This window comes from Phyllostomus discolor, chromosome 3 (assembly GCF_004126475.2).
Source record: "Phyllostomus discolor isolate MPI-MPIP mPhyDis1 chromosome 3, mPhyDis1.pri.v3, whole genome shotgun sequence".
Taxonomy (NCBI): domain Eukaryota; kingdom Metazoa; phylum Chordata; class Mammalia; order Chiroptera; family Phyllostomidae; genus Phyllostomus; species Phyllostomus discolor.
The window spans coordinates 44,359,100-44,503,278 of record NC_040905.2 but is presented as its reverse complement, the minus strand read 5'-3'; the positions used below and the strand labels follow the sequence as shown (position 1 = coordinate 44,503,278).

Genomic DNA, 144,179 nt, shown 5'->3' with positions numbered 1-144,179 from the left:
TAGGATCCCTGGAATGCTTTAGATATTTTTCTTTTACACATATTTAAGCCAGTTGTGTCTCCTCTTGCACTTGGGAAGTCTTTTTTATGATGGGCAAATTCATGTTCTGCTTCTCTGACCCCCCTTCATGTTTTACATATATATGCTCTTCATGTTTTACATATATATATATGCTCCTTTGCGCTTTCTCAGGCACTCCTCAGCAGTGATGCCCTGCCAGCACCCGCAAGCAGCACCCATGCCCAGATTCCTCTCTCCCAACACAGAGCCTCTGAGAGGTTCTCTTGAGGAAGTACTTCTTGACTGATTGTTAAATTGTTCCAGGTTAACAACCAGGAGTTCACTCCACAGCAATCCATTTTCTTAATGACTGTTACTGCTATGAATTGGATTTTAATCCAGCCTGGAGTCAACAGCATCTAAAAAGTTGGAGTCCAGTATTTTTGCAGATATCTTTGCAACCCAAGGTTGCATGCTGTGAACCCTCATTTGTCCGTTTTCAAACTTGACTTAATCTTGCATGGGTTTTCCTAGACACTGGCCAGTGGCCTTGCAGCGACTTGAACGAAGTAGTTGTTTAGTCACTTTGGACTAAACTCAACGACTTGGTTTCAGTGAAGTTAAAAGCGAGTCTTCCTTGAATATTGACAGGAAGAAAGACAAAAGAGGAAGGAAAAGATCGGCCCGTGGGAGGGATGTACTGGGGCAGATGCTGTGTTGTATTAACCCAGTTTTGTTGTTCGTGTGTGCACTCCCACCTCCGGGCTTTGGCTTGACTTTCCCGAGAATGGGACATTATCTGCTCTTCCCTTTTGTTGCTTGGATAGGAAAGGGCGTACGTTCCTCTTTTCATTCAGCCCAAACACAATACACGAAGTTTGTCGTGCTTTGAGGGACATGTGGTTGTGCTCTAAGCACCATCTGCGGAGAGATGGTCTTGGGAAACCTTCCCCCGGAACAGAGAAACGTCTCCGGAGCGAGTGATCTCCGGCGCGGAGATTCAATAAGCCCAACCGCACTTGGCTCCGTCACAAACCTAATACGGCAGCCCATATTGTTGCTCGGGAAGTCTCCAGCCAAACCGAGTTCTTGTAAAAATAAATACTCATCAGCAAATATTTTGATTAGTTAAAAATGTTCTAAATGGCTAACCCCTCGCTTCCCCGCTCCCCCACGGCGCGAGCGCGGAGAAGAGCCCCACCCCCAACTCCCGGGGCTGGGGGCAGGCGCTCCCAGGCGCGCGGGTCCCCGAGCCCTGCCCGCGCCTCTCTGCGCCCAGCCTCAGCCGGACCCCGGGGTCGCTCAGCTTCTAGGGCGCGTGGAGCCCAGGGCCTGCGGGGCACGAGGGGCCGGCAGCAGGCGGACTCGCCCTCCCTGGGCCCGCGGGCGCCGCCGGCTCCGAGATGCCGCAACCCCGCTACCCTTACTTGCCTTAAGCTCTTTATTAACTCTCCGGAGCAGCGAGGCTGCGGCCGCGCCTCCTGCGCCCCGGTGGTCTGGCTCCTCCGCGCGGCGCACATGCTAAACAGATTAACATGCCTTGGCTGACCCACGCTTCGCAACCCGCGGATAGGGTTTCTGCAGCTCCATGTGGAAATTAACCTATCTGTACCCGTGGTCAGCTGGGCCCGGCCGCTCCTGAGCCGGCCGGGCAATCCAAACAAACCCAGGCCGCTAGCCCGCTTTGTTACACTTGGCTCCCCTCCCCCCTTCCCGGCCAAATATTTATTGGAAAAGAGGTTCTCCTCTTTGGCCAAAGGTAGGGCACATTTCTGAGAGCTCTTTATTTGTAAATGATTTTTGGCAGGGCCAGGCATCCTTAGGAGGGGGTGGCAGGGAACCCAAACTCCGGATTGGAGGATTTCTAACCCTCCGCAGGCAGGATCTGCTCATGTTTGCACAGGGCACCTTAGTCCTGGTCGTTAAAAATACACGCACTGTCTGTATTTGTTTTTATAACAGCCCTCTGTTTAATATGGTTGATTGAGTTGTTCGAGGGCAAGTTTATCCCCTCACCTCCCATCCTTGCCTCCCATTCACACCCAGTAAGCAAAGTGAGGCGATTCTTCTAGGTTTTCTTTCCTACTTACAGGAGCTGAAAAGGCGAACTCAGAGGCTGGTTCCAGCCTGAGGTTAAGTCCGCCCCGCAGCAGCCTCTGCCTCTCAACTGCTGCCTCTTCACCAAATCAGGGACACTGAGGATTACTAACAGACATCTGGCTCACTTGTTCAGCATCATCATCCCTTGTTCTAGTATTCGTATCATACTCATGCACACACGGTTTGGCTTTCACTAGACAGAGACTGGCGCTGTCTGTCTCAGGCGGATGGGCTGCTGTACTGCACACTGCTACCAGCAAGATGGAGACGGCTCTGTATATTCCTCCTTCTTACTGGTCATGAAATGTCTCCATCGTTTGGGAACCACAAATGACAGTTTTATGGGACCACTGCTAGTCATGATCCCATTACCCAAAATGAGCCCAGGCTGAAGGAGGTTACCCCTGCCCTATCCTTCCTGACTGGCTGCTAGCAGTGCAGCATTACTTTGCGGGGGTGGTTTGAGCGTGTCTGTGAGTGTTGTTACTTCCCAAGGCCCGTGGCAGATGTCCATCCCACTCGCATTTATTTTCCAGCCAGCCCTCTCGGCAGGGCCTTTTGCCGTCTTGGCATCAACAAACCATGTGAGACAGTCAGGGGGCACCGATCAAACCATGCGATGGCAGCATCTGTGTGACAGGGCCACAGTGGACCCATGACCAGCACTGGGCACTACTGTCCCTCAGCACATCCCTGCTTGCCAGCCACAGTGACAGGCTGACTCTGCTGATTCATTTTGCCCTTTCCTTCAAGTAGTGTGTTTCTTGGATGAAAGGCACGTTCCTGAGGTAAAAAGCTTCCAGAACTGCAGGCTTCTAGAAAAAACAATCAGGAACTCACTGGCCACACATTTCAGGGGGTTCAGTCTGACACTGAGAAGATGAACTAGAATTGACGCTGGTAATACACCCATAGCCAGGAACTGCATTGAAACTGAGCTACAAACCAATATGCTGAGGAAAAGGGAAATCAAGCTCCCTCCAAATAAGCATTGCTGTGGGAAACTTGCTAAGGCAACAGAAATTGCTGAGCATAATAAGGAAAAAAATAAGGTTCAAGGTCTAAGGCAACACAAGGCCCGAGTCAGTCAAAAGTCGGTGGTTCTTTTTTCCGCTGGTGATGGATAACATCTCAGAATTCCTTCCAGCTCTGGAGCTGTGGTGTTTAGTCAGAGGCTCATTGTGAGAGCCTTTCTCTGCCTTTCTCACAGGGCAGCTGGCATCTTGATTTCTGGTAATCCTTTATTTTTTTCTTCATCAGCACCTACACTCGATATTGTCCATATGGATCATGTGTGTGGGAACGCACAAATTACAGCAACTTTTGTCTTTTGTCGTAAAGGGCTGACAGGGCAATAAACACACACAGCCTCTCTCCTGTAGGAATTCCTCGTCCTCCCTGTGTGGCTCTGGCCCTGTGGATAATATCATTACAGGACTAAACAAATAAACAGTCGCTCCAAATCAACCAGGAAGCACTAGGGACTACACAGTTCCTCTCTGCAAAGATGATACAAGTACATTTACACTCACAGCTTGGAAGCGCTCCAGCAGCTGTGAATAGCCGTTCAGTCCTGTCAGGCTGGGGAGGAGCTGGGGCACTGGGCTGACCCCCCCAGCGCTGTCTTTGCTTCCATCAATGTGAGCTTTCAGGGTTCTGTTTTCCTTACTATCCTCAACTGGGAACATCAAGGACCAGCAAAACTTTTTATGAACCCTGAGCTCAAAGGAGAAGCTTTTACTACAAAGTTAACATATTAAACCCAAATGACCTGGATGAAAGGTTAACACGCTTCTGCCAGCCTAGAGCTTCCCCTCCGAATGTAATTTCCCGGATTCGGGCTGTCGCCGCCGCCACTGCCCATTCAGACAGGCCCGCTGGTTCTTAAAACGAGGACGTTCCACTTCAGCAAAAGAGCAGACGCTGACTGCGGTCAGAGCCACGGCCGGCGTTCACTCTCATCCTGACCAACAAATTAATTAATATCGTGTTTTTCACTGAAAAGTGGTCACAATGCTGACATGAAGATGGCATGCAGTGCTCTTCTCCCAAGTTTAAGAATGAGCTTTTCCTGTTTCTTATCTTTACGCATGTGTCAACTGTTCCTGGATGTTCAGACCTCTTTTTCTGCCTGTTCGTGTGACCTGAGACTTTGATTCTTTTTTAACCATTACTTTTCCTGAAACTATATGATAGTTCTGTGTGAGCATTTAGGGAAGAAAAGATGGAAAAGAAATACCTGAAAACAGTAACAGTGGTAGTGAGATTATTTTTAAAAACTTCTTTCTTTGCTTTTTCTCCTACCCCAACTCCCCCAGTTTCAGTCCAAGAGGTGGATGTTAGAGCCAGATTAATTAACAGGACTAATTAACAGTTTTAGAGTCAGATTAATTAACAGAGTTATTCTTAAATGATATTGGTCCTTTTGAGGTAAGCAGTAATTTCAGTTCAGCAGGCACAGTTATTGACTTTTCTCTGTTCTATTGATTTGCCTGTTCAAAACCTAAGGATCAGACATTCAGAGGGCCTGCCTGCATTTATTCAGGAAGATGAGGGTGGTCCAATGGAGGAAAAGAAACAAGAAACAAAAAAACAACAAAAAATCCAAACCAAACAGAAAACACATGAATAAGACAGTGCTACTTTCAACAGGTGATTTCTTGTATTTATGACCCAACAGTAAACAACTCTACCTTCTTTCAGTGCCCAGGGGACTGCATAGGCCATCCCAGACTTGGGCAGTATCTGTTTTTACATCTTAATCTACAAGTATTGTGGGTGAACACAAAGGATTGTGCAGCATCTGGGAACTAACAAGAGGCTCATCAGACTCTGGGAGCAGGAGAGGAAGACTCCTCTCCATGGGACCACCCATGGGCGCCAGGTGAGAACACCCCCCACAGCTTCTCTGGAGCCGACAAGCAGAGGAGCAAAGCAATGAAGAAACTGAGGGGAAACACACGCAGACCTGGGCATACAGTGATTGGGGTTCCAGGTGCACCCCTGCCACTGAAAGGCCGTGGGAGCCCGGGAAAGCTGCTAATCATTCTCTGGGCCTCAGCCTCCTCCTTTCAAAATGAAGAGGTTGGTCTGCTGATCACAGGCCAGGTCTGTGAGTCACTCCTGTTTCAGAGTGTGTAGGGACTCTGGCTTTATGTACATGTGTTGCAGTTGAGTAGTTCCTTGAAGAAGGAACTACTCCTGAGAGAAAGGCCCTAAAGTGCTCCAGAATTGGGTGGGGCAGAAAAAGCCTAGTCAGGAAGCCCACCATCACGATCTCAACACTTTGAGGAAAGTGTGGCCCTCAGATCTAAAACTAGAATTAAGTGGGAAGACTTGAATTTTCATCCAGGAGACATTACATCAAGCTCCAGTATGTGCCGGGTACTATGTTGGGCAAGGGAGCAAGAAGGAAGAAAGGACCCTTCCTTTGCTAAGAGTGAGAGCTCACTGAACCCAGTGCCTGACTCAGGAGACTAGTGTTTGTTGATTGGCCTTTAGAAGCTCCAGTTTGGGGAGAAGGGCCAGGCTTCTGGAGGTTAGAAAACCAGGTGTGGCCTGAGGCCACCTGACAAAGACCTGCAGGGAGCTGGGAAGGAAGGTGTCTCAGCCATTGCACTAGTCCTTCCATTACTGTCAACATTGACCCAGAACTTGATACCTTGTAAACCTATTATTATGTTGCCTATATTTTCTTTTGGTTCTCCCATCATGCCAGCCTGTCTTAACTGCACAAAGGGAAACTAAGGAAAGGGGCTTTACTTGTGCCCAGATGGAAGTTTGAAGAAGGAATGGGGTACTCCAAGGACTCAGGCCTGGCAATGGAAGCTGTGTAATCAAAGCATGATATCCAATACTTCCAGGAGCAGAGCAGCGCTGGAACAGTCCCAGGTTTGGTGATAGAGACAGAAAGGAAGAGTCACTCGGACAGTCATTTCTTTTCACCTGGAGAAGTCTTCCAGAAAATTTCTCAGTTCACACTGTGTTTAATAAAATAATGTGATGTTTGTACAAGATACCTTTCAGTTTTAAGATTCAACAACACCTCTGCCCACACAACTCTTTGATGTCTTCCTGGCTCATTGATTGGTTCAAAATCTCAGGAACTGGAGCAATTCGGTATGTGTTGTAACTCTGGATTTCCATGTCTAGACTGGGAGTCCTCAGGGGACATGGACTGAGGTTTGCATATGTGAATGAACGATCAGCGTGGAGTTCTGTTTCAGGTGACAGCAAGATTCAAGGCTGAGAAGCAGCAGTTATTGGCTCAAGGTTTTTCAAATCTTCCAGCTCGAGTGGAATCAGAATGCTGTGTACAGCTCTCACCAAGTGTCATTTTTGTGTTGCTCAAAAAGAAATGGCTGGTTCTCAAGATTGAAACAGCAAGTTCAGTTGGAAAGTTGCTTTTGTCTTCCCTCCATGACGCCCTCTTTTTCCAGTCTCCTCGCCTCCACGGCTCCCTGTTGCCTCACCGCTGGGCTCCGCACACACGCAGCCCATAAGCTGTTAGGTTGGCTTCCTCACTCTTAAAAGGTGACACAAAGGGCTGACAGGAAGGAAGGAGGAATGAGAGGTAGACTCTACCTCGAAGACGTTTAATACTTAAGTATGTACCTGTTTTTTTTTTTCATGGCTGGAAATAACTTGACTGGGACGATTCGGTGTGGCTTCTGTAGACTTCAGATTTTTCCAATCTGAAGCAGGAAACAGTGGCATCTTCTGCCCTGGCCAAAGGTATTGTCTATGATTCTGGAAATGACAAGAGTGTGACCAGAGTTCATAAATGATTTAATGATTAGAAAATACATCCTATCAAGACTAAGGAATTTATATTGTTTGGTCAGGAGTGGGGGGAGAAATGAGGAATACCTTTATAATGGGCTTCAAGTATAAAAAAATTTGTTGACCAGCTGTTTTCAATCCCACCTGAAAAGAACAACGACAACAAAAAAGAAATGAATCCAAGTAGCACCATGGGGAATGTAAGGCATTTTCTGACACTGTAGATCTGTGGCTCTCAAATTTTAGTGTGCATAAAACACCCAGGAGCTTGTTTAAAATGTAGGTTCCTGGCCTGTACACTTGGCAGTTCTGATTTGGTGAACCCAGGGTGAAGCGTCAGCATCTGCATTTTTTTTAAATCACTATTTTTTAAAGATTTTATTTATTTATTTTTAGAGAGGGAAGGTAGAGAGAAAGAGAGAAAGAGCGAGAAACATTAATGTGCGGTTGCTGGGGGTCATGGCCTGCAACCCAGGCATATGCCCTGACTGGGAATTGAACCTGCGATGCTTTGGTTCACAGCCCACGCTCAATCCACTGAGCTACGCCAGCCAGGGCAGCATCTGCATTTTTAAGCAGCCCAGCCTGAAACTGAATGGGAGCAAGTGGTCCTTAGATCATGCTTTGAGAACCAGTGGGGTAGATGACCGAATGGGATGAGCTTTTCTTTGATAGAACACCTCATAAAGACATTTAAAATTTTTATTTCACTTAAACACAGAAGAGATTATCATTTGTCTTGGGGGGGGGGTGCAACTGGTTAAATAGTGGCAGCCTAAAATTCATGTTTTTCCAATCAGCCAGTACCTTTATCTTAAACTTCTAGCCTCCAGAGCCAGAGCAGTGAGAAAAAAGATGTCTGTTGTTTAAGCTGCTCAGTTTATTTATTTTGTTATAGCAGCCAGGCAGGTTAATACAACTGGTCCTTTTGAGAAAAGAGGAGACACAGGAGGCCGTGTGACAATGGAGGTAGAGGTCAGAGTGATGCGTTTATAAGCCAAGGAGTGGCAAGGGCTGCGGCAACTGCTAGAAGCTGGGAAGAGACGAGGGAGGAGCCTCCAGCCGAGCCTTCAGAGGGAACGTGGCCAGCCAACACCTTATCAAACATGGTAAGACAATCCCCCTTTTTGGTAGTTGTTTTGTAATTGTTAAATTATATGAATAGATGTCACTTTTCGATGTTGAAAGCTCCTTATGTTTTGTGGTTGGCAAGTTAGTAAACCTAACATCTGAAAACCCATTGATTTGCTAGCATTTAGCTTGCGATCTCCTCCTTCCCAGAGAGGTGGTATATTGCAGTGTAACCTGATAGAGAAGGGCAAAGGACTTGGATTGCTGCTGGCGTATCAGTTCTTTCCGTCAATAAAACACTCAATTGAGTCATTTTCTCTGGCCACTTTTCCATTGTAAAAAAACTTAAATCAAAGAACATGACTGCTTTTATTGGCAAAACAGTAGATAAATCAGGGATGTAAAAACGCAAGAAGAAGGATTCAGTACAAGCACTACACAGAGTGGACTTGCTGGGTGAAAGGTTTATTCCGTCAATTTTCCTCTTGAGACACTTAGGTTTAAGGAAATGTTTGCACTGCTCTAGAGAAAAAGTTGGCTGTGTGTTTTTCTTTTGTGTTTAGGCCACTCTGAAAGTAATTCCTTTGGGCACAATTATCTAACATATGGTGATTTAGAAAAAGCCCAAAGCAAAGGTCATCTGGATGTTTTAGAAAGGAAAGAATAAAATCCATCTTGGAGAATAACACAAAGTCAGGAAGGGCTGAGGTACATCCATGGTCAACGAAACATGAAAAGTAAAAGTGAGGGAGAGACTTCAAGCAAAAAAGTGCAACTCAAGTTCTTTACTTTTGCTTTTGTTTTTTGATTTTTGCATGAGGAGATGAGAAAAGGCCTCAATATCAGAAAATCAGAAGTTGGTGCTGGGTACAGAGCCGAGTTCTTCAGGGTTTTTTGTCTGTTTGTTTTACAATGCCAGAGAAAACGACCCAGGCGAGTGTTTTACTAATGCAGAGAACTGATACGCCAGCAACAATTCAGTTCTTTGCCCTTCTCTGTCTTATTACACTGTAATGTAGCACCTCTCTGGGAAGCAGGAGATGGCAAGTGACATGCTAGCAAATCAGTGGCTTTTCAGTAGTGGGCCCTGCCCAAGGCTTCCAAAAGGGCGCCAGCCTCAGAGGAAACCAGCACAGGCAACATTCTCATCAAACCGGTGTCCTCCATAATTGTGACGTTCTGTGTCGTCAGGCGGATGGCAATCTGAAGTCATATCTTCAGTGGATTCTAGATGAAGTGAGATATCTTAAAGATTTGATCTTTAATTTTTTTAAAGATTGGAACAAAAGAGTTGCTTTTAACCATCATGCCCCAACCAACTCCTTACAACTTTCTGCTGATAAACAACTGAAAGGAATGGAACATGTATGGAAATAAAAATGTAGGTCTAGGACTCTCCTGAGGGGTTGTCAGCTGGATTTTGTTGGGTCGGAATAGGCAAAGGGATCCCCAAGCACATTTTTTGCCCCGTGAGGAACATCCTACTTCCAATCCCCGCAGGGTAAATCAGAGATGAAAAGGTAGAATGGCACCCATCACCCGATCCACAGAAAAAAGGTGTCTGCAGTAACCAAATGTGATAGCGGACTGAAGGAACCTGGAGAGAATCAGCTGTCTTCCTGATAGAACACTTATCCACTGAGGTCTGAAGAGGTGGCAGGGATTTTACCGGCAAAGGGGAGCTGAATGTGTAGAATATCCAGCTCAGGTTCTTTTATAAAAGAAACATTCGGATTTTCTAAGTGTCTGGTGAGGGTGTGGAAGGGTGAGGCATCAGATATTTTCCATGTGCAGGTCAAGTATATAGAGGAGGGAGGTGTGGAAATACAAGAAAACAAACTTAAGATATTTGTCTTGGCACGATTTTCACATCATAACATCTCGGAGTTGAAAGACCCTCTATTCCTCCACTCACACTTTACAGCTGAGGAAACTGAGGTCTCAGGAGACGGTGAATTGCCTGAGGTCACTTGGCCAGTTGGAAACAGAACCAGATCACTAACCTCAGAATGCGGTCTTCTTTCACTAAGCGGGTGGCCTGGGTAAGCTCTAAGTGTGCAGAGGTCTGGGGGAGAGGAAGTGAGTCTCTGTTAAACACTAAGCACAGCAGCCTTAGCTCCGGGTGCCTTGGTGGCCTGAAGCACATCTCTTGGGGCTGCATTCTTGAGCTGGCTTGGGTTTAGAATGCTGCAGCAGCTACAGAGAACTCATTCAAGTACCTTTCTCAATTTGCTCCACCTATGATCACAATGGCAGCAAGGGGGAAAGAAAGAGAAGCGATGGCCAGGAGTCACTTGGAGAGTCTGAGTCACCATAGCAGAGAAACGATAGCAGCCCCGGTGGTGCTGATGGAGGCCTAGACCGCTTTCTCTGAGAGATCCGTCTCTGAGAGCTGGAGTCTGATGGAGGCCTAGACGCTTTCTCTGAAGAGATCCGTCTCTGACAGCTGGAGTTCTTTTTAGACCTCAGAAACCTTGAGCCCCTTATCTGACTATGTCTGGATGAACAGCTCAGAGGAAAAGGCTGAAGAAATATGTAACCGAGCAACTGTTATACCTTCGTATGTGTGGAACCAGCTTTTGCAAGGGAGCTGCCACAGAGCAGGTCTCTGTGAAATAGGAGCGTCCAGGAGGACAAGTGAATGCCCTCCCACTAACACGGTGGTGCAATAGTAGTAGTGATTGTTGTTTGTCCAAGGGTTGGTTTAGAAACGTAAATAATGGTGCCAGTTATAAAAGTACTACAGCCTCTGGACCTGGCTGATATATAGACTTTTAAAATGGCACCTAGTTCCCTGGAAGAGTTCATTGGATAGGGTGGTTTACCATCAACTTACTTACTGTCAGCATTTTCAAACCTGTAAAAGTAGCTTTTGAAATTTTTCTTTAAGCTCTGGCTGGTGTGGCTCAGTGGACTGAGCTCTGGCCTGCAAACCAAAAGGTCGCTGGTTTGATTCCAGTCAGTGCACATGCCTGGGTTGTGGGCCAGGTACCCAGTTGGGGTTGTGCGGAAGGTGACCAATTGCTGTTTCTCTCACATGTCAATGTTTTTCTCCCTCTCTTTCTCCCTCCCTTCTTCTCTCTTTCTTAAAAAAAGAGAAATTTTCCTTAAAACATAAAACTTAGCTGAGCTACCATTAATTGTTACATTTGCATGAATATGATAGCAACTCCTCACAATCATGTGCACTCTAAGTAACTACAGGTTATATTAGAAATTAATTGACTTCACAATGAGAACATGAACCAGCCAGGCCCATACTGACCAGCCCTCCACCTGTGTTACTTGGGTTCACTTCCAAAAACAAACCACCTACACGCAACCCCATGTCTCGGCTCTGCTTTTCATAAAGGAGGAAGTTCGGCTAAGACAGCGTTTCTTGTCCCTCTCACAGTCCCCACTCCCAGCCCTGCTCCCAGCCCTGCTCCCCGGTGCTGGCCTCGTCTGCGTCCTTGACGTAGCAGTTCAGTGTAATGCTTCCATTCTTTTCCCATTGTCCTCCTTCATTCTGATACCTGTCTGGCATCCTAACATCTTATTTATTCCTGATTTTAGCCTGTTTTTCTCATTCGAGCCTAGTGTGCTGATGCCCCAAATCCCTTCAAATCCACAGCTATAAAAATGCCTCAGTTCTTTCTCCTTTGCATTCAAATGCTCACTAATTTCAGTGGATTTAAAGCCCAGGAGAAGTGAGTGCCACATTGTATCTTTAATTGGGCACTTTTCAAATCTCCTATGGTATGTACAGTTTGGATTGCTGAATTATACCTAAGCATTTCATGTGAAGGAGATATGACGCTTCATAAGTCGTGGTTTCTAAATCACTTTAAACATCTAGAAAGAAAGGCGTTTTAAAAAATATACGGTGGGCAAAAGTAGGTTACAGTCATTTATATGGAAAAATATATAATACAAGAATCAGTAATAATACAAGAATAAACTACACTCTGCCTACCCACAACTGTAAACCTACTTTTGCCCCCCCTGTATAGTGATGCCTTTACTAACAGACATTGCCTTAGCTGACAGATTAATTTCTAATTAGGGACAATGTCCACCTAGGCCTGGGTAGGATGGACCTACTGTAGTCCCTGCACTTCGGTAGCACAGACCGCTGCATGTCACCATCTGCCCACTCATAAACACTCACTAGGCATTTACCGTGTGTCAGGACACTGCACCAGGCTGCACTGATTGCAAAAACCACCTTTGGGCTGCCTGCATCTCACTAGTGTATGTGTGGGGGTGGGGGGGTTTGAACAGTACACAGACATTTGTAATGTGCAGAATGCCATTTAAGGAAGAAGCAAAGGGCTGGGAGGGTTTAGAAGGAGGAGGGAGCACAGCTAACTGGCAGTTCAGCAAGGCTTCCCAAAGGGGTGATGTTTGGATGAAGCTGGAAGGGGAAGTAGAAGTTTAATACAGTTTTTATTTTGGAATAAGTTAAGATATACAGAAAGTTACAAAAATAGTACAGAATGTTCCATATACCCCTCATGTAGTTTCCCCATTCTTAACATCTTACATTTCCATGGTGCATTTGATAAAACTAAGAAACCAACATTGATTGGTACATTACCCTTAATGACACTTTACTTTGGGGATGTCACCAATTTTTTCCTATTAATGTCCTCTTTCTGTTTCAGGATCCAGTTCAGTAATCAGATGGCATTTCGTTGTCATGGCTCCACAGTTCCCTGGTCTATGAAAGTTTCTCAGTCTTTGCTTGTTTTTATGACCTGGGCAGGCTTAAGGTATACTGGGCAGGCATTGGGTAGCACATCCCCCAGTCTGGATTTGCCGATGTTTTTCTCGTGGCTAGATTAGCGTTATGGTGTTTGCGGAAGAACAACAAGAAGAGCAGTGTTCTCTGTATCACACCCCGTCACGGGGCACCTGATATCTGCATGACATCATGGGTGAGTAGCCAAGAAGAAACATTTTTACAGGGAAATCACTTCACAGGTGAAAGGGCCCGCACACAGCGTGCTTGTAACAAGACTGGGCAAGTCCAGGGGGGCTGACAGGTGGAAGAGCACTTGCAAGGATGTAGTGGGAGATGAGCCATGTGTTGGCATGGCACTTTTAAGTTTTTAAAAAGTTCTTGTAAACAAACTTTTTCAAAGTTTGACACCTCATGATGAGGTGATTGGGTCGATATGGCCCCCATCAAAAAGCAAGAAAACTGAGGCCCAACAAGCAGGAGGGTGGCGCCAACGATGGCAGAGCCGGGGCTTAGACCCAGTTCTGATTCCCACCCCACAGTCATTTGCTCCTCATCTTGGTCACCGCCCTTGGAAGGGCCCATGGAGCAATTGCTGGGAGCCATGGAAGGGCGTGAGTCTGATGAGCCTGTTTCAGACTCCCTCAGGTTCTGTTGAAATCTTTCATCCCAACGGTGCTCACAAAAGCTAGGCAGAACAAAGTCAACATTTGCCTCCGAAGAGATTGAAGCTCTTCCATGCAGGTCTGGGAAAGTTTTCTTCCATGCTGCTATTTCACGCTAGTGCTTGCTGTGGTGTATATCCCTAGAGGAATATACCACTGTGGTTCTAGGTGTGGAGGGTCTGCCATGTAGTTCCTACTAGCAAATATTTACTAGTGCATTCTATGGGTCATCAAGGAAATATGAGAGATGAAACTCTTTTGGAACTGGAAGTTAACTCTTGGTCTTGGTTGACCCAGGAACAGATTGAGAGGAGATGAGAAAGATCAGAGCAGTTTCTCTTACCTTCTTTCCCAAAGCACTCTGGAACTTGCCCTTTACTGTGTCCAAGGGGAGCTGCAGTTGGCTAATTGGGAAGTTCCCTTACCCCACCTTGTTAGATTTAACACTCCCTCATTTATTTCACAAACATGTGCCATGTACCCACCATGAGTCTGGATTTGTTAGCAATAGGGATGTATGACTGATAATATCAAAGTAGCTTCTTACTTTTAAGAAGCTCACCAGCATGGAAGAGAATAAAAAAAAAAAACTCCATAGGGTGAAGTAATAAACAGCCTGGGCTTCATAGAAGAGGTGATGCTGGAGCTGGGCCTTGGAGGACAACAAGGAGCTTTCACGGTGGAAACAGCATACACAGAAGCATAGAGGAGAAAAGCAGCACGGCACGTGGGGACGTGGGAGTCATCTGGTGCTGCTGGAGCAGGACAGAGGGTTGGGAACAGCGGGAGATGGAGCAGAACACAACTCCTGCTCCAGCCTCCATCCAGCTCCATCCCCTGGGGGTGGGGGCACAGAGCTCCAAGAAGAAGTCCTCCAGCACTTTACCTGCTATGGTGACATCCCTTAGACTGCCAGGCACTTGGACCTTAAGGGTTTTGCCTGACTTCCCATTATTGGAACTTGATCTTAGAAGTACATAGCCACAATGCCTAATCCCTTTAAATGTGTTGAAAGCATAACAGCATTTGGTCTGTGATCGGCAACAGATTCTCTTGCAACTAATTTTTAAGCAGCTCAAGACTGAGTGGAAACATCCCACTGCACTTAATGTAGTGTTCCTGCAGAAGGGGCGGTTTCTGGGGGGAGAGGGCAGGAAGCCTATCTGTTGATACTTGATACTCACTTGTTCGCAGAGCTTTGTCATTACACCATGTCACATGGCTCTCTTACAGTTTCAAAGCCATTAAATGCTAAAGAAAACAGGATTCTTCCAGCTCTGATCTCATATGTACAAATTCCAAGAGCAGCCTCCCAGAAAATAAAAGTTTTTATACAGCAGAGTGGATGTGTTCATGAAAGATATATTGTTTATTTTCTTGGCACAGACTTAACTCTAAAATAAGATTACTTAATTGAAGAAAACATTTCCTGACATGCTGAGAAGCAACATTTGAACCAAATCTCCTCTCTCCTAGATTAAGTCTAGGGTGGATGTGTTCTAGGCTATTTAATCCATGTGAATCTCAAACAAAATCATTTTAACTACTGAGGCATTTCGTTGGTAAGGCAAAGTGTAACTCAATACTGCAGGCAACAGCTTGTAATCAATTATGATTTCTAGTTGGGAAAGTTCCTGGGGTTTGTCGTTATAGTAGTAGTATTTATTTATTTATTGGCACAAAACCCCTTAAATCTGGAAGCATTCAATTCAACTTTTCATTGTACTAGGCTGCTCCTGACTTTGTTTTGCAGGGTAACTCAGCTTATGTTTTGGTGGTTCTTTTAATGCTTTTTAGGACTTTGGACTCAGCATCACAGTATGTGATAGTATCTATTATTATTACTACCTATGTCACATGTAGTATAACATATATTATATATTTTATTACATATAGTATAATATAGTATTATTGTAAATAGTATATTACATTATATTATACTACATTATTATAGTATTATATATTATTGCCATATTAATATTACCTATTATATATGTAAAAGTCACACCATTAAAACTAGTCTGTGTATGCATAGTAGAAGCATCTAGTTGTTCACAAAAATACCTTACCTCTTTCTTTCTTGGCACATGAGTACTTCGTTAGAGCAGACTTCCCAGTTTTCCTACATGTTGGGTAAGACCATGTGATGGAGTTTTCACCTACAATGTATGAACAAAAGTGATGTTTGTCACTTCCAGGGCCTTATATGTTAAGAACGCCTCCTCTGTGATCTCCTCCTGTGTCTTCCTGCTGGCTGGGATTTGGGTGTAGACACTCAGCTCTGACCAGGTGAGTGAAGACAAGGCCTTAGGACAATGGTACAGTATAATGCAAGGAACTCGGGTGCCTGAATGTTCAGTGGAGCAGAGCTGTGCTGCTCACCTGGATTGCTCACCTTTGAACTGTGACGTGTGAGGGAAATAAAGTCCCCTGTTCTTTAAGCCACATTAGGCAGGGTTCAATCAGAGAAGCAAATGCACAGATAAAGGTGTGATCAAGGTGAGATAAACATGTGATAAAGGATTTGTTACAGGGAGTTGACCTTAAGCAACTGTGGGAGTTCTGGTAAGACTGGCTGTCTTTGTGACTGGCGCTAGAAATCGAAGTCCTTGGGGTAGGCAGCTGAGAAGGGAAGGTGAGTGCAAAGCAGAGTAGAGCAAAGATAAGGTGGAACCCACAAACATAAGCTGGCCATTTGGGCTGCTTCTGACCTCCATGGTAGAATACCTGCTGAAGGTGATGTCTTTCATCGTGAACTTAACACACACCTGGCCCGGGAGTCAGAGAAGCTGAAGGAAGAACCAGAAGAAGGGGAGGAGTTGCAGACATGGCTGCTGCATCACACTAACAGGTTGAACCGGGAGATGAACAGTGGCTGCTGCTCCTCTGCCCTGCAGACCTCACTCAGCAGTCTCTCTGTGACACACTCTAACTGGAAACATACAGGGAGAGAAATTCTGGGAAACAGAACTCAGTCTAGCCATGCTGACACATTACAAAGCCACCACAGTCAGCCCCTTGTCAACTTGGACTATACACAGCTCCTTAAGCCGTATTTGATTTCCAAATGAAAACTGTAACTAAGTCGTGCTTCAGCCTGACATGATACAACCATCACACATACAGCCAAACACAGTGATCCCTCAGAAGAGTTTCAGAGTGCCCCCCTTTTTTGTTTTGGATGATGTTAAGTCTTCTTCTAGCTGATTCATAATTCCTGTAACTTAAACATTGGAGTATAAAGTTAAGTATATATAACACATTTCAGGTTAGGTGATATGGGATGAGGGAGGGGAAGAAAACAAACATGTTTGGTTAATGCAGATACAAACATATAAATATCGCAAAAAGGAAGCAACACTCAAACTATCGCAGTCCTCATTTATGCAGTGGTCACATGGCCATCGCTGGTATGTATCATTACCTTCTTCCACTACCCGCTCCATGTCCCCTGAGCAAGTACTTTAGCTGGTCATGGTTCCTTCCTTGGTGGGGCGACCCTAACCTTCATTTCTGAAGTGTCTGGGTCATGAGCAGCTCTGTTTGAATTGGGACATTTTAGTTTTCCATTGACTTTAATTCTTTAATATAGGAATACTAAGAGGTGCTCCAGAGGATCTTCTGCATCCCAAATGCATTGTTCCTTAGCCCTATTGTACAATAATCTCCATCTCCCCGTGATCATCACAGTCACTCGAGCTAATACAGTAATGCTCTTCTTTACGTTTTGAGTCACCAGCATAAGGGAGCAGGAAGCGACTGGGAGGCAGTTGCAGCTTCCAGTTCACTGGGATCATTGTTGTTCGCTTGCGGGAAGCATTTTCCACCTTCAGTTCCTTTTGAAACTGAAACTCCTAAACGAGGAGAGCCCTATTGTAGGGATGAGAAATAAAAAATGTTTCTCGTGATTCAGTAGTAGTAATAGCAGGTAAGGGTCCCCCCCCATTTCACCCCTTGATTCTCAGACCCGTGAATCCTGGCTGTGGGAGAAAAAATTGCCATATACTGGACATCAGTTTAGAGATATACTGTATCCTGGAGGACATTGTCCCCAGCCTTCCAGGGTATTGTGATCTAGCTGCCCACCATAACTGAGTCTTCAAAAGGCTCCTTCACTGCTCATCTAGCCAGATATTCTAAAATAGTGGGGAACATTGTAAGACTATGGAATTTTCATGAGTATGGGCCCCCTGCTGCAACTTCATTTGCTATGAAATGAATTCCTTCGCTGGAAACAATGTTCTTCAGAATACCACGGCAGCAGATAAGACATTCTGTAAGTCCAAGGATAGCGGAGGTAGAAACACTGCAGGCATGAAAGTCAAGATGAGTAAGTACCCATTCCAATAAGAGCAAAGTGCTGCCGCTTGCATTGTGGAAATAGTCCAACGTAATCAACTTGTCATAAACTAGCTGGCTGACACCTCTGGGTAACTGTGCTGCTCAAGGGCTGCTGGAAGTTTGGTCCCTCAGCAATGGCTATAGGCAAAGTAGCCTTGGCAAGTGAAAGTCATATCGTTGAGTCAATGCATAACTTTCATCCCTTCATCCCTACCATGGGCACTTTGTGAGCCCCTTGGGCAATGCCAAGAGTAGGCAGAGAAGGATGCTGATTATGTCCACAGAGTGGGCCAGCCTCTTCACCTGGGGTCCCTGTTCCATGAGTATTCACATGACTCAGACATCTCGCACTCTGGGCCCTTTCAGAGATGTCTGTTCCCAAACCTCTTCATCAGATCACCCATCTTCCAGTCATGCTTCTTCCATTCTCCTGACCACCCTGCCCAACCATTAGCCATAGCCCATGAATCGTTGTAGATACACCTCTGTTCATTCTCCTTCTAGCGATAGCAGTTGTACACACTGACTTGCTGACCTAGGACACCTACCTTGGGTATTCCCAAAGGATTCTACTATACTTCCTGGAAATTCGTATCAAAAAATAGTTTTAGCTTATCTTTGGTTCATAAACACTAGTCCTGGAATGCCATGCCACTTACATATGCACCCTAACACAAAGTCATGGTAGGCAGGTGCTCCATCAATATCTGGGCAATGAGTAGGTAGCCCTGGCACTGACCACACTACTGCGGAGCCTGTGAGAGAGCAGCCAAATGCAGAACAAGCTTGAGCATCTGCTCAGCAGCTGAGATTGCGTAACACATGAATACTTACAGCCACAAGTCTGTTTTGATCACCTAATATGTGCCCAGTTATTATTCTACAGTAATCTTTTTATACCAATTGTTAAGCTAGGTTAATTTTAAAGACACATGACATCAATTATGTAACATTACATTTATTTTTGTTCAGGTTAAGCACATGTGTATATCTGGGCCTGGAGTTATAACTACTGCCTCAGAAGTGCTCAAATGGGAAAAAGGAATTTTTTATTTCCTAAGTAATTATACATGTAGATTGCTGAAGCAATGTGCTCTTAAGCTCTGGGAGGTTAAGGCCCATTTCCAACACTGGTCTTGTTCAACACTCTCACGCTTTCCTTGATGTTTGGCACATGATAGAGCCTTGTAATAGTTGTTGAGAGAATGAATGAGTTGTTCACCAAGATCATGTCAAACACTAGTAACTCCCTGAGACACTTCAAGGAGCTGAACTACAGGACCAGAGGGAGTACAGACTAGTAAAAAGAGCAGTGAGCCAGGGCCAGGACAGCTGAGTTCTAGCTTAGTTTTATCGCTGCCTGGTTCCATGACCTCGAGGATATCTGAGAGTTGAATAGCAGCCACGAGAGGCCTCTGATACTCAAAGGTGTTTTGCTTAGACTGCACAGTGCTCTAAAAACAAAACATAACAAAACAAAACTGTGTTTGGATGAGTTTTGGAACACACATTCTCTGGTGTGCTATAGTTGCCACCCCTTCCTATCACCTTTGTGCATTTGTACTCCTGGTTTGACCCCTGGAGCCAACTCCAGCTCTAATGTTCTCTGAGTTCAAGGGACCGGAGTGTAAGTGCCATAAAAACAGGAGTTTGAACCTCTTTCGATCACCGCTGAATGCACAATCCTAGAACAGTGTCTGGAACAGAATAAATGCCTTATTAAGTGTTTGTTGAATGAATGCATTCATGCATGAAAACGAAGCAGACCCATGTAGAAAGGGAGAAGGGGGAGTGTGTCAGGAGATCGCCCTCTCTGATGTGGGTAAGTTTGTTCTGCATTTGAAAGGGAGAAAGAAGGTTTCTGGTCTCTGCTTGTCTGGGAGGTCTCAGATTGAGTGCCACTAAGAGAAATAACACCTCTGCAAAAAGCTTCCATCATCAAATAATACGAGTTGGTTTAAATATTAACTGCCCTTGCTCAGGAGCCTTCCTAAGCAAAACTGGCTGCTTTGTGCAGCCTGTGGGGCTGTGGGCACTGTTAGGAGCCTTGTTCTGGAGGCCTCTGCCTGAGCTTGTAGGCAGTCTCCTGACCAAGGCAGTGCTGTCTTACTACAGGATCCAGCTGAAGAACTTCCTGTGAACTTCCTACTACGTGTGTTTAAAAATTCCTTCTGAGAGTACAACCCCACAGCACTGCTGTTAACACTCAATAAAACTTTTTTTCTCAGTGGCTGTTAAACTTTAACATCAGGTTATACTACACATCAGCAGAATATTCCACACAGGCCTTCCTTGCTAAACAGAATGTTAGTCCCTCTAACTCGTCAGCTTTGGGGAGAATACAAAGCCCACTCCCTTTCATAGCCACCTGGGGAGAAACTCTGCTAAAACAACATTTCTGGTCTTTCAGAAACAGCCCTTCAGACAAATGAACAAGATGAAATTAGAGACTTGAGGCTTAAAGAAACAGTTTAAAATTAGGAAAAAAATGCTGAATTACTCATAAGGCATGCATGCCATTTTCTTATGTTTTCCCAGCTCTGATAGTTTGTAGTACCAATCTTTAATTTATGAATTAAAAATGTAAATAACTTGACAAATTTTGTCTGACACATCCAGACTAATACTTGTCTTGATTTCAAGAAGAAAAAAACCTTGTGTTTCTTCTAACACCGAGAGAGGACAGAGCAAAGAATTTTCCTGGTTTCTTATAATTTAAAACGGCGATGTTGACCATGGCCTGGAAGCTGAAGGTCTCAGTCTGAGCTCCAAAGCCCACTGGCGCAGCGACATTTCGTTTATTACTCAGATGCACAGGCGGCATCTGGCCTGTGCGGACAGAGCTGCTGATGAGCAGGGCGGTCCTCTCTGAGCGAGCTCGATGGACGCTGATGGCAGGCATTTCTCCACGGCCCACAGAGCAAACCCTTCTTCCCTACACTGGACGTTTTACTGGAAGCCAGAGTTTCTGCTTTTGATTTCACTTGTGATTGGTAGATAAATGAGCCTAGATGCTTTCGCTCTGCGAGGCCTCCCCATCAGGGCACAAAGTCCAAGATGTCTTGGGAAGATAAACACGCAGAAGAATCTGGGCCCTCGGGGTCAGAGGCTTTGCCTTTGTAAACCAGACCCTGAGACAGTGCAGCACTGTGTCTCGTCCTCACAAAGGATGAGTTTGGACCGTGAGCTGCAGAGAAGCAAGTCTGAGGTTTATTTATGTGTCTCTGGCTTATACTTCATATGTAATTATCTTTATACAACATCTGATTAAAAATAAGGATGGTAAATTCATTTTAAAAGAAAGGGAGAATAATTTAGTAGACTTCCAATTTAAAACAAAAGCGATCATCTAATATTATTCCAACCATGTAACGTCACACGGTAGCTTTGAGGACAATGGGAGAAATTAGAGGCGAGTTTATAGATCTGTACCAGCTTAAGCAGATCTGGGCTATCGATGGGCAGTGGAGGGATAATGACTTTACCTTTTTATTTGTTGCACGTGGAAAAATTTTTCTTTATTATTATCATCATCTTCTCCAAATACAATATCTCCAAATACAACAAATGTTCTCGCAACCTAAGCATATTTGTTTCTGGTACCAGAATGAGTTTGCAGCCTGAAGAAACCAGCAGTGATGGAGAGGCCTGTGTCAAGGCCGCATGATTAGAGTCATTACCTAGAATGTACACTGAGAGAAAATCTATTTTCAGAGACAGGAAGTCGTAGGAGTTTCAGGTATGGTAAAATTCTTAAGGTGAGTTTTTTTTAATCCTCACCTGAAGATGTGTTTATTGATTTTAGAGAGAGAGAGGAAGGGAGAGAAAGAGAGAAAGAGAGAAACATAGATGTGATAAAGAAACATTGATTGGTTGCCTCCTAGGTATGAACCCTAAATGGGGATCGAACCAGCAACCTAAGCAAGTGCCCTGACCAGAATTGAACCTGCAGTGTATGGGACCACATTCCAGCCAAAGGAGCCACTCTGCCAGGGCAAGATGGTTCCTTTTTAGTTCATTTTTATATTGCTGATAGCAGCCAGCCCATCTTGCACAAAATTGGTGTCAGGAAGATTCTGTGGAGAAGGTAGGATTTCCAAATTTGGAAATAGGATGAAGTTTACCTTCAAAATCTCTTAAAGAAAAGGTAAGCTTTTCTTTCGCTCTCTTTTTGTGTCTTCTCTCTAAACCTCCCTCTTCAAAGAAAAAAAGCAACTCTCTCTCAATTTACTTTAAGGCCTTCTTCACTAATTGGGATACTCCATTCTGCTTCTACTTCTTCCTGGAAAGGTTTATTTCCTTGGGGCAGCATTTCACGGACTTGTTTCAGAAACAGGTCTGGAGCGTCCATCCTGGGAGCCTTTGACACTTTGTCTGAACTGCTTTATGTCTGAATTGTGCTGTCTGTGTAACTCATGCTGGGAAACTATATGATTTTGAGTGAACCATTTTGGAGTGCTGACATTGATTAAACATGATTGAAAAAGTCATAAATAGTCCAAATTGTTAGTCTGGGTTTGTAAATAAGAGTATGAAGTGTAAGAATTTCCATAAGAAACATGCAACGCGAAAGAGCTCCCAAACTTGCAGATTGTCATATTGCTAAGTTGCCCTGGCTCTGGCCTCGTTTTCTTGCTGAAGGGGCTCCCTCCTCATTGCTCTGAAAAGAGACTGGATGCCGTGACTCCCAGCTGCAGCTCTAATTAATTAGCCTCACCTTGCAGAGGGTTCTGAGGAATGTCATGATGGATTAGGAAATCATGAAAATCACATGTGTTTCACACCAGACCTAAACCCAAGATGCATGAGGCCAAGGCTTTAAGAAAAAAGCAGCACCTCTCGAGGTGTGTTCAGTATCAATGGCCTTCAAAAATGCACCAGGCAGAGTTCTGTGATGGTGCAGCTTTTTGTTTAGTTTTTACTTTTATCAAACGTGCATGTGCCCTCAGGTAAAGAGTCAAGGCGTTGCGCAGGCTTGTGTGGAAAATGGAAGCCTCCACCCTCTGTCTCTCCCACTTCCCACTTTTTGAAGGCAAACCACCCGACTTTTCCAAAGAATTATCTTGGTATTTATATCCATATCTCTAAGTCGCATGCATGCATTGCTACTTCTTGAATATTCACTTTTAAATATTAATTCCAATAATGGAAGATAAGAATTTAACACTCTTTCTTGTCCCTTCCCACCACCCTTATTCACATGACCATCGCCCTCCAACTGTATACTCCCTCATAGTTTTACATGATTGGTTAGATCAATCCATGTGTTCCCATTTCATGACCATTTAAAATGCTATTGACAGCTGAGCTACGTAGTATACTACAATTACTTTTCCTCAATGTACTGTTTTCCCTGCATTAATAATCGTGTTGCTTTTTTTCTTTGCTTGGTTTCTATATGTTTATCATCAAATAAACTACAAACTTTCTTTCATTTATGGAAATTGCCTCTCAGTGGTCTCAAACACATTAGATGTACTGTCAGAAGTCACCCCTGGAGTCATTCTAATCTTGGTTGCTTGGCCCCCAGGCTGGTTATATAGCTGTTGTTCTGGGATTTTCCTTCACTGTCATCTTGGGAATTACCTTAGTCTCTGTCTTACAATGAATTCCCTGTTTCTTGATCTCATGCATTTCTCTTTCTTGATTTATTCACTTGTTTTGGTGGAACACATCCTCCAGTAGCTTTCTGAGAAAGGGTGCATGGTGGTAAATACGTTGAGAATTGCATTTCTGAAAATATCTTTATTCTGCCACTTTACTTGATTAATGTTATCACTGGTCCTAAATTCTAGATTGGAAATATTTTTTTCCTCAGAAATAGAAGATATTTCTTCTTGGCCTTCATATCTCCAGTGTTGCTGTTGAAAAGTCAGATGCTATTCAGATTCCTGAAACTTTGTACCTATTTTTAAGGCTCTTCTCTTTGTCCTCATGTGTTAAAATTTCACAATGATGAGCCTGGATCTTTTTATCCATTGTGGCTGGCACCTGGGGGGTCTTTGACTGTTGACTTTAATAAACTATTGGTGATCTCTCCCCATTTGTTCTCTTTGTCTTTTTCTGCAACTCCAGCACATCAGTTGAAGGATGTCCTAGGCTGGTCCTCTAAATATCTTACTATTTCTCTCCTATTTTCTATCTCTGTTCTACCTTCAGGGATATTTATGTAACTTCTTTTTTGAAACTTTTTATTGAGAATTTCATTTTTACATCCTACTTTGAAGTCTCTGAAGATTCTTATATTTTTTATATAGCATCTTGTTCTTGTTCATGCATGGGATAGTCATTTGTAAACGTTTTTATCTCTGTATAATATTTTCTTCCAAGTTGTTGTATATTTGCTCGTTGATTTGGGCTCCTTCTTTCCTATTAGGAGTCTCCTTCAGATGTTGGTGATCTTGGTTATCTGTATGTGTGAGAGCAGGTGCTACACAGCTGATAGGAAGCTCTGTATGTAAGCAGGGCTTGTCAAACTCTGAGCTTCATAGCGGGGTGATCTGGCTAGGCCGTTTCATAGGTGAACCCCTGATGTCAATCTCTGGGTCTTTTTTCATAAGCTGGCTACACTCCCCCAAAGAAGTCTCTTTTAAATAGAAGGGCAACATACAATGGGGTTGATTTCTACAGTGTGTCAGCTTTCACTTATTCAACCTGTTTTCAGGACACTTGTTCCGCCTTGATTATTCTTGTTTTTCCCCAACAGATCTTTGTCTTATCCCCTTCAGGGAATAAGTTTCCAGTGTGTCAGAATGGTGGAGGAGATAGGGTCTCACTGCTTCTTACACAAGCTGAGCCCATCCTCTGGATTCTAGCCCCACCTTTATTCCTACTTCCAGACGTAGCTGGTAACGCCAGTTCTAGGCCTTTGGGGATTCTATGGTGTAATTCAGATTTCCCGTCAGCTTTTCCTACTTTCTTGGGTCTGCTAAGCCTTTACCACTCCTCCAAATGCTTGTCAGCTTCTAAAACGTTGTCAATGTTTCTCTTCTTCTCTTTGTTTTTTTTTTGTATGTTTGTTTAATGCCTTACTCACCACTTCAGTGGAGTTTGGAGGGAGTGGAGGCAAATGTGTGTACATAACCAGCAATCTTTAACTGGAAGTTTGTTAGGAATGAGATTTTTTTTTAAAGAAAAAGTAGAATTAACGTTCTACGGAGTAAGCTTCCCCTGTGTGCCTGGCATACATACTCATACAGTCTAGGGCCTACTGTAATTTGCTAAATCAAAAGGAAAATAGTGCCTTTGTCAGTTCTTCCCAGCATCGTATCTATAGGTTGAACCCTTGATTCATATCACTGCCATGCTGGCTAAGGGAGTCCTGTGCCCTTGGGCCTGTGCTCACAACCCAAGAGTCTCAGGGAAGATTTCAGGCTCTTATTTTAACATTCCACCCTATTCCCTTATGGCGGATTGCTGGATAATTAACGGAGAGGCTAAAATGGGAGGGGGGACCTTAACTGGAGATGGAAGAGGAGGCCCTGAAACTCTAAGAAATCCATTCCCTCCCCTGCACAGTGGCATAGCCATGGGACTGCCCCTCCGGCTGTCCCTTCTGACTTCTCCTTTCCCTGGTCTCCTACATAACTCTGGGGCAGAAGGGGGAGCACATACTTTATTAGCTAAGGACTGCCCAGCCTGTGCGGTCAGGAACTAGAATTCTGCCAGATCATTATCCTCAGAAGCCAAGTAGATGACCACATCCCTGCCAGGAGATAGCTTAATCTGCCTCTCATTTCCATCACTTTTTGGAAGAGGAAAAAAGAAAAAGGGAAGGTTTTTAACATTTTTAAAGCTAAGAGCTCCCCAAAGGGTCAATTCTTCATAAGGGAGTTTACATGGGGAGCTTCCAACTACCTACATACACACATATACACACACAACACAACACACACTCCCTTCAATGCTTTTTCTGTAGGGCAAATGAGACCTGAGTGAATATCAGGCAAACTTGAAATGGGAAAAAATCCTTAAAATGGGATTCCATAGTCTCAAGAGGGTGTTCATGGGAGGGGCAGGGGAGGACCCTTAGCTTGGCAGGTGTGGGAGAAAGTCTTGAATGAACTGACAACATGTAGGTAGGCCTTAGGATTGTCTATGTGTTTGCTTTTTAAAGTACCTGGTTGTGTGACCGGTGTGGCTCAATTGGTTGAGCGTCATTCCACAAAGCAAAAGGTCCCTGGTTCAATTCTCAGTCGGGGCACATGCCTGGGTTGAGCTGGGACAAACTTGCAAATAAAGCCTTCTCTTTGCTCCAGAGGTAATAAAGTCATAATATATGTGTCCTTTCAGGAGTAATCATCTTCAGCAGGGAACTTGGCAGGAAGGCAGCCCGACTTTGTTTCTTAGAAGCAGTGTGCATTGAAGTCTGAAATGAGCTGCAAAGTACACACCCATCTACCGTAGATGTTGCTACAGGTGTAGGATGTTGCGGTTTCTCTCGCTTTCTCCCCCCCTAAAAATAAATAAATAGCCTTTTAAAAAAATTAAAAAAAAATAAAATACCTGACTCTCTAGGCTCCATATCCTGGGCATTTGCTGACTAGCTGTGTCCTAGAGACATTTCTGGCTCCCAGGATCTCAGCTCCAGAGACAAGGCTGGCTTGGATGATTATTTTGGGGATGAATCACACAACAACTTCTTGACATTCCCTTCTTGGGTTGTAGAGTTCTGGCAAGAGTTTTCACCTAACGGGGCCTTCTTTCTCTTTCCTCTCAGGCTCACTCCCATGTTTCGAATTCAGATTTCTACCCCTCGGTCTACTGCAGAGCTCAAGGACTAAGAAACTGAAGGAATTCCTGGGGGTCCTTGGAAGCTGCTCAGTCCTGGACATCCACAACAATGTACTCATTTCAGCTTCTCCAACAAGTGCTGCAGGCTCCATCCTGCTCTGAGGTCAGGGCGAGCTTCTTTTGGAGCCAACACCATTTTCTGCATGCATGTCTTTATACGTAATTTTCAGTAATGCTTTGCAGGCAGCTGCCTTTCTACATAGGATCAACTGCCGGAACTGCAGGAAACCATACAGGCCAGAAACAAAAAGACACTCGAGGTATTGTTTAGAGAACACATGTAAGATGTTAGAAACCACAACATCCTACACCTGTAGCAACATCTACAGCAGATGGGCATGTACTTCGCAGTTCATTTTAGACTTTAATGCACACTGCTTCTAAGAAACAAAGTCGGGCTGCCTTTCTGCCAAGTTCCCTGCTGAAGATGATTATTCCTGAAAGGCCACATACATTATGACTTTATTACTTCTGGAGCAAAGAGAAGACTTTACTTGCAAGCGTTTGTCCCTACTCCAGCCAGGGTCATCAGCTGAGGTTTTTGTCAGAGCAGTTTTGGCCCCAGAGATTCTGCTTATTCTTTCAAAGTGAACAAGAAACCAAAACAAACTCTATAGGGCTTGTGTCTAACAAGAAGCAGACTCAGCTAGTTAGTCACTCACTCACTCACTCACTCACCCTCCCTCTCACTCATTATTATGGTCCAAAAGTAGCACTTACCACCTCAATATTAATTCTATGAAACCAGGATTAGCTCTGTTGGTTTTAACTCCCTCCTCATTGTGTTTCTGAGCGGGGACCCCACTGTGCAACAACAGGAAACTTTCTTCCCACCGACTGGGGTTTGCACACCTTATCAAACAGAAATTTTATCTTTATTAGTTTCCTATTTTAACCCAAGCTATAAACACCATAACCATTAATAGTTTCACTGTTCAGAATATATGAATGTTCTCAAAATTGTTGACGAGCTACAGCTTTGGGTGAGATCCAAGACCGCAAGCTCTCGTGAGCTCTGAGGCCCGGCGTGGCAGCCAGGCCAGGGGCCGCGGGGGTGCTGGTTGCAGAGTGCTGACTGCCTCTGAGGGATTTGTTGAAAGGTAGGGACTCTTTGGGAATTTTTTCCATTTTTGTTTTATTTTTGTATTAATTCTTAGAGTCTTTCTGCCTAAGCCAAGTCTTAAACAGTGATACTGTAAAAGCTTGGCGAAAGCGACCCTGAATGTTTTTCTATTAATTTTGCCCCCGAGTACCTTGAGTGAATCTGTCTGAGGGTCAGTTTTCTGAAATGGCCCTTTCTCTATTCCTCTCAGAGCTACAGTGAGGACCAGCTATCTCTTCTATGGAAGACATAAAGAGATTGCAAATGTAAGATCATTTTTTGCTTTTAAAGTTAAGAGGAGCCCTGGCTGGCATAGCTCAGTGGATTGAGCATGGGCCTGTGAATCAGAGGGTTGCTGGTTCAATTCCCAGTCTAGGGCACATGCCTGGGTTGCAGGCCAGGTCCCCAGTGGAGGGCACATGAGAGGCAACCACACAATGATGTTTCTATCCTTCTCTTTCTCTTTTCCTTCCCCTCTCTCTAAAAATAAATTTAAAAATCTTAAAAAAAATAAAGCTAAGAGATTTATTCAATTACCCAGTGTGTAATTTATTTATTGCTGTGTACCAAAATCACCCCCAAACTGAGCAGCTTAACACAATAAACACTTATTATCTCAAAATCTCTGTTAGTCAAGAATTCATGAGTGACTTATCTGGGTAATTCTCACTCAGGGTCTCTCATGAGGCTGTAGTCAAGTGTTGGTCAGGGTTGCTGTGATCTACAGGTTGGGACGGGGCTGGGCAATCCACTTCCAAGATGGCTCACACACATGGATACTGGCAGGTGGTTTCAGCTTCTTGGTGCATGGGTTTCTCCACAGGGCTTCTTCAGTGTGCGTGACCTTGTGACTGGCTCCCCCAGAGTGAGTGATCCAAGAAAAAGCAAGGCAGAAGTCACGATGTCTTTGTGACCTAGCCTTGACAGCTGCACATTGTTGTAATATCCCATTGCTCACACAGGTCAGCCCTGTTCATTGTGGGAGTGGACTACACAAAAGCATGCATTCCAGGAGAACCTTTAGGGGCCATTTTGGAGGTTGGTTACCATAAACCTGAACTATTTTGACACAACTAAATGAATTAAAAGTGGTTATAAAGTACATGTTTGAATTCAGCATGTTGTTTCCAAACATTCCCATGCCCCAATCACAAAAGTTTCTATTATTTCTCTGGGTATCATCTGACAAATCCTGAGCATAGAAGCAGAGTTAAATACTCAGTCCTTTGAATCAGAGAGTGATGGGTACAAATCTGGCTCATTCACTGACTTGTTTAAGCCCGTAATTCCTCATTTGCAAAATGGACATAATATATAAGACTTTTGGGCTTCCAGCCAAGATGGAGATGTTGGTAAACGCAACTTGCCTCCTCGCACAGCTACAGCAAAAATTACAACTAGGCTACAAAACAAGTATCACCCAGAAACATCAGAAAACTGACTTGTATGGAAGTCTGACAACCAAGGATTTAAAGAAGCCACATCCATCCAGATGGGTAGGAGGAGAGGAGATGCAGAGATGCATGGAGAGGTGGAGAGTTGTGGAGATGCAGAACATAAGGTCCCACATCCATGTGTGGTAGATGAAAATTGGGAGGGATACCTCAGGAGCAAGGGATCCTAGCCCCAAACCAGACCACCCATCCCAGGGTTCCAGCACCAGGAAGATAAGTTCCCATAATTTCTGACTGTAAAAACCAGTGGGGGTAGGTGTGACAGAAGAATCTGTGGGACTCCTAGGAGACCTCTCTTAAAGGGCCCACGATGGACTTAGCACTTACACAGACCCACACACTCCGAGATTCAGCACCAGGGCAACGGCTGGAAGGGCACCAGTGGCATACTGGTAGAAAGTGAAACGACTGGCATCAGGGCGAGTGTTGGCAGACAGCCTCCTCCTGAGAAAAACTCCAGAGGCCAGCCAGCATAATTGTTTCTTCTCTGAGCCCTCAACCACACAGAGCCACAGAGCAGTAACATGGGTTACCCTACTCTGGTGATTACCTAAGGCTCTGCCCTATACAACTTACAGGTACACTTTTCTACAATAGGACACACTACTAACACAGGGAGTCAAAGTAACTCTAACTAATACACAGAAACAAACACAGGGAGGCTGCCAAAATGAGGAGACAAAGAAATATGGCCTAAATGAAAGAAAAGATCAAAACTCCAGAAAAAGAACTGAACAAAATGGAGGTAAGCAACCTATCAGATGCAGAGTTCAAATCACTGGTTATCAGGATGCTTCAGGAACTCATTGGGTACTTCAACAGCATAAAAAAGACCCAGGCAGAAATGAAGATTACATTAAGTGAAATAAAGAAAAATCTCCAGGGAACCAACAGTGGAGGGGATGAAGCTGAAAATCAAATCGATGATTTGGAAAATAAGGAAGAAAAAAAACGTTCACTCAGAACAGCAAGAAGAAAAAAAGAATTTAAAAAAATGAGGATAGGCCTCTGGGACATCTCCAAATGTACCAACATCCAAATCATAAGGGTGCCAGAAGGAGAAGAGGAAGAAGAAATTGAAAACTTATTTGAAAAAAATAATGAAAGAAAACTTCCATAGTTTGGTGAAGGAACTAGACATACAAGTCCAGGAAGCACAGAGACCCAAACAAGTTGGACCCAAAGAGGACCACACCAAGATGCATCATAATTAAACTGCCAAAGGTTAAAGATAAAGAGAGAATCTCAAAAGTAGCAAGAGAAAAGCAGATAGTTACCTACAAAGGAGTTCCCATAAGCCAGTCAGCTGATTTCTCAAAAGAAACCTTACAGGCTAGACAGACTGGAAAGAAGTATTCCAAGTGATGGAAAGCAAGAACTTAAAACCCAGATTACTCTATCCAGCTAAGCTATCATTTAGAATGGGAGGGTAGATAAAATGCTTCCCAGACAAGGTAAAGCTAAAGGAGTTCATCATCACCAGCCATTATTATGTCAAATATTAAAGGGACTTATTTAAGAAAAATAAGAAGATCAAAACTATGAATATTAAAATGGCGATAAATTCATAACTATCAACAACTGAATCTAAAAAGCAAACTAAACAAACAAGCAAAACAGAAACAAAATCACAGATGTGGTGATCATCTGGAGGGTTAACAGTTGGGAGGGGGAAGAGGGAGAATAGAGGAAAAGGTGCAGGATTAAGAACTACAAATTGGTAGGTACAAAATAGACAGGAGGATGTTAAAAACAGTATAGGTAATGGAGTGGCCAAAGAACTTATATGCATGACCCATGGACATGAACTAAGGGGGGGGGGGAATTGCTGGAGGGAATGGAGGCACAAGGTAGAGAAGGGCAAAAGGAGAAAAATTGGGACAACTGTAAGAGCATAATCAGTAAAATATATATTTTTTAAAAAGACCATCAAACAGTACCCAAGTACCCAATTAATGGTAGGTATTTTTATTAATTATTATTTCTTTCACTGTATAACTCAGCTTGAGAGGTGAGTACAGGTGCGCAGAGTTTGCATTCTGGCACAGAACAGGAAGTCTAGATATTGACTAGTTTCAGGTTTGATGAATACAATGGCTTAGTGACATCATCAAGCACCCAGATTCTTTTCATCTTTTTTCTCTGCCATCAGGATATTTGGATTCTCTCCTCAACAAGACAACTGCTGCAACTTGGACCACTGTGTCCTCATACAACTACATAAAAAGGCTGCCTTAATGAGTTCCTTCTTTATGCCCCCTTTTGAGGTGAGGAAAATCTTCCCGTCCCTAGTAGACTTTTCCTCAGATTTGAGTGATCTGAATTGTGTTGTATGCCCATTTCTAAGCCAATTATTGTTAGGGGGTAGGGAATTATAGCTTGTTGGTTTAGGTTAATCAAGGCTACTCCTTGGAGCTGGGGAAAGCTGTGGCTTCCCAAAAGCATCTGATTATGTGATGCCTTAAAAAATAATATGAAAAAAAGGTGGGGATGGCAGTCGGGTGGGTCAAGAGTATCTGTTGCCGGGCACATACAGATGAAATTTTGAGAATTGTGCATGTCTGAAAATGTCTTTATTCTGTCTGTACACTTGAGGAGTAGTTCAGGTGGATATAGAATTTTAGATTGGAAGTTATTTTTCCTTAGAACTGAGAGCAGTCATTGCTAATATTTATTAAGTGCACATTATTTTATTTAACCCTCATAACTCTGTCATGTAGGCATTATTATTTTCCTCACTTCCCAGGTGAAGAAACTTAAGATTTTAGGTTTATATAACCTAGAGAAATACAGCCAGAGAGTGGTGGACATGAACTCTTAGCCACAATATCATACTGCCTCTTAGTAGGTGAAATTCGTCCTTGGCATTGGCCCACCTCCACTGTCCCTCTTTCTGGCCCACCTTCTAGTGGTGTTTTTGCTCCCTACTTCCTTGGTGTACTCCTGTTTCCTTAGGTGCCCTCGCTTTGTGTTGATCCCATTGCTATTATTTCTCAGAGACCCCTGCCCTCCCATGGTTCTTCTCCTTTCCCCTTTATACTCCCCAATCAAAATTTCAGTTCCTTCAATGGTACTGTCTCAATCTGGGTTCAGAAGAAAAACAAATCTATTCACATAATTGAGAATGATGCAGAAATGAATGAGGAAAGGGTTGGTACCTCCACCTACCACCACCACCCTTGTTATTAGCATTTTAGAAAGGACTGTATCAATTCTAATTAGTTGTAGAATCAACATAGGTAGCACGTCTTGATCTGGCACAGCCCTGTGAGATAAACACAGATACTTGGTCTTAGTCATTGTCCTCAGGGGTTAAAACTTCAGTTGGGATAGTTTCCCTAGAAAAATAATGGGAGTACATCATAGTTTACTTGTGTGCACTCTTTGAGGTAGTTAACAGCTTAAAGTCAGTGACTGCTTGACATCAAAAAGGCAACTCGACCTTCTAAGTACACAGAGATTTCAGAGGAAGGTGTGGGCTCAGACAGGGCAGACAAGTCTGCAGGGGTTAGAAGTACCCAGAAGGTACCAGAGGGCGAGTGTGGAATCTAGACAAGGGCAACTGAAGAGTATGTGTGTGCCTGCGCAGGGAGGGTTATGAGAGGTGATCTAGTGCTGCCCTAGCTTAGGTCACCAGAGGAACAGGGGCGTGGAGCAGGACCCACCTCTTCTGAAAGGCAGCGCTCTTTAAAGCAAGGGTGAGGAAATGCAGCAGCAACAGTCACACCAGCTCCTCCCAGTTCTTAACCTTCCTGGTTCTCCACAGCAAACAAAGCTGCAGGGAAAGAGGCCTTCTTCAGAGCATTGCTCTCCTGACCTTTGAAGTGTTTTTAAATGAAAGCGCTTTCTTTTAATATATTTGAAAAATCTGGAAGAAATAAGATAAATCAATGCCTTAAGCTTTACCAGCTTCAAGTTCAGTCATTTTTCTTGAACCAAATTCCCCACAGTGTTTAAAGAGCAATAAGAAAGCAGAGCTGTCAGCATGGGAAGCCAGTCTTCTGGACTTCAGGACGAACTAGTAGATCGACTTTTATTCAAAACAAACAACCAACCCCTTTCCCACTTATCTTTGGCTTTCAAAACCGGCACCCAGCCCCAGACTGAAAACGCCTCCTGTCAGAGTTGGCCTTCCAGACCTCGCTCCTGGAGGGGGTGAGCCATTCTCCTTTCCCTTGGGCGCACAGTCAGTGGGGACACCCCCATCCTCAGTGGTCAGGAGGAGCGGATTTCTGGAAACGTGGAAACGTGGACTCAGGCCCCCAAGGCCCCACAGCCCAGGGCTCTGCAGAGACACCGTCCGCCAAGTCACAACCCGACGACCCATGTAAAGCACGCCTGGCCTGTGCTGCTGGGATGGTAAACGTGGGGTCTGTGTTGCTCTAATCAAGCAGGACAGATACGTTTCTTGCAGATACGCAGCTTTCCTGGGGCAGTTTGTTCCCTCAGCAGTCAGCGGAAGGAGTCGAGTGGAGCCGAGGGCGGCGGACCGCGAGGGCCTCGACTTCCCCGGCCTCCAGGACGCCAGGCAGCTTCTGCCTTCGCGTACGTACCTCTGGAGCGGCCCCGGGCTCATTTTCCACTCGGCTGCTTCTCGGCCGAGCTGTAAACCCAACCTGACGTGGGCTCATTAATTTGGCAGCAACTGGAAGGCTGGGCCAGGGCAGTGCACCCAGGAGGCCTTTGTGCGCCCAGGGTCAGGTCAGAGGGCAACCGAAACACCGCTGAACCCTGCACGCGCTCCCGGGTGCCAGGCGGCTGGGCCGGAGCCGCTTCCCCCGCCGGACCGCCCTGCGCCGGCCTCCCGCCCCGCGGTCCCGCCGGCACGGCTTCCGGAGCCCGGGAGCGCGGTGACCCGGGCCGTTCGCGGCGACCGACCGGAGTTCGGGAGCAGGCGCGGCCGGCTCGGCCCTTTCTCCAATACCCGAGCCCTGCAATAGCCGCGAGGGGCCCAGGTGCTCTCCGAGGCCTCCCACCTTGGAGAGTCAGTTTCGGGTGTGCAGGCCCGGTCCTTTGCATTACCTCCCCGTAGTCCCCGCAGCAGACCCCGGTGCCAAACCCACGCGACTGCGGCGTGCGGCCCTCCAGGCCCGAAGCCGCCTTGCGCCAGGCCTCTGTCCTTCCGCCCTGCGGTCTGGTCCCGGGGACGCTAGAGTTCTCTTGAGGATTTGGGCCTGGCACCCGCGCGGCCGGGCCCCGTGCTATTATTTGTGCACGTGGGCAACCCTGATCTCCTCGGCCGAGATGGAAGGGCAGCGTGTTAGCCTCGCATTCCAGCTTGCCGGGCCGAGGCGGGCGTGCAGAAGGGGCGCGCACCTGGGGCGGGGAGAGGGGGCGGTTACCGCAGGGCCTGTGTGGGAGATGGGGGGCTCGGGGCCCCAGCGTGCGCCCTGGCCTCTGGAGGCCGGAGAGCGCCTGCTGCGCTTTCTTTCTCTTCCCCAGTTTTCTCGACTGGCAGGTTGAGGCTTGGAAGCCCTGGCGTTCGGTCCCCCACCCAACGGCTCTGTCCTTCACAAAAGCCCGAAGCCCCGCGGCGGGGAAGGGGAGGGGCTGTTCTGCTTTTTACAAGTGGCTCCAGCACAGATTAATTTTAGCAAGTTTCGCAAAAACAGAGCAGCCTCCTTCTGTGCCTTTAGGTGACTTTGGTGACATTTAGCAGCAAGGAAAACTATTTCCTCTGCCATTCAGAGCTAACCACGTGTAATTGGCCTAGAAGTCTGTTGTATTTTGGGGAACTGTTTGCGATATCCCATCTGTTTTCATCTCGCGGTTCAAACGAGTCTGTGTTTACCCTTCTGTCGGGGAAATTGGTTTACATGCACAGCAATTTCGGTGCGACACCGAAATATTCCCTTGAACTAATGCTATGGGTCCGACAGGCTTTGTACTGCTAATAACCCTCCATTACGTCTGTCAGGAGACATTTACACAGCCTCCTGGTCGCTCCCATCAAGGAAATTAAGATTCTAGGTTTATCTTAACTATTTGAAAACCAATTGGTCTCTGGCGATGGCCAGAGGCGCAGGCGCAAGGGCAGGGTCGGGGGAGGTGGCCAAACGGCCGGAGCAAGCGGGTCACTCAAGTAAAGCTCTGAGGATTCTAGTTTCCTGGGGGTGAGCTAGGCTGACACTGAGCAACCGCTCGGCTTCCGCGGAGGCAGGAGCGTCTCTTCCCCGCTCGGTGGTCCAAAGCAGTTGGGTCCCATACCCCCAAGCTCCAGATCGTGCAACCTTAGGGCAGTGGCGCGAACCCAGAACAAATGGGTCTCTGGCCCCAGGAGTTAGCAGGTTGAGGATGGATGGAGACGTAGGCGCTCCCAGGAGGGACAAGTCTCCTTCCCGGGGCGGGGGGCACGGAAGAGGACCCCATCAGTCGAGCGTGGAGCGCCGGGCGGACGTCGTGTTGGTGGGTGGCAGTCTGGCTTTGGCCCTTGGTGAGAGCCTGCCGAGGCCCGCCCGGGGTGAGGAGCTGGGAGCCGCCAGGCAGCTGCGTCGGGGGCTCCTCACGCCCAGGAGTGTGCGCTGGAGCCGCGCCGCCGGTCCCAGGGCTGAGTAATCGGAGAAATTGCTTTGAAAACGTGTCAGCAGCCCTGGCCCAGAGGCCCGTAATCAGCCCCTGGCATGTGTGCAAATGCTGATTTTGCGGGTGTTACTTAATCCACGCCGGCGGTGGAAAGCCTCGGGTTGGTGGCAGGCTCACCTCCCACCGCTAGGCTGCTTCTTCCGGGTTCCGGGGGACAGGCCAGGCGTCCAGGACAGGGTGCTGATGCGCGGGGGTATGGCTCTGATGTGGGGGCTTCTTTGGCCTAAAGGTTAAGTACTGAAAAACGAATGTGAAAATAAAGCTGTTGACAGTCACTTCTGTGGCCTTAATCTGGGCCATTGTCCCAGGGTCCTGGTAGAAATTAGCCATTTCCTCTGCATCCCATGCTAACTTGCTCCTTCAAGGGGAAGAGAAGTTGGGAGAGAAAACCATAATGAGTTACACAGTACCAAATGTGACCAAGGCTGTCTTGGTGACCGTGCCTACAGAGCAGTAGTCAGTCGTTCGTCTCAACCTCAGTACTAGAAAGAGTCAAAACTGTCTGTGGAAGGCGTGAGATCAGTCAAGGACACCTCTGCAAAGGAAGCCCCACAGTTCAGTTTTCCCAGTTAGAGAAGTGACCTTTGCTATCTCCATTAGGCCGGAGGCCTGTTTGTGCAGGAATGCGGGAAAGCAAAGATAAAGCGCCCATCTTTTCCAAAAGTAGAAGGAAATAGGCTCACATACACCGCCCCCCCCCCCCCCACCCCGCCCCGCCTCATGCTGGCCAGACCACAGTTTCCTCCACTGACTTCTGGTCCCTATTCTGTTCTACTTATGTAGTGTCTGTGGAGAAAAAAGGAGTGAAAATTCCAACCTACCTGCCCCCCACCAAAGGAACAAAAATCTTTTTTTCTAATTTTAATCATTGTTCAAATACAGTTTTCTCCTTTTTACTCCCAATCCAGTCCCCCCTCCCACCCCTCCCCACTTCCCTCCCATTACCACCCTCCCCTTAGTTTATGACCATGTGTCCTTTAAGTTAGGAACAAAAATCTTGATTTACATAACTACTTGGATATAGGTCTAAGTAAGGGGCAGTCTCTCTTTTCATATCCTTGGACATTTTATTCTGTGGCATTTTCAAGACTTCCTACAAAAACCAATTCCACAGAGGATGTGAGAAGAGCCCAGCTCTAGAAGCTAGGCTTAGTCAGTTAGTGAAGATGAACAGGACGGTTTGTCCTGAAAAGCAATGATTGTAAGGTTGCGATTCTGCTTTCCACTCCTGGTCAGCATAGCCACAGAGCATGAGGAGAGACAGCAGAATTATCTGAGACTGCACTGCTCACATATCCAAGGCGATCATGAGCATAGGGTTTTAATTTAATGGGGTTTCTTAGTAGAGGCTGACTGCCTTACCCATTGTCATTCCTTATGTTTGTTTTCTTTGGTCCTTCTTACCCATCTTCTATAACCGACTAAACTGACACCGAAGAGACTCCTCACAGTCTGTCTTTGAGCGATTGCTATTTACACAGTTCTGCACTGGCAGTAATGAGAGGGCATAAAAGGAATAAATGTGTTTCCTGCCCTTTGGGAGCTTCTAACTTGCTTGGGGAGAAGAGGCTTAGAAAACTTAGGGTCTTCGTATGCACTAAGGAATAGGAAGGGCCTCTACAGTATTGTTGAGGGAACAGAGTGAGGAAGCTACCAGTTTCTCGGCAACACCATTGGAGCACAAAGAATGACACAGGTCACAGGAATCTCTTCTGGGTCACTCAAGTGGTCTTCAGGTCATGTGAGAGAGAAACTAGACTAGGAGACTGGGAAGCCAGCAGCCAGATGGGGCCTGGCTCAGCTTTGTGCGTTTTTCCCCTGCCCCTTCTGCTCCTACAGTGGGCACAAGAAAAGACTGAAGGACAAATCTGGAATTCAGGGTGTATGTCTACATGACTGTAGGGGTGTGGTGGGCGAGGGAAAGGCCAGAGCCATTGTCTGCTCATCCTCCACCTGTGGTGAGGTTAGGGAGCTCCGTTTTCTGCCTGTTGACCCAGAGCTACTTGCTTTGCTCTTTGCATCAACATGATGTGCCCACATGTAATCTCAGGAAAATAAACTAACTAGATTATGAGCTAGAAAATCACGTGGCTTTTTTCCCTGCTAGAATCTCAGTAGCTGCTCTAGGACAAACGTTGCCCAACAAGACTGCCACCATCACAGGAAGAACCTAAAGGACTTAATTGCCTGTGAATAATTTACAGAAGTATTTGAAATTTTGTAGGCAATTTAGAAAGAACACCATGGAGGAACAGTTACTGCATTTCTAATCATTTTTGAGACCATTTTTACCTGGTGTTTGAAAGCACAAGAATTCTTTCTGCTTGGGAAAAGTGTCTGATTCTGTTACTCCACATGCTTTTGGCAGAGTTAAAAACAAATCTGGATACAGTTGCTGTTTTGAGTCTAACGTCCTCTCCTCCCACCCCCACCCCACAAACACACACTGTGTTTGGTTTGATTTTTCAGACCACACACACAGAGAACTGAATGTTCCGTAAGTGATCACAGTCTTATCAGTTCTATAGTCAGCAGAAGACTTGCACTTTGACTACCTGCCTTTGTAGTATTGCACTTTGGGGAGAGGTCCCCCACTTTCTTAATAGTGTGGGGTGTGGCAGGGCAACTTGCATGGCCCATCTGCTTTGTCATTTAAAACATAGCTAGTTTAAGTCCAGTTGGTCTGAAATCTGCTTTCTTCAGATTTTGACCAAGGTCTATAACTAATCATTCATGATGAGCCTCTGCTATTGAGTCTGCCCAGCCCTGGGTCGCAGCCGCAGGAGCCTGGAGGAGCCCTGCAGGTGAGATGCGGCTCAGCATCTCCACGTGCACCTCCCTGCTCCTGCTTGAAGGCCAACAGCCCTGCTTGCCCCTAAACTATCCGAAACAAAATACTTATTTAAAAACTTTTGTCAACCGATAACCAGTTGAGTTTTTTCCCATTAATGAAATTATTAAGCATTTAATGTTTCCTGTCCATGTATGCTTTAATTTGCTCATTGAAATTTACCCAGCACACAGAGCATTTGGTGATTGGTTTCTTCTCTTTTGGAAAATCACCTATTCGAATTTTCAGGGATGACCAGGGGGACTAGGATTATGTGGTCAGTGAAGGCTCCAGCTGGTAGAGGCTGTGCTCCTGGCAGAGCAGTGGACGGGGCTGCGGCAGGCGGTGGAGAAGGAGAGGGGAGGAGAAGGGGTGGGCAGTGATCTGGAAATACTACTTTCTAACCTTCCTTAGCAGGTTCTGGCCATGACCTTACACTGGTACGCCTCCAGATATGGTAAAGATCATGGATATTAGGTGAGAAAGAAGAAGAGGAACAATTTTTAAAGAAAAGCAACTTAAAAACGATCATGCATGTTTAATTATAGCAAAATAATGATTATCATAAGATATAACATTGTAGTTATTCCTAATGCATATATGCTTAATATTTTCCATCTGTATTTCTTTTATCTAGATACTTACATAGAATAGGAAATCAAAGTCAGCACTCACCATTTATCATATTATTAATAGATTATTTTTCTCAAATGTACAGGATTTTTATTCTATGGACTCTTTTTAAAGCATGAAACTCAGATTCTAAAAAAGAAAACACTTTTAGCTGTTTCTTTAGCTGAGTTGGCTTTGCCCATTTTTCTAACTGTGCTTTTATACATTTATTTATTTTTGTGATTTATACAAATGTCCTCATCATTTTAATAGTCACCCCTGGGTGCATGGGCAATGGCTTAGAAAACTTCCAAAATATGGTAATACCACTATAGCAAAACACCATTATAGCAACAAAAAACACAACCCCACTGAACACAAGCCCAGAACAACATTCCTCCAACTATCTAGGGAAAATAAACCAAAAAGAGCTATCTTTCATCGTGCCTGCAAGGTCAGCTAACCAGGGCTCTCAGGAAAACAAGAGGAATGGTGTTTTATGGAGGAAGGCCCCTTATGGAAGACCCTCTGCTGCCAGCCCCCTAAAACTGCGCTCCAGGGTGGGGCATGAAGGCTGAGCCCATTCAGAAAGACAGGTCGAAGGAATGTAGCAACACAGAGCCTGTCCCACCTCGAGTGGGTGTCTGGGGCTGTGTGGATGAGCAGATGCACACGGTCCATTTGAGCTGAAAAGCAGTCTTGTCCCACAACCTGAGGACAGAGATCTTTTATTTTTTAGTTGTTGTTATTTGTGAAGGGCCAAAGGAAAGCTTGGTGTTCTGTGTTGCTGCATTGCCGTGTCGAAATGGATTTTGAGTACCAGCTGTGATTTTTCTAGATATGTGATCTTGGGCAAGTCACATAGCTTTTCTTGAACCTTAAGTATTTTTCCCAATGAAGCCAGAGAGAGGTGCTAGGAGAATGGAGTGAAATGACACATGTGAAGGTACTGATTTCATATATTGAAAGTGCTCTGTAAATGACTGTACTGCTGTCTGGAGTGTTTACTGAGCCATCAGAAAAAATGGCCTGGACTCTTTCCCTGTATTGATTTGTGTGTGTGCTGCCTCCTCCAACCACGAACCAGGGCTGAGTGAATGCCTGAAGTAGCCAGAGAAGGGAAGGGTAGCTTGGTCCGTGGGTGGGACCCCATGTTGCACCCAAAATGACAGCACAGGGCACATAAATAAAAACTTAGAGTGTAAGGTGGGGTCTGGCAGAGCCTGGTGTTAGAGAAAATGTAACAGGGCAGAAGAAAAAGGTAGCGGGCACTTGGGTGTGTTCAGTAGACTGCCAGCCGTGTTGAGTAGCGGTGTGAAGTGGTGGTTATAACTTAGAACATCGCTCCGTGCGTGGAGAACCAGTACTTTCAAGAGGCAACAGAGACTCAAGCTAAAGCGCCTGACTCTGAGAGAGCAGCCTAAGTCTGCTTTCACCACTGCCTGGCTGGATCACCTTGGGAAGTTCATGCACTTCTGTGCCTTAGTGTCTTCATCTATAAAATTGGGATGGTAATAGCATCATTGTTATGATTAAATGAGTTAATGTAGGTCATTGTTATGATTAAATGAGTTAATAAATGTCACAATGTCTGGCAGGCAGCATACATTCGCTGATACTATTGTTATTGCAGGCTGCAGAGCTGGCCCCACCCCTTTGGAAATCTCTTGCTCAACAAATGTAGATTACCCCACAGCCCACTTGAAGGAGAAGACTCCACATCACCCGACACCTTTCTGTGGCCCTCCCCAGTAGCATTGGTCATACCCACATCATCCTAAAATTGCTCTCACAGTCCCCTCAGAAGAGGCCCCTTATCCTTCCCAGCAGACTCTCCCATGCCACGGCCTCACTCAACCTTTAGACAGGGTCTCCATCTCTCACTTGTGATCATTCACCATCTTCAGTTCTTCTACTTGTGTTCTTTCTCTTCCTTCTGGTTGTTGAGAATCACCGAGGGCTCTCCTGCCTGTGTCCTGTAGACTCCCAAGGGATCGTGCACTGATCGGACCAGGGCTGCTGTTGGTCGGGATGAGTACGTGGGTGGGTGGACTCAAAGGACAATGCTGTTGATTTTTATAAACGCAGCAGGAAATGAAAAATGGAGCATGAAAAAATTAAATGCCTTGTCGGTTTTTAATTAATTCCATAACCTTATTGTTCATGCTACTATAGAGTCAGAATGATACCACCATTATTTTAAGAGACAGAGAATAAATGTTAATGCCTTCCCAAACATTGCAGGACTCTGCAGTTTTCACTTAAAACTCCTTTCCTTTTAAGGGTGAACTTGAACTTGGCAGGAGGAGGAGCATCGCCAAGCATGCCTTCTTCATTAGCCATCTGAGGTTGTGGTATTCCTCCACGACAGACGTAGCAGGAGTTGGACATGCCATTTCAGAGCCCTGCACCTCCCAGTTGTGAGTAGTTTAATTCATACCCTCCATGCAGCTTTGCCTTTGACATTTATTAGCTGACAGTGTTGCTGCCAACACAAGTTTTGAGTAGATTGTGGTATAAACAGATTTCCTCTTTACACATTCTAATCAGCGCAGAAGGACTGTTTTTATTGAAACCGTATCTCAGCCTAAGCTTCTCCAACATGTAGGCACACATGTACAGAGTTTAAATTGTATTTAAGGTTGGTAAATGTTCTAATTACGGGGCTGTGTGTGTTCAGAGATGAAAATTAAATCAGTGAGCATGGGAGGCCAGGATGCCCTTCTGCTCTGGTTTGGCTTCTTTATGGTTGTAGGCTTTGAGAAATCAATGCCACGAAGTGGTGGGTGACCATCCAGGCAGACCTTTGTCTCCTGGCTGATTTCCAGTGTTATCTACTGACTGTTTTTCCTCCTTGATGAGGTAAAGTTTAATTCCTAATTACCTGCTTAGTCCTAACACATCACAGAGCAATTTCCAGCAAGTGACTCCCCTGGATCATGTCCTGGGCCTTGTTTTCCATGTTAGAATACATGAAATGCTTAAATAAAAAGGGATGTATTGACATTGTGCCCTCCAGCCCAGTCCCAGAGTGCTGTCACAATGACGACAGTGACTAGGTTGCTGTTCACCGAGCCTTGCCCAGCTTCTTGGGAACTCACCTAAGGAGAGACAAATGCCCCATCTTTCCCAGCACCACTAAAGAATGCAGTCCCAGCTGCTGTGGACCCGGGGATGCTAAAGGGTTTCGAAAGTAGCTGCTGCTGCCCTACATAGTTAACTCAAGTAGGATTTTGGTTTCGAAAATGGGCAAAATATGCACTCTAAGAATATGGAGAGCATCATCTAGCCAGGTCTACCTGACCACAGTAATTTTGCTGCTGCAGGCAAAATGCCTTCCTGACATAGGTTTGCGCTGACAGATTACTGAGGGAAATTTTTGTCTTGCCCACACTCCTAGATTATTCAGTTTACTTCTTAACACACCGCTCAGCCCTCCTCCATGCAGATTGTGGTGCAGATCTGGCACCCTAAACTGAATAATCTCTTTGCTGACAGCTGAAAAGTAAAGGCATCTGTGGCGATCAGATGGGGTGCCTCAGGTTGGGTCCAGATGTCAAGTTGATTGATGCTGGAGTGAGGGCCGCCAGCAGCCCGGCTGTGTGAGTGCTCGGATTCCCAGGAAACAACCCTGGTGGTTGTGGCATCAGCGGGTAGAGACAGGCACACAAATATGTGCTGAACAGATGCCAGTCCTTCTGTAGCAGCTCAGTAAATGCCCAGAAAATCGTGGGCTCCCGCAGGATACAAGCCCCAACACACACAGTTTTCCAGCCATTTTTCATGTTTCTAACCCAGGAAGTTTGTTCCATTAAATTAACATCGGTATGTCTACGCAAAGAAGTCCAGCTGAAGAGGGCCCCAGTGGGAACAGCCCACCTCAAAGTGAGGGTCTTCGTGTTGAGAAACCAGTACACTTCTATAGTACTTCTGACTTCCAAAGCACCATCAGATTTACCTCTTTTTTCACTTTTAGTTTACATCACTGTGAAAAAGGTGAAAGGCGTGATCACATAAGTGATCCAGGGCCCGTGTGTTGAAGTCTTTGTGGGTATAAAGGAGCATTGCCACTCCCCATCTCCATGGCCACCATGAGATGGGTGAATGGTCTACCGAAAGTCAGGCAGTTATAAGTAGAACCTAATCAACAAAACAAACAGGCAAGCAAAAGATAACCAGAGACACTGAAATAAAGAACAAACTGACAGTAACCAGAAGGGAGGGGGAGGCGGAGGGGATAACAGGGGAAAGAAGGGGAAAGGTCATCAAGGAACATGTATAAAGGGCCCACGGACAAAGCCAATGGGGAGAAGGATTGAGGGTGGGAGGTGGGGATGTGTGTGTGGGGGGGAAAGTGGTGGCGGGAAAATGGAGACAACTGTACTAGGGAAAAAAAGTAAGTCATACTTAGTCCACACTGGAACTGCAAACTCCCTGGCCCCGGCCGCCCCTCGGTCTCCAAGTGTAATCCCTGGACCAGCAGCAGCAGCAGCAGCAGCAACAGCACTACCCGAAGCTCCTGGGTCAGAACTCTGGCAGTGGGGCCCAGGAATCTGTTCTAAGGAGCCCTTCAGTTGATTCTGAAGCACCCTCCGGTTTGGGGGTCACGGGCCTGGCCTGTTGTTTCCCGTTCAGGTTTTCTGGACCCCGGGCCCAGGTGACATAACGGTGAAGCCCCACACGCTGTTTTAAAACTTCATGGAACTTAGTGGAAATCATGCTCTTAATGTTCCTTTTAAAAATTATACATTTCATTACATACAGCTGATAAATGGAAGTTGAAAAAGGAAATTGATTATTAGTCAATGCTGTTTGGTATTCTTTCATTCATACAATCATTCATTTAGTCATTTATTGGTTATTATATGGTCTGTGCTAGACACTGGGAAATCTCAAGGTCCTTGAGATAATTATAGGCTTGTAAACACTTTGCTGCTATACAATAAGTGCTGAGAGGCAGATTTAAACAATACTGTGATAGAATAAAGTCTTCTGGGAAACCTGGGGGACATAATCTTCAGACGAGGCCATGTGGCTTCCAGGCTTTGTACCTGAACTTGGGTGGTTGGAGTGGGGAAAGGATGGACCCTCTTCCTCCTTCTTTATTTCCCAGCTACTCCACTGAGAGCCAGCAGAAACACGAGCCCACATGGGGGTTCTGGGCTTCCCCCTTCTTGGAGCCTCCCGCCTTTTTCCTGGTGAACAACATGTCCTTGTGTAAGAAGCACCGGCAGAGCATTTGAATCAGGCTCGCAGAGGCTCTGCATTGGTGAGGAGACCTTGAACATAAGACCTTCACCATATTCTTATAGACCTGCCTCATCTTTTATTATAATGGGCAATTACTTAAAAGGCACTTCTCTGTTTGATCAGATGCTTGAAACCAAATGAATTGTCAGCTTGATTCCAAGTCCAGTCGGCGAACATTTATGTTTCATTCTAGTACAGTTACCTTTCAAAAATTCATAGGTTTAATTTCAGTGCAATTATGTCACAGGTCTGAGTCTTTAAGAAAAAAATCTATGCTTATCTGGTTTGTATTTCAGGAAAAAAGTGCTCTCTGGGTTAATTTTGCTTTCAGATGGCAGTTAGGTTTGTCCCTCTGCGTCAGGTTCTTGGCTCCAGAGCCTCAAGCCTAAGCACATGGCGGGCTTCCTCTCAAAGTTTACTTTCCGTCTGCCTGTAATCCCACGTCGGAATGTGTGTGTGCACCAAACACACCCAGCAGGACCAAAAGGAGAGGCAAGGGAGAGGGCAGCGCAGAGATGTTAATGCAAGGAAACTTCATATGTAACAACCGAAACTTACATCGAGAACGTTAGCCATTGCTTTTTTCTGTGGGAGGTGCTTCTGGTTCTAAATGAAGTGTTAGTGTTTGTGGGGTGATAACCTTGTCCCACTGAATTATGATGAGAAAACAACCCAGTTGCCTACAGAGCCAAAAACAAACCTCAGAACCGCTTAACTCATCCGTCAAACAAATTGTATTTTAGGAAATGCAGGACAGAGAAAAATGCACAAAAGAAAAGGAGATTTATTTATTTGTACAAACGCAGAATGACAGGCATTTGAGTGGATCCAAATAGCATTTTGGGAGGAAAAAAAATGTGATTCATTGCCTGCTATTAAATCTTGTTTATCCTTCTTTAAACTAACCAGAAACACATTTTGGAAAAATGCTAGTTAACAGTTTAAGCATTGAAAGCCTCCTGTTGGTTCTTCCTTTGCCTCTCTGCCTTCCCGGGGGCAGAAGAGGGTTCTGCACATCCTGGTCCCGGACGAGAGGTGGGCTGCCAGTCCTGCGTTGGGAGTTCACCCTCGGGCTCTGGGACAGGAGCTTCAGCTTTCTCAAAGCAGGGCACTCACCTCGGGGCAACAGAAAGAAGGTCGGTGTTTACAAAGTGGTTTCGGATGAAAGGCCCCAAAGGTTAGAAAACATTACTTCCAAGACACAGTGGCTGACCAAGGGACGGACCCTTCAGAAAGTACCATTTCCATGACAGTGACATCCCAGACCAACGGCCGACCTAGCAGATGCTGATTCCAGCCACAGCTTTGTGACCCAAACCCTTCAAAACATTTGACAAAGATCTGAAAAATTTGCTAAAATCCCAGTAGCCGGTGGAAGAAACTGCTCCAGGCTGAAGCACGCTGCGGCGGCGGCCCCTCCTGGCTGGCCCTGCGCTGTCCCTGGGATGGGGCCCCGAGGGAGCAGCCTGTTACAACTGCTTCCACTGCCCCCCCACCCCAGCGCCTCCTGGCTTAAGTGTATTAGTATAAATATTCGGGTCATCATTCACTTGACTTAATTAACTGCTGAAATATATATACATTTCTGAAAGAAGCCACCGAGCAAACAATTGCATCGTGAGGATTATCTAGGGTTTGTGATCTCAGAAGTGTCTAGAAAGGGGGCTCTGCTGCGTTTAAGTCCACAAGGAAAGGCCCCAGCGGACTCATTAAAGCCAAAAAGCCACTGCCTCCTCCCCACTCCCCCACTGTGGAGGCCTGGGCAGAGACAATATCTGTACACGGTTTGCTGGCTTTCAAGCATCAGCACTTTGCCTGTGCCGGCTTCTGTCCCCCGCCCTTCTCCCTCACACCCTTCACCTTCTCTCTTTTGGCCAACACATCACGTTCCCTCTATATTCCTATTACTATTATGCATTCCTTGAGGATAAGAACTGTGTCTTATTTATTTTTATATCCCCTTCTCTTAGCAGAGCACCCATCACATAAAGTCGGGCACTGAGAAACGCTGGTGAAAACGGGTCCTGTGAGCAGACATGGGGCCTTCCTCCCCGCCAGCGCCGGAGCAGCCGGGGCCAGGTCTGCACAGGCTGGAGGTGCAGGTGAAGATGCACTTCCGCCCAGACAGCTGCCTGGATACCTGCTTTTAGAAAGACTGCCCCGCTTTTTTCATTTTAATTAACTCGAGAAACAACATTTCAGCCTGAACTGTCACAATATGAAAAAATAGCATCATTATCCTGTGGGCATCCTCACCGCCTGTGCTTCTGGAAGGGGAATCCATTCGGACTCTGGCAACAGCACCTGTGGGATTTATTTGATGAGAGGAACACAAAATAGCCTGAGAGGTCAGAGGGGGACAAACCTAGGTGAGAAGAAAGGTGCACCTTCTCTTCTGGTTGCTCACCAGGGTGGCAGTTCACAGAGGGAATGATGAGGAAGGCACAGAGAGAGCATCATGCTGGTTCAGAAATGTCATCGTGTGCGTTCCTCCAGAAGGTGCGGGGAGCATCACTGCATTCTTCTTGTCTCAGAAGGGACCTGTGGGCATGAGACGGGCCAGGGCAGGGTGTTACCAAGGGGTCCAGACTAGTAGTTTTCTGACTCATCACAGAACACAGGGTAAAGGGAGGAAAGACTTTAAAAAGCAAGCAAATAAAGTTCCTCAGTGCTACAGACTGAATGTCTGTGTCCCTCCCAAATTCATGTCAAAATCTCATCCTCAGTGGCAAGATATTTGAAAGTGGGGCCTTTGGGAGGTGATTAAGTCATGACAGGGGAGCCTTTATGAATAGGATTAATGCCCTTATTTTTTTAAAGATTTAATTTGTTTTTAGAGAGAGGGGAAGGGAAGGAGAAAGAGGGAGAGAAACAGTGGTGTGCGAGAAACTATGCAAGAGAAACATATCCATTGTCTCCCTCTCACACACTCTCCAACCCGGGACCTGGCCCACAACCCAGGCATGTGCCCTGAATGGGATCGAGTCGGTGACCTTTCAGTTTGCAGGACAACGCCCAACCCACTGAGCTGCACCAGCCAGGACGGATGAGTGCCCTTATGAAAGGGGCCCCAGAGAACTGCACCCCTTCCGTCATGTGGAGACACAGTGAGAAAACATTGGCGTGCCACCCAGAAGAGGGCTTTCACCAGAATCCAGCTGTGCTGGTACCCTGACCTTGGACTTCCTGCCTCTAGAACAGTGAGAAATAAATTTCTGTTGTTCATAAGCCCCTAGTCTGTGGTAGTTTGTTTACAGTAACCCTAACTGACTAAGATATCAGAGTAATAATTTAAAAAATCGTACCAGCTCTTTGCATGGATTCATTTGATCTCCAGTTTTGGTGCTTCCGGGCAGAGCAGCTGTGGATGGAATGTGGATGGACCTCAGGCCCCTGGGAGGAGCTCAGCTGACAGCAGGAGGCAGCGAGCCCCCTGCAGGGGTCCTCTGGCTGACCTGGTTTCCTTTGCCACATCCCCTTCTATTTCCTCTTTCCAGGGAGGCTAGTTCCAGCCACTTTCCTGCAGGCACCACGGGCTCATGTCAAAGCGTCACAGGGCCCCTGGGCCTGGCAGCAGGGACAGCACTGTGGCCATTTTGCCCCGTACTCCTGTACCTGGGACAGAACTGCAAGAAGCAGTGAAGACTGCGACCCAGCAGTTCTATTGCTAGGCTACGCCCAAGAGAAATGAGGTCATATCTTCACACAGAAACTTATACACACGTGTTCACAGCAGTACTATTCGTAATAGCCAGAAAGTGGAAGCGATCCATATGTTCAGTGACTGATGAATGGATCATACACTGGAATATCATTCGGCCATAAAGAGAAATAGAGTGCTGGTACCTGTTGTAACATGGATGAACCTTGGAAACATCATGCTAAGTAAAAGGAGCCAGACACAAAAGGCCACATATGGTATGATTCCATTCAGATGATGTATCCAGAATATGCAAATCCATAGGCAGAAAGCTGATTTGTGACTGCAGGGAGCTGGGGGAAGGGAGAGTGGGGAGTGACTGCTGGTGGGTGTGGGCTTTCTTTCCAGGTGATGGAGATGGTCCGAAATTAGACCGTGCTAGTGGTCACCGCTCTTTGTGAATGCACTAAAACTCACTGAATTGTATACTTAAAAATGGTCTTTAAAAAATAAAATAAAATAAAATAAAATAAAATAGTGAATTTTACCACAATTAAAAATGCAAAAAAAAAGTTCCCAGGAAGCACCAGCTGCCTTTCTTCCCTCTGAGCCAGCGAGGAACTTGGCCCGAGCGCTCGCACGCGCCAGACCTGTGTGTTGGACTGATCTGCCGGCGCTCCCATCTTTCCTTCTACCTTCCAGCCACATCTCTGCACGTCAGTGACCGTCGCTGGGGACTCAGGTGATATTCAGTTGTGAACCTTCCTGGTTGTGTCTGTGCCAGGCCTTGTGTCTTCGGGGCTGGTGGACGTAGACCTCAGATCCTCGCTCCTCCCTGGAAATGCTGCTCTGCTGGCTCCGCTGCTCCGGGAAGAGCATCTTTCCGACTCGGAGGTTGGAAAGCAGCAGGGGGGCTGTCTTAAGAGACTGATTGATAAACAAGGATTGGCAAACCGCCAACTCAGGCAGTCTGTTCTGTTTTTGCTGTTGTCATTTCTTTTGGGGTAAAGAGATGCCTCTATCCTGGGGATCTGGGGAACACTGCTTCTTGCTCTTCCCCTGCCTGGCCCCTCCTCAGCAGGCAGGCGCCGCCCTGAGGCCCCTTGTGTGGAATCCACACATCTATTTAGCCCTAAGTGTGAGGGTTTCTCAGGGTACGCACTCAGTCAAAGTGGCAGCGTGGGCGCTTGCTGTGCCCACTCACTGAGGTCCCCTGGCTACAAGCCTCACACCCCTCCCCACCCACCTCTCACACATGACCTCGTGTGACCTCTGCTCTCCAGATGGGTTCTTTTCTCCCTGTCACAGGTGCCTCAGCCTAGGCATTCCCGCACCTTGCTTACCTTTCGCCATTCAGATAAGCGCATCTAGGACGTTTTTAATTCCCACAGATGACTCTGCAGGGCAGATAAAATGGGAAGCTGTTTATCCTACTAGTTCTGAGAAGGAATGGGACTTGCATCTACGGAAGGCTTTCAAACAGGCATGCTGACAGCAGTGCTGTCTCCTCAGACCATAATAGTTTAGGCCGGGTAACAAAAATGAAGGCTCTGGATTTACTTTTTTTTAAGGTTTTATTTTCAGAGAGCGGGGAAGGGAGGTAGAGGAACATGCATCCATTGCCTCTCACACACCCCTAACCAGGAACAGAACCGGCCACCTTTTGATTCTCAGGCTGGCGCTCAGTCCACTGAGCCCCACCAGTCAGGTGGAGCTGGATTTACCTTTTAAACTGATGTAGAAAATCCAGAATAGTCCAAGTGGATTGAAAAATATCTGAGTGATTCACACCAGGACACTGGCCATTGTGTAGTCCCCAAAGAGTGCCAGCGGAGCAAGCCAGATCCCGTGTCCGCAGGTTTAGTGAAAGCACAGAGCTCTGTCAACGTAAAAAACCATCCAGACCCGTAGGGGATTTTTATGAGAGTTTGTTTGAGCCAAACTGACGACATATGCCAAGGAGCAAGATCTGAAATGCTCTGGAGAATAACAGTTTTGCAGCTTTTATGCATGTGAAACTAAGGAGGGAACATAAGGAAGGCTATGTGGAGCAGGAGAAAGCAAGGTGGGGATTGAATTACAGGATAGTGAACAGCCTATGGGCTCTCTTGAGGGTGGTTACAGTTTATTTCAAAGGTGCGTTAACCTAGATGCACAGTAACAATGGATGGGGCTTGCTTAAGGCCAAGATAACCCTTTTCCTAAAAAGTTGTACACCTTGGGTGTGACTATCCACTGTGACCTGCCCAGCTAGGACTTTATGACCAGGTCATCCTATGAGGTACTTTCCAGAGAACACACCCCCTTTTATTTTTGTCCATGGCCCTAATAATTAGGAGCTTTCTGAGTTATCTCCTGTAGGCCAAAGAAAAGATATCTGTGGATTCAGAAGTATGTTTTCCTTGATTGTGTTGGTGGGTTAGTCAGAGGGCTGCAGTGTAACTAACAGACCAAGATTCCGAATAACCCAAGAACAGGGGAGTTTATTGGCAGCTCTGTGGTGTTCATAGATTGACAGGGAGCCTGGAGAACCAAGCTGGGGATAGGCAGAAACCAAGCCTGCCCAGAGTGAGGAAGCCTGCAGTATGGGAATGATGCCAGAGCTGGAACAGTCTGGATAAGGCAAAGCAGCCACCCTTGCATCACTCAGGTTCAAAGTCAAGGAGGCGTTCAGTTGGCTGAGTTCTTATTGCAGGTAGGCCAGTGGTTATCCTAACACGGGAGAGAAAATGACCTAGCCCCTCGGCCTCTGTGATGGAAAGTGAGTGTAGTCCCACCCACACTACACAAGAGGGGAAAAGGTAATTCCCTGGAAAGTAATTAGAGTGCTAATTAGGAAAAGGGAACAGATGCTAGGTGGACAAAAGCCAACCACTCTTTATTTCATTCAAAGTACAGAAAATCACTTGAAACAAACTAAATTTATTGACAGCTTCTGTCTGATGAGGGTGTCCAATTATCTGTAGGGAAATGATTATGTGTTTACAATCAACCTTCATTTTATGGGAATTCTGGCAAAGTTAATATCTGGCTGTGAGCTAAAGGAGAATCTGAAACTGTTACTAGCTCTCCTGCTCAGCCTGACTGTTGCAGTGAAGACAAAACAAGCTAGAACCTGGAGCACTTACACAGTGATCTGAGTCAAATTAGGTAAGGGATGCTGAATAAACCTACTTTGTAGGGGGTCTTCAGCCATTTTTTCCTGTCAAAAGACTTAATAGGTGATTAGTGCTTTAGGTACTGAGTGGGTGGGGCGAGGAGACTCACAATATAGAAGCTGTGAGTAATTCATTAGTGTCCACAGATGATATACATGTTTCCCATTTACATATGCTATTAGCCAATGAGAGCAGCATAGCACCCAATGAGCAGAACCCGCCCTGCTGCACACGCAGTCAGCCAGTGAGGGCCCTGCCAGGTTTTCCAGGGTAGAGTGAGTTAGGCAACATTGCTAAGTAGACTGTTTGCTTTGCTGTGGCCTCTCCTGCCAGTTGCATTTAGTTCTTGCCAATAGTGTTGAACCCCAGTGGCTGAAAAAGGTCTACAAGTGTGCTGGACCTGTTCCAGAGAAACAAAGGCAAGAGCGCGCTGGACCACAATTGTAACTTTTACAGCAGCTCCTGCCTCCTTAAGGACGTGGTTGAATAAACACAGGGTAAATTTAAGTCAGCAATTAGGGATTGGTGGAAGTCTGACATTGTGGAAGAAATCACAAATATCACAGCAGCCTTGGAATATTTAGCAGCAATTACCGGTATACGAACGGGAGCTGGAAGAACTGTACCCAGAGGCACATTGTGACTTCACGGAATTGGAAAGAAAGGAAGTGTGATTGCCAAGGCACAGTCTGCTCGGGCTGGGGCTGGGGCTGGGGCTGGGGCTGGGGCTGGGGCTGGGGTGGGGGTGGTCAGACAGTACTCCCTCACCCGGAGACTCCTCCTCACTCCAGGAAGGATGCCTGCACACAAGGCAAAGCCTGCCTCAAGGAGCTGCTCTTTCTCCACTGGTTTCTCAGAATTGGCTCAGCTTTTCACTTTTGCAGAGCAAGTCAGCAAGGGTTTAGGAGAAGGGAAGTCTGTTTGTCTCTATAGATTTCAGTATGGTTTTATGGTTGCAGTATGTATTCCATTAAAATTTTGGGATAAACCACAGATAACATTCTCCATGCCTCTTTGCATGTAATCTTAGTAATAAAGTGCTTGCCCAATACTTTATTGATTATTGAGAATTATGAATAATAATGGTTGTGTTTGTTGGAGAGCTTCTGGAGAAAGATAATTAGAAGCACATTTTTGTCAGGGCATTGAAACAATTGTCATGTTAGTTTTTAAGGGATTCTTGTAAATGATTAGGAGTGCTTCTTTTTTTAAGAAAGGCAAATAAAGACCATGATGTAATGCTAAAATTAATGATATGCTTGGACAACTGAGAAATCAGTTTGTGAGAAGTACTATTAGTAGTGAAAACCTATAACACAAAGCTAGTCATTATGGTTATGTAGCCCCCACCTCCAAAAGTGTGGCTTCAAGGAATGGGCCCATTGAATAGAGTCTGACTATGCAGGTTTCCCTAAGGGTCTTGGGCTTCTTAATACAAGAACCATAGCTTTTAATACAAGTTTAACTCTTTTTTAAAAATCCCCACCCAAGGGTATGTTTATTGATTTTAGAGAGCGAAGAAGAGGGAAAGAGAGAGAAACTTCAATGTGAGAGAGAAACACTGATCCCACCCACCTGGGGATGAAACCCACAACCTGGGTGTGTGCCCTAACCAGGAATCAGATCCACAGCCCCTTGGTGTAACGGATGACACTCTAGCCAACTGAGCAACCCAGCCAGAGCTAATTCAAGCTTATAAAATACTTAAGGTCTGTGTCAGTATCAACAGAATTAAAATGGCAGTGACCAAACTGTTTCATGGGTAATTTAGCTTCTTTAAAAAAAAGAAGAAATGTGGAAGTAGCATTTCACCGTCCTAGACAATGTAGTCATTGATTTTAGATCTCTAGACACAGGATGGAGTCTTTGTAAAATCAAACATTAAAATTGAGTCAGTATTATGCCTATGACCTAATATACTTTTCTGGGGTATATTCATGGAGAAATACTTTCATGTATCTTTTAGTACATGATTCTTTCTATTCTTCAAAACAGAAAGATGTAAAACTCACAGCATTTTAGCACGGTGGAAAGGATCATTGACTGGAGTAGGGACACTGGCGAGGAGATGACTCAGTAACTTGAGCAGGAAATGGTGCCAGTGGAGACAGTGAGAAGTAGCTGGATTGTGGATAATTGTTGAGAGAAGGCTCAGGAGGGTTTGCTGGGGGTTGCATGTGAGTGTAAGAGGGAGGAGTCAAAGGTGACTCCAAGCTTATTATGAAGTTGCCACTGTCTGCCATAAGGAAGGCTGTGAGAAGAGCTAGTTTTGGGGAGAGATCAAGAGTTTGGTTTGAAAGTACTACATTTGAGGTGCCTTGGAGACCTCCAAGTGGAGACGCCAGGAAGTCAGCTGGAATAAAGGCATGTCTGGGTGAGCGGTCTGGCTGAGATAGAGATCTGCGAGTTGTTCATGCACACGTGGTATTTCCAGGCCTGCAAGTGGGGAAAATGAGGAGAGGACTGAGAACAGAGCCCTGGGGCCGGGCTAGGATGCAGAGGACAGGCAGGTGCACGGTGGCCAGAGCGGGAGGGAAACCCAGGGAGAGTGGTGTCCCAGAGGAGAGGAGAAGAAAAAGAAAAAGGGGATGATCGCCTGTGTCAGTTGCTTCTGAAAAGTTGAGAAAGGTAAGAACTGAGACATATGGCAGCCAACTGTCCCCATTTGCCTAGGACTTTCCTGGTTTTAGCACCGAAAGTCCTGTTTTCTGAGAAATTCCCAAGTCCCAAGCAAACTGGAGCTGTTGGTCACCTAATGGTGGGAAATGGCCACAGGGCTTCTTGGTCATGAATGATTTACATAAAAAAAGCTTGTGTGGAGTAGTGTGGACAAAACCTTGAGTGGAGTGCGTGGGCTTTAGGAGACAACAGGAGGAATTATTACATAATACGTATTACAATATTGTTACATTGTTATTCTTACATAATATTAAAATTATATAAAAAAACTTCTTATTTTTTACAGCTGCACCTGAAGTATGTAAGAGTGAAATGTCACATTATCTGGGACTTGCTTTAACAAACTTCAACATGGAAAAAACAGAAATGAAGCAAATAGGCATCACGTTCATAATTATTAAATCTGGGGTTCATTATATTTTTTATTTTTACATATGATTGACATTTTTCCTTAAACCTTCTTTAAACTTAAAGAAATTAATAGGAGAAAAGGAATTAGAGGTGGCAGGTATACACAAGTCCTTGGAGGGGTTGGTAGTAAAGGAGAGTAAAGAAATGGGCAGTGCTTGAGTCGGTCTGTGGGATTTTTTTTTTCTTTTTAAGGTGGGAGAAACTACAGCAGGTATGTTTGGATGCCGGTGTGGGGAACATGACGAGGCAGGCAGGTGATAGGTGACCGGGCCAGGCTGAGAAGGAGAGACAGTGCTCTGGGGAGGAAGACAGGGAGCAAGTGGGACACTTGCCGTGCTGGCTCAGGACCCCAGAGGGGACTGGAGGGGATCAGTGCCCTCGGAAGCCATCAGGCTCCCATCTGAGCTCAGACAAGCGCAGAGGATGTTGGGGATCCCGATGGTAGGGCATCCAGGGGAAGTGGCTGGGGTTGGGAAGGGTGGGGAGTGGGTCACGTTGGGAATATACAGAGCTCTGTGGGGATGAGTGCTAGTGAGAGGGGTGGTTTGGGATCTTGGGGTTTTGTGGTGATAGGTAGACACACCCAGGGCATACTTGTAAACACGGGTGTGGGCATCACAGGATTAGCCCCGGATGGCTCTCAGGCAGATGTGGGGGTGAGACTGGGGGTCATGGGGAGAGGGGAGGCCAGTGGGAGGCCAGTAGAAGGCCAGTTAGCAGGAGACACAGGGCACTCTGCAGGTGTGCCCCTCCCCACCGAGTCCCAACTCTCCCTGAGGCTCCACCCGTGGAGTTTGGGACCTCGTGACATTCTTATCAGGAAGGGGAGGAAAATAAAGAACCAAGGGGAAAGGCAAGAGTCACATACTAAGGAGAATGAGAGAGAGGCCTCTCAGCTTTCAGACCTGATGATGAAGTCCATGCGGAAATGTTCTGAAAACCAACAAGGGTCCAGGGGACTTTGAGGCTGTAAAAATGCCAATGAATTTACCAGTGAACCACAAGCCTATAAAGTTGAAGGTCAGTTTACTCTCTCCTTTGGTCATTTTGCGGACTTTTCAAGTTTGCAGAAATTTGTCACATGAAATAGTTTTGTTCTTTGTGAGTTTATCGGATTGCAGATTTATCTATAAAGACATGGAGCTTTTTAAAAAATTGGCAATCACAATAAAAAATAGAACGCTTAGTGGCTTTCCAGTCATTTCTGAAAAACTTGTGCACATGTCACGAGGACCACAAACATAATCTCGCTGGACCTGTAAAGAGACATGTGTACCCGGGCCTGCTGTGGTGTGCCCCGGTGGGGTGGGGTCTGCTCAGGACGGGGCCAGAGGCCCCGTGCCCTGCGTGCGCCTGTGCAGCCCCTCCGACCCGCGCCTCCCACCCGCTCCCTGTCATGTGAAGTTCTGTGGTAGCTCTCACACCACCCAGTGTCACTCTGGGGCCCCACCTTTAAGCGACCTTTCGTTGTTTTGCCTGAGCGTCTCTTCTCCACACAAGGTGGTATCTCCTGGTTCCTCACGGGGCCTATTATTTTGAATCTTACACATTGTCCGGCACAAAGTAGATGTTCAAGGAATATTTGTTGCACAAAGTCCAAATGAATGAATCGATTTATGTATTTACTGAGCACCTCATAGGTTGCAAACATTCACCCTGAAGAAATGGCTGTAAATGAAAGAAATAAAAGTCTCTGCCTCATGGGTCTTAGATTCTAGAGGAGGGGAAGCGAAGTGCATTTTTACATGAGGTCTCTTCCTGGGTGGGTGGCAAAAACTGAACTCCAAGTGAAGTGAGTCTCTGTGGCTGATTACTGAGGGCCTATCAGTTGTTTTATTTTTTTTTTTAATTTAACATTTGTTCTTTTTAAAAAATATTATTTTTCAATTCTAGTTGAGGTATGGTATATTGATTTCAGGTGTGGAAGATAGTGATTAGACATTTACATACCTTAAAAAGTGATCACCCCAACAAATCTATTACCCTCCCTCTCCCCGGCCTGCAGACACCTTTAGTAATTACAGTATTATCGACTGTATTCCCTGGGCTGTACTCTACATCCCCGTGACTGTTTTTATAACCGGCAATTTGTACTTTTAAATCCCTTTCACCCTTTTCACCCTCTCCTCCACACCTCTTCCCATTTGGCGACCATCGGTTTATTCTCTGTACCAATGAGTTTCTTTCTGTATTGTTATTCATTTATTTTGTTTTTTTATATTCCACATGTAAGTGAAATTGTACAACATTTATTTTTTTCTGTCTGACTTATTTCACTCTGCATAATAACCTATAGATCCATCCATGTTGTTGCAAATAGCAAGATTTGATTCTTTTTTATGGTGGACTAATATTCTATTGTACACATGTGCCATCTCTTCCTTATCCTTTCTTCTGTTGATGGATATTAGGTTGCTTCCATATCTTGGCTGTTGTAAATAATGCTGTAATAAACATAGAGGTGCATCTTTCTTAAACTTGTGTTTTGGATTTTTCAGCCAAATACCCAGAACTGGAATTGCTGGGTCATCTGGCAGTTCTGTTTTTAACTTTTGTGGCACCTCCCTCCTGTCCTCCACAGCGGCTGCGCCAGTCTGCATTCCCACCGGCCCTGGGAGAGGGTTCTCCTTTCTCCACATCCTCAGCAGCACTTGCTGTTTATTGATGTATTGATGACAGCCATTCTGACAGGCTGAGGTGCTATCTCACTATGGTTTTGATTTGCATTTTCTTGATCATAGCCAGGTGAGCTCTTTTCACATGTCTGTTGGGTGCCAGTTGTTTTAAATGTGCTCACATCGCCCACCAGTGTGCTTTAGGGAGTGCAGATCCTTGTCTTAGGGACGGACATGCGGCTGAGGCTCAAAGTGGTGAGGGAGTTCCCCAAGACCATGGTGTTAAACAGGCAGAGCAGAGATTTGACTGCAGGTCACATGTTCCTAAGCTCTACGCTGCATTGCCTCTCGGTTTCTACTCAGTGCACAGTAGGTGCATCTGTGTTGGGAGAGTGGAAGCACTGATGAATTTGGCATCTTCATTCTTTCCCTCTAATTTGGTCAGAGGTCAACAGGAAAGCAGATGCCTAACTTAAAATCAGCCTTTTTCTCTGCAGCCACTTCGTAGCCTTAGGCTGTCTATCTCCCAAGTTGATTTCCATTGAGCTACAGATGCAAATATCAAGGCAGGACCCTGAGTTTGGGAAGCTTCACACCCTTATCAAATGCCAGTTCCCACCAGGAGAGTAAGGAAAAGCATGAAAAAGCTCAACAGCATGCCCACATCACCTAAAAATCAGCAGCAGCACCCTTATAATTCTGGCTCCAAGTCACGCTCTAATTATTATTTGAAAAATGTATGTCTGGATGACTGTAAACTCAGGAGAACTATTTTTGCAGGTAGAGGTGGGATATCGAGGCCTTGCAGAGAGGAGAGCCTGTTTCATATTTAAAGAAGCAGAAAAGAAAACTGTCCTGCCAGAAAGGACTGTGGATGTTGGCTCTCTGGACCCAAACTGGGTACCTGAGTGGTGATTACTTCCACATTGATGCCGGGTTTCACTCTGCCTTGCACTCCTATGCCAGGCCAACGGGATGGGAGGGGCGCCTGCGGGTGGGGCTGCCTGCTGAGCACACCCTATGAGGTGGGCTCACCAGCACTCTTCCCTCCCAGGATATGCCCAGAAGTACCAGCAGAGCCTGCTGCTCTCCTAGGGCCCGTCTCTGAACTCCACCTGCCTTTCCTCCTGAAGAACGTGTTTACCACTATGCTTGGGGAAGGCTGCAGCCTTGTGACTTAGAGCAAGGCACGCCAGCTTTGGGGGTGCTAGCATACTGTCGGATTGCCCGAGGGCCTCAAGTCCGGATGTGGACAGTGGGCACCAACAAATCTTCTCTCTTTAACCAGCTCCGAGGACTGGCCACCACATGCAGAAGACTTTAGGAAAAGGGAGCGTTTTAAAATATTGAGTTTCCCACTGGAAGTTAAAACAAGAAATGAAGCAGCGGGGGTTGCTGCCTCCGGTCGCCTGAGAGCAGCTGCTGACCAGCGTCTCCAGCCCCCGCTAGTGGAAAGCAGAACCTGCCCCGGGGGGCGCTGCCTCCATCCAAACTAAACTTCCCCTCAATGACTTCATTGAAAGCTGGTTTACATCATGAAGAGAAACTCCATTTATTTATTTGTAATAACTTTGGGATTTTATGGGCCCACAAGAGGGTGTAATTTAAGAAAACATTAGCCAGCTATTCCAAATACCAAGTTTTGAAACATACGATGCCAAATAATCAATGGAAATATTTCAATATTAAGAATGAAAAGCGGCAGCAAACCCCCCTTTTGAGCAGGTCTTTGGAGGTGGAGAGGTTCTGAAATGTGTATTTTTGGTTATGACATCCCGGGGTCCTAGGAAAAGACAACTGGATTTCCAGGAACTTGTTATGAACAGCATATGACCTAATAGAAGTGGGTGCATCTAATGCCTCCCTTATGGGGCCTGAGCCCCATGAACAACTTGGAAAAGACATGGGCCGATCCTCTCTCTGTTGCTCCACTTTGAACATAGTGTCGGAGGGAGTTGCATGATGTTTTTATTGGGGTTTGTGAGACAGAATCATTGTGAGGTTACCGAGAAGGAGTGTGAGTGAAGCATGGCTCTTGGCAGAACAGTATTTTTTGAGTTCCCTTTCTACTAGCAATCATATGTCAGTGATGTTTTTATTTCCTTAAATAGCCAACATCACAAATCTTTAGAAAACTTTTGAACCATGTTCAACCCTCTCCTTTTATGGAAAGCATGCAGGACCCAATGGTGGGAGACGATACTCCCCGCCCATCAAATCCTCGTCTTTTACCCCTAGGAGACACATGTTGCAGAGAGGGGGTATATACACACAGTCACCTGCTCATCTGTTATTAACACACATGTGTTTTACTCATAAATTAGTATCTATCTCCTGCCTCCACCCCACCCAGCTGGCACAAGTCAGCCTTATTTATGTTTATAGCCTCAGACTCACACCGATGCTCGATTGTGGAATCCCTTTGTGGAATATTTGCTGTGCTGAGCACCGCTAAGCCCTGAGGGCCGGGGGAGAAGCAGAATCTACAGAAAAGCCCAGGTCACTGTTAAGAGCACAAATCTGATGGAAAGAGAACCGTCATTTCAGAGAAAAAATTCAGGCCTTAGAGTTATAACAAACATATTAATAGCAATTTATAGGTGATAAGATGCTTTATAGACACTATCTTGTCTGTAAACACATTATACAAAAACACATTGGGGGGGGGGTGTTGTTTTCCCTGTATTTCAAGTGAGGAAATAGCACCAATGGGATTAAAGGTGGATTTTTACAAGGTCATGGGGCAAATAAGGGGTGAAGGTGGGTCCTTTGTTCCCCAATTTGGTTCTTGCCCCATCACGCCTTCCTCTGCCCACACTTTTCTCCATGTCAGGACATCTTTTATTTTTTTTTTAAATAACAGCTTTATTGAGATTTAGTTCACATATCAAAAGTTCATCCTTTGGAAGGTGTAATTCAGTGGTTTTTAGTATATTTGCATAGTTGAGTGACCTTCATGTCTATACAATTCCAGAATGTTTTCATCGCCCCCAACACCCCATGTCATGGCAATCACGCTCCATCCCCCTCTACCCAGCCTTTTGCAGCCATTCTCTACTTTGTCTCTGCGGACCTGCCTCTTCGGAACACTCCGTGTGAATGGGCTCACGCAACACGTGGCCTCTTGTGTGAGGCTTCGTTTACTGAGCGTGAAGTTCTCATCCACTTGGCGGTGTCGGTACTTCGCTCCTTTTCAGGGCAGAGCAATGTTCCCTTGTGTGGACAGCCTGCATTTTCTCTATCCAGCTGTTGGTTAGTGGATGGATATTTGGCTTGTTTTTGCTTTTTTGGATATTGTGAATGGTGCTGCCATGACATTTGTGTGCAAGTTTTTAGGGGAAGATATGCTTTCAATTCTCTTGGGTACATAGCTTGGAGTGGGAATTGTTGAATCATATGGTAACTCTGTTTGACATTTTGAGGAACCTTCAAACGGTTTTCCAAAGTGACTATACCATTCCACATTCCTACCAGTCATGTATGAGGGCTGCAATTTCTGTCCATCCTTACCAACACTTGCTCTTTTCTTTTCTTTTTAATTAAAGCCATACTGGTGGACAGTAAATATCTCATTGTGTTTTGATTTGATTTCCTCTAATGTCTAACAAGGTTGAACATCCTTCCACATGCTCGTCAGTCATTTATATACTTTCTTTGAAGAAATGTCTATTCAAGTCTTGTGCCTATTTTATAGTTGGGTTATTCATAATTTTCTTATTGTGTTATTTGACTACCACAGAGCTATGTAGAAGGAGATGAGATTAGGGCTAGTTAAAACACTGAGCTAAACTGTAACCAGGATTGTTTAGGGGTCTGAGTTCAAGTTCTGGCCCAGCTATTTAGTCAGCTGGACAAGTCACACACTCCTGCTGGCTCAGCTTCCTTTTCTAAAGAACAAGCCTGTGGAGTGTTTCAGATGAGACTGTAAGTGACATTGGCCAGTGCTGGTAAGGTGAAGAGTGATTGGAACTCGCGTCTGTTGCTGATTGGGATGCAGAATGATACTCTGGAAAACAGTTTGGCAGTTTTTAATAAAATTCAACATGCACTTACCCTGTGGTCAGCAGCCCCAGTCCCAGACCCTTACCCAGATGAAATGAGCATTTATGGCCATGGGAAAACCTGTGCATGAGTTTTTACAGTGGTTTTATTTATGATCACCAAAACCTAGGGAGAAAAATGTCCTTCAGCTGGTGAAAAGATAAACATACAAATAATTCCATAAGTAGAATTATATTAAAAAATAAGAAGGAGCAAATCACTATATTCCCAATAACATGGATGAGTCTCAATGCACCATGCTGAGTGACAGGAGCCTGTCTCAGCAAACAGTTTTATTTATAGGATGTTCTGGAAAAGGCAGTAGTTGCCAGGGGCTGGGGATGGAAAGGGCACTGATTACTGCTGTGGTCTGAATGTTTGTGTTCCCCCCAAATCCGTGTGTTGAAACCTAACTTCTAAGGTCGGGGTATTAGGAGGTAGGGACTTTGGGGTGATTAGGTCAGGAGGATGGAGCCCGCACAGACGGGAGTAGTGCCCTTGTAAACAAGGGCAAAGACTATGCTGTACATCTGAAACTAACGCAGACTCGTATTGAATGCAAACTGTAACTGAAAAGAAAAGAGGGCAAAGAAAGCTCCCTTGCCCCCTGTCACCATGTGAGAACACAGCGAAAAGACAGCTGTTTGTGAACCGGGAAAACCTCACCAGATGCTAAACCTGCCAGTGCTGTGACTGGGGACTTTACAGGCTCTGGAACTCTCAAAAATAAATGCTTATTATTTCTAAGCCTCCTAGCAGTCTCTGGTATTTTGCTATAGCAGCCGAAATGGACTAAGACAACTACAAAGTGGTTTTGAAAATCTGAGGGGGGGATGACTTAACTGTTTAATATCTCTATTGTAGTGGTGACTGGATGGGTGTGTTTGTCAAAACATACAAAACTATAAAATAAAAAAGGTCTATTTTATTACATGTAATTTATAATCGGAAATTTTCAAAAATAAAGCTAGACAGGCATTAAAAAAAGAAGCTCTTCTGCACTCTGCAAGCAAGAAGTCTTGAACCCTAAGGTCTGGTCACCTCTTGGGTACCTCTGTCCCTACAGGCGGCTGCTTGGATCTGACCCCGAACTTTCCCTCCATTTTAATTGGAGACCTATAGACCGCCAGATATCTGAGTTAAAAGGTGGTCTTAAAACTGGTCCAGTTTGCTCTGTGGCTTTGTGCTGTGCTCACACTCTCCCCAGAACATTTTATGAGACTAAGAATCCCATCCTCCAGAGTGTGCTGGGGGCAGGAGCCCCAGGGAAGACTGCAGCGGGTGTGAGCTGCTGAGCGATACTCTGGTGTTGTTTTTAACCTCTATGGCTATATCGTGACCACACCATGATTCTGAGTATATCAGTTGCCGGAGTTACTTGACACTATTCTTACTCCCTTGGTGGCCAACTTCAATCAGCCAATCGGTGGAGGGCACGGTGCGGCGGACAGGCCAGCGGTGCCCATGAAAGCAGCTGCGTGGAGATGTGTGGGATATAGCACCGAATGACTGAGTCTTCACCCTTTTTTTTCTTTCTTGCAATATCTTGAGCCCTTTCTGGTATGATGTTAATGTTTATTTGGCTATAACTTTGAAATTTATATGAAAAGACAACCAGTTAAAGAGAGGTCAAGAAAAAAACAACAAGTGACATTAACCAGCAGAGGACAATGGACATATATTAAACATACCGAAGGGAGACTGTTTTCACTTTGTTCTGATTACATGCTGTGCGCACAGGACATGCCTGCTCCAGGCACAGGCTTGGGCCTGGGCAGCTGCCTTCCAGTGCAGAGCTCTGGGAAGATGCTTGGGCAGGGGGCCCTCCCTCACTGTGAATGTGGACAGAGAGCCTTTAACACCAGCTTCACCCATGGCTTACTGTCTTGAACTTTCCTGCAGAGCAAGATTAGGGTTTCTGCTAACCTACTGCTCACAGAGCAGGATTAGAAAAAAGTCCCTGGGAGGCAGTAGGAGATGAAGAAGTTGCAAGAAGGTTCCTGAACCTTCTAAAGCTGCCTTCACCTCCTTGCTTGGTTTATTCTGTCAGGTAGACAGGGTCACCAGGAGAGACCGAGGTCTGCAGTGAAAAGTGCAACAGAGGCAAAGACCTGTAGGCATTTCGGGTGAATAGCTGGGGCCTGGGGTGGGACAGCCACTGGCAGCTTGTGTGCATTTGGGGGTGGGGGCTGTGCAGGGGGAGTGCCGGAGGGGGGATCAGGTCCCGAGTAAGTCACCTTTTAAAATGGAGTACGATTGTCCTGCCTGCCGAAGTGTGTTGGGGAAGGTCAGCGACTCCATGGTGTGGGGAGATTTGCTCTGAATTCTGGCCATGAGGAGTTCTCCCTTTAATGCTGTCTGGGGGAGAAAGAGATCTTACAAGGTGAAATCTTTCAAAGGCCACTGGATGATACGACCTCTATTTCTGACAGTTGTCAAGGTAACACTTTAGGTCTCCCTGCCTTTCCTTCACTCACCCACTCAGACTGATGGATGATACCAAAACAGACTTGCGGGAAAGAACAGTGTGCTGGGATTAGCTCCTGCTGAGTGTCTCCAGGCTGTGCAGGTGGCAGCCCCAGCTCCTTGAAGTCCACTTACCTATGAGGCCAGGGAGAGGACCTCTGTGCAGCTCCCTGAAATTGTTCCACACTTGATCTGTCATCCCCTACACTCTAGGCCCCTTTCCCAGTGTGTCCCCCTTCTCCCCTACCTCCCAAGTAGGGGCATCCAGTACCTTTACCTTCTTTGTTCAATTTCAGGCCAGTTGTGGATTGCTAATGTTGCACTAGCCTAAAGTGCATGCTGCACATTACAGTTTTGTCTTTTCTCGTGTTGTTGCGCAGCCATCGCCAGTATCTATTGCCACCATCCATCTCCAGAACTCTTTCATCTTGCAAAACTGAAACTTTATACCCTCTTAAATAACTCCTCTGCCCACTTCCCCCAGCCCCCAGCAATCACCATTCTATAGTCTGTCCCTACAAATTTGACGGCCCTGGTCACCGCATAGAAGTGGAATCACACAGTGTTGTCTCTGCTGTGCCTGGCTTGTTTCACTTAGCATAATGTCCTTAAGATTCATTTACACTATAGCATGTGTTAGAATTTCCTTCTTTTTAGAGCTGAATGATATTCCCTTGCATGTGTAAACCACATTGTGCTTGTCCATGCTTCTACTGATGGACACTGGGGTTACTTTCATGGTCTGGCTACTGTAAGTGACACTGCCGTGAACATGGCTGTGCGAACACCTCTTTGAGACCCTGCTTTCAATTCTTTTGTATACCCCAAAGTGGGATTGCTGGTTCCTGCAATAGTTATATTTTACATTCCTAAAAACAGTGCAGAATTCCAGTTTCTCCATATCCTTGCCAACGATTAAGCAGTTTCCTGTTGTTTTGATAGTTATTGTCCTAATGGGCATGAAGTAGCATCTCACTGTAGTTTTGATTTGCATTTCCATAATGATTTACACTGAACACCTTCTTATCTGCTTATTGGCCATTTGTATCTTTCCTTTGGAGAAACGTCTGTTCAAGTCCCTTGCCTGTTTTTGAAATAGATTGCTTGTTTGTTGTTGTTGTTGTTGTTGTTGAGTTTAGGAGTTTTCTATATGTTCTGAATATTAATCCTTTATCAAAAATGTGATTTGAAATATAATTTTTGATAACATATTTAACCCCTTCCAGACCAATAATATTATTGATAACTATCATGGAGCCTTTACCGTGTATCTGGTTCTGCTCAGTGCTTTACATACATTATCTCACTTAATCCTTCAAACAAGGCTACATGATGTCCCCAATTTACAGAAGAGAAACCAGTGGTAAATTAAAAAATAGTGGGATTTGAACTTGGGTCTGCTGGCTGTAAAACTATACACATAAGATGGCTTCAAAGGGACGCATGTGGCCCAGGAACCTGAGGTTGCAGCAGGCATATTGAAAAATCAGTTTCTGATTGAATCTGCCACTAAGGGGCTGAATGGTGGCCCCCCCAAATGATATGTCTATGTCCTAGTCCTTGTAACCTGTGAGTACTACCTAATACGGTAGCATAATATATGCAGAACCATGTAATTAGTGACTCTAAGAGGAGGAGCTGACCTGGGTTTATTAGATAGAGCCTACCTGTCATTGTAAATGTCCTTATTGGAGACAGACAAGGGAGATAACACAGATGGGAGAGGAAGACACGGAGAGCCTCACGGAGGGGAAGGCAACGTGCAGACAGAGTGGAGAGGGACGCAGCCACAAGCCAAGGAATGCTAGCAGCCCCCAGAGACTGGGAGAGACACAGCAAAATCCTTTCAGGGAGCCTCCAGAAAGAATGCAGCCCTGCCATCAGCTTGATTTTGGGCTTCTGGCCCCCAGAACTGTGAGAGATAAATGTCTGTTGTTTAAGCCACCTGATGTGTGGTATTTTGTTACAACAGTCACAGGAAACTAATTAGGGACCTTGGATACATGAGTTTACTCCTCCATGAAATGAACGTGTGGAGTGAGACCAGTTTAACTGGTCTCTGCCCTTGGATTACTCGCCCCTGGAGTCACCAAAACTTAACAATGTTTTGAGGTTTGAGCATCACCCCAAAGTAACTGAAGGAGAACCACTTGGGTGTGGGCTCAGAAAACAGATGTTGTGAAAGCTCCCCAGGTGAGGCGGATGGGGTCCAGCGTGCAGGCCCCTGGTTTCCGCGTCTATTCCCTCACGAGCCTGTGATGCTCACAGAACTGGACTGAGCATTCCCTGTCTTCACCTTCCTCCACAGCATCGAGAAGAAGCATGTACTTCTGAGCAGGAGAGAACCAGGGCTGCCCAGAATAGAAAGAGATGTCAAAGGAGCCCTCCCAGGACGGCAGAGGGGAATGCAGAGTTTAGGGAGAAAGGCAAGAGGCCGGCAGGGCAGCGGGTGGAAATGAAACCGCCTGGGAGGTCCGAGGAGCCTTCAATAACATTGGAGTGGACAACGGAGGGGGCCCTGGGGCCAAGGGGAGGCACCTGTGAAAATAGCAAATACTTGAGCCAGAGACGGTACACATCCTGCCTTGGCTCCTTCAGGTTCCCCATGGCGGCAGGGATCACAGGGCGAGGGTGACGTGTCTCCCACGATGTCAGTGTTCCCCAGGGCCCATCAGGAATTTGACGGGGAACCAGCTCAGGGGCTGCAGTGACATCTGAGAAAGGCATATGAGTGATACAGTAGGAGCGATAGGCAGGTCATCATTCCTAAAGATATAGCTTTAACCTCTGCCCCCTCCTGGCCACCAGCTTTGGGAGATCTTGACAAACCAAAAACTTCTCCAAAAGGGATGGGTGGGGAGTGTGGTGGGGGAGGGCCTCTGCTCTAGGCGCCATCCCCTCCCCTCCACCACACAGCCGACAGACACTTGAGAACTTTCCTTCCCAAGCCTGTATCCTGCTGGTTCAGGGCAAAGTGTGCAGCTTTCCCACCAGGATCAGTGAGGAAATGGCCTGGTTTAGACTCAACCAGAACGGTTTGTTTTCCCACCGAGGCCTCAGCTCCGTCGAGGGAGCCCCACTAATGCCCATTTTTCCAGGGTGCCTGCTCCTCCCTGCCTCCCTCTCTGGGCTCTGAGAACACATCACCTAGTGTCTGTAAGGCTTCTGCTTCTTGTTTGACATCCCTTATTTACAAAGCAAACAGAATGATCCTTTTAACACACATCATGCTAAGTTTATTAATGCAGAAAACAACCCCAGGGGGCCGGCCTGGGGGACCCCTGAAACCTGCCAGCACAAACTCTTCAAACGCTCAGTGCGTCAGATCCTCCAGGACAATATTTCACACAATGGAGTAAAAATAATATTTTTCTTTGGGCCTTTCCAGCCGCTTTTGTGGCGAGCAGACAGAAATTATTTTCTTACTCTGCTCCCAGAGCAGAAATCTGGACGAAGCTGCGTTTATTTGTTTAACACAATGATTTCATCCTAAATGTCTCGACAGCAAATAGCTGGTGGTTTAATAAAGGGCCTTTGAAAGGAGGCTGGAGCTGGGGAGATGGGAGGCATGCGGCCCTCGCGGCCCAGGGGCCACGAGCTGCTGTGACAGGGGTGCCAGAGGGTCGGGTGCCCCCCTCAGACTGTCAGGGAGACCTGGGGGTCATGGCAGGTTATGGCTCCCTGATCAGAACAGTTTCTGCTGCTTTTATCCTGAAGGAGGAAGGAGACTGACCCTTTGGCCACAAATGCCAGATCTTCCCCAAGACCAGCCCTGCCAAATACAGACAGACACAAACCCCAAAGCAGATACTCAAACTTGTTTGGAGAAAAGAGGCCTTTGTATTCATTTCTGCCTTCTCCTGATTAAAAATTATGTCCCATGTCAACCAAACGCCGGTCGCTGTTCTGCTGTTCTGATGTCAGTCCAGATTAGGGAGGGGGAGCCAGTGCTCCGGCCTTGGCCTCGTGACTCCCCCCTCCCCCCACAAGCAGAACCCTTCACTCCAGTCGGCCAGAGTTCCAGGTCTTCCACTCGTAATTAGAAGTGTCAACAAAACTCAAAAGGCCCATTTGTGCTTCACTTCTTTTCCAGGGGATGAATTGTCAGGGGGAGTGAAATGAAACAAACACAGAGGAGAAGAGCCAGGAGAGGTGGTGGACGGCGTGAAAGCCGCCCAGGTGGTCCCAGCCACTCGGAGTCATTCATGCCCCCTCGTTTTACAGACAAGGAGGGGCCTGGAAAGGGACGGCCGTGTGTCTGGGGGGACACAGCAATCAGAGAGCTGTGACTGGAACCCCGGCGTCCAACTTTCGGGACGGAAAGGGAAAGAGCTGGATCTAGTCTTACAGCTGACAAAACTAAAAAGCTGAGTTATGGGTCTCATTTTTGCCAGCTAGGACTTGGCTGGAACAGTTGGTTGGGTTCCTGGTGATTTGGTTCTTGGAACAATGGATCTGAGTCTGAATCAGCTCCCAGAAGGGATGCAAGAACCAGCTGAGAAGACAATGTCCGTTTCTACTCACGCATATATTTCTAATGATAAAAGTCTTACTTATTTATTGAAGATTATATAAAACATATAGAGGTACAAACAAGACAACAAAAATTACTGATAATTACAATTACTTATATTACTGTTAACTTATTAGTCTATCAGTTTTTTCTTCTACATGCTTATTTATTTATTTATTTACAAAGTCAAGATCCTAATTTATTTTAAAAATGGTCTAATTTGTCCTCAAACATCTCTCCCCTGTCATTAATGGTCACTGTGAAGCATGGCCTTCGAAAAGCTGGCTTCGTGGTATTCCATCATGTTACAGGACTGTGGTGACCCCTTTGCCCAGCACCCCGCAGCTGGTTATGGGACAGAATCTCTTTGAGTAGGTCTTCAGGGACCGTCACTGAAAGACTGTCAGGCTGTGTGGGAAGTGGCCCTCCCATGCTTGAAGCACTTGAAGTCTCTTTCCTCCACCTCAGTGTGGCTTCAGATTGCGTTCAATTCCAACGGCCTACTCGACCCTCAGCTCTCTTTCATCCTTCCCATTTCTTCTCTCTTTTTGCTACTTTCTTCCTGGACAGATATTAATTTCTTATACCTGCACAGTATTCTATTCCTTCAGAGAGTTCTTATGCAAATGGCCTCAGGTGATCGTCATAAAAACGTGGGCAAAGCAGAATGATTCCAATTTTACACTCAGCAAATGTTGAGTGCCACCTGTTTGCACTTTGGTTGTCACTGAAGGAGGGACACAGATAAGACAGTCCTTATCTCAAGGAATTTTTAGTCTAGTGGGGTATTTTTAAGGAATCCAGTAGGTGATGGCTGTTTATTTTACTGGCTTTGATGGCTTACATCCTGTCACGTGGCAAGCTGATGGCTCATGGAAGTGACCTAGCACACCCTCCACTTTCTGTACCCTGCCTTCTACATGACATCGCAGTCTGTCAAGACTGATTCAGAATTGGGGGTTTGGGAAGGGCAGGAGGGTAATGGGAAGCCTTTGAGACTGCCTGCACCCCTTCACCTCAAGCCCTAGTGAAAGGTCCTAACATTTGAGATGCCAAATTCCCTTCAGAGGGGTCTGTGGAATGGAGCTTGCAGTGTGCTGGAGGTAGAGACGATGCACTTTACCTTTCATGAACAAGGGTGTGTTTGGGATTGAACTACTGCATCCACCGAAAGATTAAACAAAGAAAAAGGAAGTAGTAGTTATTAGCTTCTCCCATGTGCTAGTCTTGATACTAGATGCTTCACAGATGCATTAAATAAATCTTAAATAAATGCCCTCTTTATAGATAGGATGATGGGGGTTCTGAGAAGACAACCAGTACTAGTTCACATACCTGGAAAGTAATGGAATTGGGACTCGAACCCAGTGTTCCTGGCTGAAGAGCTGTGTGCGTCCCATCACCTCTGCCTGTATCCTTTGGTAACTGTGCTTTAGGCTACGGAGGGACTATTTAGTCTCCATGGGTGTGGCAGCTTAGAAAATCTGACTTACTTTGCACAGAGTACCAATTGGTTCATTTTTGTCTCTTCCTACAATTCCAGCATTTTGCTATGAAAGCAGCACATAGGCACAGTACTGTTTGCTGATGGACTGTTTCCTTCCTCTAAGTCTTACTAGAGGCTCCCTCCCTGTATCATCGATCACACTGGTGTCCGACTCTTTGAGACTGAAGAGTATTTTAAGTACCATTGTGTTTTCACATGCTCTTCTAAAACATGAAGAACACTGGGCTCCCTCTGAAAAAGCTAAAGGAAAAGATAAATCTAGTTTTGCAGATGTGACCCCTAGATTGTGGTCCTGCTTTTGAGTCTTGGACAACCAATGTTCTCATCTGGTTTGACTGCGTGGTCCTGGCCAGGGAGCCAGTGGTTAGATTGGGAAGGAAAGGCTCTTGCCAGCAAGACTACCTACTTGGCATGCATATCTTTAAGCCCATTCTATATGCCATAGTAGAGGTGTCTGGGGGAATTTAGAACTGGTTGCTGATGTTTCATGCATTTCCAAGATGTAACATTACATAAGATGTGGAAAATAGAGCCTTATGAAATAAAATCAGAGCCAAGTACTCTGAAGCTGAACAGAATTATTTTCTTTCTGAATGGTGAGATCTTTGCTGGTAATATACATATTGACATAAGAAAACAATGGTCTCGAAAGGGCTATGGGCACTCTCTGGGAATATCTAGTTGATACTACAAGGCTCTGTCAGGGCTGTTTGGGAAAGAAAAGTGATGTGTGTCGAGGAGAGCTGCTTCCCACTCTGGCGGAGAGCACATGGGCTGCATTCTCATTGGCCTCCCCCCACCCCCACTCCAAGACTCCCACCCATCGCTCAGGATGGCAGTGTGCTTGGACCAAAACACCACTAGCTAAGTATTTCAATGCCAGCGAAACGTGCACTTCTCTAGTGAAATTCCTTCGTCTTCATCACCCAAGCCGCAGTCTTAGCCCAACAAGTCACTGAGTGTTATTTCTTCTAAGGTAGAGAAGGGGGCCTTTAAAAAAAAAGGTTTAATTTGCAGCTTACAAGAAGTAATAGGATCCTTTCTGAGTCATTTTGTGTGATCCCAGAATGTTACTTGACCCTCCTGACCATCACTTTCCCTTTACAGAACTTGCACTTTATTGGGGGGCTCATTAATTATCTCGTCATCCTGTTCACTTCTAACCTGACCCCAGTGCAAGCATTTCCATGTGGAGACAACCCAGGGAACTTTTCCCCACCTTTTGAGACTCGCCGCGTGTATTCCCGACACGCACATGTATCAGTGATGTAATTGACTGGAGAGTCTAAGCAGACCACTCAGATGTAGCTCTTGGCCTAGATTAACTTACCTTCTCACTCAAAGCAACCAGGCAATAGGATCCTCCTAAAACCTCCAAGTGCTACTAAATGTAATAAAACCCCTTACATTTATCATCAAATCCTTTAAAGCACAGTGACAGCCTGGCACTTTTAATATTCTTTTTATGACATGTCATAGCTATCACAGGTTGAAAGGGGTCCCCCAAAGAAAACAATAACATTGAGTAAAAAGTTATATAAAGTCTCTCTGTATTAGAAAAGTTAGTTTTGGCCCCTAAACATCAGCTTTTATGGGTTCCTATAAAATCATGACTATTTCTTAGCTGTAGGATTTTCCAACCCTTGCAATGAAATTCTGAGTTATATTAGTTACTTTAAAATGAAGAGGGAGTGACTTCAACCTCAGGGAAAGTGAAATAGACATATTATCCCCTATTTCTGCCACTAAATGCAATGAAAAACCCCAGACATTATATATGAGACAAGCATAAGAAGACTAAAAGATGGGGAAAAGAAGGCAGATCAACTAGGGACCCGAGGACCCAAAGAATGACATAAAGGTGAATTCCCTGGGTTCTTGTTACCTCATAAATCCCAGACTTGGAGCTGAGGAAGCTGGCACATAAGGAATGCCAATGGGTCCAGGCATGAAAAGCCCCAAGAAAAGCCTGTGCTTTCAAGCCAAAGGGCCAGGAAGGATGCATCCTAAGAAAACAGGAAACTTAGATAATAATCAGTCTACTCAGGCAAACACCACAGAAAAAACAATGGCCTTACCCCATCCGTACCACACCTACCTTCGCAAGATTATAATGAGCCACCTCATGCCCCAACCATGGTGGAGTTAGAGAAGGCCAAAGAGGGCACCGGAACTTTTATCCCAACCAGTTGGTAGTGAGGCCCCACCCTACACCTATGGTGTCAGAGGATGCTAGCAAAGAGTCAGGAGTTTCACAATTGCCAGTGGTAATGAGGCCACCCCTACCTCAGTGTCACCGAAGACCACACGGGGACCTGAAACTACTGTTCCCACATAGCAGTCAAGTGGACCTCCACCTCGGGTATCAGCGGAGGCCAAGTGAGGAACCTGAACTTCTACCTCCACCTATAAGCAACAAGATAATGTACCCACTACCTTCTCTACCTGCTGGGGTGGTGTTTAAAAAGGGGGTGGGGAGCCAGAACAGAAGATTTATATAAGATCCAGCCTAATAATAATATGAAAATGTCCAGGTTTGTATTGAAATCACTTGTCATACAAGAGCCAGGAAGATCTCAAACTGAAAGGAGAGAGATAAAGCAATAGATGCTAATGCTGAAATGACAGAGATGTTAGGATTAGCTGACAGCACTTTTAAAGCAGCTGTGATAAAAATGCTTCAGTAGGAGAGACTAGAGATTAATTTGCCAAAATCTCACAACTAATGACCTGCCACGTTTCAAACTCAGGCCTACGCTATTCTACAACAGCATAGTGATACCCAGGTTTCCTTAAGTTCATGGTTCATAGATCACTCTGCGTTTTAGCACACATGTCCTGTACATGCTTTGTAAAGTTTGCATCTCAGGATTTTTGGTGTCCAAGAACCCTTGTTACTGTACTGCGCTTCCTTTTTCATAACAACCTACTCTTGTTGAAGGTTGCAATAACTTCTCAAGCTTCTCGAGGCATATGAGTGTACAATTTTGAAATTTTTCTTGTGTTATATCTCTTTCCTCTGCTGTAAATTATTCTATTTTTTACTTTAGGTCCTCTTTTGTGCTGTTGACTTTTTCCAAATGTCCATTGATTCTTGATGGTCCATATTTAAAGGCGAGGGACTAGGTTAATACTATGGGAAGATGGTGTGAGTCTTTTCTGTTGTTGAGTAGGCTTGCCCAGAGCTCTTGGTTACCATTTTTTTCTTTGAAATGTCCATTGGTTTATAGTCCATAGAGATGAAAACAGGGATTTGTCTATCTCCATGATTTTGGTAATTCATATACTATCCACAATTTTCCCAAGATTACCAGCAACCCCAGCTGCAAATTGCAAACTGAAGTAAGAAGGAGATCATGAATAAAGAAAACATACTTTTTAAGAAGATAACAAGCAAAGGATAATGCTGAGGAAGAGGCGGTGGGAGAAAATCCTTGTTTCAGATATGTAATTTCTTTATTTCTGTTGATTATTAAGGAGCACAGTGCTTCAAAGGCATGATGGGCTATTCATAAACATTTACTGAATTGAATTACTTTTCCCCAAACCTCCTCTTGTATTAAATAAGAAATGATTAAGAACAGTCACAAGGACTTTGGAGTGTTTTTTAGTGAAAGATTATTTGGACCTCTGTAGTGTGAATGTCGTCTGGGAGAGTGTTACTCCATGCCAGGCATTGCTCTAGCAACTTGACGTGTTTATTTTGTGCAGTTATGGAACCATCCTTTGCGGGAGTGGAGCAGACACTATGGGCACCCTGTCCAGATCCCCTCACTCTCCCTTCCACTGGAGACTCTTGCTCCAAGCACCTGAAGTTCTCTGACTAAATGATCTTTTTTTTTCTTTTTTCTGACTAAAAGAGCTCACTCAACCCACATGCAGGACCCCAGGGGGGTGTTGAGAGTTAACATCCTCACCAACAGCCCTCGACCAGTGATGGATGGGGACTTGGAGGATTAATACGCCAGCTATCTTGGCCGTCAGTTGGGAATGTCCGGGGTGTGTTCTACACACTCTCCTGGAGTTCCCCAGTGCAAAAACTCCAGTCGCCCACAGAGGTTAACCCTTTATCAGCTTCCTTCCCTTCGCCGTTTCACTTCTCTGTTCCCTTAGGCCTGTGTCCTAGGAGCACCTTCCAGATGAATTCTTTGCTCCCAAATCCTTCTCTCAGAGCTTCTGGAGACACCCAAACTAAGAGCACTAGGTAATAATACTGTTCCCATTTTGCAAATGAAGAAATAGAAGCATGGAGAGGCTGGATACATGACCATGTTTAGTAAGTTAGTAAATGGAAGCCGGGATCCCGAGTCCAAGCTTTTAACAACCACCCCATTATAATGCTGTCATCCTCTGCGCGCTGACAATGAGCCAAGCACCATGCAAGGTGCTGCACACAGTTTATTTCACAAGGGATAAAATAATCTCAGATAGGTTATGTGACATGTCCAAGGCCACAAGGTCATAAGTGGCAGATGAGGATCTAAACTCAGGTCTGTGACCTTAGCCATGCTGCCCCATGTGAGCCTTGATATTTCACTGTTTTTTCCAACTGCATGGCTTCAGGTGGAGGTGCACAGGGCCCAGGGCTCTCAGTGGCAGATCCAAGGGAACACAAATTCTAGTCCCCAAATGGGCTGCATTTCTTGTCCTAAGTCATTTGTGCACGTGTGTGTGTTTCACAAGTCTGCAAGTCAGCTGGGATCCATCCCCAGGGTGTTTTCCTTCCCTTAATATGCTTTCTAGTCCTCATTTTCTTCTTCCTAGGAGCATTTCTGGGTGGATGCAGGTCCTGTCCCTGAGGAATGGCAGGAACGAGGCCAGGGGTGGGGGAGGCACAGTGGCCAGTGATGACTAAGTTAGGGCTTTTGCATGAGTTATATAATTTAATTCTTTTAGAAATTCCTTCACGCAATTGCTCTTTTTCCCATTTCAAAAGCCAGAAAATGAGGGTGAGGGAAGCTAAGGAATTTACCCAAGGAATTCATCCAAGGTTAAGTAATTAAAAATCCAAGTCTCTTGGACTCTAAAGCAGTCTTCTCTCCTCTGAGTCGGTGGAGGGTCTGGCACATCGAAGGTAGGTAGACAGCTGCCAGCACCTTCCAAGGCACTCCTGGTCCAGCACCTGTTCAGAGGCTCCGGGCAATTCTGACTGTGATGCTTCTCACATTAAACCCCTGCCCAGTCATGGTTGGCTGGGATCCGCACCCACGTGGGGCAGATCTGTTATTCTGCAGGTGCTGGGCTCTGCACTGACCATTACAAGTTGGAGCAAGAGAACCAGGAAAAATCTTGTTCCTACTTAGGAGGAGCCTGGTTCAGAAAAATGGGCCACATGCAGATGTGACAGCTAAGTACACACATGACACTTGTTACGTGAGCTACTTCTGTGAGCGACACGGGGAACGGAAAACGGCTGGGTTGGTTGGTGTGAATTCCAAGCCCCTTTCCATACACTCCTGACTAACACCCAGCTCGGGATCCCACAGCTCAAACAAGATGGGGAAAATTGGAAAAGAACCAAAAATAAATGTATAATATCAATTGCTCTGTGACACTGAAATGATAAGAAATGTCCCCTTTATTCTTCTAAATCAAAGTAAATCTGGAAGACATATCCTTTCCCAGATGTTGAGAACCTCAAGACCGTTTGCTGGGGTTTGCATCCCCCCTTATGTAAGGACCCTTGGGCTTGCAGGGCAGCAGGGGTGGTCCTCATCGCCAGTCACCGAGTCAGTCACCCTATCCGTCTGAAGGAGGGTGGCTCCCGGGCATCTCCTTCCCTCCGCACCAGGCTTGGCCTCGGGAGCCATCATGGAGGGCCTCAGAGTCACAGGGGTCAGTGTCCATCTCCACCGGTGCTGGGCATCCTGATTTTGCTACCTCCGTCGGGGTCCCTGTGTGTGTGGGGGCGGGGGGGTGGGCTCAGACCTCTGTTTGTAGAGTCCCCTTCCAAATCCTGGGAGACCAGGTAGGCGGCTCTTCTCTTCATTTCAAGCTCACAGCCTCTATTCCCTTCCTACTGCTGGGCCGCCAGCCACATTCCCTCCCTGGGCCTGCGTCTTGGAAGCCAACGGCCTAACTGTCTACGGGTGATCTCCAGGGCAGTTCTCTGCACCTACCTACACAAAACAAAATAAGCAAAACAAAACAAACCGCAAAGCAAGAAGTTGTTCATCTTCCCTCCATTACGCACACACACTGTAAGCACACTCGAAATAACTGTGGGTTTTGTGTGACAGCCCTCGCAAACTAGTGTGCCTCCCAGGGAAGAAGGATTGTCTCTGACCTGCATCGTACCCAGTCTTTGACCCTCACTCAGGCAGGAGGGCGCCCCTCGGCTCCAGGAACTGGGAATCTGTGATGCACAGCAGCATACACCATACTTCCTTTTTCAGTCATCCACCTCCTACAGCACCAACTCAGCTACCGGGCTGGGTAGCTCAGTTGTTTAGAGCATCGCCCCAATATGCCAAGGTTCTGGGTTCGATCACCAGTCAGGGCACATACAAGAATCAGCCAATGAATGCATAAATAATGAAACAATGAATTGATGTTTCTCTCTCTAAAATAAACAAATAATTTTAAATTTTTAAAAATTAATTTCAAAAGAAGAAAATAAGGTCGCCAAGTAAAAATAATAAATCATGTCCAAGGCAGAGTTATAAAATGCCTTTCAAATGTCTTCAATGGCATTTACATTTAAGTGAGAATGCTGAAGCATTTTAATATAGTTGCCATCACAGGCGTGGGGCCTGTAGAAAGTTGGTATGCCCTAGGACCTGGGAAGACTTGAACTGGTGCTGTTCTCTCCCACCTGTAGAAACTCGTGGGTTTAGGAGATGACAGTAGTCTGGACACAGGGTGTGTAATGTGGGGTGGCAGTGAGGGAGAGGCTGACACTTCCACTGGAGGGCAGACATGCCATATAGGAAGACGGTCAACAGTCCAGCTCAAACCTGGGTTCAAATCAGAATTCTACCCCTGTGTGACCCTTGGCACCTTGCTAAACCTCTCTGAACCTGTACTTCATCGCCGGCACAAAGGGGATAAGAATGCCTACCTTTTAAGATTTTTGTGAGAATTAAGAAGAGGAACAATGTAAGGTGCTTAGCTCTGTGCCCGGGGAATCGTAAGTGCTTGATAAATGCTCACGGTTGCCATGTGGTGGCCTTCAGCAGATTCTTCCAGGGGAGGGGAAAGAGGGGTCCTGGTTACTAAACTTTCGCTCAAACTTGAGCCACAGAGAAAATATTCAGGAGGTGGATGTTGACTGGATGTGTTTTTGTTCTCACAGCTGAGAGAAAACAGCAGTACAGAGAGGTCATGTGACTCACGGGAGCACAGGTCCCTAGAGATGGTGACTGGGTGGCAAGGAGGCGGGGCAGGGCTTGGCAGGGGTCCAGGAGAGTACCTTGTGTAAGGTCTTAGGGGGCAGACAGTCAGGTCCCCAGGACCCTGCAGTCTCACGTGTCTCTTCTGCAGCTCCCGGAGCCAGTGCCAGGGGAGCAGAAATCGCCAGCTGGCATCCTAGGAACGTGGGCTGCTTTGGAAAGTTAATTCACATTTGTCGGTGGTGGGGCACCAACTATGGCTGTGACAAGGGCAAAGCTAAATGTGTGACAAAATGAACACAGGCTGTTAATTCATAATTTTTTTTACAGGTCACTTCTGTTTCATGGGGTTGGAAGCTATTGGAAAGTACAGTAGCTTCATGAAGTAAAAGGAGGAAATACTGAGACAATCTCTGATGGGCAAGCATGCTGTTAAGGTGGAAGTTTTGGAAGCAGGGAGACTTTCTAATTGGTGTTTTGGCACGTGAGACAAAGGCTGCAAGTGGGCAGTGAGTGGTGTACGGACTTTTCAAATGAAGATTTTGCTTCATGTTAGGGGTGGAGGGTTTTTTGAGGCTACCCATCTCCTGAGACAAGTTAGAGGATCAATGGGGTGCTTTTTTGTGGTCAGACTGTTATCATGGCCCCTATGGGGAGTAGGAGCTGCCCTTAAGGCCATTTCTCAGCAGAGATCCAGATCAGAAAACCCCTGGCCAGGGAGCCAGGATTTTTGGCTAGCTGCATGGATGGTCTCCCTGGGTCTATTTATCTCTGTACATCGAAGGGGTGGGATCATACAAAGAATGTCAAATTGTTGACCCTTGGGCCACATCCAATCTGTAATTGTGTTTTCTTTTGCCTAAAAATTATTATTAGGATTTTTTATTTAGCATGCCGGGAGCAAGGCTGTGCATTCTCCAATGTATAGCCCTCTGCTCCGTGCTGTGCAGTGCCTGCCAAGTTCCTGCCTCCAGGTGACCTGCTGTGTCCCTGCAGGTGTCTGGGTCTGCAGCCGCTGAACCAGATGACTTCTAGTGCCTTCCTGGTGCTGGTCTCCATTGTTCTTCCATTTTCAATGCCACCTTTTCACTTTCACTGCCTCCCTCAGTCACTGTATACCACCCTCCACAAATATTTCCGACTCCCACTTCTTGAGTCAATTATTTCTTTCAGAAAAGTGAAGAGAGAAATGATATAATTAACCACTTGAAAGAAAATGAACAGAACAACCTATACATACCAAGATCCTCAATGGAGGCTGAAACCAGGGGCCCCACTTGACCTGACCCAGCTAAGAGTGGTCTGACACCTCCTGGTTGGAAAGGACCAGTCAGGCCAAACACAGTTGTTGCTTAGAGCCTTGTGCAGGGCCACACAGCAGGGCAAGAAGCAGCCTCATCCAGCCCCCAGGCCCCACAGCCGGGCGTCCCGTAAACATCGCCCTCCACCCCCCTCCACTGAGTAGCCAGGACCAGAGTTGACACTCCAGAAGAGCTGATTCTCTTCACACTCACTGTTCCTAGGAATCAGATGCTCTGTCCCTAACTGGGGGCCCGGACACTGTTGTGTCGCTGGAGTCTTCCACCCCATCCTCAAACCACGGACCAGATAAATCAAGTTGAACTTCAAAGCAAACCCTTAGCAGAGCCATCTGTAATTCATTCCCTTTTCTAGTTATGTAACCAGAGAGACCCAGACAGAAAGACACAGATTGGAAGAATTTTTTTTTAACCCCAAACCTTTACAGTATTGGGATAATTATGGCTTTCATACCGTTGATTACTTTAAGCTGTCAGTAATCTGAGTCTTTTTCAGAGCCAGTGACCAACTTTTTGTAATTACATTCTATCTCCCCGCTTCCACGTCTAAGTGAAGGGGACAGAGCCCTGAGTTCCCGGGGCTCCCTTGTGAGCACCTCACCCAGGGCACTTTGTTGTCGCGTCCTGAACGATGTAGTGGACACAGCTCCTCCCCCGTGCCTGCTCCCCAATCCACAGTCTCCTGAAAGACTGTCTGGTAGTCCCCTGTCCCCAAAAGAAGTGTGAAGCTTATGTGGCCAGGGTCTTTGATGTCAGTCATTCACAAATCACCCAAAATATTGTGGTCTGTGGTTAAAAGGTAACACAAATGCTAGATACTTTAAGAAATAATATTTTCCACACATTTGTAATTTTTAAACATTTTGTTTTCTGATTATGAAACTAATACCTATCAAGGTAAAAATTGAGAAGTATAAAGAAGAATATAATTATCCCAAATCCTTGCCTGGGAGAATTATTCAAACAATAAGTGATGCTAATATTTTAGCACACTTCTCTCCAGTCTTTGATTCATATGTGCTTGTATTTCTGGAGTTAAAATTATATTGCATTTATAATTTTGTATCTTGCATTTCTAACTTAATCATTTGCCCACATAATAAAAAGCTTTATAACCTTAGTTTTCAACACAATTTCAAATAAAACAGGTATACCACAATTTCTTTCAAAACAATCCCCTATTATAAGGCGAAGGTCGTGTCCAATGTTGTGCTACTATAAATATACATGCCATACTGAGCATCGTTAGCTGTACACTTCTGTCTGTGTTTCTGATGGCTTTCATGGGAGCTCTTCCTAGAAGTGTAATCAACTCTGCATCAAAGAGTGTGAAGAAAATGTAATGTTCTTAATGTGTTTCAGAAACACTGAGCTATCACTAAATATAAATATTTTTAAAACCTGACTAGTTTTTTGGTGGCTCAAAGAAGACAAATTTATTTTCTTAGTTCTTCTTTTAGACCTGACTATTTTGATAAGTAAAAAGGTAGAATCTCATATTTGCATTTACTCATCTTTAGTTACCAGTTAAAATAGCTATTTTTTCAAATCTTTATTAGCAATTTGCATTTTATCCTTTCTTAAAGTATACACTGCCCAAGGCCATGGACTGAGACTAAAAAGGATGGTGAGATTGGGGGGCAAAGATGCTGCCACCTCGATGCTGACCCCCCTATGGCAAGAGCAGCAGGCGTCTGCAAAGGAGATTAGCAAAGCTGGGACGTCCAGAGGAAGAACCTTAAGTGGAGCGCTCCCCTTCCTGCTTATGTTGCTTTTCTATGGTTGCGTAACAAATTTGCCTCAAAATTTAGTGGCTTAAAATAATGACGTCATTACCTCTGTTTCTCTAGGTCAGAAACTGGAGATCATTCTCTAGGTGTGAGGGCTCCATGGCAAATAAATCAAGCAAGGTTCTGTGACCTCACTGAGCTTCATTCTACAGGTACCAGACCTCTGAGTCTGGCCCAGGAATAGCAAGCTGTACCCTGTTACTGGGGCATCCGGTAAAACTGGGGGACAAACTGCTCTGGAGAGTGTGATGCTGTCAGCTGTGGGTCTTGGAGTGTTAGGGAGTAATACCACAGAAAACGGTGAGAAGTACCGAGGTGAAGACTAGGCATGTTTGGTAGGCTGCATAGCCACCCCCTAAAGCTGCCCACACCCTAAACCCCAGAACCTGTGACCTTGTTACCTTACATGGCAAAAGGAACTTTGCAGATGTGATTAAGGATCTTGAGATGGCGATGTTATCCCACAGTGTCCAGGGGGCCGTATGGAATCTCAATATTCCCTATAAAAAGGAGGCCAGCTCTGCGGCCTTTGGAGGAGGAGGGATGATGGAAGCAGGGAGTGGAGGATGCACTCAGAGTGGGAGGAAGGGGCCACAAAGCAGGGAAGGCACGAACGAGAAAAGACAGGGAATAGATTCTCTTCTGGAGCCCTCAGAGAGAACGCAGGCCGGCTGACCCCTTTCTTTTAGTCCCATAAGATTTGTTGGGACTTCTGATCTCTAGTTCCATAAGAGAATGAGTTTTTGTATCATTTAAGCCACTGTGTTTGTGGTCATTTGTTCCAGAAGCAATAGGAAACAATGACAACAAGCAAATAGGTTGGCTTGCCACAACTCCACAGGTACTGCAAGTAGACAGGGAGACTCAAGTCAGCTGTTATTCATAGCAGCCAATGGCCAGGAGCATCCACACAGAGCTGCTGTCATGCGGTGGGCCCTGCCCCTAAATCCCATGGGGAGCTGGGATGGGCCCCATGATAGCAGCTCTGCACACAGGACGTTGTGCTGCAGCTAAGGAGCCCAGTCTAGGAGCTCAGTCCCTTTTACATCAAGTGGTAAACAAGCCACCCTCCTCCACCAATGAGCAAGTGGACAGCAATATAGTCAGGCTATGGTCACCTTGACCTGCTAATTGTCTGCACAACTAGTTAGAGCTACAGAAACAGCTCAGGGTCAGCAGACTGTTAGCTTTGCAGTTTTGGCAGGCTCAGCAAGGACATGCAGGGATACATGGGTCCATGCTGGACTGCCTCTTCTAACACGGAGTCCCCTCCCTCCCTGTCCGCACAGGCTGCTCTTCCGACCTCAGTCCAGCCCTAAAAGACCCGAGAAATCACCCTCAGTCACCTAGGAGGCAGGCATTCATTTCCAGGCCCCAGCAAATGCCTCTCTGTTCTCTAGGCATTCATTTCAGCTGCCAGGGCTCAGAAAGTTCTTGTCCAAGGTTGAGAATTGGGCAGAGGTGTTCCCAGGAGGGCCCACACAAATGCCCGCAGTCTACAGTGGGCCAAGCAAGGTTAACGGGCAGTTATAAATGTCACCCTGGCAAGACCAGCAAGCTAGCCAGAGCTGAGCCTCAATTGGACCTCTGTGTAGGGTGGCTGGCTGATTCTGGGTGCCTGCGAGAGACCTGGAGGACGGGAGAACCAGCCAGCAGCCCCAGGGAGGAACAGAGGCTCGGCCTCTTCTCCTCACCAGTCAGGGGTGTGGGAGAGAGAGAGCAGTAAGAAACGGCCTCTCAAGCATGGATGGAGCTGGAAAGCATTATGCTAAGCGAAATAAGCCAGGTGGTGAAAGACAAATACCATATGATCTCACCTTTAACAGGAACCTAAACAACAAAACAAACAAACAAGCAAAATATAACCAAAGACACTGAAATAGAGAACAGGCTGACCGTGACCAGAGGGGAGAGGGGAGGGAATTTCAGGAGAAAAGGGGAAGGGTTTACAGGAACAAGTATAAAGAACACATGGAGAAAAACTAGGGGGGGTGGAAACGGGAGGGAGGTGGGGAGGGCTGGGGGGTGGGCTGGGATGGGAGTAAAAGACAGAAAACTATACTTGAATAACCATTAAGATAAAAAAATAAAATAAAGGCCCTGGATGGCGTAGCTCAGTGGATTGAGCTCGGGCTGGGAACCAAAGTGTCGCAGGTTCAATTCCCAGTCAGGGTACATGCATGGGTTGCAGGCCACGGCCCCCAGCAATTGCACATTGATGTTTCTCTCTCTCTCTATCTATCTCCCTTCCTTCCCTCTCTATAAATAAATTTAAAACATCTTTAAAAATTTTAAAAATTAAAAAATAAAATAAAATAAAATAAATAAAATAAAATAAAAAGTGGCCTCTCAGATATTTTCCACACCACAGGTTTGCATCTCCTTCTGAGAGGATGCTACGGAGACCCAGGGGGCAGTGAGTAACTGCCGCTGAGTCCAGGGTTCCAGAGGTTCGACTCTTGACAATCCAGGATTTCAGAGTGTGTGCACATGTGTGCACACGGGCACACATGCTACTATCCCTAGTCATTGAAGCACATGGAACAAGAAAATCTTGAAGGCACTTGTCCTTTTTCTCTAAAACATTATGCTTAAATATCCCCATTCCAGAATAGGATTTAGGCTGCAACAGCAGTGTCTTTGCAGTGTAGGAGGACAGGCTTGCTCCCCACCCCGAGGAGTGTTTTTTCTTGTGGCTGTTGGTATGACTTAGGCATGACTTGGTGGCACAAGGGAGATTCCTAACATCCCCACTAGACGCGCTAGACTAATTAGAGAGCTGCAGCTTTAGAGAACACTGTATTGTGTGTCAGGGTCCCCAAACATAACAACAGGGGAACAAAATATATTCTAGTGTAAACTCAAAGATAAAAATGTCTTTTGGTTGCAATGAAATCATACAAAATGCACATAATAAAGCCCTATTAGCTCACATATTTAGTTTAATTAAAATTTGTAATTTAGTGCATACTACCCCCAAGGAAGGTTTGCAATCAGATGATTCTTCTACTCACAAAAGTGTGTGTTCCCAAAGTTTTGAGAGGTAGGTGACATTCACGCTGAGATGCTGAGTACCAATCCAGGGGGTCAGCCACAGGGCAGGGACCCCATGCCATGTGCCCCATGCCCAGAGCAATGCTAGACACAGCATGAAGGCTTGGGAAGTGTTTGTTGAATGGATTCATGAATGGACGAAAGAGATCCCTTTATCTGAAGGTTGGTAGGGAACCTGGTCTGTCACAGGAACCTAAGAAAACCTTTGGCTTACACCTTTACCTGCTGAGGAGGGTTACCTCTGAGGACTGAGACTGAGCACTCAGTAAGAGTACTACCGTATCTGGCATAGTTTATGCATTTCTGTGTTTAACTTGGTGAGGCAAGTTTATATTGCTTTTTTGGTTAAAAAATAATAATTTTATAGATCTCACTTAAAATGTTCAAAGCACTCTACCATGTGATTTAATAGGAAAAAACCGCTCATTTTTAAATTGAAGTTTCATCATATCTAAAGATCGTGATCATTTCCTAACTTTTCATCAGATGATCTCTAACCACCAAGCCAGTGGTAAGCTTTTATTTTTTAAGAATGCTATAAAAATATTAGTAGAGCATTAAGAACTACATTAGGTTCAGTATTTATTTATTCAACAGGTATTTATTCGACATGTATAGTAAGCTATGCTGGCTTGACAAGCTTGTAAGTACGACAGGAAGTAATATGATATGATATGGTGTACCACAAAGGTAACAGAGTGGAAAGGCGTTGGGGTTCTAGATGGATTTTGTAAAGTCACCTCAAGTTTCTGTCAGAATTGGAACCTCAGACTGTGGCATTTCCTTCATCAGGGCTGGTTACTACAGCCTGTTCTTCATCTTAATGCCTTATTTCTATTCCTTATCATGTGTAGAATGTCCATTTAAAGTGATGTGGTCATGTGATGTTTTTCCTGTAAATTTATCGTAACTGCAATTGTAGATATATAACAATCTCTACACTCAAAGAAAATAAACCTTCTAATGAGGACTCAAGCTAACTACCTTAGGGAATTGTTCTTCTTGATTATATTTTAAGGCCATTAAAATATTTGTTTAGTGATTTATGCATCCTGTAGACAGATGTAGGGATAGGTCTATTTTTCACATTATAGTGGAGTTTTCTTTTTAAATATTCTCCTTGGCTTTGTGGTGAAATGTACATTATGATACTTCCTCATAGTGACACATGCGAAAGCGTTATTCATCAAACAGTATTTTCAAGCATACTCCTCATTATTCTTTCAAGTATATAAACACAGGGAAGCCCTATACTCTTTCCACAATATAAAAAGAATTAAAGATGTGGTACAGTTCTTGACCTGCGTGGATTTGGAGTTTAAGGACGGGGTCACCATATTTCACATAAAGTTCTCTCTTGTTCTTTTCCCTTCTCCTTTTTCCCCCACACCAAATACATAACTGTACTTGGTCTGATGCTAAATCAAGGTAAATGAGACGTGACCTATTAAAAAGGAAATGAATAATTTGAAAGAAGGGAAAATTGCATTCCTGGCTAGAGGCATGGATGTCATGGTTCGAATGTGTAGGTTTATTCTACCACTTCACTAGATGATTTTGCCTTTTGGGTGGCATGTCTTCCATCATCCAAATTACCTCATGAAGTCAGCAGGGTAACTCAAACCATGTTGTGGTGCTATCTACTTTATATATTTTTTCAAGGTGCTTTTTAATGGGTTCTTTTAATTTGATAGATGTATATAGAGCAGACCCGTCTTTCAGGGGTCCCTGGGAATAGTTCTTATTAAATTCCCTAAAACTTGATCTAAATCAGGAATTAAATGACCTGTGTGAGCAGGCACACAGGTCAATATTTCATGGGCAAAACTATTAGTAGGGTCCCTCAAGTCTTCTAAGTCCCAGTGGAGCCAGCCCGTGCCTCCTTGTGGTCTGTGAAGGAGGCGGTGAGTCTGGGAAGCCAGACTCAGGAAGTCACCCCAGGCAGTTCCTTCAGGTCCTTGGGGCTGGCCTGAGTGTCGAAGGGCTCACCCCAGGAGACCAGGTGTCTGCCAGTAGAGCAGAGTCAGAGGACAGAGATACTCTGGCTGCAGAACTGATAGAACATTGTCTATGGTACAGTCTATTAAATGTCAGTGACCGACATGGCTTTGATCAGGCAACTCACATAGAAACTGGAGAGAATTTACTAGCTTACCAAGACAGGCAGTTCCTTTGTCTCTGTGTCCTTTGCTGATTACCAAGTTTTGAAATGTCTTGCAAATTGCTGCATCCTAGTCATTGCACAGCTTTTTGCTTAATTTTCTCTCTTTTCAGTTATGAAGGGTCTGGTACATTATAATCATCAATATTGTCTCCATATGGAATGAATAGTTCCTATTCTTTCTACCCAATCAGAGTGGTGTTGAGAGTAGGTATAACTACATCTTCTTTACTATGATGGAAGCAAGCATTAAAAAGCAGGCTTTCACCATGGAATTTGACCAGTGCTGCTACTTGCAGGTGCACACAGAGGGGATCCGTGAGTGCAGCGATTTGGCGAGCACTCTTTTCAATAAAGGAGTCCTAAGGGTTCCTGCTTCTATACTACTTAAAGAGTTAATGTATGAAATCCAGAAAGAAAATGTACTTGCAGGCATCCTACAAAACCTGCAGCTGAAGAACAGGTGCTGAGCCGCCTGTGATAGGCAAAAGCAAGGGGCAAGGGAACCTCTGAGTCTGCCATTTCTCAACTTTAGAGCATAGCGGTATAAAGTTTTGTGGAAGCCATTTCTCTTAGAAAAAGGCTCAATTAGTAAAGTATTGTGAAAGAGTGATACTTTATCCTTGATATATAGATGTCCCTAAATTTTTCGGAAGTTAAGAAAGAACATATTAAGAGCCTGCCATTTATAGAATTTCTAAACAGTATAAGTCACTGCCAGTGATCACATCTAAAGTCGTGTTTGCAAATGGGAAGTGTAATGTGAGCATTTAATGTTAATGATTCCCAGCATGACAACCATGATAAAAATGGCTCATCTGTACTTTTGCTCACAGAGATGTTTGCTTTGGAAAAATGCCTGCTGATTGCTAAGTTCTGAAATATATAGGCCTGAGCTAGATTTGGATGTGTTCTCTCTCTCCCTCTTTCATGATTAAAAACAACAACATAACAGCTCCGGGGGCCATTTGTAATAGTCCAAAACTGGAAGCCACTCAAATGTCCAGCAGCAGATGAGTGGATGAGGAAATCGTGGTCCATGCTGCAATGGGATATTACTCAGGGATAGAAAAGGACAGACTACTGATACACAGGAACCTGAGTGAGTCCCAAAAACGTTCTGCTGCAAAAAGAAAAAGAAAAGAAAAGAAACAGATACAAGAGAATATGTGAAATTGTAGAAAGAGCTAAACTAATCTGTAATGAGAAAGGGCAGATCAGTGCGGGCCTGGGACTGGGGCGAGAAACTGCCGGCAAAGGAGCACCGGTGAACTCACTGGTGACAGAAAGCTTCCACACCAAGATCGTGGTTATGAAGGTGCATACGTTCAATGAGATGTATCAAACCATACACTTAAAATGAGTGTGTTTTATTGTCTGAAAATTTCTCTTAGTAACGTTTAAAACAAAAACTGAACACAATATCAAAAACAAAAACTTAGCCCTGGAGTACTTGTCTGGGTCATTGAAGGAGTCTGTGGTCTGATAGGACCTTCACCAAATATTGGTCATGGTCATTTCCAGGAGCACAATTTGGGGGAAAAGGATGAGGGTGATGTACTTTCTTTTGTTTTGTTTTGTTTACTTTGTACCCTTCCTATAAGTAGGTATTACTTTTGTACTAATGAGAAGAAAAAAGGGGAAATAAAGATAAACTCCCAGATAAAATAACGGTGCACTGAGAGAAACCACCCCTTTTTCTTAACGTGCTTACTCTTATGGTACGGGTGTAGCTGTGAGTGCGGCTGCAGTGTGGTTAAATTAACACCAGACTGCAAGCTGGCGAGGGGGCAAGGTTCTCTAAGACCCCACTGTGTGGAGGCTGGAGTCTCATCGTCTGAGTTGGGGGTGTTTATGGGGCACAGCTTCCCCAAGTGGGAAATAAAGAGGGGACAGGGATGGCGGGGCTCGGGGGGAGGTTGTGCCAGCCCCACGGGGACAGGGTCCTAGAGGCCTTGGGACTTCCTGCAGAGCTTCACTGATTTAACAGCCATTCTGTGTTCCCAGCCTCCACTCCCCAGGGTTTTCAGTGTTTCTTTTTTAAAAAGTGCTAGCCCATCTCAGTGGGGTTAAAGGGAACCAAAAAATAATGATAAAGAAACACACTTTTTTTGCTGTTTTGTTTTTTCATCGAGTCAGAGAAAAGGAGATCTGGGTGTCCCGGACGGCCAGACGTTGTGGTGACTGAAAGTATAAAAACGAGGAGCAAAGAGCCAAGGCTGCTGCAACAGACATCCCCCCACCCCCTGGAAGTTCTTTCTCCAGGATTGTCTGTGAAGACATTGCGGGGGGGGTGGTTATGATAACATATACCAAATAGAAAACAATAATTTAAAGATTAGCCTGCATGGCAGTGTGCCTTTCCACATGGCCAAGTTCGGTTGGCCGGCGTTTGCCGGGGTGATTTAGAGAGGCCTTTGAGCAGCGATGCTTGTGGTCCAGCTGAGGCCCGTGGCTAACTGACCTGTCTGTGTGCAGTCCACTTCGGAAACAGAAACTTCCCTGGTGGCATGGGAAAGAAAACACCGGCCTAATCCTGAAAGAGTAACCTTAAACCAAAGCCCAACCAAGACAGAGAGTGGGAGAGAGACTGCCAGCTGAGCCAGGCCAGAAATAAAAGTCCCATTGTCCTAGCCGAGGCTGGCTCACAGGCGCCCACTCCCGCCTTGCCTGGCTTGCCCTGCACACTGACACTTCCAGTACCCGAGAGAGCACATTCCAGAGGCAGGCAGTCTTCACCCGAGATGTAGCTGGAGGAGACATCACACTGGGGGCATGGGGGTGTTGGGCAATGGGGTGGGGGGGTATGACATGGAAAATCATTAAACACTAATGGAGCCAACCTCAAGCCTGCCAGAACACAGGAATGACACATCTGGGAGTTCTGGGTCCAGGGGAGGAGAGCAAGGGGTAGACTAAGAATAAGGAAGCGGAGCAGGCGGAGCTGTCCCAGCTCAGCTAGGGCTGAGGACGGAGAGTGTGACTCCAGGAGCCAGCTTGGGTCCTAGAAGATTTTAGTGGTCTTCAGGGCCCACAGGGACAGCTGTCCACTAGCAGAGTATTAGCAGCAGCTCCCCCGTGAGGGCAGGGGTAATGGCGGCTTGGGCATGGGGGCCCTTGCTTCATAAAGATACATTGGGAAACGCTCCAAGATAAAGATTTTAAAGTAAAAGAGTGGATAGATCATTGACAGAATGGCAAAGTCGGAAGAGGATGGGATGGAAATCAGGAGCCATGACTTTTAGCCTGTGATCCTGGCGAGTCGCCCGCCAGCTTTGGGTTTAACCTCACTGAGAGTGAAGACGTTGGGCCCCCGCATGTGCCGTTCACTCTCAGTCTGGAATTCCAGATTCACTGAGCATGTGCGTTCGGGGCCCAAAGAAGGTTTTTGTTTCTTTGTCTGTTTGTTTGAAAATTTTTTTATTGTTGTTCAATTACAGTTGTCCCCATTTCCTCCCCTCATTACTCTCCCCTGCCCTATCCACCCCCACCTCCCACATTCAGTCCTTCTCCCCACCCCCTCCGTTGTCTTTGTCCTTGGGTCCTTTGTACGTATTCCTGAACTTGACCCTTCTCCTCCTTTCCCCGGTTATCCTCTCCCTCTTCCCCTCTGGTCCTTGTCAGTTTGTTCTTTATTTCCATGTCTCAGAGAACCATGTCTCTGGTTCTATTTTGCTCACTTGTTTGTTTTGTTGACTAGGTTTCACTTACAGGTGAGATCATATGGTATTTGTCTTCAACCACCTTGGCTTATTTCACTTAGCATAATTCTCTTTCCCTCTTCTGAACCCCTTCTCAGGACTACTCTCTACATATCTCCAAGGACCCCCAAATCCCCTAGCTGGGAAATCACCCTATTCTGTGACTGGAACCCATTCACACCAGAAGTCCCAACCCTGAAATTGGACAAAGCGGCGGGGGGAGTGCAGCTTGGAGAACTTAAGGGTTGTGAATGTTGGAGAGAGAAGATGCTGCCTGCCGTGGTGACAGGGGTCAAGAATCGGGGTCTGGGCATGTCGAAGACAGGCTTAGTGGACTTTGCAACTTCATACTCAGGGTCCTCCTTCCTCACCTTCAACTAAAAGAATTAAAATAGAAGTTATTCCCAGAACTTAAGAACATTTTTAAAGCATGCCCCTCATCACAAACAGGCTGCATTCCCAGAGGACCTGCCAGTCTAGGCGTGATTCTCAATGTGTTAGTAAGAAGTGCCTGGGCCAGCAGTCAAGCCTGGGTTTTGCCCTTAGGTTTGGCTTTAACCAGTTCAGTAGTCTTGGTAGACTCATAGCACCTGTCGGGCCTCAGTCTTCTCACCTGTGAAGCAAAGGGCTGTCTGCATCTACAAGCTGAACCCTGAGGGGATCCAGAAGAACTATAAATACTTATTATTCAGGGTCAATGGCAAATCTGTGGTTGGCCCATTCCACCTGCTGTCAAAGGTGGTTGAGCAAAGGAGGGCCCTGATGAGGAACCCAGAACCCAGACCGAGGAGGATAGAGAAGGCCAGATGCCTGGAACCTGACCCCTCATCTCTTTTCACCTCATGCCACCCAACCCTGTAACCTCTAATTATTTTTTTAAGTGATGGGCAGTGTGACGTGACCTCTAACAGTCCTTGCTGACATTCACAGATGCCTAGCATGAGCCATCTTTGGTGCACCCGGCTCTGCGGTCCTCTCCTATTTTCCCATCCCTGTTGCCCTGCCGAGGTAGGACTGGTGGGAACCTGAGCTCAACGCAGTGAGATTGAGATGGAGCCGTTGGTGGAGCTGCCTGGAAGCACAGAGTTCGTTCCCCTGCTACATGCCCTCTCCCGGCAGCACAGCCGGGCAAAGCGAACACAGGCTGGCTTCATGGATGTGTGGTATTAGAAGGGCCCCACACTTGGTTTATTGCTCTGCTGTTGCCATCTTGAAATTTCCAATAATTTTTAAACAATGGGTCCTGCATTTCAGTGTAACAAATTCTGGCAGTGGACCTTGCCAGTGTGCAGCTTCCTGGAGCAGGAGCTAGTGCAAACAGATCTGGCAGGGACCCTGTCTTCTTCAGGTGCCGGCTCCACAGCCTGAGGGGCAAGAAGTCCACAGGGTGTGTGGATATGGCTAAATATTCAGGTGTGCAAGCATGTAACAGTGAAAATAGCCTTGTAATTCTTATGCAGGGAGCTTTTTTAAACAAAAAGCACAAACAAATGTACATAGCCTATATGAGTGGATACACACATGTGTGCATGTATGTATGTGGATACACACATATATACATGCATATACACACACACATAACAAACATACACACAGAAAACCTTAAAATGCCCAAAGATTTTGAGCAATTTAGGGTCAATAATGAATCAAATGTCAACTTGCATATGTTTTGCACTGAGCAAGTTTTCTAAACCAACTCATTTGAAAACCCTAGTGAGCCATTTAGACTTACAGAGGTGATTTTTAAGCAGAATACTATGGAGGAATCAGGGCATGAACCTGGCTTAGAACTGTCAGGAATTTGTGTCTCGTTCATGCCCAGCTCAGAGGGAGTTACATGCTCATCACTATCATTGTCTTTCAAAGGAGATATGTGCCACATGCACTATTTGGATATTCACAGACACAGCAGGATAAGAGCTTAGTCTCATATTCACCTTTGTGTCTTTCACAGAGTCTAGCAGTGTGCCAGCATAGAATCTGTTAAATGAATGTTTGCTTAATGAATGTTCATCTCCAAGTAATCAGAATGTTTTCCTACAAAAATAACACATTTAATAAAGGTGGATGAATGTATATTTAGCTATGTAAAAGTGTCATGGATTAGTAGAATTTGGAACAACAAAAACCCCTTGACCACTACCTAGTCCCGTCCTCTCATTTAATAGATTAGAAAACTGAGTCTCAAAGAGGCTAAGTTATCCGAGGTCACGGAGCTAATCTGTGCCAGAACCTAGCTCCTCTGACATCTAGGCAAAGTGAATTTTTCCACTAACACACCCTGCCTTGAGAATCAGGAAGCATAAATAAAGTACCTTCGATGTTTACTCACCGCTTATATATAGTCTTCCTAACCTTTCATTATGGAGGAAAACTCAACTGTTTTAATTGCCACCTGCAAAAGGACTTCACAGTCCACTACAGTTGTTTTTTGGCAAGCCCCTATGAAAGACAAATTGAGATCTAAGGCAATATGGGAAGAAAGGAAGATCTAATAAAAGCTCGTTATTTGTAGATTGGAATTAAGAGCTCTGTGCCCAAGCTGTTGGCTTTCTCCTGACTTTAGTGTTGTCCCTTTAACACTTCAGTGAGCAGAAAATTGGAGAGTAGGAACACCAGTCACTCGGTTCTGCCACGTGACACCCCCTCAAACCTAAAGGAAAGGTAAAATTTTGCTTGCTCAGAACAACTCCAAAACTACCTCAGTTCCATTCACACCATGGGTTTTGAGAAAGGTATGAGTTATTTTGTGTCATCAAAATGTTTACTCCTTTGTGTGATTCCTTAAAGGTGAATTTCTAACAAGGAACACCCTGGGCACGGGTGGCCAATCAGATGGACCCCCCCGCCCCAAGCCCTAAAGAACAAACAGCTGGGCAGAACTGACATCAGATTGCTGCTTTCAGGGAGGGCGGAGAAGTGACCAGACAGCATGAAGGCTTAGCCAGGAAATTAGTGAGGTGCAAATTGCATGGTGGTGGCTGCGGGGCAAGAGGAAAATTGCAGGCCACTGCCTGGAGAGAGAGAGAAATAGCAGGGTGGTATTTTGGGGCCTGGAGACAGTGAGCCACTGAGCATGCTCATTCTTGCCTGAAACCACACACACAATAACAACAACAACAACAACAACAACAACTTTTTATGGAAGGACAATATACAAACAGAAAAGTGCACAAATCATAAAGCTCAATGAACTTTTATAACCTGAACCACTAACCTGCAGCCAGATCAGAAAGAGAACACGCCCTCAAGTCCCCTTGTAGTCATCCCTACTCCAAGGGGAACTGCTATTCTTATTTGGCCTTGTCTTTTAAAAGTAAGCCAAGTGGCAGCTGAGGAGGAGACGGCGTGGTGGACTTTGTCCAGATTCTTCCCACAACTCCATAGCTGCAGACCCAGCCTGGCAGCCTGCGGGGCCCTAGCAGGCCCAGCAGCGCCTTTGGATCGTGACAGGGTCAGATCAGGAGAGGAAGATGGGCAGGGTGTCCAGGAAAGGAGGCCTGAACACAGGAACCCAAAGGCGACAAGACCAGAGACCGGCGTGAGGCCCCTCCTGCCCAGCTGAAGGGCTGGTCTCTGCCGTGTCCAAGGTGGGTGAAGGTAAGACTGCAGTCTCCTCTCAGCGTCAGGTTCTTGGTCATACTTGACAGCATTGGGCTGTTCACATAGGGCCTCTCCTGTTTCTTTTTTGGTGTTTTTGTGGGTTTTCTCTCATTGTAGGCTCTCCGACTTGCCTTATAGTGGTCAACCATTCTGGGAGAGGAGGACAGGCTGCTTTGCTCTGCCGGCTTCCTGTCAGACAGCAAAGTCAGGCCTTTGCGGCTTGGCAGCTTCCACGCTAATTCTTGTGGCCTGGAGTCACGGCTGGTTTTGCTTAGTTTGCCACCTGGCTCCAGTAGACTATTCTGCCTCGAGTTGGACACTGTTTCTGAGGAGAATCAAGCATGTTTTAAATAGGTTTTATGGTCTGGTTCCGCGTTTTGGCTTGGCTTCCTTCTGGCATACAACACTCTCAGCACTTGAGTTCACATTTGTACCTATGGGCGAGAGCCCATTTCGACCTGGGCATCAAAAATAGCAGCCAGATTTTTTTCTATACTTTCAGTGGAGTGGTGAAGAGAGGCTTATATTCTCAGGAGGGGAGATCTGTCCCAGTCATAATTGCATCCTTGGCTTGGGGAAAGAAGTGTCCTTGTCCCTCTTGGCCCTCTTCCATTCACTCCTCAACTCACTGCACTTCAGCTGCCTTGGCCTCACCATGTTTCTCTTCTTGCTAAGTGCACCCAAAATCTCTCAGATGTCAAGTCCAATGAGGACATTTTAGTCCTAATCTTAAATTAGCCTGTGGCAGCAGTGGCATGGTTGACCTCTCTGCCCACCATGACATTTTCTTCTTCCTCAGCTGCCAGGAAGTCATGCTTTTGTGTTTTTCTCCTGCATCTCAAGTTCTTCCAGTTCATTCTCTCCTTCTTCCCTTTCTCTTGGTGTGTGCTTTCCTAAGGTTCTGTCCTCAGCTCTCTCAAACTCTGCACCCTTCTGGGTAACCACATGCTTCCACATAGCTTCAACCTTAGATCTAGATCTGTTTCCTTAAAGTGCCAAGCTGACCATTGGCCTCTCCATGGATGCTCTCTAACAGTCTATAGCAACTGCTCTCAACTCTAGCTGCACATGCAAACCATGGCCGCTTTAAAAAGAAAAACACCCATGTCTGGGCTTGACCACCTGAGCTATTGATTTATTTATATGGATTTCATTGATCAGAATGAATCCTGAACATGATTATTTTTAATTGTCTCCAGGTATTTCTAATGAGCAGCTTCAGAAACTAGGTCACTGAGGTACAAGGCACGTGTGTGTAGAGAGCTGAAGTGCTTTGGAGAGGACTCCCTTTGCTTCCTCATCCTAGGCCCTCCTCCAGGAAAATAAAATCACAGTGCAGACCCTCAGATTTTTCAAACCCATTTTTGGGCATTAACTGATGAATCTGTAGCCCCACTGGAGATCAGAAGTGACCCTTGAATTAGAGACAAAAAACTGAGGCTGAGAGACAAGGCCTTGAGAAGATCATTTCTCCACCCCTCCACCCCTCCACCCCTTCCCAAACAAAAAACCCTGACCCTGCTTGAAATCTGGAGGTGCGTTAGGGTGTTGTTTAAGACCTTGAGCTCTGTTTTGCATTCTATCAAGTGCTTCTGACTTCTCCCAATGCCCTGAGATTCTCCAGCTGTAGAGTGACCAACAAGCCATGAGCAGAGGGGCTAACAGGAGGTCCATTTCTAAGTTCACACTAGAAACCACTAGAGGAGTCAGAATAACCCTGGGCCTCGCTCAGTTTCCCTAACTATCAAAACAGGGGCAGCAATTCCTACTTTTAGAGAAGGTGTGAAAAGCAAGTGAAAGATCATGAAAATGATAAAATATTGTTATTTGTATTCTAACTTAATCCAGAATTGAGTTTATTCATACAGGAGTCTTAAATAACCATAAAATTTGTGTGTAGGAAGCAAATTTAGAGAGAATCCTGTCCAACCATTTTGTTTTACAAGAAAGAGGAGTGAGGCCTGGAGGCTGAGAGCCTTGCCCAAGATAACACTGCCAGCCAGGTGTCAGGTTTCCTAGTTTAGAGCTCATTTCACTCCAGACTTCCCCAGGGTCCATACCACACCCTTGTGGCTGGGCTGGACCCTCATGCATCATCACCTTTCCAAACAGAGCATTCTGTCTAGGGCCCAGCGTCATTTGGTGTCCTATATTTTCCAAAGGAAATTGAAGCTGTTCTTGCCCCCTTCTCCCCATTCTGCTTCCTTCTCTGCCCTGTAGGCGGTCTGAGGTCCTCCACCTGAGGCTGCCAAATGTCCATGGCCTTCCTTCCTCTGCCTGCTGTAAACTTAGGGTATCTCTCCAGTGGCATAAAACTTTGGGAATATGGAGAGAAGTTTTAAAGTTAGAAGGGACTCGTTCCAGAGAAGCTGGATATTTGTTCTCTGGCACCAGAGAAACCTATTTTTGACACTGGGATGACCTTGAACTAAATATAGATACTTTCTAAGCCTCAGCTTTCTTGCCTGTGAAACAGGCTTCATAATGGTACCTACCTTGTGTGGGTGTTGAGAATTAAATGAGAAAATGTCCCTAAACAGTAGTTCTCAAACATGATTGAACATCAGAATGACCTGGGGAGCTCACACACACACACACACACACACACACACACACACACTAATGGCTGGGTCCTACCTCTGGAAATTGTGATTTAATTGCCCAAGGTATCTGGATTTTCAAAATTCCCCCAAGCAAGAAAGGGAAGAAATGCCCACCCACTCCTACAGGCTTGCAGGCACTACCTCCAATGGGAGACTACTTGGATCAGCCCTGCCAGGTCCCTGATACCTTGCTCTGCTGGGCTAAGTTCTATGGGGGAAAGGGAGTGTGGCTCAGAGCTGGGGCATTCAGAGTATGAGTCCCTTGAAGGCTATTGTCTGGGACCTGGACAAAGTACTTATCCCCCTCCTGTGGGCTGAGTCAGCATCACCCCCAAGGGAAGACCCTTTTGATCTGTCTCCCTGAGCCTGGGGCAGCTGAGCTTGCTCCTACAGAGGGGATGGGTGGTGGCACCCAGCCTGAACCTGTAGCAAGCCCCTCTAAGGGGAACTAGAGTTGGAGACTCTGGCAGAGACTCAGTGGTTTGCCTCTAAAGTAGGGGCCACTTTCCCCTCATTGAGTTCTTGACTGCATGATCCCCAAGTAGGGGATCCACTTGCACTGTCCTCTTGGCCCATGTTGCCATGTCCTACCCGTGGAAGGGACTATGGTTTGTGGCCAGCTTGAGCCCACTTTACAGTCTTTCTTTGGAAGGCTTTGAAGGAAGACTGGGCAACATCAGGAAGTGGTAGAGTAGCTGGCAGGTGGAGGTGGACCTCAAGAAGCCCCTGTCCTTTTATAGATCTGCCACCAACTCTAACCCTAGGGGGAGGAAGCCAACCCCTATATACAGATTGGCCCCTCCCATGCACACCTAGGTCCAGCAGCCACAAATAGTAAACAGTGTGGTAGCTCCAGAAAAGTATCCCTAGGCAGGTTTTACACAATGTCTGACATTGACTAGTACCTGAACCCCACCTAAGAGGACCCAAAACCAACAAAACCAATAGTGGGCTTCAGGCCACACAAGAGCTCAACCTAACTAGCCACATAAGCAGCAAACCCAAAGAAGGATTGCAGCAGGCACCAGACACTGCTGGAAACAAATCTGTCTTGAGGGCAGCCCTTGCATAGCATCCCATACATGGTGATTGAGGTTTACCCTTATAGTCAACCACTCTGAAGGGTTAAGTCCACCTACCAAGGGCCAACAGCATTCAAGACTCAACTAAAATAAGAGGGTGCACATAACCCACAAGAAACATTCCATGAGCAAGGAGCTCAGGTGACCTGGAAGACTGTGTTACTGAGCCCAACAAGATACCTTCATCATAAAGCCACCGTAACAAGCTTGGGAATCATATCAGATCTACCTAATACAAAGAGACGAAATGGGGAGACAAAGAAATATGCCCCAAATGAAAGAACAAGAGAAATCTGTAGAAAAAGAATTAGCCCTGGCTGGCGTAGCTCAGTGGATTGAGTGTGGGCTGGGAACCAAAGTGTCCCAGGTTCGATTCCCAGCCAGGGTACATTCCTGGGTTGCAGGCCATAACCCCCAGCAACCGCACATTGATGTTTCTTTCCCTCTCTCTCTCTCTCTCTCCCCCCTTCCCTCTCTAAAAATAAATAAATAAAATCTTTTTTTTTCCACATTCCCAAACTTTATTAAAGAAAAAGCAATGATGGTAAATATCTACAACATAGTCAATTTTCTGGGATTCTTCCCTTGAAAATGTGATGTTTGATTTCAAAACACATACCAAGACATACATGGTTCCCAATTATACTAAGTAGGTGAGAGGCTGCAATCCTAAACTGTTCATCTTCCAACTTTCCCCAGTCTGTGGTCTGTCTTTGGATTGGCAATAATTGCCTGAACAGCTACTATGGCTTCATTAATTTTTGTCTGTAGCTCTCTGAGCTCTTCTATATGTAGCAATCGCAGAATTTGAGCAGCTTCATTAAGAATTGCATCTCCTGTGTCAAAACCAAGGATATGCTTATCTAAAGCAATAGGCAATCCCTCTTTTGTTTGATTTGCTTTAGCAATTGCATCCTGTGTCAGGCGCTCCTGGACCAAAATGCGAATTGCCTTAAGCATTACCAGGTAATCATCATGACGCTGCATCTGAAGGAGGTTAGCCAAAGCCATTACACCAGCCTTAAAATCAGGATTATTTACATCCAAGTTGACCAATGGCTCTGCGTTTTTAGCTACATTGTCAGCATTTTTTGTATTATCAGATACTGAGTCCTTGTATTTTTCAGCATTATCTCCATATTCAAGTCTAACAGCTAAACCAAGAAGCCAGTCAATTGTTTCTTGTCGATCTTGAATCTTGAAAGGACAGTTAACATCTGTGAGATACTTTTCAAAGAACTTGGGCCAATCACTGCTGTGGATGTTTCTTAAATTACCTCTGTCTTCAATCTTGTAGTGTCAGATTTTCTGGTCTTCAAGCCAAACAATAAAGTTTCTAAATTCTGTTTCATCTTTGCAGTTGAAGCCAGCAGGGTTGTGATAGTCGAGGGCCGTCAGCTTGCGTCGGAACATGGTCCCAGCTTCTCGCTCCGGTCCCCCGTGCTTCAGCCGGGAGAAGAGAGACGAGAAGGAGCGGCTGGAGGAGCAGGCACTGGCTACACGGCAACAGGGCAATAAATAAAATCTTAAAAAAAAAAAAGAAAGAATTAAATGAAATGGAAGCAACCAAAATACCAGATGCAGAGTTTAAAATAGTGGTAAAAAGGATGTTTAGGGACCTTAGGGAAAGAATGGATGATTTCAGTAAGAACTTAAACAAAGAGATAGTAAGCGTTAAAAAAGACATAGAAACAATAAAAAAGAACCAGTCAGAAATGAAGAATACAATATCTGAAATGAAGAATACACTAGAAGGAATCTGTAACATCAGCTTAAATAAAGCAGAGGATCAAACCAGCAATTTAGAAAACAAGATACCATAAACACTCATACAAGGTATCAAAAAGAAAAGAGAATTTTAAAAAATGAGGAAAGTCTTAGGAACCTCTGGGACAACATCAAGTGTAACAACATCAGAATCATAGTGGTACCAGAAGCAGAAGAGAATGAGCAGGGAATAAAGAACCTATATGAAGAAATAACGGCTGAAAAATTTCCTAACCCGTGAAGGAAAAAGTCACACAACATAATTAAAATGACAAAGGCTGAAGACAAAGAAAGAATCTTAAAGGCAGCAAAAGAGAGACAGTTAGTTACCTACAAGGGAGTTCCCATAAGGTTTTCAGCTGATTTCAACAGAAACACTTCAGGCCAGAAGGAATTGGAATGAAATATTCAAAATGATGAAAAGCAAGTACCTGCAACCAAGACTACTCTAACTGGAAAGACTATCACATAACATTGAAGGTGAAATACAGAGCTTCCCAGGCTCCCCCCCTCCCAAAAACAAGGCTAAAAGAGTTAATTACCACTAAACCAGTATTGCAAAAAATGTTAAAGGGTCTGCTTTAGGAAGAAGAAGAAATAGGGAGAGGAGCATAGGTATAAAGTAAAAAAATGGCAAGAAATAAATACCTAGCAATAATAACATTAAATATAAATGGATTAAATGCTCTAATTAAAAGACATAGGGTAGCTGACTTGATAAGAAACCTGATCATGACCTGTATATATGCTGTCTACTGGAGACCCACCTCAGAACAAAAGACATACACAGACTGAAAGTGAAATGATGGAAAAAATATTCCATGCAAATGCAAATAAAAAAACAACAAGCAGTACTTATGTTTGACAAAATAGACTTCAAAACAAAGGCCATAACAAGAGACAAAGATGATCACTACATAATGCTAAAGGGATTGATGCAACAAGAGGATATAAGCCTTGTAAACATACATGCACCCAAAATAGGAGCACCTAAATATGTAAAACAAATCTTGGTGGACATTAAGTGAGAGATCAGGAGCAATACAGCCATAGCAGGGGATTTCAACACCCCACTGTCACCAGTGGATATATCTTTCAGATAAAGAATCAACAAGACAACAGTGACCTTAAATGAAACACTGATTGGATGAATTTAATTGGTATTTACAGATTTTCATCCCAAAGCAGCAGAATATACATCTTCTGAAGTGCACATGGAACATTCTTAAAGATAGACCACATCTTAGGAGACAAAATAAGTCTTAACAAATTCAAGAAGATTGAAATCATATCAAGCATCTTCTATCAATACAACGGCATAAAATTAGAAGTCAACTACAATTTAAAAAGCTGAAAAAAATTCAAATACATGGAGGCTAAATAGCATGTTATTAAACAATGAGATCATGGAAGAAATCAACAATTACCTGGAAACAAATTAAAATGAACACACAGCAATACAAAAATCTATGGGACACAGTGAAATCAGTCCTGAGAGGGAAACTCATAGTATTACAGAGCCTACCTTAATTAGCAAGAAAAATTTCAAATAAACCATCTAATACTACACCTAAAAGAACTAGGAAAAAAAGCAAGCAAAGCCCAGAGTACATAGAAAGAGGGAAATAAAAAAGATCAGAGTGAAAAATAAATGACATAGAGGCAGAAAAAAAAAGCAACACAAAAGATCAGTGAAGCCAAGAGCTGGTTCTTTGAAATAATAAACAAGATTGACAAGCCTTTAACCAGACTCATCAAGAAAAAAAAGAGAGAGGAGTTCTGGCCAAGATGGAGGTGTAGGTAGAAACTCTTCGGTTCCTCGCACAACCAAAAGGAGGATAACAACCAATATAAAATCAATGAACAACCAAAAGTGCCAGAAAATCTAACTTCGTGGAACTCCAACAACCAAGGAATTAAAGCAAAAATCAACCAGAACAACCAGGCTGGTAAGGCAAACCACATGGTCTAACTCAGAAAAACCGAGGCGAGGCAGCTGAGGGACAGGGCTGACTGTCGCGCTTGGCAGAGCTATGTGGGAGGGACTGACTTACAGGGAAAACTAAGACTCAGAGCTTACTGTGGGCTAAGGCTGGGGTTGCCACGGTAGGAGATACTTCCAGACATGAGTCTGTTGGAAAGTACGCTAGAGAAGAGCAGGCAAGCTGCATTGTTCCCTCTCTGGTGCCCCCCACCCCCCAACCCCGCACAGGCAGTGCAGCAAAGAGGGTTGCTCTGCTGGGGTGATTACCTAAGGCCCTGCCCCTTACAATTTATCAGGTGCGTCAAGACAAACAAATATGGCCCAAATGAAAGAACACAGCAAAACTTCAGAACTAGGCAATGAGATTTCCAACCTATCTGATGGAGAATTTAAAGCCCTGGTAATCAAAATGCTGAGCTGATGAGCTTGGTCAAAAAATGAAAGAAGAAATGAAAGGTACCCAAAATGAAATAAAGCAAAATATTGAGGGAACCAACAGTGACAAGAAGGAAACCAGGATTCAAAACAATGGTTTGGAACAAAAGGAAGAAAGAAACATCCAACCAGATGAGAATGAAGAAACAAGAATCCAAAAAAATGAAGAGAGGCTGAGGATTCTCTGGGACAACTGGAAACGTTCCAATATCCGAATTATAGGGGTGCCAGAAGGAGAAGAACAACAGCAAGAAATTGAAAACTTATTTGAACAAATTATGAAGGAAAACTTCCCCAATCTGGTGAAGGAAATAGACTTCCAGGAAGTCCAGAGAGTCCCAAAGAAGTTGAACCCAAGGAGGAACACACCAAGGCACATCATCATTAAGTTACCCAAGATTAAAGACAAAGAGAAAATTCTAAAAGCAGCAAGAGAAAAAGAGACAGTTACCTGTAAAGGAGTTCCATAAGGCTATCAGCTGATTTCTCAAAAGAAACCTTACAGGCAAGAAGGGGCTGGAAAGAAGTATTTGAAGTCATGAAAGGCAAGGACCTACATTCAAGATGACTCTATTCAGCAAAGCTCTCATTTAGAATGGAAGGGCAGATAAAGTGCTTCCCAGATAAGGTCAAGTTAAAGGAGTTCATCATCATGAAGCCCTTATTATATGAAATGTTAACGAGACTTAGCTAAGAAAAAAAGAAGATAAAAAATGTGAACAATAAAATGACAACAAAATCACAACTATCAACAAATGAACCTAAAAGGAAAAAAAAAAACAACAAAAACAAAAACTAAGCAAACAACCAGAACAGGAACAGTATCAGAGAAATAGACATCACACAGAGGGATTTCAGTGGGGAGGGGGAAGGGAGGAATAGCAGGGAAAAGGTACAGGGAAGAAGAAGCATAATTAGTAGGCATAAAATAGATGAGGGATAAAAAAATGGTATAGGAAACAGAGGACTCAAAGAACTTATATGTACAACCCATGGACATGAACTAAGGGGAGTGGAACACTGGAGGGTTGGAGGGGCAAGGTGGAGGGGGGATAAAGGGGGAAAATTGGAAAAACTGTAATAGCATAATCAATAAAAAATACTTTGAAAAAAGAGAGAGGACCCAAATAAATTAAATGAGAGAGGAAAAGTAACAACCGACATCACAGAAACACAAAAGGTTGTAAGAAAATACTATGAACAACTATATGCCAACAAATTGGAAAATCTGCGTGAAATGGATAAATTCCTAAAAACATACAATCCCTAAAAACTGAATTAGGAAGAATCAGAAAACTTGACTAGACCAATTACAACTAATACAATTTAAGTAGTAATAATTTTTTTTAAAAAAACCTACCAGCAAACAAAAATCCTGGATCAGATGGCTTCACAGGCAATTTTACCAAATATTCAAAGAATAACTAACACCTATCTTTCTCAAACTATATTAAAAATTCAAGAGAAGGGATGACTTCCCAACTCTCTTTATAAAGCCAGCATTATCCTAATTCTAAAACCAGATAAAGACACTACACAGAAAGAAAATTATATCCTTGCCAATATCCTTGATGAACATAGATGCAAAATTCTTTAACAAAATATAAGCAAACCAGACCAGCAATGCATTAAAAAGGTCAGATACCATGATCAAGTGGGGTTTATTCCTGGGAATGCAAGTTTGATACAATATTCGCAAATCAATAAATGTGATACATCAAATAACAAAATGAAGGATAAAAATCACATAATAATATCAACAGATGCAGAAAAAGTATTTGATAAAGTCCAGCACCCATTTATGATAAAAAATCAGCAAAGCTGGAATAGGGGGATCACGTCTCAACATATTAAAAGCCACATGTGACAAACCTGCAGCCAACATCTTACTCAATAGGCAAAAAATAAATGTTTCCTTTAAGATCAGCAACAGGACAGGCATGTCCACTTTCACTACTTATATTCTGCATAGTACTGGAAGTCCTAGCCACAGCAATCAGACAAGAAGAAGAAATAAAAGGCATCCAAATGGGAAAGGAGGAGTTAAAACTATTGTTATTCACAGGTGACATGATATTGTACATAGAAAACTCTAAAGACTCCACCAAAAAACTAGACCTAATAAATGAATTTGGTAAAGTAGCAGGATACAAAATTAATATTCAGAAATTGGTGGCATTTTTATATACCAATAATGAACTATGAAAAAGAGAAATTAAGAAAACAATTGCAATTTACTATTGCAACAAAAATGACAAAAAGGTACATAGGAATAAATTTAACCAAGGAAGTAAAAAACTTGTACTTGAAAAATTGTAGGACATGAAGAAAAAAATGAGGAAGATACAAGTAAGTGGAGGCCTATACCAAGTTGGAAGAATTAACATCAGTAAAATGTCCATACTACCCAAAGCAACCTATAGATTCAACACAAATTCCTATGAAAATATCAATGTCATATTTCACAGATCTAGAATAAATATTCCAAAAATGTATATAGAGCCAAAAAAGACCCTGAATAGTCTCAGCAATTTTGAGAAAGAGGAAAAAAGTTGGAAATATCACAATACCTGATGTCAAACTATACTACAAGTCCATTGTAATCAAAACAGCCCACCCTGGCTGGTGTGGCTCTGTTGGTTGGGTGTCATCCTGCAAACCGGAAGGTCACTGGCTCAGTTCCTGGTCATGGCACATGCCTGAGGTGTGGATTCGGCCTCTAGTTGGGGTGCATGCAAGAGGCAACTGATCAATGTTTCTCTCTCACACATCCATGTTCCTGTCCCTCTTTTTCTCCCTTCCTCTTACTCTGGAATCAATTTGTAAAAAGAAAAAAAATTTAAACAGCCTGGTACTGGCAGTAGAACAGAAGAGAGAGCCCAGAACTAAATCCACACCTTTGTGATCAATTAATATTTGACAAATGAGGGAAGAGCATACAATAGAGTAAAGGCAGTCTGTTCAATAAATGGGGCTGGGAAAAATTGGACAGGTTCATGTAAAAAATTTAAACTAGACCACTAAATTACACCATACACAAGAGTAAACTCACAATGGATAAAAGACTTAAATGTAAATTGCAAAGCAATAAAAATCCTTGAAGAAAACATAGTAAAATATGAGACATTTCCTGTAGCAATATTTTTCCCAATATACCTCCTAGGGCAAGGAAAACAAAGGAAAAAATAAACAAATGGGACAACATCAAACTAAAAAGCTTATTGTGCAGCAAAAGAAACCATCAACAAAATGAAAAGGGAACCCACTGTACAGGAGAACATACTTGCCAATGATATATATCTGTTAAGATCTTAATCTCCAAAATAAATAAAGAACTTACACAACTCAACACCAGGAAGACAAACAAAATAATCCAATTAAAAAATGGGCAAAGGACCAGAACAGACCCTTCTCTAAGGAGGACATAGAAATGGCCCATAGACATATGGGAAAATGGCTTGACATGACTAATCATCAGAGAAATGCAAATTAAAACCACAATGAGGTATCACCTCAAACCTGCCTGAATGGCTATCACCAATAAATCAACAAACAACAAGTGTTGGCAAGTTTGTGGAGAAAGGGGAACACTAGTGCACTGTTGATGGGAATGCAGACTGGTGCAGCCACTATGGAAAACAGTATGAAGTTTCCTTGAAAAATTTAAAATGGAACTGCCTTTTGACCCAGTGATCACACTTCTGGGAATATATCCTAAGAATTCTGAAAAACTAATTCAAAAAAATACATGCATTTTGTGGTACATTTATACAATGGAATACTATTCAGATGTTAAAAAGGAGGGAATCTTAGCTTTTGTGACAGCATGGATGGGCCTGGAGAGCATTATGCTTAGTGAAACAAGCCAATCAGAGAAAGACAAATACCATATGATTTCATTTATATGTAGAATCTAATGAACAAAATAAAATGATAAAACAAACAGAGGTGTGGATACATAGAACAGACTGACAGCTGTCAGACAGGGTGGGGAAGCGAGGACTGGACGAAAGAACCTGAAGGGATTAGCCAAAAAACACAGATACACTGCCCATAGACACAGACACCAGTGTGGCGGTGGCCAGAGGGAAAGGGGGCAGAGGAGGCAGAGGTGGAGGTGGGCAGAGGGGAGACAGTGGGGATGGGAGGAGACCCTGGGCACATGATGCCGTGTGCAGATGATGTTTCATTGAGTTGTACACTTGAAACCCACATGGCTTTGTGAATAATGTCACCCCAATAAATTCGATTTAAACATTTTTAAAATAAATAAATATAAAAATTTCCCCCAAGCCATCCCATCCGCACAGACAAAATGAAAAACAGGCTGTGAAAGGGTTCAGTGTAGCACCGGGAGAACGAGCAGCACTGAAATAATGCTTTAGCTTCTCACAGGCACGGAAAAGCGATGATGATTCCAAGCTTCCTTTCTTGCTAGAACCTCACAGCTCTCCTGAGGTCCTTCTTTGTTTTGGATTTTCTGGCAAGGATCTTTCTCCCTCTCCCTATCCCCAGTTCTGTCCAGAAATTTTATCCTGAGTTTTTCTGAAACAGTGGGCTGGTGACTCCCTGCTCTGAGAGGCCAGCTGGACGAGATCGGTGTCCTGACACCAGACGACTGTCCACAGATCTGCCCCAGGCATCTTCTGCCTGTGTGTATCTAAGGAGAAAGGTTGTTTAATCTCTCAGCACCTTTCTCCTAAAATGGGAGGGAATCGACATATATTACACCCCGGGAGGGGTTGGGCATTGTGCCAAGCAGTAGGTACAGAGGGCCTTCTCTGAGTGGGATGATAGCTTCCGCCTTGAAAATTATTAGCTGCCAAGAGGAAAAGACAAAGCCCGAGAGCAAAGAGCCTGGAGACAGGCAGGCCCGCAGGCTGGCCAATAAATGGTAGGAGTGGTTCCTCGTCTCCACTGTTCAGATCTGCAGGTCACTGCTAACACTTTGCAGAGATGCGGGGAGCTCCAGAAGGCAGAGGTGACGCCATTATCTGGTTTTACCAACCTGTCGCAGACACAATCTCTAAACCCCCCGCCCCCTCCTGGCCAATTTCTGAGACCTTTCTCCACCCCAGCCCACCTCTCAGTTGCGCTCTGACTTGAGTTCAAATCCGCAGCACGGGGATGAGGACGTCAGTGAGTGTTAGTGGGAGCTGACAGGCGTGGGATGCTATGCACCTCCCTGGGTGTGCACATGACGTTCCTAAAAGGCTCACTCCGAAGCCAGCCAGGACGCCTTCTGTGGGCTGAACAAGGTCCGAGGTCCGGTACAGAACGAGGTCCCGGACCACAGGGAAGGGTCCGCTGAGCCCCTCAAATGCAGAGCGCGCCTGACTAGCCTACTAGCCAGGCCCCCTGCACCCTTCCCTCAATCTGGCTGGATCTCCGAGGCCCCATGGGTCTAGCTACCTGGAGCGGCGCGCCAGGATTCCAAGCAGGCTGCCCCTCCTTCAGGTTCTTTGGATGCGTCTCAGAAAACAAACTGCTGCTACGACCGCGGAGGATCAGGCGGCAGAGGAAATTGTGTTGTTCCAGGTGGGCCACACCATCCGCTGTGGCCCCGGCTCCCACTGCAGCGCGTGGTGCACACCTACGGCTCTTTGCCCCAGCGGTGCGGTGGGCCCCCAAGGCAATGCGCCCCTGGGCGCATCTTTAGTGGCTCGGTAGGTGGGGTGACGCGCCACGATCCTTGCTCTCTGTGACCCGGGTTCCAATCTCGGCTTCTCGGTGTCTTCGCTGGAATCTCAGATAAACCTCAGTTTCTCCCCGCGGTATAGTGCCCAGGCCAAGTTCTAAAAGTCTGGGTTCCTATCTCTGCCTTGCCGTTTATGGCCCTGTGACCCTGGACTGATCAGGCGATCTCAGCGTGCCTCAATTCCTCATCTGTAAAATGAGGATGATAATATTTCTACTCCCATGGGGCTGTTGTGAGGAATAAATGAATGTAAAACACTGCAGTGCTGGGCACATAATAAACACTATATAAGTATTTGATATCATTAATAAAGTAGGGATTATACTATTCACCCTGCAGCGTTGCCATATTAAATGAGATAATGTAGGTAAATTGCCTGTATTAAGTAAGCAGCAGGTAAATAATATTTATTAGTGTTTCTGTTACTCCCGGGGAATCGGATTTTTCTTTTTTAATCTTGGCCTCCCCGCGTGTTCATCTGGGGAAAGAACTGTGCGAATTGGCGCTGTAGGCTCCGAGTAAAACGGCCCCTGAATTCGTGCCAGGTTGTAATTTCCTCGAGGGTTTTGAAAGGGGCTCTTCCACGTTGCCAAGCTAGCGCTGCGCTTTTGTTTGCATGAGGGCAGTGAGTAAATTATGTCCTGGGTGGAGCAAAGCAAGAAATAAACACGTTCACAGTAGGACTCTTCGAATGAACTATTTTATTTCTCTTTTGCTTTTGTTCTTGGTCGTTGATGGTCCGTTGCAGACTAATGCGATACTGATGTATCTTAATATTAATGGTTCGGAGCTGAAGACAGCGATTCTCCTCACTCCTCACGCTGTCCTGGGAGGGATGGACGCCACCGTGAGGCCCACGCTCTGGCACTGAAAGATTCTTTGTCACTCTCTCCCCTTCTCGCCCAGTACTAATGTCTGACTTCCGGGAAAACCTCTTCTGGATTGAGAGTGAATTTAAACATCACTGCTTATTGGATCATAATTTTCTGCTTGAGCAAAAATCAGGAGTGCCCTCCCACGCCAGGGTGCCCCTCTGCCGCGGCTGGGAGCACTTAACCCTTTATCCATGAGACTTGGCTGAACCAGCACCCGCATTCCAAGCTGCCCTAACCCAGGGCACCTGCTGTGAAGTATTAAAGACAGCATAGGCTGTCCTTGGCCTTAATGTTGGTGATGTCAGTCTCATTTTTTAAAAAGTGCCTTGGTGGCTGCTGAGATTCAAATTAGGGATTGCGCTTCTCCCCCCACGGCTGCTGGCCTGGCAAAGCCTAGGCAGTAAGTAGGTGCCACTGAAAAACTAATCTCCAGCCTCTACCTGTGCTGTTCAATCTGGCATTTCCATCCCCAGAGGTCTTCCAAATGCATTCAAGCCTATGTGCCTAGGCCCAGAACTCCCCCCCCCCGCCCCCGCCCCATCCTGGGGTCCACGCAGCAGCCCTCATCAGGATATGAGGAGGAGAAGGACCAGCGTCCAGGGCTGAGTCCGTGTGCCCTGGGTTGTGTAGAAGTTCTGGAGACCAGGGAAGCCGAGCAGAGGGCGATGCACAGGGATGGGATCTGGACGGAGCCAAGTTTCTGTCTTTTAAAGAATGAAACGTGCGCCTGCCTTCAGCCTCACCGGAAAGACAAACGCAAAAAGAAAATTAAGTGGCCGGGCAGCTTTCGGGAAAAGGGGGAGCCCAGACGAGAAACGGGTGCAAGGTCGAGTGTGCGCCCCGGGAAGCAGGCGCGCTGGATTGCCGGTGCCACAGACGCCCTGTTGTTTATAAACTCGTTGCATCAGGGCAGCAAGACCACGCGGTTCGTGTTGGATGCCTTTCATCCTGGAAGGGAAGGGCACGTAAACCAATCTTTGGCAACGCTCACCCTCCCGGTGGCGTTCCGAAGCATGATGGTTTTCAACGTACATAAATGTATTTCGAAAACGCCAAAACAAGAACTCTGTTTATTTGTTTCGGTGTAGGGAGGTTAGCAAAACCTTCCCCGCTTCTCTTTGATTGTGTCTCAGATTTACTGGTTTCTACTCGGCTACACCGCCCGGGCCACCCGCCTGCGCTCCCAGCAACCCTAGGTCCCGGTCTCCACCGCAGCTCAGAGGAAGGCGAAGGCAGGATTTATCAACCCCCTCCCCGGGACCTCGGATTTCAGCTCTTTCTTTTTCCCCTGTACGTTCAGTTTGTTTTCTCAAGACCTAAGCAATTTTTAATGTACTCTATACTTCCCGCTTAATCCTCATCGTTTATTGTATAATTATAGTTTCAAAGTGATTATGTAATTAAAATCATGTTTCGTTGCAGCAGGACTTCAAAAGGGCGGCAGACCCCCGCTCTGGCATTATTTTCTGGTGATGTAATAATTTCCCTGTGATATTTAAAATAAACACATTAGTGCAAGAATTCTAAACATGTCTGAAAGTATATAGTAGGCTTGATTGGCACGAGGCTGGGCTGTAAAGAAATGGTAAAACCTATCACTAGTTTAATATATTTCTATGCTCCCATGCAGGGTAAATTATAGGATAATGGGGCGCAGGCGATGGTAAGCTCTGTTTATATAATCCATTTCTTCACACGAGTTCCCATTGCTTTCCCTTCCCTTTGCTGTATGTGGTGGTTCTCTGATCCCCTGACCTCGGCCATGTGTTTTCACTTTTTCTTCTGATCTCAATTCCATGACCAGCGGGGAATAAAATACAAATTGAATAGTAACCATTCACAGGCCGCTCTTTTCAAACTGTTGTTAAAACCTCTTTGTCTTGTCTAGCGGTTGATAGATAAATGTGTTGTATTTCTCCTGACTTTTTTTTCTCTTCTTCCTCTTTTTTTCTCCCCCTGGTCAAGGGAAAAAAAAAATAACCCTCCTCAGCCCAATTATGCTCTTTAAAAATTAAAACCCACACCTCCTTTCAGACCTCTGCAGCGCTGCTTCGCGTTCTCCCGGGTTGGCGCGCTGGCTGGGCAGCCGCAGAAAGCGCGGAGGATTCACCACGTGGGAGAAAGGAGCCGCGGGAGCCGCACTCCGCGGGGGGAGGGAGCGGCGCCTCCCGTGTGGGGTCCGCGCCATTGTCCTGCGGCCTGGAGGTTCATTTAGCATCGAACCTGTGTCGCCTTAGATCTCCCAGCGGAGCGCGCCGAAATGGGCTCCCAGGGCTGGGGGCCGCCCCTCTTAGACTCAGAGGGTCAGAGGGTGACGGATCCTGGAAGAGAGAAGTTATAGTGGACTGAAAAATAAACCTCCTCCTTCGCCCGCCTTTTTCTTTTCAGGGTCAGACCTGCTTTGGGCGCGAGGTGGGCAAGGGGCCGAGCTATCTTGCGGCTTTTCTCACAAATGAGAAATACAATGGTTTCTGATTCCTGGGTCTTGCCTTTCCCAGATCTCTCTCCCCTTTACCCCTCGGTTTCTCTTCGGGAACACAGAGGCAAAAGAAAATAATTGTAGAAATTTCTATCCTGCGGCCTGCCCTCCTTTTCATCAGAGTTTCTTCGGGGTCAACGCGCGGCAGCGTCTTTGTTACTGCACTGCCAGCGCCCGGGAGCCGCCGCGGGGTAGGGGGTGGGTGCGGGTTGTGGGGCGAGAGGCGAAGCCTGTGTGGGCGCGGGACCCACTCACTAGTTCTGCATCTCCAAATTGCAAAGTGCTCCCCACTTGGGGCTGTTTAGAAGCAAGCTGACGACGCCCTTCCCCGGAGGCAAGAGCGCTCCCGCAGCGCGGCTCGCCTCGCCCGGCCGTGGCGCGCGGGGGGGGGGGGCCCCCCCCTCCCCCGCCCCGGGCGCTCGGCTGTCGCCGGGTGTGCGCGCGGAGCGCCGCCGGCCCACGGGGGCGCCTAGCGGCGGAGTGGGAAGCTCGCAGCCACCGGCGCCCGCGCCGCCAGGCCGCTCGCGGCGCCCCGCTAGGGTTTCCAGGGAGGCGCAGACCCGTCCGAAATCCTCGAGGCCGCTTGACAGCGCTCTTCGCCGCCAGCCCGCGTACCTGTAAGCTGAGCCCCGCTCACATGCTTCACATTAAACCTCCGTGCCCGATGCCTTTTCTCTTTTTTTCCTCCGAAAGGGTTCTTATAAACTTCCCTTCGTTTATTTAGCCTGGTTTTCATTGCTCCAGTTTTGCATGGGTTGTCTTTGTTTAGTTTATTAACCCACGGGGTTACTTTAACTAAACATTTGGGCTGAATACTTCGGGGTTGAATTTCAACGTTTTCTAACGAAATTACCAAGTTTTTTGAAGCCGCACAGAGAACGCTGTGTTGAGTTTATTAGTCAATTTAACAGAGTATAGGGGAGGGAGAAGGAATTTAGGACAGTCCGGGTTCGTACCCACTGGGGGCAGGCAGCTCGCGAACCCTCGGGGTTGGGGCTCCAGCGGCGCGAAGGGCGCGCGGGGACGGCCAGGGACGCTCCAGGGAAGCGTGCGCCCGGAGCCCGGCCCTACTGCGCCCGCAGGTTCGGCTCCCCGGGCGTGCGCCCGCGTCGGCCGCGCCGCTCCAAATTCGGGCCTCGCTCGGGACTCTGCGGGAACCACCCGTGAGAGGGGAACTGGGGCACCAGAGAAGACGCCGGGCCCCGAGACCGAGTGTGCGCCCCCCGCGGGACCTCTGGGTGCTTTTCCCCAGGCTCTCACCCGCCGATTTGGTTTGTTCAGTTCCCACAGCCCCAGAGCTCTGCGGCCCCCCACCCCGCCCCCCGGCCGGACGGTCAAGCAAAATGGGGTTGTGAGGAAATCCGTCAGAAAGACTGGGGACGAGTCGGTAACCGTCCGCAGTGGGCGAGGAGCAGGACAGCAGCTTCATCCCGCGGCTGGGGTGTGCTCCCAGCCCACCCGGAGACCCGGGGACTTTGTCCCAAGCCCAGGGAAGACCCGGGGGAAGCCCACGGAGCTGGACACACTGGGAGAGGCGACCCATTCTCGGTAAAGCGGCCATGGGGCGGAACTGTGCCGCCCCACCGCCAGCATGGCTTAAGGAAGCAGGAGTGAAGAAGAGGGGGACCCCAGCACTGCCTCCCGGGTCGCTCTGAACCGCAGTAATCACAGGAACCTCCCTCCGTAGCTTCTTTTCCCAACCTGTCACGCCCTCTCTCGTCCTGTGCCAGATTTTGGCATGGTGATGCCCAGCTTAGAGGTAGCCTAACTAAAACGCCCTTGACTCTTAGACTCCCGAGAGGAAACTGAGAGCTTTGTTGTGTTTCTTGGGTGGAGGTAATGAAATAGCAGCCCCCAAACTGAAAAAAAACTTTCACTGTCTGAGGGAGGAGAGATGAGGGGTGGAAGGTATTGAAACACCTCATTCTTACCAGGTTTGGGAAGCATAGGTGAAAAACAGCTGGTCCTTACCAGTGTCCTGTATGCCAGTATTCGCAAATTTATTTCTGATAGGCAGTACATACAAAAAAGTTCAACATTCAAAAGATACAAATGGGTGCCATAGGAAAAGTCATCTCTCTCAGCCTCCCAGTTCACCTCCTTAGAGGCAACCACTGTTAGCAGATCCTCTCAAATTGTTCTGGAAAAGAATTACAAGCTTTTGCAAAAGGCCTACCCACTTCTTCCTTGCTCTGCTTCTATCGTCTGGCATGACTGTGCACTTGCAGACTGCCCCAAGTCTCTAGGAGAGCCATCCCCCTCCCCCGGAGAAGTTCTTACTTGTCACATCCCTTATCCCCAGTCCTGCCCAGCACATCCACCTTGAGTTCTACTAGGCTGTCAAACTCAGGATTTGCTTGTCCTCTTTCCTTCACACCAAGAATACCAGCCATCCCTCTCCCTGTTCTCCAAGTCCATCCTTTTCCTCTTCCACAGAATGACTTTCACCTTTTCTTTCCATTTCCTCTGCCACTACTCCAGGTCAGCCCCATCCTCCTCCTCATTCGCACCACTGGGACTGCATGCCAGCCAGCCTCCTCCTGTTCTTCCGTTCCTTGCCTTCAGCCCACCCAGCACTGCCGCCACATCAATCATCTAAGGCCGACTTTGACGTCCCTTATCTGACCCAAAGCCTCCATGGCTTTCCACAGCCACTAAGTCACAAGGTGGCAGCTTGCTGCTAGAGCAAGAGCCCATCAGACCCAGCAGATGGTCGAGTCACCGAGCAGCCTGGCTGGCTGAGACTTCTTTGGGATGACCTCAGCCCCCCTCCCTACCCTCCTGCCAGCTCTCTCCTCTGAGCATTTGTTTGACCTTCATCTCCAGAATCCTAATTCCTTTAGCTCTCCTGTCTTCAGACCTTTTGTCAAATCTTCCAAATATTTGGCAGACCCTTGCCCCATCTCCACTGGTCAGAATCCTTCAAGGCCTTGCTCAAACCCTGCTCACTCTGCAGTCATTTGAAATCATTCCTTTCTCTGTCTCTTGCGGTAATTTGTTTTTCTCCCACTTACATAGATGTGTTTAATAGTCATTGGAGTGTTTGTCTTAGTTTCTCTTCTGGATTATAGACTGTTAATTCCTAGCATATACAAAGCAAGCAATAATTTTTTCCAGTTAATAATACTCTCTCACTGTTCCTTTTTTCTCTCCCTTCCCCCCCAAAGAAGAAGGAAGAAAACTCCAATAAACAGTAAAATACCTTTTGTTTTTTTTATGTTAGCCGTTAGCTTATTTAAGTAAATCTCACTGAAGTTTAAATAATTTACAGGATTAACCCTTCTAGAATAATGTGCATTTATTAAAGAGAACTGGTGAATATCCCCATTAGGCAGGGGGGAAGGGTGGGTCACTCTTTGCAGCAGCAGAACAGTGAATGATAACTTAGGTTTCTGAAAGGTTTTTAGAAGCCCAGTAAAGATGCTCTCACTTAAGAATGTGTAAATATTATAACTGAATTTCTGGAGTAGGATGACCAGCCAGATTAAATTTCACAGACATTCCTCCTCATGCTCTCTGCCCTGAAGGGGCAGGAACACGGACTCCTGGGAGCAGAAGGAACATCTCTTCCAAGTCCCCTGATTCTTTTTGGTCACTTGAACCCAGATTCCTGTTAAAACAGTTGCATACCTCATGTCTGGCCTGAGCCGGTTGAGGTGCCAGAAAGTGGGGTAAGAAGTTTGAGCCCCCCTGTTCTCCTCCCCCACAGACTCCATGAGGAACCCTGAAACAAAACACAATAGAAGTAAAACTGCATTGGCTCTGCCCAAACATCCTTAAGCCCAGCACCTTCCTTGGTCAGCCAGATTGCTGTCCTTAAGCCCCTCCTATAGCTGTCAATGCTTTGACCAGTTTTAATACCTGATGGTCCTGCTTCCCATAGAGATTCTATGAAGTACGCCCTTCCTCCACCCCACCCGCAACACCATAGGGACAGCATGGCAAAGGGTAATTCAATATTCAAACAAGTGTTTTCTCCCCACCACTTACTATGCCAACCAAGCCCGTGCTGGGGTTACAATGGTAGTAAACAAGAGAGGCAAAGACCCTGCTCTGGGGCTTACCTTTGCTATTAGATGGACAACAGCCCATGTATCTGGGACTGAGCCCCATGCTACCCAGTCTCAGCTGAAGCAGACATGGCTGAGCTGCAACTCACACTTGGGCTCTCGAGTCCATCTGTGCTCCTTATGTCTCTAGAATGATTTGCTCATCCTCATGGATCAGTTTCTCACCTCCAGACTTGGAAGGTTTTGGCAGACAGGCCAAATCAATGGGCATTCAAATCCTCTAAATGTGAAGTATTCATATGATTGGGTCTGGAAGTTTAATTGTGATTATAAAAGGAAATCTGATCGGTTCTGTGTAATAGCAAAAACAGACACACTTCTCTCTCCTGTTCTCCACCCCCAAGGAAAAAAAACAAACACCCTGGAAAGAATCTGAAGTTAAAATAAAAAGCAGCTGGCAATAGGCCCATCGTGTGTGATGATAATTAGACAAATGTTTTCCAAGTATGGGAAGATCTTGTGAAGACAATGGCTGGGAGGGCGGTGTGCAGGAGGGAGACGTTTGGGAAAGGGAATTCAGTAAGGCAGTGGTTTCTGCCTGCCTGCAAAGGGTTGAGGTGTCACGTGATGTCACGCAGTCTCCATTTTGGTACCTTTCACTATTTTTCATGCATCCTGGGAAACAGATCTTCAGCTAAAGGTAAAGAAAAACTTGAGGCTTTGATTTACAAAAATTAAAGCCATGACTAGGTTTTGGATCAAGGTTGTGTCCGGGGCCTGGAAAGCCTCATCCTTCATTGTCTCAAACCTTTCCTGCCCCGAGGAAAAAGTTAAGAGTATTAAGCTAAAGCAGCTCTTCTGCCATCTGGGGCTCTGACTTGGTTGACCCTCTCCCAAATTATTGTAATCTGGAGTCTGAAATGGATACAGATCTGGTCAGGGTGACGGTGGCTGCCTTCTGCTTCTGGGTGGCTTAGGATCTTCTAAGCAGGCCTGGGTGGAGGCCCTGGGGGCTGCAGTGGAAGGAGCACAGTTACTATTGGTAACCTGGCCCGCTCTGTGCAGGATTGGGGCCTCATTTTCCCCATCCCCATCCCCCAAGCAAATTTTACTCCTTAGAAATTCTATTAGACATTTATACCTTAGTGAGAATATTAAGGCTAGGTGTTAATTCACCCTAGGTTATTTACATTTTAAGCTTGGACTTTGATTGTAGAAGAAAGTAATATATTCCCATGTAAAGAATTTCCAGTATGTAAACTTGTGGAGAAGGCTCTTGATGGCAAAGAGAGTTGAGGGAGAAATAGGAAACTCTCTACTAAACTAGAGAGTGCAGGGCTGGGGAGAAAACTGGTGGAATGCCCTGGGCCTGAGCAAGAGAGAGGTAACACCATGAAAAACATGTGAGTTAGAGGCAAAAGGAAGATTAATGGTGGGGAGATTGCTTTCCTTTAATAAATGGACTCATTTATTTACCTTGAACTCTCAGATACTCTGACCTCTCCCCTCCATCCGCCCTCAGGTTTTACCACAAGTGCATGCTGGCCACTGACCCAAAGGACGGTGACTAGTCTGTTCAGAACCGGCCTTGGAAGCACTTAAGAACTGAGACGATTGCAAAGCGTGTTAGATGCACACAGAGTGCATTATGTCCCTGGGACTTGCTGGTTCGCATCTAAAGAAAATAAAAAGCAGGTTTTTATTTTCTTTTCAATCAAGAAGTTTTTTCAAAATAAAAAAACATTTTCTGAGTATAAAATGATACATTTGCTGTGTGAAAATGCAAACAATTACAGAAAAGTATAAAGAAGAAAGTAGTAAAAAAAAAAAAACCCCTCCAAATCTGACCCAAAGGTAAGCATTGTTAACATGTATGAGAACCATTTCTTTAGATGGTTTTCAATGCATTTAGGTTTGATGCCTACAACTCAGTGTAAATGGAAAAAACCTCTGTGATAGGACCTGCACCTCTTTTTATGTCCTGTGTCAATAAATGTAGATCTGCATCATTTTTCCTTTTTTTTCATGTATAACATTCACACACAGAAGTGCACAAATCATACAAATCATTGGTTCAATGTCACAAATTTTCAGGAAGTGAACACACCTATGTAACCAGTAGTCAGATTAAGAAACAGAACATTTTGAGCCTCCCAGAAGCTTCTCTCCCTCCTTCCCAGTCACCACCCCTTTCCAAGGTGCAGAGCGCCTTGTCCTGACTTCTACCTACTGTTCTGACTTCTACTAGCCTGGCTTTAGCTTTGCCTGCTTTTGAACTTCATGCAAGTGGAATCATATGGTACAATTTCTTTATTTCCTCTTTCCTGCAACATTCTGTTTGTGAGATGCATCTGTATACTTCTGAGTATTGTTTACCCACCCTCATGGCTATGTGGCATTCTTTTGCATGACTGTAACCACATTTTACTTATCCTGTCTACTATGGACGGACATTCGGGTAGTTTTCAACTTGGGGCTGCTGTGAACACTCTTTTGCATGTTTTTTGGTGGGTATACATACACATTCCTGTTGGGCATATACACAGGAGTGGGATTGCTGCGTTTCAGGGTAAGTGTATGTTTAGCTTTAGTAGATACTGCCAGATGGGTAGTCATTTCTAATGGCTAGGCCATGTGGGGTTCCGTTGTATTCATGCCCCACATTTTCTTCCTTCTTTAACCAGACTCCTACTGATGGGCATGTACTTTGTTTCCAAAGATTTCTGTTAGAAACAACAGAGGGGCTAAATCAGTGGGAGGCTGGGAGATAAATGACTCTCTCCCTGATTAAATTAGGGCTCAGGCTTACTCAAGTTTGTGTAGCTTAGGTGACTTGCACCGGTCGTGTCATTATTCATGCAAGGAAGAATAATCGGCCTTCATCATTATCGGTGTGGTATTTTCTCTGATTACAAAGAAGGAAACCAAGTCAGGATCCACCTCCGGAACTGGAAACATCCACTCGGTCTCCCATTCTGTTCATCTGTGAGGACGTGACTACAGCGTGCCCTCTCTCACGCATGCTCTTTATTCCAGGGCTCTGACAGCGGCCTTCCCAGGCTGAACCTTCAGCATCACCTGCACCAAACCTTGGTGAGGTCATCATTGAGCTACAAGTCCCCAATTAGTATCAATTATGCTCAAGAATCACTGATTTTTAATATTTAATTTCTTTACAACAGTTAATACAGGCACGTGGTTCAAGAGTCAGATGGAATGACGAGGCAGGCGTGCGGCTGTCTCACTCTCACCCCACACCCACCTACCCTGCTCCCCTGCCTCAGTGTGCAGCCACTTTCATTGGCATATCCTGGGTCCCGCCAGGGTTCACACAGGTGTATTTCCTTTGTTCCATCCTTTTAGGCAAAAGGTAGCATGCAATGTGCACTGCTCTGCACCTGCCCTTCTGATGTCACTCTAGGTCCTGCAGCCTCTCCGCATCAGCGCACAGGCTGCAGCAGGACTGTGATGGTTCCGTGAGTGATGAGACCTCAAAGGTACTTGAGCACACCCTCTGTGTTTCACTCTTCCCCTTCATTAGTGTTATTCCAGTTTTTCATACGTGCACAGTCCCGTTGGAAACAACAGAGGCTGGGTCAGCCTTTCTCAAATAGGAAAGTGGATCAGTTTGGATGTTTCCTCTCATTTTGATCTAGAAAAATGCTTTTGGGGAAACATTGGCTTGAGTTATTCTCCAAAATTGGTCATAAAAAGAGGGTTTGTGCCTGTTTTTGGCTTCACCAGTCATATCTAGGCTCTCTTCTTCCACCACCCCCTTCCCTGAGCCGAAGGCCTACATTTTCCACTGCAGGGCTTTCTCTGTCCCCGATGCTGATCCAGGCTTTTCAAATACAGCATAGTCAAGTAGATGAGGGATGTTTCTACTCTCCTGGGATTCACGCTGCAGTAGAGGAGACATAGATCACAAGCAAAGGAACAAACAAGAAAACTTCAGGTAGTGCTGAGTGCCGTGATGAAAACAAGCATGAGGAGGACCAGGAGACTAGATGGCTACTTCAGGTGGGGTGATCAGGAGGGTCTCTCTGAAGAGATGACATCAAAAGTAAGCCCACCATGGGGAGACCTGGGGGAAGACTATTATTTCACTCAAACAGATGAGATGAGGGTGACATAGTTTCAAAACAAACTAAAGGTGTGGCTGGAGCATATCGAACATGTAGGTGAGTGAAATTCATCATCTTTTCTTCCAACTGAACTTGACCCTCACATTTCTCTGAGCCTCTCAATGATGATACGAGTCTCCTGGAAGCGCCATGAAGAACCCTCGCAGTCCCCTGTGTCTTCTCTCTTCCTTTCGGCCCCACATGCAGCTAATCCAAAAATCTCTACCGCCCATCCTTTCCTTCTTCCTCTGTCACCACTGGATGCCAGCCCTCACTGCTTCCTACTCCCGTAGGTTATGCCACACTGTAAAGAGAAATAAACCATCAAAGTGATTGGAGCGAACGACAATTTGACAGTAATTAGGCCCCAAAGCCTTAGTTTTGTTTTCATTACTTTTACATGGCTATGACATAGGCCAAAAAAAAATCTAAATAATTTCAAATAATCATTTTGGAACTCTGTATTCTGTGTGGAACTGATTGTTTTAATAGAGGGAGGATTGAAGGACAGGGAATAGGCAGCCCCCCCCCCCCCCCCGCCAAGTCAGAAAGGACAAATTTGCTATCAAGTTGGGCACCTGGGCTTGCGTCATATTTTTCTTCTCAGATGATCCTCTATAAGTATTTTGTAATGAGTGAAGTCAAGCAAATTGGAGTGTTTTTTACATTGTTTTTCTCACAGTAATTGTCTTTAGCAATTCTTTACACTTGGTTGGCACTCAACAGAGGTTTGTTGATTAGATTTTATTTGTTCACTCAGCAAGTGTTTTATTGAGCACCAACTGTGAGCCAGGCACTGTCCAAAGGGTTGGGGATGCACCACTAAACAAAACATAATAGATGAAGACCCTGTTTCAGGAGCTTCCTTTGTAGTGGAGCACACATTTGCTAGAAACAGTGGGAGTAGTTATAGTTCGTTCCCTTCCTAAGGGGATGTTCCTAGGAAAGTGTTTTCTTTACTACAGTTTTCTTGTGTCTGCGAGAAAGTTTGATTAAAGCATTTGGAAACCACTGATCTGAATCCAGACTCAGCTTTTATCAGCCACATGTCTCTGTTCCTCTTCCTGAGCATAGGTTTTATCATCTGAGAAACAGACATGAGAATACCTCACTAGAGGTGTGAGTATTAAGTAGGTAGCATATATAAAGTACTGTGTCTGGTATACAGTAAGGGCTTAATAAGTGGCCACCATTGTTGTTATTATTACATGCTTTTTGAACATAATTAAAGTGTATAAGGTATGGTTTCTGTCCCACTGGTGTTCAATATCTACTCAGAAGGCCAGACTAAAATGCAAGAAATAATCACCGAGCAGTACCCAAGAGGATATAATTAAGTGGTTTTGTAAATTGTAGGGTGTTAACTATAAATGCCATAGGAATTCAGAGGAGGAAAAGATGGATTTGAGCTGGTGGAGGGTTGGACTGGTGCCTGGCTTTGTAGAAGAGATATGAAGGAGGATTCAGAGCCACCTTCCCCCGCCCCCCCCCCCCCCGCACCCACCACACACACACCGCCCCCAGGCCCTGAGGATAGGGACAAGGCAGGAGTGAGGAGCTGGCAGGTTGCAAAGGTAGCATCCAGTCATAACAGGCATGGAAAGCCAGGCAATGGAATTTAGACTTGGTATGTAAAGAGAGAATAGGCACCAGCCTTAAAACTCCCACTCAGGTCAGTCTAGGTCAAGGGAGGAGAGAATAGGCCTCTCCTTTATTCTGGGTCCTCCCAGTGAGGAGGGAAGGCTGGGGGTAGGGGGTAAAGGGAGGCTCTTAATTAGGGCTGGTGCCGGAAGATGTAAGACTCTGACAGCTCCCCACCACACTAATCAGGGATTAAGTTGGCTGGCTTGTGAAAAGCACTTCAAAAATAAGCAGTTTGGTTTTTAATGTTAATTTCAGGGTATAATGTAACCTACAAGTTTTAGCCCATGAAGATGGCATGTCCTATTTGGTTCGCCACTTTGGTGCAGGATGGTATAGGAGTATTTGGCAGGGACATGGAGAGGATTGATGTGAGCCTTTTGTGCATCTTTCCCACCTCTCTGCCACCTTTCTCACAGAGCTGATGGTGGGGACAGGGCTCAGGACATCAATACTGCTTCTACATTTCAGGGCCAACTTCACAGTTTGGCCAGAGGATTCTATGATCTGCTTTCTGCTCTCTGCTTTGTATATGAATGACCATCACAAACAGTGTTCAGAAAACAGACCATCAGGCTTGCCCAATATAATCAAAAGGATTTTTCTCACTTAACGTTACTTAAATCTAGAAGACTCGAAGCATTTTTACAAATACTGACTTAACTTGTTAGCCTTTTTCAAACCAGAGGAAGGGGAAGGACATGAAATAAGGGTAGGCAATCCCAGAGAGTTGATTTTATCTTAATGGCTGGAAACCTGGGAGAGGGGCATCAAAATGTACTAACCCAGTTAGTACAAACTGTGTTAACCCAGTTAACACACAGAGTTGGGAAATCATGCTCCTACTTTTCACATTAGAAAACAAAAGCAGAGAACAATCAGATCATCTAGGTTTGCAATCAAAGAAGTAGACTTTTGAAACCTTTCAACACTACCCGGCTGCACTCTGAGCAGCCATGGGTGGGATGATAACACTGGTGTAGTCAAGTGGTCAGCATGAAATTTACCATCTTAGCCTTTTTTAGGGGCCTAGTTCAGCACCTTATGCACATTTGCCTTGTGCATGCAATCTCCAAAATTATATTGATCTTATAAAACTGAAACTCTGTAACCATTAAACACTAACTCCCCATTTCCTTTCCCCTAGCTGCTGGCAACCACCATTCTACTTTCTGTCTCTATGAATCTGACTACCTTAGGCGCCTCTGATAAGTGGACTCACACAGAATTTGTCTTTCTGTGTATCGTTTATTTCATTTAGCATAATGTTGTTGTTTCATCCATATTAAAGAATGTGTCAGAATTTCCTTCCTTTTAAAGACAATAATCCCACTATATGTTTATACCACATTTTGTTTATCTTTTTATTCATCAAAGGACAACAAATGTTCATTTATTTTTATGGTAACTATTTTTAAAAGTTATTTTATTGTTGTTCAATTACAGTTGTCTGCATTTTCCCCCCACCCCTCCCCTCCAACCCCAGTCATCCCCACCTCCCTCCCTTGCTTCCACCCCACCCCTTGGTTTTGTCCATGTGTCCTTTATCGTAGTTCCTGAAAACCCTCCCACCCTTCCCCCCACTATCCCCTCCCCTCTGGTTACTGTCAGATTGTTCTTAATTTCAATGTTTCCTGTTATATTTTGCTTGCTTGTTTGTTTTGTTTATTAGGTTCCAGTTAAAGGTGAGGTCATATGGTATTTGTACCTCACTGACTGGTTTATTTCACTGAGCATAATGCTCTCCAGTTCCATCCGTGCTGTCACAAAGGGTAGGAGCTCCTTTCTTTCTGCTGTGCAGTATTCCATTGTATAAATATACCATAGTTTTTTGATCGACTCATTTACTGATGAGCACTTAGGTTGCTTCCAGCACTTGGCTATTATAAACTGCTGCTACGAACATTGGGATGCATAGGTTCTTTTGGATTGGTGTTTCGGGGTTCTTAGGGTATAATTCCAGCAGTGGAATTGTAAGGCAAGTATTTTTTAATTTAATGTTTTATATAGGCTACATGGCTCACATGGTTCAAAATTCAAATCACATAAAATAAATTAAAAAATGGTGAGTTTCTCCCTCTGCTCTTATCTCCCAGCTACCTAGTTCTTTTCTGCAAAAGCCACTAGCGTGGATTCATTTCTTGCAGATCCTTTCAGAGCTGTTTACACATGAATGCACAAATGGTAGCATATCATGCACATTATTCTTCAACTTGCTATTTTGATATTTCTTGTAGATGTTTACACACATAGAAAGTATACACGTGTTCACGCACACATGTCTATACATCTGCACAGGATTCTACTCCAGGCTTTATTTGTTAAGTCCTCCATTGATAGACATTTAGGTTGCTTAAAATCTTTTAATAATGTTGCAATCAATAAGTAACATTACATTGGTTAACATTACATCCAGAGTCATTTTGCACAAATGTTTGCATGGTTAATCCTTAGAGTGGAATTGCTTCATCTAATGTTTGTTCGTCGAAATGTGAGATTGTGATCACCATTGCCAAACTGCCTCTCACAGGGTGGCGTCCGCTTCTACTCCCAGCCTTGCCTTATATGTTGAATTTCTCCATTTCATTATTTTTTAATTTGAGTAGCTCAGGCTTTAGAAATGTTCTGAGCTATGTTGTAAGCCCAGTGAAAAGAACATTCTTATTCTCTTTCTCTCCTCTCTGATTGGGGCGATGTGCAGGCTCAATGTCTCTGGCTCAGCTGATCTAAGTTCAGTAACGGGGAACGCGGACGACTTGGGGTGGCGCTGGGACCAGGAGCCTTTCACGTGAGTGAACGTTCTTGTCCAGGGACTGTTCCGTGACTTCTGTGAGGTGACTCAGTGGTCTGCACACAGCATCTCTGGAGTGGGGGTCCACATCAAAAAACGCTCTCCACAATCAGTCCTAATTGGCCATTTCAACTCCACCACCCGCAGGCCCTTCCTCCAGGCCGGGGACCATCCTTCCTCACAATAGGACCCTCTGGGAAAGTCTACATGGTGACAGCCCACTGGGCTCTTGCTGGGGGAAAGATCAACACCTAGTCGTTGACAAACACTGGATTTTTTTTAAAAGCCATGCCAGAGAGAGGTGTTTTGAGTTCCCTGATTTGCTCTGACAGCAAAGGATCTAAGTGCCACTCAGTATTGTTGTAAACAGAGAAGGCAGAATGACAGAGTGCGGATGGGGCCCTGACAATCCCTTCCAGCCACGCACATAGCAGGTGCTTAGTAGGCACTCCTCGTGTATCTCACTCAGTCCTCACAACCACTCTACCAAGTGTTCTGCCCATTTTGTCGTCAAAACTCAAGAGGGGCAAAGCAACTTAATCCAGACAACAGAGCTAACTGAGAGGAGGGGTCCGACTTTAAAGTTGCTTCTGAGAGAGCAAGTAGCTTTACTGAGCTATAATTGACAAATAAAAGTGTAATATTTTTAAAGTTGGTGCTGTACCCACAACTCCACTTGCCTTCCTGTTGTAGTCTCTGCTTATGCTGTGTCTCCTGCCCCAAGTACCTCCGTCCTCCCCGTGACCCCACCCCGTCTGGAGCAGGCCTATCAGGAGGCCCGTGACCAGCCCACCAGAGGTGCTGGTCAGCTCAGGCCAACTCCAGGCTCTCTGCTTCTGTCTCATGCAAATCACAAATCCTGGGAGCATTCGGAGCAGCTGCAGGAAGAGTGAGACCAAAGGAAAATCGCACCCAGTGTTCACAGAGTGTTGGGTGTCCAAACTAAATGGTAAGCACTCCTTTCTAATTGCCCACCATTCCCCCAGCACCCTCCACCTCAGCGTCCTGGCCCTGGCTCCTCCCAGTCACCCTTGAAGGGTAGTAGGCCTCTCTGTGCTCTGGGCTGCGCCCTCCTCCTCTGTCCTCCTACAGCAACCACCTTCACGACGGCTTAGAAAACTCTTTCCTTGTCTGTCAGCAGACTAGGAAGCATCTTGAGGCTATGTCTGATGTTGTTTGATGCTCACCTTTGTAGCCCCAGCTCCTCACTCAGACCAGGCATGTCCTAAAGTTTGTAGACCTGAACTGAAATCGCTCACCTGATCCAACAGCATGTGGACAAGCACAGGAACCAAAGATGAAGCCGAAAGACAAGCGGGCTGGTGAACAGCAGAGTCAGGGGAGTCACGACTTCTACCCTTCCGGAGGCGTGGTTGCCCCGTACTTATGGGTGGATTGTCTAGCTAAGAGGAGTAGGGTCAGAGTAGACCATCCCTCAAGGTCCTGACCCAGGCCCCGCCTCTTCTGAGAAGTCCACCCTGCCTACTTCGACCCCACAGATGTCCTGCTTTCCTCTGACTCGAAAGTCCTCATACCTGGCCTCATTCTTCTGGGGTATGGCCTTTGACGTGCCTTATCTCTCCAGGTGACAATAGCTAACCCTCGCAGGGCACAGTCATTTAACCCTCACAGTGAGCCTACGTGGAAGGTACTATTTGTACACCTTTTCTAAGGCACAGAAAGGTTAAGTCAGTTGCCTAGAGCCATGCAGTAAGTGGTAGGGCTCAGAGTCAAATGCAGGCAGTCTGGTTTCACAGTCTATATACTCAGTCATCTGAATGGAATGGGAGCCCCTTAAAGCCCCCGTTTCCACCCCTCTCCACGAACCCGTGGACCCCAGCACAGTGGTGAGGATTTCAGGAAATTCCCCTAAAAATAGTAAACTGTCTCAGATTGCTGCCTCAGAACTGCCACGAACCTGGCTGTGTTAGAGTTTAGGCAAGGGGCCACCTGGGCTTCAGAAAAGTGTCAGCTCTGATTATATCCCCTGATGGGTTTCAAGGCCAAGGCCACTTCTGGGTGTAGACCACACTTTCTCCTCCTCACTGTCTCCCCTTTCCTGCAGCTCTGGGCACATCTATCCCCTGCCACGAGGGAAGACACCCAGCAGGCTCTTGTTCCCAGGAGTGTTAGCGTGTTGCTGGTTCTCAGTAATGGCACGGTCGAAGCTGTACCAGCTGGAGGTGTACTAACCCGGAAAGCCCTAGAACCAGGCTTTTCCCATATCACCTTCAGTCTAGACAGGGGACACCAGAAACTGAGGCTGACAGAGCAGGCAGGTTTTAGGGGCTGGGGCGGTCTGTACTGGGGTTGCTGAAGAAGTGGGAGCTACTGATATCAGCGCCTTAGCTGCGGGAAACAGATCTTTAGCTTCACAAACAAATGGGAATTTCCACAGTAAATTACGGCCCTTCCATTCACTTATAGTTCTGGGAAGGAGGGAGGGACGGAGGGAGATGGACCTCCTGAGGCCACATGAATTAAGTCTTGGGTAACAGGAATTTCTGCCCTTCATGGTCCCCAAGGTGTAGCACAGCTGAGCTTTTCCTCTCAGGGCCAGCCTTTGGGGTTTGATTCGCATTAAGCGCAGAGTTAGTGCTGGGAGTGTTTTGATTCTCATCTGGAAGTGGGTCGTGGCATTCTACTGCCATGCAGGCAAACCCCAGCCCCAGACACCACACAGAGACACACCAAGGTTCTCAATCAGCCATTTGCTACTGGCCCTGGCCCGTCACTCTGCACACCCCACCCCCTCTGAAACTGAATCAGAGTGATTTGTGCCAGGTTAGAAGGAAGGGGGCTGCTTTTAGTTATTTCACTCCATGTGCCTCCTGCAGGGTGGCCAGCTGGTGAAACACCCGTGTGGCCTGCTCGGATTTTCACATTGATTTGCAAAGGCTCCCACTGATGCAAATGTCATAGCTGGTCTGGTATTCAGAGTTTAAATTCCTTGACTCGGGTCAGCTATGCTGTGCAAAGCGAACCTGATGACAGTCTGCACAGAATGAATAAGTAAGAACTCTGATTCTAAGATGACATGATGGATCTTCCAACAAAGAAATCCGAACTTGCTATTTGCAGTGGTCACCTGTGAGGTTGACACTGATAGTTGTCTCACTCAGAAGAGTTTTGAAATCTCTGGAACTGTAGAACTTACAGTACCTTCTTTCGCACACCCAAGGAATAGCAAAGATTTAGGGTTGTTTGTTTATTTGTTTTTTATCCTCACCAAGGATATGCTTAGAGAGAGGAAGAGAGAGAAAGAGAATAAAGAGAAACATCCATGTGAGAGAGAAACATCGATCTGTTGCTTCCTGCATGGGCCCTGAATGGGAATTGAACCCGCAACCCAGACATGTGCCCTGACCGGGAAGCGAACCCACGACCTTTCGGTGTACAGGACAAAGTTCTAACCAACTGAACCACCTGGCCAGGGCAAGATTTAGGTTTTTGAAAGTGGATTTAACTTTTGGAAACTGTCCAGAATAATTCAGAGCCAAGTCTGGTGAATCCGGCCAGTAATCAGCTTGGGGGATACCATTTGGGATTTGAAACCAAAAAGCATGATTATCAAGTGAGATATCTAATGTCCCTTCTGGACTAGCCCCGAAGGCCTCAGGAAAAAATTAGAGCTCTTTCAGGCAGTGGGAGCTTCCCAAGGTATTGCCATCAACTTTGAGGGACAGTATTTACTTGGCTAAATGGGTTGTGAATTGCTCCGTGTTTTTTTTAATCAGGCTTGTTACTTAAAATATATGTATGTAAACACTCCTCCTTTTAAACAACCGTGTGATTTTGTTGGCGTAAAAGCTTATTAACTAGCACTGTTTTTCCTGTATTTATCATAGGCCATTAATTTATTTCAATAGACCTACCATTGCTCCTGAGTTTTCCTTGGCAGCAGTCCAGTTCCTGAATGTACTGTTGAGCAAGGAGCAAGTAGTTTATCATAACAACAGGCTGGGATTTTTGCTGAGAAAAGCAGAGGGAGGTCGCATCTGCCCTGCCCTGCCAGGCCAGCTGGGTCACAGACAAGGGGCAGAATTTGCTTTGGGCTCCTTTTCCATCTAGTGCAGCCCCTCAGGCGAGGTCATCCCATGCCACTCAGCTCATTCACTGTGATTTCCTGAGCCCTAAACCTGAACCTGACATTGGGCTTAGCCCCTGAGAAGGTTTGAAGAGAGCATAAAGAGAATGCCACCCTCGAGCGAGAGAAGACACAGCCAGTACTACGAGAGAGGGCAAGCCCGGATGGCAGGGACAGAAAAGGGGACCCTGAAAGAGATGACATCTGGGAGGCAGTCTGTAGAGAGTGGCGTTGGCAGGGTGGCCAGAGCCCAGGTTGGTGCAGAATTTGCAGCCACCCGCCCTTCCTCAGGGAGCCGAGTTCCCAGCCAAGTCCTGACAGCTGGCCCTGTTCTACGTATGGGATTACAGCATTAGGTGAGAAGTTAATCACAAACATGAATCAGCCGTGTTTTTTCCTTCTCAGCCCGGCTCCCTGAGCTCTGCAGGGGAGTGGGCAGGACCCCTCGCTGAATGTACAGGAAGTCATACTGGGGGGAAACATGAAGCCAGCTATTTCTCACCGGGGCCAAGCTGTTACCTGTGTTTTGACATTACAGGGGAATTTACTATGTTACATGGGAAGAGAATCCCCTCAGTGTGGCAGGCAGGAAGAACAACCGATGCGTGGGCCAACTAACTGGCTTGTTGGGTTCCACCCAGGCTGTAACCACTGGGCCATCTTTCTTTCATTGATGGGTGCCCCATCCCCACCCCAACTCTGCAGCTGCCCTGGACTGAGCTGTGTCTAGGTCAGAACCCCTTCTTTGCTAAGGTTTCTGTTCTCTCTCCTTTCTCCCAGCCCAGATGGCCAGCTTATTTAGAAAACCAACTTCTCATCCAAACCAGCAGGACTGAGTTAGGACCAGAGGTTCTGCCAAAACCCTTCCCTCCCTAACCCACTTCTGGAATGTCTGACACCCTCAGCTACCTTTATGTTCCCTCACAGTCTCACTACTTCAGCTCTAGAGCATCCCACTCACCACCTACTATTTGCAGTGTGGCTGTCACTTGCACAGAAAGGATACGGTGTCGGTCTGCTATGCTCTGGAAGCCCCTCACCCTCTGCTTTCAGATTTGATAACCGCCACCCCTGGGTCTGGAGGCTGACCCGATGGGACAGCCAGTCCCTGAATGCTGTGCTTGGCTCAGAGTCATGCCCTCATGGAATATTTTCCTCCCTTCTGAATTCCAGCTGCAAAGTCCTCAGTTGCCAGCAGTTCCTCACAAAGAGAAGGCCTCAGTGTCCTCAGAGGAAAGTGACTCTCATCAGAATCTTAGTAAATCTCGGTAGGTAGCCAGGATTGCGGACTGTTTCATTTCTTTGTTTCTTTCGTTTTCTTTAACCATTAAAATTACTGCATGCAAGTAATTAATTAGAAACCTCTGGTGACTTTGACTTCATAGGTCATTGCACAAGCCCACAGACATTCAAGAAATTCCATTTAGCTCTGGGTTTGAATGTCACATCTATATATGTAGCCAAAGAAGTCTGATTCCTTTTTTCTTCTGCCCCAAGAAAGATTTATCTGGGAAACAGGCAATAGGGAGCGCTAGAACCGACTGACTTTCTTACCATTAAAACTTCAAGCAGTCCTGACTGGTGGGTCTCAGTGGGCTGGAGCATCATCCCATAAACCAAAAGGTCATGAGTTCAGTTCCCAGTCAGGGCACATACCTAGGCAGGAGCGTACAGGAGCAACCGATCGATGTATCTCTCTCACATCGATCAATGTTCCTCTCCCTGTCTCTCTCCTTCCCTTTCCCTTTCTCTAAAAAATCAATACGCATGTCCTTAGATGATGATTTAAAAACATTAAAGCAAGTCAATCCAGAGGCTGGAGTTGAAACACAAGGGGATTTTGGCATTTGATCCAGAAGGGAGAACTCGAAAAGGGAGCGGGTGGGCCAGAGCGCAGGGACCGGGAGAGCACACGGCAAAGGCTTGAAAACACCCAAGGAGCCGTTCTCCCTTCCTTCGGAATAGAGCTGCCGCAGGAAAGGGTCAGGATGATGCAAAATCACTTGTTACCAACGAAGCCCATACTCACATCTGGGCAAAGGCAGAAAGATCACACACAGATGCACACACACACTCACCCGAGGCATGGATAAACGAGCATGCTGTCCAAAGCTGTCACCTTTATCTGTAACAGACTGCAGGGGTCTTCTCTCAGGCCTCTCCTGGTGTCCTTCAAAGCTCATTGTTTTCTCGGACCTCTGTGCTCACTTCCAGCACACCCAAACTGTACAGGAGCAGACCAGCTCGGGCAGGACCTGCTGGGACTGTGAGGTTGGCATTCTTCAGAGGGAGGAGGGGTATGGTGCCCAGGAGACCAGGTGCAGTGGGCAGGGGAGGGTGCTGTGGGCCTGGGGAAAGGTGGGGCTGAGCACTAGCATTTTGGAAATCTCCGTGCCCTGACAAGTGTAAGGCCAACCTCAGGAAACAATCACAAACGTCCGTGCCTCGGACACGATGGCACACTGGGCAATGGTGGCAGATGAGTAGATTCAACAGTTAGAAGGTTCTAGTCTTCACATAAGAGTTGCAGACAAACCCCTGGGAAATTGAGGTCATGCTAGATTCTTCAAAACCCCGGCATCTCGGCCAACTTCTAACCCAAATTCTTACTCCTGCCCACCTGAAAGCACCCAGAAGAGTCACCTGAATGAAGCCCTCCCGCCTCCGGTACAGCAGTTTTAAACTGTTTAACTGCTGGTGAATTCCAGGCCTGTTGCAACTCTCTTTCTGGGTAAATGAAGGAGGTTTGGGGGAAATGTATTAGATTTCCCTTATACTGAGTCAAGTGAAAAAAGTAGCCCTTTAGTTCCATAGGATGGGTAAAAAGAAATGGACATTTATAATCGGGAATTGAAAAATAACTTTAGTGAATTTTTCAGCCAGTTTTTTAAATACCTCCCACTGAGGCACCAAGGATGTGTTCTAGTTCTTTAGACATCACACACATTTCATTGGCCCTCGTTGAAAGTGAACTAGATGCACAGACCCTCCATGGAAGGATAGCTGGGGAATGGAGCCGGTGTCCTGATGACTCGTGCTCACGGACGGCGGGACGGGAATGCTGGACACAGAGCCTGCCGGCGGCTTCCATGACCATCCGTCCTGTCTCTGCGGCAACCGCTCAGGAGCAGGAGAAGAGCAATACGGCACACGGGAGGAGGCAGAGGCCTTTCCAGAGAAGCCGGAGTGCTTAGCCACCAAGGGAGAGGCTGCTGCCAGTAACCCAAGGGAGATCTCTAAATTGAAAAGAAAATTCTTGCCAAATGTTCACTACAAAAGTAATCCACTAATGGCCTACAACCCCCAGAAGGCCCAGCACCTTTTCAGATGCACAAGTTACAGCCTGAACAGCATGGAGTTCTGTCCTCATCCAAAATTTATAACACAATCAATTCATTCAGTGTGTGTCCCCAATTGGAAGAGACTCTAAGTGTGTTTAAATGCTGGTGAGACCCAACTAATATAGAGAAAAAGAAGCTGAAGATACTGGAAAGAAAGAGGATGATCAGTGGAGAGAACATTCCTGGAGGCAAGAAGCTGGAATCCAGGGAACAAGCCCAGGGTTAGTCATAAACAGGGGTGGGGGGGGGGGCAGGGTGGAAGGCAGCTTCTCTGACTGTCTCGGGAGGGGAGGTGGAAAGCACAGGCCCAGCTGCAATTGCGTGTGTAGGCCTGGTGCTGTAAGTGAAGGAGTTTGAGCCTGCTCACCGCCACACCCAGTTCTGCACATTAGATGAGGGTTGTCCTATATCACCTGAGTATTTTTGTAAGTGCAAAGCTTTATGCAATTGGAGCTGGACAAGGGGGAATGGGAATAATGGTTAGAAGTCGGGGTTCTGAAAGCAGCAAAGTTGTACAACAGAATTCCCTACATGTGTACGGTGTAGTTTGTTCCCCACCCCCACCCAAACGTTTTGCTTTGGAGTTCTTAGAGTTCATCAGAAAAGCTGGCAAACATCCCGGGGATGCCATCTCGTAGAGCACCCAGAGAAGACAGGCCCCACCCACAGGTTCCGGGGGCTGAGCCCCCAGTCCAGGAAAGTCCCCAGGGGCCATGGAGGAGCAATTAGCCTGGGCCTGGGAGGGATGCCTGGTGCTCAGCCAAGAAAGATGCCAGGGGAAGCTGCTGCATAACAGATACTGTGTGAAATCCCTTCAATGCGACCAAAGGATGCGCTTTCTCTATTGATCTAAAAATGAGATAGTACATACCCAGCTGGTTTCAAATGAGAGTCCCTTGCACTTGGGATTTGTTTTTATAATGCTCCTGGAACAGAGTAGTTGCACAATAAAGACTCACTGAATGAATAAATACATAAGTATCTACAGGACCAGAAATTGCCTATAGAGGATAAATGGGAAAATAAGAAATCAGTGGAAACCCATTGAAGCAATTTCAACATCCTCTCAACCCTTAGGGATTAAAACATTAATTTTCCACTTGAATTAAGGATTTTAAATTCTACCACCCACCCACTGTTAACATCTTCTTTCTGTAGCCTTTCAGATATTTTTCTACGTATACATTCTTTTCTCCCTCTGACTTTATAGAAATGGAACAGAGCACATTTTATCCTGTGAGCTGCTTTTTTTCTCTTAGCAGTTCCTGATAGACATCTTTTTCCAATGCCAGTAGATGACATTTTAGTCCAATTCGAGACAGTGACAGTGGATGCCATGAGTGGACATAAGATCGTCACGCAAGGCAGTGTGGGATGCTAAGAGGAGAGGAGACCCTGGGGGACATCTGCATTTAAGGGCCAGGCAGCAGAAGAGGGACCAGGAGAGACAAGAAAGCAGGCCAAAATGATGAGGGGAAGGCAGGAGAAGTCATATCACAGAATAAAGGAAGGAGAAAATTTCAGGGAGGAAGAAGCCAATGGTCCAAACTCCTAGGAGGTTCAGGAAGTTGAGGGCAGAGAAGCAAAATTTGATTCAGCAAAAGGGAAGTTACTTGCTTCATACTTTCCCACTGCCGCAGTCATGTTATGAAATAAGAAAAGAGAGTCTTGGTCTATGTACCGGCTGGACTGACAATTCCTTGGCTTAAAGTAATGGTATAAAGTTTGTGTTTTAAAAGGGAGTTGGTCAGAATTGCACTTACCTGCATTTAGCAGAACCCCAAATAAAAAGTCTTAACTAAATGGGTTTTATTTTGCTCCGCTGAGAAAAAAAGCTTGCAGTGGGAAGTCAAGGACTGTTACAGCTGTTCAAGGGAGTCGTCAAGGATCCACACTGCTTTTAGTGGCTTATTATTCTTCATGTGAGAATTTTATCCTCATGGTTGCAAGGTGACTGCCCTGCCTCCAGCAATCAACTTGCATTCCAACCAAGAATAAGACAGAAAAAGGGCTATGCAAATCCCTGTATTGTCTGGATCTATTCAATTTCATCAGGAGATCCAACCTGTAGACTTTCCTTACATGTCATCGGACAGACTGGGTGGCGTGGCTGTTCCCATGTATAGGAGAGCCTGAGAGTGTGAGAATTTTCACCTGAGCGCATTGCCAACCTTATTCTCACGGGGAATAAGAGAATAGATACCAGGGCAGCAACCAGCAGTATCTTTTGGGGGGTGATTATGTGAGGAAGCTTAGGCCTGAACATAACAGCTTACAGCCCACTTAGATTTATTACTTTTCCTTGTGAGAGACAAACGTTAAAGCAATCCATTTGATTCTAATTCTAACAGAAAGTGAAGAATAAATCACAGTCCTGGGCCTGTTTTCCTCATGAAGTGGAGCAGTTAGAAGGATCAGTGTCAGCTAAACTTCTGTGTTCCAGCTCTTTCAGTTTTCCTGACAAGGCCGTCATAGTTTGTTTTTGTTTTTTTTTTTTGTTTTTTTTTTTTTAACAACTAAGCTCCACCGTGCAAAAGTAGATGGAAAAATCCGAGCACAGCAAGTTGCTAAGAGACCTGAGGTGAGATGTTTGGGGTGTGCGTGACTGAATCTCTCTCGCGTGATGACAGAGGCACCAGAAACCTGTTTCATCTCTGACGTTTGCAGAGATGGGCAGAGTTTCAGCTCCAGCAGAGTGATGGCTACCCCAACACCACGTTCTGCAGGAAGAGCTGCTGCCAGTTCTCCGAGGTAAAAAGAGACTCCAGACTGCTGAGGTAGAAGAGAGGTTTTGTGACCCTCCTTCATCAGGCAGTCACCCTGCCAGAGCAGTTCCATTTTCTCCGAGAACCTTCTGCCCTCACCCTGTTAAGGCTTCCTCCCCAGGGTGCTAGTCCCAAACCTGCACACTGCTAGGAGGAAGGATCTGAGAGGCAGCCTGCGGCATTTGAGGCAATCTGCGCATGCCTAGATAGATTTCCTTTTCTCCAAGCACTGCCCCCCTCCATTTCTCTGCCTGTCTCCCTGCCCCCCACATTGCTAGAATAATATCTTTGTTAGCTAAATGGAGCCCATACCAGATGCAGTTCATCTAAGTGAGCAAGTGCTCTCTGGGACAAGGCCTTGAAAGAAAAGCCGAACGGAGCTAGGGAACGTGCCAGCCCCTGGCTGCGGAAAGGAAAACCGTCTTATTCTAAGAGGACTGTGTGTGCCAGCCCTTGGTCAGACATCGGGAAGAGGCAGAATCACTCAGCAGATCTTCACCCCCACCCAGCTCTCCCTGGCTGGCACCCTCCAGCTGAAGATGAGGCATGGCTCTGGGGAAATTCCACTCTAATTCATTTAAGCAGAACAAACAGAGCTCCCGCTCTGAAAGATTCGACCCTGAGTAAAAGGCACTTGGAGTCTGTGCTGGGACACAGATGTCCATGCGAAGCATAGAAGAAAATCTCCGAGTCAGGCGACACGAGAGGCAGCCACTCTGACACCAAGAAGCCACGGAACCTGAGTAAGTGACTTCACTTTCTCATCTTGGTCTCTCATCTCTAAAGTGGCTGCTGTGCTTCCCAGAGCCCTGTGGGCTGCAAAAGTTTTTAGACTTTCCACAGATATTTGATTTAAATTGCATTAAAATGTTTTTCCAATTATACGAAAAGGAGAAAACAATCAAACATTACATATGCCAAATTGTACCACACTGAAGACAGCTGACGTGTTTAACCTCGGAGGCAGTATATCCCCAGGTTGCAAGGAAAGTTGTCTTGAGCACTCACTGTTACATGTGCAACTACTTATCCAAATGAGGGTTTTTTATTTCCTCAATATTTTGTAACCAACCATTTCAGAAATAAACTGGACACAGAGGCAGACCTGACTGCTTTTATCCATCTAACCTCAGTTTGGGGGATCAAAATAGCTTTATTATACTCATTGTTTAACCTATATTTTAACTTCATTTTAACTTCAAAATGCATTTTTCACACTAGTAAAATAATTCTTTGTTTCATTTCCTGTGTAGGTGTTCTAATACGGTTATTTTACTGAACAGTTTGAAAATCATTAGGGCAGAGATTGCTGAGGGACCTCAGCTGTTGCTTTGGAAGTTTCGGTGACTTTGGCCCACAGCAGGGCAGTCACGGAAACAGGATTCCTCGGGGAATGGAAAACAGTGGGTGGAGGGGCCTTATGAATGGGGGACAGTTCATGGAACCTTGCACCTATCAAGTGCTTAATAAGTATTTGCTGAGTGTCAGAGCCGAGCCCTGGAAGGGGGTATGGGTCGGTTCTAGATTGCTGGAGATTTGGGAACCCACAAGCGGGCAAAGACGAGGTTGTGGCATTGCCAGATAACAAGCACTTCAGACTGGTTGCTGCGGAGTGCCTGTGGGGCAGGGGGCCCAGTGAGAGGAAAGAACAGAAACGCCGGGGCTTTCAAGTTAAACCTCCCAGCTGGTCAAGCTTGGTCCCTAAGCCTTGCTGATGGTTTCAGTAAGTCGTCTGTTTAGGACCATGGCAGAGATGCTGCCTGTTTGGCCAGGAGAGTCTTGTCACCTGCTGCCCTTCCCCTGGGAACTGGAAGGGCCAAGAATAACCTCCCATTACTGCCCCTTCATTCAGACAGCTGTCAGTTGAGATGGTGATTGTCACCCTGTGTAGAAATCACCTGGGGCCCTTGGTAACACAGATTCCTGGGCCCCTGGTTCAGTAGGTTTAGTGTGAGACCTGAGAACACTCATTTCTCACAGGCTTTCAAGTGAGACCAAGGCTGCTGGTCCCTGAACAACATATAGAAGCACTGACTTAAATGTTGATGAGACACTTAATGCATCCTTAGCACCACGGATGGGGCTGCAGAAGACAAGAAGAGAAACTCCTTGATAAAATAAACAAAACAGACTGCCTTCCTTCATGACCAGTGGGTGGCAGAGGCTGAAGAGAAACCTCTGATTAGTGTCCACAGGATGGAAGCGGGAAATCCCAGGACACAGAGGCATAGGGGGCAGATCCCAGCCCCTGACCTATATTCTACATGATTATCTATGCCAGAGACAAATTGAAGATGAAAAGCAAGGTCAGGTCAAGAGCAAGCCCTTGTTATATGAGCATGAAAAGTGAGGGAGACACAACAAGTACTCAGAAAGCATTCCCAAAGGTGGGGCTAACAGGACGTGATGGGACACCTTCTTGAAAGTTCTGTTGAGGGGAAGAGTGTTCATGCCAAGAGCAAACCCTAACCAACAGCTGCAGACAGAGCCAGAACAGTCTATCTGTTCACCGACCACTTACTCTCCATTTTCTCCACACGTCTCTTGTTCCCACACTTTCTTTGGCCAGAGAGATGCCATGATGTCTTCTCGTCCCCCTTCCTGGTTTAAAACGTATGCTACAACTCGCCAGGCTCTCATAAAGAGTGGCCATCCTTTGATAGAGTGGCCAAGGATGTAAGGGACCAGGATGAAGCTTCGCCAACGTGGTGGTGAATGTGGCTCTGTTATTTCCAAGTTTGCTGTTGTGACCCCGGACTAAACCTTCTGAAAGAGACAGACAGACGTCCCACAGTGTGAGGTGTTGTGTGTTATGGCTTCATTTGAGGAAATTCTATGATTCACTTATATAAATGTATTACAGTATTTTTATTTATTTCATAATTTATCTGCAGGCATTAATTAAAGCATTGAAGAATGTATTTTGACCTATAAAATCTTCATAACCTGCCAAAGCAAAAGAAAAAGCTTTTGAGCATTTGGAACTTCAGAAATGCATTTTTTTAAATGACCATATTGGAATCAAACATTTTTCCTTAGCAAAGTTAGATCCCAAAAAGGAAAACAAAAACTAAGGCATAAACCAAATTGCTTTTAAGAATTAGCCTGTGGTGAGGTTATTTATTTTCTTGGAAGGAGAACCAATTTAGAATGTATTTGTGCTGAGTGATCCATATTTACATGTGGTAGAGATAGTTTTCAATGTAAAAAATATTACAAAGCTTATTTTAAAGTCAGTGTTAAGAGCTAAGAATATATTTTCTCATAGAAAAAATGGTTACACACGGTGGAGAGAGTGCCAGGACGGGTGTGCCCCTGGCCGCACAGCCCGTGATCGGGCTAGACTGTTGGGTAAGGGAACTCGCCTGGGTAATGGAGGCTGGTCTTTCTAACAGGGACTGTGGGAAAGGGTTCGTTAGGCAGGGGAAGCACACCCCCCTTTCTTGGCTGCCTGAGTGTTGGAAATGAGCTGTTTCATTTTTTTCAAATGGACGTTTTTATCGAGCATTTTCTGTGCCAGACATTCTGCCAGGCCAAGGGATATAACGAACAAGAGGGAAAGATGCCCGCCTGCCCTCAGGGAGCGAATATTATACTGGGAAGGACAGAAGATTGAATAAAGATTTACAAGTGAGTGGGAGCTTCCAAAACCATAGGAATACCTGACTCAGACTTGAGGTTTTAAGGAAGTCTTCCCAGAAGAAGCGACATCTAACCTGAGACCCAGGGGTAGAGCAGCAGCCAGAGGAAGGGGTCAGAGGGTCACAGGGAAGAGGAGCACTCCCCGAGCAGAGGACTCTGCACAGAGAAAGTCCCCAGGACACGAGACATCAGGCTGGTGGGGTGGGGGAGAATGTGATGTGTTCTATTTTGAAAATGTTGATTGACGTGTCTATGAGACATAGTTTGTGCTGTAGACAGTTGGGTATGGGACGTGCAGCTCAGGGGGCTGGTCTGGACATGGGAGTCGTCAGCGTGTGCCTAGTGAGAGGGACCAAGTCTCCCAGGAAGAGTAAGACCAACGAAGCCAAGGAAAAGAGTCAAGACAGCAGAAAGAGGTCACCAGAGTCAAGGGCTTTGGGGAGGTCATGTAAGCCAAGAACTGAAGTGTCCGTTGCGTTTTGTCATAGTGTCACTGGTAATTGGGGCAAGAGCAGTTTCATAGGGAGGGGGTGGGCAGAGGACAAAGGAGGTGTTGAGGAAAGAGTGGAGGATGAGGACACAGGAAGTAAGCGGTGCAGGCAGCTCTCCCCGGAAATCTGCTGAGAGAGCGCAAAGCTGGAGTGGGGTGTGGGTTTAGGGAGACTATTTTTTTGTTTGTTTGTTTAGATGGCAAAACATGAAAGGAGCCAGGGAGAGAGGTGGAAGGTGCTGGAGACAGAGAGGGAAGAAGCTAAAGTGAGGTTGCTGGGAAGTGGCTGGGATCCAGCAGACAGAGGACTGAGCCCCTGGGGGCAGGGCGGAGGAGGGTGAATGAGGGGATGGAGTGCTGGCAGAATTGGTGAAGTTGCTGGAGGGAAGCAAAGTAGGAGGGAGGAAGGAGGATTAGAGCTTGAAGAGAATGGAGGGCTGCTGCCCTGTATGGCTCCTCAGGTACCTTTGTGAGCCTCTTTCCTCAGCCCCCCAGGGCCACAGTGACACCTGCTGCTTAACCTTCACGCTGCATCCTTCCACCCCTACCTGCTGCTTAGATCATTACAAAGCGCCTTTCTCATTCTAGCTGACCGGGCATTAGAAGGGAAGCAGTCTGAGCAACCGGGTTTATGCTCAGGTCTGAAGGATTGGTGGCTCAAAACCTATTCAAGGCATTTGCATTTGTGTGGGAAGGATCTTCCTCTCTTATAACCTTGACTTCAAGGATTTTCAAGTAGAGGAACAGATGGGACTGAATAGCTTTAGTCATCCTGTGGGCCAGGATGACTGTCTTGGAGTCTGCCTCCGAGGGTACCCTTCATCTACAAAGTGACCCAAAGGACAAGTGCCAGGGAAACAGAAAGCTGTACAGAGGAGATGTTGTGCAGCCGACTTCAACTTTGTAGTGTGGATGGAACCAGATGCCCCAGCAAACTTCTGCAGGCTCTCTCAGCTCTCGCTCTCCCGGGCACTGGGACGGACCAGAATCTAGAGATCGCTCCTGCTGAAACAACCTGTGGAATTCAAGTTGGCAGCCAGGGTGAGCCTGACCTGCACACGCACACAACCCTCCTGTGTTAAGCTCACAGTAGGTAGCGCACATGAGCTATAAAGCAAACACTATTGACAACTTGCAGACAGTGTCTACTGCGGGCAATGGTAACAACTTGCAATAGGTCAGCACTAAAGAACACTTTATTCTGTCATCCGTTGCTGCAGTCTGGGGCATTGGAACTGTTAAAATATGTTTAGGTTGGAAAAGTCGCTAACCCCATTTGTGTACAGTATACAAAGTGTGCGAGAGTGCGTGGTGCCCCCGGTCCTCTGGGCGCGGCTGCTCCAGCCCATGTAGAAACACCACCTTTCCCAGCCCTGAGGTCTGCCAGCTCAGGTGCCCAGACTGGAAGTTAAAGGTCATTGCATCTTGAATCAGAAAAAACTTTAAAGTATTTTATTGATTTTTTTTTATGTTAAAAACAGTCTCATTGTTAGGAGTTTAGAAGACACAAAGGCCCCAAAACAAAACAAAAGTTATCTGTAATCTGAAATCCCTGGAATAATCACTGGAGTCTATTTTGATCCATTTTATTTTAGTCTTTGACACCTCTCTCTCTCTTTCTCTCTGTCTCTTGTTAGGGATCATATCCCAAGATAGTTGTGTGCCCTGCCTTTTTCATGAACTAAATCAGGAAATGTCAAAGCAGCACCAGAACCTTTTTATTTCCACATCTTCCCCTTTATTTCTGTTTGCATCTTTCCCTCTTCCTTTGCCAATATGTCTTTGTTTTGGAGTACTTCCATTTTTATCAAAGTTCAATTCAAGATGTAAAACAGTTTATGCTTTTTGAGTTGTATTTCCTCCCCACACTTGTTAAAATAGGCTAGTAAAAAGAAAAGTTTTCCAGATTATGATAGATCCACCTCCAACCATATAACTGGTTCAATTTAGAGTCTTTGGATAATGATCTGCCGCCACATGTGGGTTATAACTTGAGGTTTGCGTAAAAATGTGTCTTGGATTAACTGACTGTGCCACGGGGCCAGGTAGCTGGTTTGTTTCTAGAAAGTTAAAGGCCTGACTTTGGCTTGGCGCAGTCAGGAGAGCTTCCTGATGAAGGCGAATAAAACAATTAGGGATGTGACTTCAGGTGTGGCCTCCTCCCGATAGCGGTGTGCTCTGTGTTCAAGAGTTCCTACAAGGGAGGAACAATGCCTTGGAAGCAATTATCTTATTTAAGCCTGCACTTGTCTGGGGAGCTGAGGTCAGCCACAAAGACATCGGAAAAAAGGAGCCGTCTGCCATAAAAAGCAGTTTCTTTGGTGGTGTGGTGGGGGGGTCAGTTTGAATAACTTTGCTTTTGAATTGAGTGACCTCTTGAGACCAGAGACAGTGTAGATTAAACACAGAGAATCTCTGGACTCAGCTGGCCCTCTCCCATCAAATCACTCCCATTTCAAAACAAAAACAAAAACAGAAATACTTTAAACTTTGCTTTCCAAAGCCAATGCCCGCCCCCAAAACTGTCTGTTACCACTTCTGCTTGGATTATTTTCATTTGGGTTGTGTTTTTCTGACCAAAGGCCAGACCCTTGTCTTTGTGTATTTGTAAAATGCCATGTCTACTTACTAGTCTTTAGAAATTACAGACAAAAACAGAAATGCAAGGGAAGCTGGCAGCTAAAACCTTGCAGATTTTCTAAACCAATGCGCTGTCCGAGAATTAGAATGGAATATTTTTATAAGGCAATGTTGAAACATTCTAATCCCAAGAAACTAAATTAAGTCTACATTAGCTGAATATAAAATAGTGGCCAAAGTTGGCAGAGTGTCTGCCACTCACACGGCTTGTTGTGATGCCATGTTAATGAGCTGCTATTCTGCGGTCAGGACAAAAGGGAGCAGATCGCTTTCCGTGAGTGATTCTCACGGCCATTTCATGACAGCCATGTTTGGGTTTAGACTCCAAGCCGCCCTCTGTCCGTTCCTGTGCCAGCCTCCTGGAGATCCAGAGGTTCCTTAGGCATGATGGTTTTCATCTTACGACGTGTATCTGGCTGTGCTCAACTTGCAGAATTCAGAAACCATGGGAAGGAGAGCCCATCTGGAGAGACACAGAAATGTGAAGGTTTGGAGTCAGCTGAGAGGAGCTATGAGGCCAGGTCAGCACAAGAGGAAACACAACGGAGGCAAAGTGGTCAAAGCACAAATTCTCCCTCCCCTCCCCTTCCCTTCTCTTCTCCTTCCTCCCTCCTTTCCTCCTTCCTCCCTTTCCCCACTCCCTTTGTTGGTGCTGGGTATAAAACACAGGGTCTGTAAAATCTTCCTTTCTTAGAAATTTATCGTCTAGTTTTACAGGAATAGGTGTATTAGATGTTGCCTATCATTTAATAATATACTTATGGACTAAAGGATATGTGCTGTATAAAATCAGCCACTTATGTTAAAGTAGCTTCTCCACCTTCATTGTTTGTCATTAGCCTGAATAGAAAGGCCTTTAAAATTGATTTGTAGAAAGCATTGGAATGTTTTTGTTTGGTATTGTCTGTATTCGATAAAGTGTTCAATTAGTGTGTGTGTGGGGGGGTCTTTTTTCCTCCTCCTTTCTTTCTCTTTCCCTCTCTCCCCTCCTTCCTTCCAACTGTATTTTGTAGTGAATTGTCTCCTCCTCTCTTTGACTATAGACATCACTTCAAAAAGACAGGAATAACCCAAACATAACATTTGAGATCTTAATGCCATGAACTCTCCTGCTCAACCAAGTCTAGGAAGCAATTCATATGTGAGATATGGGCTGGACCACAGAACAGACCTTGGAAGGGTTTGTAGCTAAATGTGCTTTGAGTCCACGGGGAAGCAGAACAACCTGGCAAAACTCCTTGCAGCTTAACTGCCCCAAAGTGAGCTGGCAGCCCCCAGGCAGCTTCTGTCACCAGGGTGCGAGACTCGGCCAGTTAAGGCACAGCTTTCAGCTGGAAGCGTAAGTATTGAATTCAGTGACCCGGGCAGTGGCAGAGGTCATTGCAGCGGAACCCAAACAAAATCACCCCGCGCAGAGCTCTGGGCCCTTTTTTTAGAGCGGCCCTGGGGAATCACAAGCAGAGCCCAGTCAGAATGTAAACTCCTAAATTCTACTTTTCACTGTAGGGATCAGTAACTGAAATATTTAACAACATGCAAACCTCCCAAAAATAAGGTTTGGAAACTTACAGTTAAGCTTTCATCACAGATTTTGTTCCAAATGTACATTGTTGAGGAAAAGCAGTGAAAATATATGTTTTAGAACAATTGTGGCTATTACTAGAGGACTTTTTTATGAGAAACATTGTTCAATGTAGTCTCATTTCATTTCTAAAAATAGACAAATAACAGAATGATTCACAGATGTTGATTTATGAGGAAAATAGTGAACTATATAAACCGAAATGTGAAGGCAGGGTAGAGGCCCTCACTAGAAACCATGCCATAAAAAGCACCTCCTTCTTCCTGGCTCCGCAGGAAATTCCAAGTCCTGGCTGGGCCCACTGCACGTGGCCGCTGTGCACCGGGACAGCACTGGACAGCCTGGATGTCCAGGGCGACACTCCCTGACAGAAATGAGCCAGGGTAGGTGTGGATTCTCTAAAGTGGCGATTCTCAATAGTTAGTTCACATTGCAATCACCTGGAATGCTGGTAAAATGCAAGTTCCCAGGCCCCGCCTCTAGAGACTCAGATATAATACTATACCTAGGATGGAGCCCAAAATTTGCATGTTAAACCTGCATCACAGGTCATTCTGCTACAGGTGGGGCACAAACCACGTTGTGAAAAACAATGCCGCTGAGGGGTCCCATCCAAGTCATTCTCCCGCTGTCACATCCTGCCTGCAGTTGCCAGTTAGGGTTCATCTGGTCCATGCAGTGGTTTTTATTAATACTCAAGGGAGCCTTTAATACTCACATTTTGGGGAGCACAAAAGGAGTAATTAGAAAAGACCAAGCCTACATTATACATTGAGACTATAAACTATTTGCAGTACTATACAATTAACTGAAGCATAATTATGTAGGTCAGACTGCCATTAATAGAGTGTGGTTCTGGAAATCCACCTGTTCCCTGCTATACTGTATCATTGTCAAAAGCTTGGCCCCACCGAGTGGTTGTCCCTGGGAGATTGAGCTCCTCGAGCCATTGCTGGTGGAGTTGGCCATGTGACTTGTTCTGGCCAATGAATTGTGGTGGGAAGGGGTGGTGCCACAGGGAGCTGAAGCTTTAAAAGCCAGGGTATGGTTACTCCTCCTGAGGAGGACCCCTGGGGGAAGGCAGGTGTATAGCCCAGCACAGCCGGTAACAGCTAGGTTCAGGACTAAGAATTAAATCTTGGCTGTTGGAAGTCCTGGGCCCGCTGAACTGTTTGATGCTGCCACAGACCTCAGCAAAACCAGTCACTAATAGGGCTAATAGGGCTCCTCATTAGTATTGGTGAAATTTAAGCTAACCATGGCTAGGGGAAATGTCTTGGTCCTGATTCTATCTGGAATTTTTTTTGTCATCTGAATTCATTGTTCACCACCAGTCTGTGCTTCTACTTAAGGCTATATTTAATATTAACTACAGAAAATTGAGTTGTCTTGTATTAGAATAAATGCTCCAAGTTCAGAGTTGAAATACCCAAACTTCATCAGCTATATCTCTATGATTTAATTGCACAGAATTTAGGAAATTCTTTCTACTTCTGATAAACACAGCCAAGTGGCTAGCCACCAATCACTGATTAGCAGGACCCCAATCTCTACATGTAGAATCGTCCTTGTCCAACTTTCTGTTCTAGGCATATTGAGTTTAGTGTCTCCATGGAGTTACGGTGCTGAGAAGTGGTGTTTATTTGCCTCTACTTTGTGGTGAGAGAAAATTTTTCCACTTGAGACCAAGCTTTTAAAGTGTGAATATGGGCTCTGTAATATTTCCTGTATAACATTATCAAATATCTCTGTGGGAGCTGGGGTTTAATTGTTTAACCATTTCATGCTCCTGACTGTGTTAAGCCAGTGTCCTTATGTCACTCGCCAAGTGTCAGAACACACTTGCGAGTTCAGACAGGTGGGAGAAAGGGGCTGGTTGTGCCTCCCTCACTGAGACTCTCCCAGACCTCACAACCCATTGTTAGCTCCAGAGCCCCTGGTAACGAGTGTTCACCGCACCTAGATTTTTGCCATGTCAACTTCCAAGTTTTTTATATTGTTTTGGGCTAAGACCCTGGAACCAGCTGAAGCATACACAAAGGGATTTATTCAAAGACACTGGTTTGCAGCTTGGCCTAGAAAAGGCCTGAGACGAGGAAGCAGAGAGTCGGTGGGGGCCAGCCCAGTCCTCACTCTCCAGCTCTCTCTCCGAGTCTCGTCTTCACCGTCCTGTTTCTCAGTTTCCACGATGGGCTGAAGCTGCCCGCAGCCTCCACAAGTTGCGGCTCCAACCTCAAGCCTAGGAGGAGTCCCTCTATCAGTCTTCATCCCAGGGTCATCAACGCAAGAAATATTTACTGAACACTTCCTATGTTGCGGGCACTGTTTTAAGTGCCTGGGATACATGAGTCAATAAAGAAGCTTCCTGTGGGGTGGGAAATGGGAATCAGATTTTTGTCCCATAAATATGGTTGCCAGAGGCCTACCCCTATAAAGCTCACCAAAAGCCTCAGTAAAATAGTCATTGTTATCTGAGCAGACACGGCAGAAGCTGACACTCGCACAACTGAAAAGAAAATGCCAAATGGAAAGATCGTACTGTTTTAGTTCACCCACATGAGCGTGATCTCATAGCATTTTTTATTTGCGTTTCATCAGTGCATTACAAGCCTAATGTTATCATTCCTCATGAATTTTCTTCACTCAGAGCCAGTTTGGTGACTCATGCTATTAACTTCATTTCACAGAGGAACAAAAAAAGCAAAAAAAAAACCACCCAAAAAACCAGGGGCAATAAAAGAAAGGAGTTAGATGAAGTCAGTGCTGCTTGGGCACCATTCCTAAGAATTCTTTTCAAACTAATGATTTTGAAAACACAGTCAAATGACCACGAGCGTTCACTTCTGGAGGGAATTAGAAGTTTTCTCACAGTATTTCCCCAAGCAGTCTTAGCCAAAGCTAGCCTATTCTTGCAACACATTCTGTTCAACTCTGGGAAGAGAGGTGGAGGTGGATGGTGTTGCTCAAGTAGGAACTGAGCCACATTCTGAACCTTTCTCCTGCTCCTTCCAGGCACACTGTAGGAGACAGTCAGAGGTTTATAGGCTATAGGGTGAAGGGCTATTTTGCTAAGTGAAAGTATGCATTGATTTTGACATTGGTACCGTGAAAACAGCCAGACACAGAACCGACATGGAGCTGCACCTGCTCTGCTGGGGAGGCAGTGCACCTGAGAGGCAAACTAGAACCAGGAGTGAGAATAGAAATTAAGTATGTACCTGCCTCTGCTACAGAAGTAGCTAAGGAAATCCTGGAGACTCATTTTACTAGAATGGGCTCTGACTTCATTCCATAAAGGGAAGTAGTAAATATAAGTTCAAGAATGAGTAAGGATTGCTGGCCCCATGTGCCCATAAACAAACATTAACCCAGCAACACTCAGAATGCTGGGCCTTAGAAGGTACTTCACAGGGCATAAGGCAACTGATTTCTAGAGAAGGGAGGGGGAAATTCAGACAAAGTGCTGACCCAAGCAAAGATCTGGAGAGAAAAATTCACAGAGATTGTGTGAGGGGCTACGAGTATCTCTGGCCACGTTGTGAGGCAGGGAATGTGAGGAATGAAGTTGGCAGAGGTGGACAGTATTAGTTTAAGAAACTTGATCTTCTTCTGTAGGTTTTAGGAGCCATTGGATGGCCTGATTTGGATTTTGGCTATTGTTGGGAGAAAATTCCTCATGAGTTTCTCACTTTTCTGCATGTTTTGTGAATGAGGTACTAACGGCCCCCTTGGTTCTGGGTTATCCTTTCATAGATGTTTGTATAGAAAGCATCTTTGGAATATGGAGATAGCGGCACCCTTTGGAGCAAAGGGCAGGCGGCTTTGCTTGCAGCCCATTATAAAGATTCA

At 45.7% G+C, this 144,179-nt stretch overlaps 1 protein-coding gene across 1 annotated transcript; it reads right to left on the bottom strand.

Annotated features, from left to right (window-relative positions):
- Window positions 1-96,476: 96,476 nt before the first annotated feature.
- LOC114497653 (RNA transcription, translation and transport factor protein-like) lies at window positions 96,477-97,483 on the bottom strand. The gene is given in 1 exon segment (XM_036020403.1): window positions 96,477-97,483. A coding segment is annotated over 1 exon segment (735 nt). The 5' UTR covers window positions 97,393-97,483; the 3' UTR covers window positions 96,477-96,657.
- Between the last annotated feature and the right edge of the window lie 46,696 nt (window positions 97,484-144,179).